The sequence below is a fragment of the Rhinoderma darwinii genome, chromosome 1 (assembly GCF_050947455.1).
Source record: "Rhinoderma darwinii isolate aRhiDar2 chromosome 1, aRhiDar2.hap1, whole genome shotgun sequence".
NCBI classification, from domain to species: domain Eukaryota; kingdom Metazoa; phylum Chordata; class Amphibia; order Anura; family Rhinodermatidae; genus Rhinoderma; species Rhinoderma darwinii.
Window position 1 is genome coordinate 48330487 of NC_134687.1, and position 144179 is coordinate 48474665.

At 41.4% G+C, this 144179-nt stretch overlaps 1 protein-coding gene and 1 long non-coding RNA gene across 6 annotated transcripts; one reads left to right on the forward strand and one right to left on the reverse strand.

Moving 5' to 3' along the window:
* Positions 1-9363: 9363 nt before the first annotated feature.
* On the reverse strand, positions 9364-87006 carry LCORL (ligand dependent nuclear receptor corepressor like). 5 transcript variants are annotated; one of them, XM_075858500.1, is made up of 9 exons: positions 86814-86997; positions 44649-44714; positions 38243-38319; positions 38022-38151; positions 35199-35453; positions 33879-33960; positions 16192-20147; positions 10689-10811; positions 9364-9875 (listed from the first exon to the last, which is right to left on the reverse strand). In XM_075858500.1, the coding sequence occupies exons 1-8, from the start codon at positions 86926-86928 to the stop codon at positions 10717-10719; spliced, it is 4776 nt and encodes a 1591-aa protein (XP_075714615.1). In that variant the 5' UTR covers positions 86929-86997; the 3' UTR covers positions 9364-9875; positions 10689-10716. The 5 variants fall into 5 exon arrangements, 4 of the variants coding, with proteins under 4 accessions (XP_075714615.1, XP_075714606.1, XP_075714624.1 ...); XM_075858491.1 differs by having other exon boundaries at positions 9364-9963; XM_075858509.1 differs by having other exon boundaries at positions 9364-9963; positions 86810-86996.
* LOC142749925 (uncharacterized) lies at positions 86564-91045 on the forward strand. Its single transcript, XR_012882508.1, has 2 exons — positions 86564-86705; positions 90797-91045. It is a non-coding gene; the product is annotated as an uncharacterized LOC142749925 (long non-coding RNA).
* Positions 91046-144179: the final 53134 nt, after the last annotated feature.

Sequence of the window (144179 nt, forward strand, 5' to 3'; positions counted from 1 at the left end):
GATTTCTCCTGAAATACCTCAGATGTTGAGGCCTTAAGGCTAGTACACTTAAAGTAAGGTGTCAATAGCTGCAAACTGAACTTTACTTCTCCTTTCAGCGGCATAACTACCGCGGTAGCAGCCGTAGCGGCTGCTATGGGACCCGGGGCTTGAGGGGGCCCGTGCCGCCAGCCGACACGCCCCCCCCATATGCCCGGTGGCGCCGCTAGCAGCCGTTATGGCTGCTACAGCGGTAGCGCCGCTACTATGGGGCCCGCACCGCCGAGCCTCCAAGTATGGGCTGGGTGACACAGGCCCTCCCATGCCTGTAGGTGTCGCCAGCATCGGAGGGGGCCCCGGTGCTAGCGGCAGCCAATACATCCATTAGCACTGAATGGCAGGGCATGTTCCATGCCTGACCATCCAGTGCCTTACAATGACACTGATTGGCTAGCGGCGCTTCCATGCTTGGAAGGTGCTGATTGAGGGGCAAGTCATTCTGCCCCGCCAATCAGCAGCATTGGATGACGTTCGTTGAGCTCCAGCAAACATGCTCAGAAGAGAGCATGTATGCATCGCCAGTGAACAGCGTGGGAACGGGATCATGTGAGTATGTCAAGTTTATATATATTTTTTCTCATAAAAATGTGAGTGCCATTATCTATAGTGGGGGGGTCTATCTACAGGGGGGGTCGTCTTTATGTGGGCCATTATATACAGGGGGGTCTATATGTGGGCCACTATATACAGGGGGGTCTATATGTGGGGCACTAGCTACAGGGGAGGTCTGTATGTGGGGAACAATCTACAGGGGGGTCTATATGTGGGGATGTGGGCCACTATATACAGGGGGTATATATGTGGGCCACTATATACAGGGGGGGTCTATATGTGGGGCACTAGCTACAGGGGAGGTCTGTATGTGGGGATGTGGGGCACAATCTACAGGGGGGTCTATATATGGGGATGTGGGCCACTATATACAGGGGGGCTCTATATGTGGGCCACTATATACAGGGGGCTCAATATGTGGGCCACTATCTACAGGGGGGTCTATATGTGGGGCACTATATGTGAGACTATACAGGGGTGGGCTATATGTAGAGCACTATCTATAGGGGAGCTATTTTTTAGGGTACTTTCTATAGGGGTGGGCTATATGTGGGACACTATATACAGGGGTGGGTTACCTGTGGGGCACTAGCAACAGGGTGGCTATATGTAGTGCAGTCTACAGGGGGAGCTATATGTGAGACATTATCTACAGAGGTGGGCTATACGTGGAGCACTATCTATAGGGGAAGCTATATGTAGGGCAGCACGGTGGCTCAGTGGTTAGCACTATTGCCTTGCAGCTCTGGAGTCCATATGTGGGCACTATCTACAGAGGGTTGTATGTGGGATACTATCTACAGGGACTTCTATGTAGGTCACTATCTACAGGGGGCTATGGGGGCACTATCTATAGGGGGCACGGTGTGTGTGTGTGACAGTGTATCGTACTATTATAATCAGGGACACAGTATATGGCGCTATTATAGTTAGAGGTGCAGTGTATGGTCATGGCCGGTAGAAATCCATCATAGAGGTCTGGACCGGAGGGAGAAGAACAGAACTAGAATCTGAGACATCACCGGTGAGTCACTTAATGTAAATGGTTATTCTGCCTCTAATCAGTATTGTAGTCACTGTGTGATCTGCAGCGAGAGGATTATGAGATGATATTTTTTGTGAAACAGCATCTCCCAGCATATCCTTAGGGTATGTTCACACGGCCTATTTACGGACGTAAATCGGGCGTTTTTGCCCCGAATTACGCCCGAAAATAGCGCCTCAATAGCGCTGACAAACATCTGCCCATTGAAAGCAATGGGCAGACGTTTGTCTGTTCACACGAGGCGTATATTTACGCGCCGCTGTCAAATGACGGCGCGTAAATAGACGCCCGCGTAGAAGAAGTGACCTGTCACTTCTTTGGCCGTAATTGGAGCCGCTATTCATTGACTCCAATGAATAGCAGCGCTAATTACGGCCGTAATTGACGCGGCGTTCAAGCGCCTGCACATGCCGGTACGGCTGAAATTACGGGGATGTTTTCAGGCTGAAACATCCCCGTAATTTCAGCCGTTACGGACCCCCGCCGTGTGAACATACCCTTACCATTGTTTGAGCCATCCTGGGAGCTGTAGTTTTACGCCGTACAAACCTATACGGCAGGGGTTGCACTAAATTGAGCTGTATTTGTTCTGGTGTTTTATATATGTACTGAGCTTGGTTCTGGTGCTGTATATACGTATGAGATTGGTTTTGGTGCTGTGTATATATGTAATGAGTTTTGTTCTGGTGCTGTATATATGTACTGAGCTTGGTTGTGGTGCTGTATTTATGTACTGACCTTTGTTCTGGTGCTGTATATATGTACTTAGCTTTGTTCTAGTGCTGTATTTATGTACGGAGCTTGGTTGTGGTACTGTATATATGTCAGATCTTGGTTCTGGATCTGTAGTTTATATAGGATATATTTATAACAAAATTGCAGGGCAGATGGAATTGTTCTCAATTCATTGTAAATTTAATAGGAATCTGTCCGGTAGTTTTAACCCCTTGAACCGCCACCATGCGGTAATACATGACCTGACAATATTTCCAAACATTCCCTTGTATGTTTTTTTCAGATGCAGCAAAATCCTTAAAATCCACTTTTAAAACGACACTCACTATATGCTAATTACTCATTAGAGGGTCATGGGGCGGTGCTGCTATCCTGAAGAGTCACATAGTCCTGCCTACAAACCCACCTTTCTATGTTTGAGTGACATCTCCCTGGTTGATACAACTTTCTCGGATGTACCATTGCCTTGTGGAACTATACACAAGGGGAGGGCTGTGTGGCACTATACACAAAGGGGGGCTATGTGGAACTATACACAAGGAGGAGCTGTGTGGCACTATAGACATGGGGAACTGTATGGCACTATTTACAAGGGGGAGGGCTGTGGCTCTATCTACAGGGGGCTGAGTGTGGCGCAATCTATAGGGGTCTGTGTGCTGCACTTTCTAGTAAGGGGGGGCTGTATTGTATACAAGGGAGTGGGGCAGTGTGGCACTATATACAGCGCTATATACAGTGGGGGCGTTATGGCGATATCTACAGGGGGCTGTATGGCACTATCTACAAGGGGGGGTGGGGGCGCTATCTACAAATGGGGTGTTACACTTTCTATAGGTGGGGCTATATAGCACTGTCTACAGGGGGGCTGTATGGCACATTCTACAGGGGGCACTATTTATAAGGGGGGCTGCTTGTGGCACCCGGGGGGGGGGGGGGGCCCGGTCAAGAGTTTGCTATGGGACCCAGTCTTTCCTAGTTACGCCCCTGTCTCCTTTCATGAAAAACGGTTGACAATTATTTTTTGGGCTCTTAAAGCCCTAGTCAGAAATATTGTTGAAGTTTCTTTCCCTCACAGTTTTGTTCCTAATGGCTACAAGCACGTTCATGTCGTGAACCTTTTTTTACATATTCGCCAAGATTGCTCTCGAATACATACCTGCCTTGATGCCTAAAGTTTCTTCGAAAGAAACGAAAGATTTTTTTCTTTCCTGAATTTCTTCAGAACCCCTAGAATGAAAATTAAAAAAGCTTGCCACTTTCTAGATGTCAGAAGAGCAGTCCTAAAATATATTGGGAAAACAAAGATCTTCAGGAATACGGACCCACCTTTTGTAATTTTAAGCAGCTAGAAAGGGGCTTAGAGCAAGTAAAGCCTCCTTATCAAGATGGATAAAATATGCATTTTCTATAGTGTACACTACTCAGGGTTGGTTATCACCTCTGGACATCAAAGAGCATTCCAGTGTCTTGCGCAGAACTAGCTCAAATCTCACTGGAACAAATCTGTCAAGCAGCATCATGGTCCTTAGCCAGTATCTTTGTGAGACATTACTATTTGGATGTTTCCTCCGGTTCAGCCTTCAGCATAGTAGTTCTCGGTGAAGCAGTCTCCAAATATCTCACTTCTGTTTCTCTAGCTCCCAGGGTGCTGCCTGAGGACGATAAAGGAAGAACTAAATTTTGCCTACCGAAAATTTGTTTTCCTTGAGTCTGGAGACAGCACTATTTCCCTCCCATTTAATATTTCTGTTATTCACGTACTGTTGCATAGCTAGATCTATTTTTGTGTGGATCTCATGTGAACCAGATAATTACTGGTTAATTGTTTTATTGCTCTAATTAATTGACTTTTCTGTTCCCATGTAGTGTAGAAAACCATACCCAGTGTACTGCCTTCAGACTCAAGGATAACAAATTTTCGATAAGCAAAATTTAGTTCATCTTGACATTAAGAGATGCCTCCTTTAGATACATACAGTCTACCAGTAATATAGTACGTGATGATGAAAAAATGAACAACATTTAGTTCAGCTGATTATTCTATAATGTTGATCCAGAGCAAGGAGAAAACAGTCATGAATCAAAAGCAAAATTTTCCTCATCTTAGAGAAATAATTCCTTTTCAACTCCAAATATAGCAACCAGAATAAATTCCTGGATCTATGACCCATCCACAACAATCTAGTACCCATAACTTAAAATATTATTAAACTCAAGAAACACATCCAGGCCCCTTTTGAACTCTTTTAGTGAACTCACCATGACAACTTCCTCTGCCGGAGCGTTCCATAGTCTCACTGCTCTTTAGGTAAAGAACCCCCTTCTATGTGAGTGTAAAAACTTTCTTCCTTCTAGACCTAGAGAATGCCCCTTGTTATAGTTACAGTCCTGAATATAAAATATATGTGAGAGCGCTCCGTATTGATCTTTGATATATTTATACATAGTTATGAGGTCACCCCCTTTTTTTTCTAAACTTAAATAACCCTAATTTTTTTATATTTTCTGGGTACAGTTGTCCACCCATACCACTTATTACATTGGTTGCCCACATTTAAACCCGCTCTGTGTTTTCTTGTTGTAGTATAGTGGAGTATATCAAGAGTGTGACTACTTCCATTTTGTATGCCATTATTATGCACATAGCAGAAACTGCTTAAGACTAACACAAAATAAGCTATAGCTTGCTGGTTTCAGCCACCAGTATTGCTTTAAAGAGATTTTGCTACTTCCTCTTTGATCAGTTTAAGACCGGATATGGGTTTTACACAGTTTTCTAGCAAGTGTAACAAGTAGTAACTTGGATACGTAACATTTAACATTGGTTGGTTTAGGACGTCTGCCTGTTTAGATGTATTAAAAAAACGCACCCAGACTGTCTTCAAGTGGAGTATTTTTGGTTTAGAATATACAAAAGGAGTGCTACTTTGTTGGGTAATAAAACCAGTGCTTATTGAATAATAAGTTAATGTCAAAGGCATTTATTGTTCTCAACACAGATCACTAGTAGCCCATTCTGCTACGTTTGTGCACTGGTACCCAAAACTATATACAATGTGACAGATTATTGTATTAGACTTAGTTCCAGGGGAAGTGCGTCTATTTTCTTGGCGCATACATTGTTGGCCAAATTTATTAATGCATTCGCCAGAAAGAACATTGATTTGCGACATGATAAAACACGTCGGTTCACATGGCCGCCATACATTTGTCCATTTGTGAAATATGCCAGATTTGTCGTGTGGCAGTTATGTTGCAAAAAGACTGGTCTAAAGCTTACCACCCAACAGGTGGTATAAAGAAGGGAAAGGAGTCGAACATACACTAAACCTATCAAAGGGTGGACATCATTAAAAAATTTGGCGCATCCTAAAACCTATAGCTTTAGGTGATCTTTAAGCCATTGTTAATAAATCTGCCACAATAATCCATGTGTGCCCAGTGATTTTTAAAGTGGCAGAACTATGTGCTCGTCATGTGAATTTATCCCAGTTTTGATGCACCCCATGATCTCATTTTCCTTGGCAGCAGCTACCTGATCCTGGTTGCTATAGTTAAGTTAATGTTCAACTAAAATCTAAGTTCTGTTCCATGTCAATTTTACCCAGTATTTTTCCATTTTAGTATTTAATGGTGACACGTATTTTCCCTTCCCAAATGCATTACCTTATACTTATCAACGTTAAACCTCATTTGCCACTTCTCTGTCCAAACCTCCAAATTAATCAGATCCATTTGTAACATGATACTGTCCTCCTTTGTGTTAATTACTTTACACAGATACAGAGGTTAAACTTACAGGCCATTACTGTAGTTTATGGGCTCACTTTTTGAATATTGACACATTTGCTATGCACCAGTCCTGCGGGCGGTCACTGCAGAATCCTTAAATATCAGCAATAAGGCTGGCTCTATCACCATACGTAATTCCTTTAGAAGACAAGAGCATATGCCATCGAGGGGCGCCGATGGTTGTCATGGCAGCTTGGGGGCCTAATGAAGGGCCCCAGGTCTGCATTCTGTCTGCCTCTGCTAAGCCATGCCTCCAGCGGGGCTTAGCAGAAGCCTGTAAAAATGGCAATATACTGCAATATACATAGTAGTGTATTTTACCAGCGATCTAACGATCACTGGTTCAAGTCCCCTAGGGGGGACTGATAAAAAAAAAAAAGGAGTCTCAAAAAATGTAAATGCATTTTTTCAGGATTGGAAAAAAATAAATAAATAGAAGTTAAAAAAAAAAAAAAACAACCCCTTTTCACATTTTCCCCAAGCACAATGTACAAACAAACAAAAAAACAATATGTATCGCCGCGTCCGTACAAGTCCGAGCTATTACAATATACTATTAACTTGCACGGTGAATGGCGTAAAAAAAATAATGTAGAAACACCAGAATCATTTTTTTGGCCACCTTAGCGGTAAAAACATTTTTTTAAGTGATCAAGAAAATCGTATGGACAAATGGATGGTACCAATAAAAACTACAGCTCGTCCCACAAAAAATAAGCCCTCACGCCGCTCAATCAACTGAAAATTTAACCAGTTCAGGACCGGGCTATTTTGAGCCTTCAGGACCAGACACCGTTTAGCCCTTTTTAGCACGTATTAGTTAAATGGGTAAAACTTTATTTTATGTGTATTTATTATTAAAAAAATTTTGCACTTTACGTTACTTTTATTTTTTTTATTACTATGGTCTGTCCCTCAAAGGTCAAAAAGACCTTTGGGGAACTTTATATATTTTTTTTCTTTCTTTTAAACCATGCTTTTCCACTGTAACTGGAGCTGCACAGCAGCCCCAGTTACAGGGGAAATCAGCCCTCTCATAGTGACGATTGTCACTAATAGGGCTGTGCTGGGTCTAGTAAGACCCAGCAGCAGTCTGTTACTAACAGCACCCGGCGATCATGTGACCAGTCACATGATCACCGGGAGAAATAGAGACAGCGGCGCGGCCGCTGCCTCTATTCTTATACACAGCGTTCACGGAGCACTGTGTACAAGTGATCAGAGAAGACAGAAGCAGCGAAAGCTGCTTCTATCTTCTCCTCAGGGTCCCCGGCAGTCAGTGACAGCCGGAGACCCGACATTCAGCTGCCCGATCGCTCGGGCAGCAAGTTAAAACCCGAGCCATAAAAAGTCTGGACCCTGACCGCTGGGCGTAAAAACAATAACTTTTTTTACACAAATAATTATTTCTTTGGAAGTGTAGTAAAATATATATATAAAAAACTTATATAAATTTGGTATCACCATAATCGTATTGAGTTGCAGATGAAAGCTAAGTTGTCTTTTTTACTGCATGGTGAAAGCCGTAAAAACAAAAACCAAAAAAACCAAGAGGAATTGTTTTTTTCCAATTCCACCCCACAAATAATTTTGTTTCTGTTTCCAAATAAATTCTATGGTACCAACTTAAAATGGTGCCAATAAAGACGAACACCCCCGCAAAAAAATAAGCCCTCACATAACTATTAATAGAAAAATTTAAAAAAAGTTATGGCTCTTGGAAGGCGGGGAGTGAAAAACAAACAAAAAAAAAACAAAAAAAAACGTAAAAACTAAAAATGTCTGGGTCTTTAAAGGGCCAGAACTTTGTTTTAACCTTTTTCTTGTTGATCTAATAAAAAAACGTTTTAGGGTTAGTTTTACTGGTTTTGGCAATGAGTGGAGGAAGTCTACCCAGCCACTTATACGGTTTCAAGGTTTTCAGGTACACCCACCCCCCATTGGTGCTCATTCTACTTCTTCAGTGGCCACTTGATAGGGTGAGAGTGCCTCTATTGATCAAATTTGAAGGGCCGCAATCTAGATTTCTCCCCACACATTTTAAAACATTACAGAATCTAACTTCCATCTACTGAGGGTCTGGCTCTTGGTAGGAAAGTTTTGCAAGCAGTCGTCCCACCCTTGGCCTGCCTAATCTATTGTTTAGGGCTTCTGTCATAGGGTGAAAACTGGTTTACCTTGAGTCCCATATCAGCACTCCCGCCCTTCAGTGTATCATATTGTAAATAAATAGAGGTGTAAACAAAAGAGGAATTACTACTAAAAACAAAAACACATTTTTGGTTCTTAGTTCTTTTAAAGAAATCCTAGTTCCTGAGAGAGACCACGGGTTCTACAATGGGATCAACGAAAAGACCAATCTGCAGATGCTGTTACCTCTTCTGAATGAAGCAAGCTATCCAGAAATAGGATCCAGATTATAAATATCCTACTGATTTAGGTCTACAGTTCCTGGTTACAGACTGCTAACAAACCCAGTGTAATTGGATTATACAGCTATACAACTTTGCCGCTTGAAAAACCATACTAATATGAAGGCGACGTGTTCCGGTTTTGCAGAGGACAACTAGTAATTCCTTTAGACAAGTACCCCTGTTGAATTTTGAGATATGCTCATCTTATTTAACATTGGATGGATGCCCTCCAAGCCAAGAGTACCAGGCACCACTATATCAAGTCTAATTGTATCAAGTGTGGAAGACCAGATAACGCAATCTGGAAAGGAGAAACTATACTATACTCCGCTATACTTTATTCCAGCACACCACGGCACACATTTACTACATAATCAGTATACGGCTGCATGCTCTGTTCTGCGTACATGCACTGCTCTATGTCACATAGGCAATACAAAGCAGTGTATGTACGGAGGCAGATCCCACACAGAGCTGGGTTTTGTTCACACTGTAGACATAGTACACAGATGGTGGAAGAGGCAGGGGCCACAAAATGAGCACCCAAGGGCTGCCAGCTGTCCATCACTAGGCTAGATCATAACATTGCTGCAGCAAACATCACTACGGTAGAATACTTCGATATAGTGTTTTATTTGTTTTGTTTTTTAATTTTGGACTTTTTTTGAAGGCCAGCTTTCATTAGTTGATTGTATTGAGAAATTAAATGGCAAACATCTACTATACACATGGCCTAAAGTCAGAATATCACCATAGTAATATAATAAGGACAAGAGTCATTGGCATATCATAGTTTATTTTAGAACGTTGCACGATATTCCACTTGATGTCCAGCATACAATATCAGTGACGTGCAGCTAACTGCAGTAACTGTAATATTACATTTCAGAATTGTGCTTTCTTGTGTAGATCATAACTAACCTTTAAACAGAAACGAGACTTAATCAATAGCCCTTAAGAACAATTTTTATCATGAAACTTTAATGCAGCAAACCGTTTATCTTTGCTGTAATATACAATACTAAAACTGCCTGTATATTGGTTTTACCCCATTACCTTTATTACCCCCCACCTACCTCCTTAGCACCACAGTTGCATACATAAAGAAATTCAGAATCTAATTATGTGAAAAAGACCCAACATTCTGAGATGTAACTAAAACAATATATACAATAGTGCAATGTGTACTGTGCAGCATCATCCAACGGCTGAGGTTTCTTCAGAGCACCATAATGAACAGAACAAACAAGGCACATTGGTGTTCTTTCTCCCACTGACCAATGAGCGAGCATGGACCACTGCGGACAGAGAACAATGTGGTCGGTCATATAATATGACACTCGATACAAGACGAAGCAAAGTTATTATCCAGTCTTGACTGTTCTTCTAAAAATAGATGAAAAATTGAAGCCAGTCAAAACATAATCAATGAGTACCTAGGTTTACAGTCTCTATGAAGAGCAATGGACACAGAAAAAGTAATTTAGGCCAGGGTCACACACAAACACACAATTTTTGACAGTTTTTTTTATCAGTATTTTCTTTATACATTTCCTTTTTTGGATCCACTTCTGGTTTTGGCTCAAAAATAAAAAGAACGGAGCCAAAAACTGCCACACAAATTGCATCAAAACGGTGTGCGTGATCCCTTGAAAGGCAAATTTTATTATTTTTTGTTTAATAAAAAAGGTGTGTTGTGTAACTTTGTAAATACTTATTAAAAATTATTTTTACTTTTTTTTAGATACAGCTGCTCTGTATTCTCTATACAGAGCAGCTGTATCTAGCGCTAAATCAGTCAGTACTGCGAACCTTTATATATAAAATAAAGCAGGCATCATGAGGGATAGTACCGCAGAGCATTGATAATATTACTAATTCTTAGCACTAGAATTGTCCTCCCGAACACATAAGATTCCATTATACATACAAATGGTCTTCATCAATAGCATGTAGGATATTATACAGTAGGTTTACAAGCAGGGACAATTTGGTGGAATAGATGCACACTATGTTTAAAAGTAGAAAGGATTTTCATTTACAAATACCTAAAGCCTTCTCAAAATACAAAATTTACAAATGTTAAAAAAACACCAACCAACGTATCTTACCACAATAGCAGTCATTACACTTTCTCCATTATTGGAGTGGGATACGAATTGGGGTCAGAGAGTAAATACCACCTTCACTTGAAAGCCCTCTTAAAGCAGGAATTCCAACGGGCTTAATAGGACCTGAAAACGATGAGAAAAAAACCCACAAGAGGCATTCGTTATAGAAGAAGTCACATGTTCTCGAAATCACACATCTAATATTATTAAGAAAAAATAACGTTTCAAATACAAACAAAATGGTGTCATACACGTGATATCATTTGTTATTCCTAATAATTCATACTGAAGTGTATTTGTGTTTCAGAGCCATAGTCACTGTGTGCTGCCATATATTGCTTCTGTACAGCACCATATTCAAGAAATGCTTCCAAAATACAGTAAAAAAGACAAAACTTGGAATGCTTCTGTTTGAGCTCGAAGGCACAGAGGTATAAAGTATGGGCTCACAGATTTCTATTGAAGTCATGCTAGAAACTTACTGTTAAACATGGCTTCAGCAAACTACTGAGTGAGCACAGGTCCCCTGTTCTACCATACATAATTGTCAAAATCTTAGATGCCTGGCACTACCGCTAGGGGACAATCTTTATGCAGCTACTATTTTCAAAAACATTGTTTTAGGCCCATGCACACTAGAGGTTTATGTCCTTAACATTCCTTACTGATCTACATAAATTTTAGTCAATCAGCCGACCCTGTCTGCCCCTTAAAACCTATTCATTGTTTCCAATTGTCCAAACAGACAATTCACATATTAAGGCCCCCTGCACACAACCGTGCCAGTAACGATGGCTGGTAATTACGGGCACGGCCTGCCGCGGACAGTCACCCGCATTGGCGGGCCATGCTCCCATTATAAAGCATGGGAGAATGGTCCGTAAAATGAAAAAAAAAAAAAAAAAAGAAGAAAAATGGCCTATTTTTGCTGGTCATTTCTACAGCCCGGACACATTCCCGTAAATATACGGGAAGGTCTCCGTGGGCAATAAAAATTAATGGGTCCTTACTTTGATCCGCAATTACGGTCCATAATTGCGGATCAAAAATACAGCAGTGTGCATAGGGTCATGAGAAGTAGGATATATAGAGGTCTGTTTTAGTAGAATCTTTGTATTATCCATAATATAACGATGTTGGAGCATTTTTTCTTGCAAATTCCTCTGTTATTCCTCCTACAAATGTATGAATAAATTGACAACTAGGTTCTCTATAAGGGACACAAACCCTAAAGCTGGCATCTCCTAAATAGTTCTCACATACCTATACTTCGAGAGGTTCTCATAACTGGAGATGTGTTCGATAAAGTGGTAATGTTGGGAGTCTTTCAAGTCTTCTGGTTACACTACACTGGCATACTCCAGCAGGAAATATCTCATAACAGAAACAATGTAGATACAATTAAAGAAAATGCTTGAGATTGGAAAAAAGGATCTGCTTTTTCTCTCCCCAGAAACAGTGCCACTCTTGTTAATGGGTTGTGTCTGGAATTGCAGGCTCCGCTAATTCACTTGAATAGGGCTGAGCAGTGATACCACGCACATTCAATAGACAACTGTGGTGCGGTTTCTAGAAAGTGTTCCCTTACTAAAGTGCTCCCACTCAGCTATTTCCAGATCTCCTATTCCTTTCAATTAGCATGGACATAGGTGTACAGCCACATCTCTGCCGAGAACAGGGATGTTATCCCCTTGTTCTTGAGATCAGTGAAGGTCCCAGCAGTAATGCTCCTACTGATGGCAAATATATAGCAATAAAAACACGTTGCAATGCACGAAGATAGATATATTCATTATTTTTAATTGCTTTACGCTACTATTTATTATGCTTATAAATGCGAGGTTCTTAGCGCTCTTTGATCAAATTGTGCGAGCCCACCTGCTACAACACGGCGACCTCATATAGGGGGGGGGGGGGGTTCCCACACGGAATATTATGCCTATATAATAGGAGACTTACCTCTCTCTTGAGACTAAGCCCATAAAATGGGCTTGGGGTAGGTGGGAGTCAGTTTTATTCTGCTCTAATTAAAAAACAGCCAAAGACAGGTGGGAGGAGAGCACGATCAAGAAGCTGGCAGTGAAAACTTCTCGTCCCGCAAAATACAAGCCTCCATATGACTACATCAACAGAAAAATAAAAAATTAATGACTCTGTTTTTGCATCATCTCATTCCAAAATAATTTCCTTTTAACCCCTTCCTGACGTATGACATACATACGTCATAGCCGGGTAGGGGGAAGTATGGAGCGGGCTAACGGGCTGAGCTGGCTCCATACAGTACGGGTGTCAGCTGTATGGTACAGCCAGCACTTCACTAACTAGCGGGATCTCACGCGAGCGCGATCCCCCTTGTTTAACCCCTTAGATGCCTCAGTCAATAGAGACTGCACATTTAAAGTATTAGAAAGCGGGGGATGACCCTCTCTAACAGCCCATCGACCCCCCTCCCCGGCGATGCGATTGCGGGGTGCCGATGGTTGGCATGGCAGCCTGGGGGCCTAATGAGGGTGCCCAGGTCTGCCATCTTTGTACTCCCTTAATAGAAGCCTGTCAGAAACACGATATACGTCCATAAATTAGCATCACAGTATATAGTGCTTGCGATCCAACGATAGCAGGTTCAAGTCCCCTAGTAAAAATCAGTTAAAGTTCTTAAGAAAATAAAATTGAAGTTAAAACCCCCCCCCCCCCCCCAAAAAAAAAACACCTTCTCCAATCTCCCCCGTAAAGCATTGTAAAAAATTAACATAAATTGGTATCGCCACATCTGTAAAAGTCTGAATTATTACAATAACACATTTAATAAAAAATAAAAAAAAGTTGAAAACTGCCAGAATCAGTTTTTGGTCACTTCATCTCCCACAAAATAATTTAATAAAAAGTGATTAAAAATTCACATGAACCCCAAGGTTGTACATTTAAAAAAAACTACAGCTCGTCCCACAAAATATATGCCCTCATACTGCTCAAATCGACGGAAAAAAAAAAAAAAGGGTTATGGCTGTCAGAATTTCACAGTAAAACAAAAAAATAATGGAGTAAACACTTTCTTATTTTCCACTTCAAACAATTTTTTTTTCCTGATTCCTAACATTATGTGGTACAAGAAACGGTGCCATGAAAAACTACAGTTTGTCCCGCAAAAATCAAGGGCTATAAAATTGACGGGAAAAAAAAAAAAAAAGTTAGAGCTTTTGGAAGGTGGGGAAAAAAACAAAAAACAAAACACAGCGGCGACGGGAAGGGGTAAAAAAATGTTTTCATGGTGCAAAAGTAGTAAATCATTTTTAAAAAATAAAAAAAAAGCGTGAACACTGCAACGGGCGGAATCAAAGAACTTAGATTCTACCCGTTTAACTCCTTAAATGCCGCGGTCAGTCACGAACGCTGCATTTAAAGCCTTCGACTCAAGGGGGCAACCCCCTCCAAAGTGCCATCGGTCCGATCTTTGTACTCCTTCGAAGGAAAATAGAAAGTTTTTCTCCAGCTCACCAGTCTTGGCGTTTTGATCCCAGATTGCGCACGGATCCTCGATAAATCATGATGCAAAAGAAGAAAAATTTTCAATCCAGTGCCGAGTTTAAAAGGAAAAATCTTCCACTTTATTGAAAAAACATTTAAAACTTACACAAGCACAGAGGGTTGGATGCACAGAGCCTACGCGTTTCAACCGAAGTGGACACAATTTGTTTTTAGCAAAGCGTTTTTTGTTTTTTTTTATAGAAGTGGTAAAACAAAAAAAAAACAAATTTGGTATCTTACCTGCAGATGGACGCCGTAAGAACAAACACCCCACCCAAAAATGGAATAGTTGCTGTTTTTTTGCCCATTTCACCCCATTAATATAGACTTTTCAGATTCCCAATATATTATGCTGTAAAATAAATGACGCCGTGAAAAACTACAACTTGTCTCGCAAAAAACAAGCCTTCATACGGCTATTTAAACTAAACAAAAAAAAGTTATGGCTTTTGGAACGCAGAGAGGAAAAAACAAAAATGAAAAAAAAAACAACTAAAGATTGGTCGTCTCCTTAAGGGGTCAAAATAGCCAAAGTGTCAAAAGGTCTTCCGTAATCACAGATAATAAATAAAAGACCATTGATCTGGTCACCAGATTTCTATAATATTGGAAATGCAAGTATAAGTCGTAAACATTACTGGCTACAAGAACCGCTGAAGTAGTGCCACTAAGTATGTACGGACAGGATGCCCAAACTTGTACATGACAATTGTGTTTAATTTTTTTCCACTATCATAAATTCAGAAAATAAACCGTAATGGTGCTTTCAGAAATCGATTTGTTTCTTCCCTGCAGAGATGGTTGTTATCTTCCTTTCACAAAAATTCACAAAACATATAATTTGAGAGCGGTTTCCCAAACCTTTGCATAAGGCTCTGTTCACATCTGCGTTGGGGTCCCGTTCTGACGTTCCGTCTGAGCTTTCCGTCAGAACGGGACCCTGAGCAGACACAAACTGACACCGACGGAAACCAAAGGTTTCCGTTTCCATCACCATTGATTTCAATGGTGACTGATCCGGTGCCCGTTGTTTCAGTTTGTCTCTTTTGTGCATCGGATCAGTTATTGCTTGCGGCAAAAACCACAGAAAAAAATGCAGATAGCCCACTAAAGTAAAGCACGGTCATGTGCATGAGGCTTTAAAGGAATTATTCTAGCTTAAGGCTGAATTCACACGAGCACATTACGTCCGTAATGGACGGAACGTATTTCGGCCGCTAATCCCGGACCGAACACACTGCAGGGCTCCTAGCATCATAGTTATGTACGATGCTAGGAGTCCCTGCCTCTCCATGGAACTACTGTCCCGTACTGAAAACATGATTACAGTACGGGACAGTTGTCCAGCAGCGAGGCAGGGACTCCTAGCATCGGGATTAGAGGCCGAAATACGTTCCGTCCATTACGGACGTAATATGCTCGTGTGAATCCAGCCTTACTGTAATCCAGCTTCCCTATGCTTAAACCAATATTGATCTCCTGTGCACCGAACTCTATATACATCTAACCACGGCTTATCCCTCTCTCCGTCATACTCCTACACCTGCAGCCCAGCCGTTATTTTGGGACTAACTTGGGTAACGCAACCAGGGAATCCCCTTGCAGCAAAGTCCATACCCCCTTGCAGGTGTTCAGGGTGAAGGCCAGGGGATTCCTTAAACTCTGCACCCAAAGTTATCCCGTGCCAACCCAATCACAACTAAACCTGCATTCCAGCTTGCTGCATTACAGCACCTTAAGTGCAATTCATTGAAGTGTAACGAACGCTTACATTACCAATGACTTAGTGTACCATGTCGTTGCATCACCTATTTGATTCCAGACCAGAGAACCAACATTGAAAAATGTGTTTTTTTGTGGATGTTCGTTTTGATATTTTTTTCTTCTCATTTCCTTATTCAAAAAGTAAAAAGTTACAAGTATATCAATGAGGACTACAATACTGCACAATAAAATTAAAATAAGTCAATTGTCTTACCTAACTGGAACTTTGGACGTTCACTCTGTATCTTTTCCATATTTGGGGGTTGAGTTTTAGATTTCTTTGTGCTGGTCTCTGTATAAAAAGTCATTTTAGAAAGCGGTTTCAGCCTTTCAAGTACTGATGTTTTGGAATGACTGTTAGAAGGCGCACCGGCTCCTTTGGCTTTCTGTAGGCACTTTCTAAAGTTGCATTTTTTACTAATAGAGTTTGGACTTCTACTCAAGGTACATGGAGGTCTTGCAAGAGATTTGCTCATTTTAAGACAATACTTTGTGGTAAAACCGCTTTTCAATTTCCACTCTGGCTTAAATTTGGATTTGCTCCCTGCAATAGAATTTCCATAGAGAGACCGTCTATAGGCTCGGGTCATTTTACGTTCGTCACCAACTTTTGTAAGAAATACCTTACAGTCTCGAATGTTTTGTCTGCTGCTGCAAGACATATAAATGGGTTTAGATTTAGACTTATTTTGCACTAACATTTTTAGTTTTTTAGAACCACCCAATGAATCATTGCGCATTGAACTGAGTATAGGCGCAGCTCCATGGCAAGCAGGATTTTTTACATCAACATTGGCTGACTGGGCGATCTCTTTGGCTGATGCTTTGGAACTTGTAGCTTTTTCTGTACAAGCTTTGGTCACATCAAAATGCTTTTCCGGACATGCAAATTTTACACATACATCTTCACACTGATCAGTCATGCTTTTTAAATTGTTTGGATTCTCGCCACCTTTACATTTTCCTTTACCAATTTTCGAAACATTGAGTAGCTCTGCTAATGTTTCCGATGGAGTAGACCAAGCACGTTTTTTAAAGTGTTTTTTAGAACTGCATGAATGAACGCCGGGTTTCTTCGCTTTTGTTCTAGGTCCCTTCCTTTTAATTTTCTGAAGAGGGTTCTCAGAATTAGCTTTTCTTACTATTGAAAGGGATTGTGTTTCTGTTGTTTCCATAAACCAGGCAGCAAGGTCACCCATGTCACATTTTTTCTGAAACAGCATCTGAACAGGTGACCTCGTTTCTGAGCTGCAAAATTTCAAGGTTGACAAAGATTGCGTGTCATTATCTTTTTCCCCATTGTTCTCGCCGAGCCACGTATTCGCGATTTGCTCATACTTTTTTTCTAAATCTTTTAACAAAGACTCTTTGGAAGTTGATGCAGACCACCACTTAAGAACAGTTTTGGGCTGTAAATCGATATTTGCAGTAAGATTTTCAGGTTCGTTACCAGTGCATGTTAAATCTATTAGTTTACATTGCTGCTTATAACTTCTTAATTTCCTTCTGTAAAATCTGCATTTGTTAAGATGTATCTTTTTTGATTCATGACATAAGGCACTCCTAACAAAAAATTTAGATGGTGGAACAGAACTAAAGGATGTAGATGAGGGCTTTCTAGATCTGGTTTTATGGTTTGAACATTTTAGTTCCCTAATCAATAAAGAGCCCCGAGTCCATTTTTGTTTTGGGATAGTTTTTTGGTTTTCTACTGCGCTACAACTTTTTTCTTTTTCAGTGTATTTTGGAATAAATTCCTGAAAAGGTGATTGAAGTGTTTGTTCTTCTTGTAAAACAGAACCATTAGTCTTACACATACCTGACACATTAGAAAGCTTTCTCAGTTTCTTAAGACGCTTGGAAATTCGTTGGCAATTCAGAGATTCGGATTGACGTATGTGTAATTTTCTTTCAGAAGATCGAAGTAGTCTCTCCACTTTTTTAATCCTCAACTGGGTGCTTGACCCTTTATGTTGTTCAAAATAAGTTTCTTTAATTCTGGACTTCCCCAATTTAGAAGAATTAGAGCGTTTTTTACTTTTGGCGGTTTGATCAGAAAAAATGGGTATACCCCTTCCTGCTTTAGCGAATGTCTTCTGTGAACAATTTGTGTGTTTGTGACGAACATTTTTTTTGCGTCTTGTGGTTTTTCTTTCAAAATGATTTTGACTACAGCCATGAACTGATTTTTCAAGGCTATTTTGAGCAGTAGCTTGACTTTCAGGTGGACTTGGTGGGGCCATAGTGTTGCAAAACCTGTTCTGAATGCCATTAGGATTCCAGGTATAACTTGTCTTTACCACACTGTCAGAATGATCGCCATCTCTGTGATCATTTAAAGGAGTATATTCAGAGCTTAAACTGTATTTTATTCCATCTTCACTTTCAACCTTAGAAACAAACATAAGCTTTATTGGGCTAAAGTATGAATTCTCAGATGATTTGGTTGATGTTGCGGTCTTGCTTACTGACTCGTGAGTTTCCCCAACACCTGAACAGCTTGCTTGGGCTTCCAATATTGAATTGAGGCAGTTGCTTTGCTTCACATTGTTCAGTGTTTTTAGTGCCACACTTGGCACATTAGAACTTGCTTTAACTTCACCATTGCATATGTTTGTGTTTTGTTTACATACACCTTTAATGTTTATTGCATGATTAGGTGAAAATTTTGAATCCTCTAGACGCTCTACTACTACTTTTAAGTGAGTATTTCTATTTTTTTCAGTAGTATTTCCAAACTTCACTCCTTCTGCTTTAAAGTTCTTTAGAATCCCTGAGCTTTTTTCGATTGTACATTTGCAGAATAAGTTACTGTTAGTTTGTAAAGAACATAGTCCATGGGACAGATCACATAATCTACATTTTCCCAGTATATTTCTTGAATATCGTTTGGGCAAAACATTATTTTCAACTTGTACATTTTGAGACGTATGCCTCTTACTCTCCCTGTGTTTCTCATTTACATGCCTTTGTGGTGCAGAACCTTTTAAGTTGGCAGGTAAACAAAGCAGACCATTTTTTATACAGTTCACATTTTTAGAAGGTATTTTCAGTGTATCATGAGGTAGATCAGTTATCTTCTTCTGAAGTTCACTCTCTATTTTAGTGCTTTCACAATCTTTAAGAACTAAAATGTCATGAGGTTGTCCTACAGAATCTACGATTCTATCCCCTATGGAATTTGGTGAATTCACAAAATTTTTGTTTTCCATAGGAAAAGTATCTTTGAGATTATTAAGCTCACTGGCAAAGTTAATTGTCTGACAGTCAGATAAAGCGCTATCAAATATCGACATTTTTTCATTATTTTTGTAAAACCCTGTTTGAACATTTTTTTTAGAGCAATGTTCATTTTGGTCAAGCAGCTCCACAAAACCATTTGTTTCAGAATTAAGAAAGTGCTTTATCAAACTTCCAAAATGTACACAGTCAGATGTGGATGATTCAAGAGTATTTTCTTGCAGGTCCTTTCCATTACGCTTCAGTCTATTTTCCTTCTCATTAGCACATGACTCTTTAAATGTAACATTTTTTGTAGGGCAGCATTTGCTTGTCATTTCCAGTCGACATCCTGGCCGAGTACATCTACAATGTAAGCCATGCTTTAACATGGTCTTTTTCAAATTAGTCACAGCTCTTTGTACTTTTAACTCGGACAGAGATGAAGAAAAACTATATTTTCCTCGACTCATGGAATAGTGAGAACTTAAACAGTCTTTACATGCAGATTTTCTCTTTTTAGAACGTGTATTTATGCAGTGCAAAGTTTGATCGTCTTTCTTTTTATTTAGGTTTAGTTTAACAGTTCCTAAATTTAAGTTAGGCCATGTAAATCGTAAATCCTTTAGACAAACAGTAAGGTATGGGATAGTAATTTTTTGCGTTTGCTCATTTGTATTAATTCTCTTAGATTTTTGGGTCATGCCCATGTGACAAAAAGCAAGTGAAGTGCCTGAACTTCTGGATACCGGTTGTGCGGACAGACTTTGTGCATTGCTATGACAAGTTTGTGAACAAGATTCTTGTTCCACTTTTATAAATTTCAGCATACATATTAATTGCTGTTGGTGGTATAAGCACCATGAAGCTAAGACTTTAAATAAAGTGGTGTTTTCCTTATGTAGCTTTGTTGATTTTTTCATCTTTCTTAAAAAGTAGCCGTTCGTGACACTGTAAAAAAAAGAATTGTGAAAAAAAAATTCTTAGCAGCTGTAATAAAATACATTTTCAGGACTACATACTAAAGGCATACAGCAGTTCACGCTCCTGTAGAATTGAAGATTTTTAACAATATTTACTTTTAACACGATCACGTGGTCTCTGCAGCCCTTCACTGGCCTCAACTGTCCCGTCCAACACAGAGGCCAGTAATTGGCTGCAGCGATCACATGTGCATATGGGCCCCCTCATCGCTGCAGCACTGTCAACATAAACCAGTGGAGAGCACCAGTGTGGTAGCACTGGTATGCTGAGGGATTTGTCAGGTGAGCAATGGCTGTTTTTTTTAATTATTATTATTGTTGTTGTTGTTGTTTCATGGCTTTCCCCCTCCTCAGCCAGATTTTCTTCTGAACGTGGAAAACCCCCTTATTTGTATTCAAGTATAGAATACAATTATTTCTGTTGTACAAAATTTTCTAGTTCATGTAACCTTGAATCTGTGATCTAGCCACTAGAACTCTTCATGATGCTGATCAGTGTAAGCAAGATTAATTCAGTAGCTGTCAAGTCTACATTTGGTGGGATAGACATTTATGGATATATACACAATATTGGCAGATTCAGAGGAAAAAGACGTACAAATAAAACAATCAAGTTTATTTAATACAGTGAAGGAAATAAGTATTTGATCCCTTGCTGATTTTGTAAGTTTGCCCACTGTCAAAGTCATGAACAGTCTAGAATTTTTAGGCTAGGTTAATTTTACCAGTGAGAGATGATTATATAAAAAAACAAAACAAAAATCACATAGTCAAAATTATATATATTTATTTGCATTGTGCACAGAGAAATAAGTATTTGATCCCCTACCAACCATTAAGAGTTCAGCCTCCTCCAGACCAGTTACACGCTCCAAATCAACTTGGTACCTGCATTAAAGACAGCTGTGTTAAATGGTCACCTGTATAAAAGACTCCTGTCCACAGACTCAATTAATCAGTCTGACTCTAACCTCTACAACATGGGCAAGACCAAAGAGCTTTCTAAGGATGTCAGGGACAAGATCATAGTCCTGCACAAGGCTGGAATGGGCTACAAAACCATAAGTAAGACGCTGGGTGAGAAGGAGACAACTGTTGATGCAATCACTGGCGTAGCTATAGGGGTCGCAGCGGTCGCAATTGCGACCGGGCCCCGAAGCCAGGGGGGCCCACGGCCCCCCGCACCACATCAATAAAAAGTTACTATAGTAACTCGGGCCGCAGGCCCCTGTTACTATAGTAACATACTTTACTTACCTTCCTGGTTCCGGATCGCAGCGGAGGTCCTGACGTCAAGCGCTGTGCGCAGCGCATGACGTCACAGCGCTATGCGCCGCGCACTGCATCGAGACGACAGAACTCCCGCCGCGGCTGAAGAGGAAGGTAAGGTTAGCCCTGACTGGCGGGGTCCGACTCCTGGGACCTGCCAATCAGCTGTTTTGAAGGGGCCACAGCACTCGTACGAGAGCTGCTCCCCTTCATTCCGGTCACACTGTGAATAGGTGTCGGCGATTCACAGCGTGAGCAAGTCGTGAAATGAAGGGGAAGCAGCTCTCGTACGAGTGCTGCGGCCCCTTCATAACAGCTGATTTGCGGGCGACACATCAGCTATTGATGGCCTATCCTGTGGATAGGCCATCAATGTTTAGGGACTGCACAACCCCTAAGCCTACGATGTAGCAGGCTTAGGGGGCCCATGAGACAGGATCACAGATTGTGTGATCCTGTCTGCTGGGCCCTGTATCTAAGCCAATCACATGGTAGGCTTAGATACATGGCCCATGCGTGATCCTGTCTGCTGGGCTCTGTATCTAAGCCTACCACACTGTAGGTTTAGATACAGGGCCCCAGCACACAGTAATCTTATACTGTATAAGATTACTGTCTGCTGGACCCTGTATCTAAGCCTACCTTGTGGTAGGCTTAGATACAGGGTCCCACAGACAGTATCACACATGGGCCCTGTATCTAAGCCTTAGGGTATGTGCACACACACTAATTACATCCGTAATTGACGGACGTATTTCGGCCGCAAGTACCGGACCGAACAAAGTGCAGGGAGCCGGGCTCCTAGCATCATAGTTATGTTCGATGCTAGGAGTCCCTGCCTCGCTGCAGGACAACTGTCCCATACTGTAAACATGTTTTCAGTACGGGACAGTTGTCCGGCAGCGAGGCAGGGACTCCTAGCGTCGTACATAAGTACGACGCTAGGAGCCCGGCTCCCTGCACTGTGTTCGGTCCGGTACTTGCGGCCGAAATACGTCCGTCAATTACGGGCGTAATTAGTGTGTGTGTGCACATACCCTAACACGTGTTACTAATCATTTTTTGTGTGTTTTCTTACAGGTTCGGTCGTTGGACTACGGCGGATTCCAGGACTACTTCGATGACAGCTTTTTTTTTTTTATTATCAATAAAATGGTTAATGAGGGCTGTGTGTTTTTTTTTTTTTTATTTCAATAAAATATTTTTTCTATGTCTGTTTTTTTTAAACTATATTACTACCGCCTTAGTAATGGCCGCCGGCTGATTGACAGCATCCATTGCTAAGGCGGGGCTTAGTGTTAGCCGATGCAGAGGCTAAAACTAACCCCCATTATTACCCCGGTACCCACCGCCACCAGGGGTGCTGGGAAGAGCCGTGTACGATCCAGTACTTGACCATCTGTAGTGATGGTCGGCCACTGGGGTGGCCGCAGGCTGGTATTATCAGGAGGGGAAAGGCCAGGTACAGTGGCCCTTCCCACCCTGGTAATGCTAGGCGGCTGCTGCTGCTTTATTGTATCTGGCTGGTTATGAAAAATGGGGGGGGACCCCACGTCATTTAAAAAAAAATAATAATAATAATTGGAAAGAACGATGTGGGGTCCCCCCCAATTTTCATAACCAGCCAGATACAACACAGCAGCAGCAGGCAGCATTACAAGGGTGGGAAGGGCCACTGTTTTTGGACTTCCCCAGCCTAATACTACCAGCCTGCGGCCACCCCGGTCCCTGCCCGTCACTACAGATGGTCGGGTACTGGTTCGTACCCGGCTCTTCCCAGTACTCCTGGTGGCGGTGGGTACCGGGGTAATAATGGGGGTTAGTGTTGGCCTCTGCACCGGCTAACATTAAGCCCTGCCTTTGTAATGGAGGTTGTCAATCAGCCAGCGGCCATTACTAAGGCGGTGATAATAAAGTTTAAAAAGATACAAGCACATAGAAAAAATATTTTATTGAAATAAAAAAACACAACCCTCATTAACCATTTTATTGAGAATAAAAAAAACGCCGTCATTGAAGTCCTCGAATCCGAAGTCCAACAACCGAACCTGTAAAATAACACAAACACACAAAAATAATCAGTAACACATAAAGAAGCTAAATTATTATTCTTACCTATCCTGGGTCCAGCACTGGAGCCGCAATGTCAGCGAGCTGGGCCCTGTATCTAATCCTATCATGTGTGATACAGTCTGCTGAGCTGTGTATCCAATCCAATCATGTGTGATACTGTCTGCTGGGCCCTGTATCTAATCGTATCTTGTGTGATACTGTCTGCTGGGCCCTATATCTAATCCGATCATGTGTGATACTGTCTGCTGAGCCACTGTATCTAATCCTATCATGTGTGATACTGCCCTCTGAGCCACTGTATCTAATCCTATCATGTGTGATACTGCCTTCTGAGCCACTGTATCTAATCCTATCCATAGTAGATAGGGTCGTAGTGCTATAGATATGCTATGCTGTCTCATATACATTTTTGGGCGGACACATATGTATTGGGGCTATTTCCCCTGACATTTTAAGCCCTGAGGGTATGTTCACACGGCAGCGTCTGTTACGGCTGAAATTACGGTGCTGTTTTCAGGAGAAAACAGCACCGTAATTTCAGCCGTAATGGCATGAGCAGGCGTCTTTCGCTGCGTACATTACGGACGTAATTGCAGCTGTTTTTCCATGGAGTCCATGGAAAACGGCTCCATTTACGGCTGAAGAAGTGACAGGCACTTTTTTGATGCGGGCGTCTTTTACGCGCCGCCTTTTGACAGCGGCGCGTAAAAAAAAATTACCATCGGCACAGAACATCGTAAGACCCATTCAAATGAATGGGCAGATGTTTGCCGACGCTTTTGAGCCGCATTTTCGGACATTATTCAATGCTAAAACGCCCGAATTACGTCCGTAAATAGTGTGTGTGAACCCAGCCTTAGTGACGCCCCTGGCTGCTAGTGCTGCATTGTTGGGTCACTTAGGAGACCCAGCGATGCAGCTGAAAGCTGCAGACCGTCGGCCATGAGAAGTTTGCAGGGGGCAGTAAGAATTTTTGCATCGGGGCCCATGAGCCTCTAGCTACGCCCCTGGATGCAATAGTAAGAAAATGGAAGACATACAAAATGACTGTCAATCGACATCGATCTGGGGCTCCATGCAAAATCTCACCTCATGGGGTATCCTTGATCCTGAGGAAGGTGAGAGCTCAGCCGAAAACTACACGGGGGGGAACTTGTTAATTATCTCAAGGCAGCTGCGACCACAGTCACCAAGAAAACCATTGGTAACACATTACGCCGTAATGGATTAAAATCCTGCAGTGCCCGCAAGGTCCCCCTGCTCAAGAAGGCACATGTACAGGCCCGTCTGAAGTTTGCAAATGAACATCTGGATGATTCTGAGAGTGATTGGGAGAAGGTGCTGTGGTCAGATGAGACTAAAATTGAGCTATTTGGCATTAATTCAACTCGCCGTGTTTGGAGGAAGAGAAATGCTGCCTATGATCCAAAGAACACCGTCCCCACTGTCAAGCATGGAGGTGGAAACATTATGTTTTGGGGGTGTTTCTCTGCTAAGGGCACAGGACTACTTCCCCGCATCAATGGGAGAACGGATGGAGCCATGTACCGTCAAATCCTGAGTGACAACCTCCTTCCCTCCACCAGAACATTAAAAATGGCTCGTGGCTGGATCTTCCAGCACGACAATGACCCGAAACATACAGCCAAGGCAACAAATGAGTGGCTCAAAAAGCAGCATATTAAGGTCATGGAGTGGCCTAGCCAGTCTCCAGACCTTAATCCCATCGAAAACTTATGGAGGGAGCTGAAGATCCCAGTTGCCAAGCGACAGCCTCGAAATCTTAATGATTTACAGATGATCTGCAAAGAGGAGTGGGCCAAAATTCCATCTAACATATGTGCAAACCTCATCATCAACTATAAAAAAAATGTCTGACTGCTGTGCTTGCCAACAAGGGTTTTGCCACCAAGTATTAAGTCTTGTTTGCCAAAGGGATCAAATACTTATTTCTCTGTGCACAATGCAAATAAATATATATAATTTTGACAATGTGATTTTCTTTTTTTTTTTTTTTTTTTTAATATATAATCTATCTCACTGGTAAAATTAACCTAGCCTAAAAAATCTAGACTGTTCATGTCTTTGACAGTGGGCAAACTTACAAAATCAGCAAGGGATCAAATACTTATTTCCTTCACTGTATATGGTCAAAAGATGAAAATGAAAAAAGGACTGAATAATTTAATAGACTTTAAATTATTTTTTTTTTTATAGATGGCTACATGTCCATATTCAGATAACATGATTATGGTCAGAATGATTAACATTTCAATCTTGTGGCTGCTTCTTGTGCATTCTATTTAAGGACAATAAGGATATCTGGAGTGTACAGTTGCCTTTCAAGATAAACATTTTTTAATGGAGTATTGGGGTTTATATACTGTATGAGGAAACAAACAATAGATGTCAGCAAGTAAACCGTCAGGTAAATTTGCTCCCACTTGTCCTGAAGACAACGTGCATTGAAAATCGAGAGCATGGACGCTGTAAACTACGGTATCAACCGAATATGGACAAGATTATTATTTTGAGGGCAAGGGTAAAACTTTTATTTTTTTCAGAAAGATTGATAGATCCATACATGGAATAGTCTTCGAGCAGCAGTTGTAGAGAGAAAATATATATATATATATATATATATATATATATACACACACACACACACACACACTTAAAAGGAGTTTGTAATCAGTTTTGTCCTGCCCCCAAATCAGACACCGCAGGTTAGGTATAGTGAAATATGGTGGCAACATACCTTTGTTAACATATGCTAGTTCTTGCATAAGTGGAAAAAGTGAAAAAAGCCGTTTTATTTTCCCAAATGCATATGCAAATTTGCTTGCAACGTCTGCAGTTGGACAGCTCTACTGGTCTTCAGCATCAAACACCATTCCATCCAGAGCTGTCAGTCAACTGCAGAGGTAAAGGGTCAGAGCTCAGGCTGACGAAAACGTACAAGTTAATTTGCATATGGCACATGAAAGAATAAAACTAATCTTTTCACTTATGCCAGAATTAAGATATGCAAGAGGTATCTTGGCACTGCTTTCCACTATATCTAACTAGCGGTGTCAGCAGTTTGGAAAGTGGTGGGGAAACACAAAACAGTTGAGACTCTAAACTATTCACTGACCATAGAGGCATTCTATATGCAGGTTGAACAAATTTGGTTATAATGTGTAATCACCATAAACTTATGTTTTTACCGGTACACTAAATCCACTTGCTCATTTGGCAAGGGACATAGTGTAGCTGCAAAATATCCTGTCCATTAACAAAATATGAAGATATCACTATGAAAACTTTTAAGTAAAAAAAAAACACCCAAAAGGATTTAAAAAACAGTATGAGCTGGTTAGAACAGAAATCACTAATAAGACTTGATACCCATACTAATTCATTTTGTGTTACCCTCCCAACTCTTGGTCCACAATACTTTAAAAAATAAAAAAAAAAAAAAAATAAAAATGTTTTATTAATAAAATAGAATTTGACCGTTAGGGTATGTGCACACGAGAACTTTCTTTTACGTCTGAAAAGAGACTGTTTTCAGGAGAAAGCAGCTGCGTCGTTTCAAACGTAAAAGCTCCTCCTCGCATTATGCGAGGAGTCTGTGACGCTTGTAAATCTTGAGCTGCTCTTCCTGGACTTCAATGAAGAACGGCTCAAATTACGTTGCAAAGAAGTGTCCTGCACTTCTTTTACGAGGCAGTCAATTTACGCGTCGTCGTTTGACAGCTGTCAAACGACGACGCGTAAATGACAGATCGTCTGCACAGTACGTCGGCAAACCCATTCAAATGAATGGGCAGATGTTTGCCGACGTATTGTAGCCCTATTTTCAGACGTAAAACGAGGCATAATACGCCTCGTTTACGTCTGAAAATAGGTCGTGTCAACCCAGCCTTAAAGTAGTGATAACAAAGGTCAGATATTTGTTGCATAACTGAATAATTTTGTTAAAAATTTTAAAAATTTAAAATACTGGAGGCAAATCCCAGACGTGTGGTTATTGGATGAAAATCTGCAGACATGTTAATTGGGTATATTGAGAACATTCAACGGTTGATTCCACACCAATGATTTCTTCTGGCAAGATGGCAGCCACAGAAAAAAAAAAGTTTATTTTGTTTTTTAAATCTTCAAGAGGGAATTGTCATGAGAGCTTTTATCTTCCGTTTGAGTTTTTATTTCTTTATAAAAGTAGTTGCGGGGGGGATTTAGGTATCACACGGCCAAATCTGGCACTGCAACTCTACCCTCTGGCTTATAAAAAGAGGGGTCTGAGTGGGAGACTTCCTCTATGTCATATTCCTGTATTCGTAATACAGGTCATTAATTTTCTATGTCAATGTCGATAACTTGAGTTCATAACATCCTTTTTAGCAGTTTTCTTTTCCATTGAATCACTTCCCATCAAAATAAACAAAAACAAGGATCAGGCAGGGTACTAAATAGTACCAAAGTGTCAAGGACCCTTTATTCACCCACATTCAAGTTTTCTGCTCCTGTTTTGGAGGTTCTTCTCAAGCATGACAAGTCTAAATGTCAGAACATTTACCCAAATCAATCTGTTAGGTACACATCCACATTTTGAATCAGTGTAGTTTGTTTTGTTTTTTTTTTTTTAAATTGCACATAAAATTATCTTTTACACAAAAAAAAAAAAAAGTTATAAATTACACTTTATGAATAAATTTATATACACAAATATACATTAGCAGCGTGGTATTTTAATAAAATTTATTTTCTGTAAAAACATGACCTGGGATGATTTGTAGTTAGTGTTAATATTTAACAAAGTATAAATTTTAGACAGAAAAAAAATAGGACTTCAACTGGAAATATGTAAATTAAAAAAAACCATTTAAGAATATACTATACAATGCTGAGGTCAGAGAGAAAGTACTCAGAAAGGAGTACAGTGCTGTGTTATTGGTCAAAAGTGAGAGCTTTAAAAACAATATTTCTCAACTTGCACAGGTCCACAATCAGCAACCATAAATTATGTTTCAAGATGAGAAAGGTCACCTGTATATGTGTTGGCAATATCAAATAAATGACAACAAACTGTGAATGATGTCGAAAATAAAGTATGAATGTTATGCTTTTTTTAGGCTGTAAAGTATACGATGTATATTCTTAGATCAATAGTCACTCTTTTTTTGAATTGTGGAAAGTGGTAAAGCGCTTACTACAAATTATAATTTAGGAATACATTAACCAAACAATTAACTCCATACAATCAGATTTAGTCTTATAAACACAAATGAAAAACAAACAATCACAATACATTTACATCACATATCAGATACATATCAGATACAGGAAATTAGAAAATATCATAAATAATTCATGAATTATAGTGCAATTGATTTATGCATAAATAGAACTCACTGCCTAAAAAAAGGTTTAAATAAAACAAAATCTTCTGCAAATCGAGGCAGCCACAAACTGTAGTTACACAAATTACTGTGAAATGGAAGTGACAATGGAAATGTTGAAAGTTAAAAATAAATATACACAAACCGGTATATTACTGTAAACAACTAATCATTTTCAGTAGTTTAATATACAATGTTATATAAAATGGTTAGAAACGACAAGAAATGGTTTAACAATTCTACCGATCAGTAGTCTTAAAAACAGAGGCACAGTTTTTGTTTTTTTGTTGTTTTTTTTAACCCCGCCCCCAATTATAAAATATTCAGAAACATTCAAATAAGTAAAATAATTGAAGGGCTTACTTCCACCTTCAGTGTTTCTTAAGTAGCAAATACCATTTGATTGTTTTACTGAAAGGCATTGGTTAAATAAAAAAAACAAATATATATATATATATATATATATATGTGAAGGACTGCAAATATAAACAAGCCTTTTTAAAAGTGTGTGTAGTTTTTATAACCGGACTTGAAAATAAATAAGATATCCCTAGAGAATTAAAAACAGATACTAGTACAAACTGTAACCATACAAAAGTAGTGAAAGCCGTTACGAATAGACTGTCCCTGATATTAGGATCACGGTCCATGAAAAGTTACCTTTTTTTCCAAAATGGTGGAAAAAGCAAAGTAAAATGAGGTTGATACTGCCTGAACTAAAAGACTGTATATATATTTAAATGAAAATCAAACAAAACATCAGGAGCAGGGGTCGGCTAATTTTCACAAAAAGGGAAACCGTGTTAACCATAGTAGCAATTAAAGAAAAAAAAAAAAAAAAAAACACCGACAACTTAATGCACGTTATAACATACAAAAAGTTCATTCAGGTGCATATGTGCAAAGTAATGTTGCATGCTTAGAGTACTTTAAATTCAAAAAGCCACTGGAATAAAAATGTAAATGGATGAAAATAGTATTCTCAATTTCAGAGAAGGAAAAAAAAAAAAAACAGTGTAATGCCTAACAACCACCAAAATGGAGTGTTTTGTAAAGATAGTTTAACAAATTTAAAAAAAAAAAAAGTTCTACATCCCACCATTAAAAGTTACGCTTAAATCAAGGATTCAAAAGCTAAAAAGAAAAAAACTTTGTAACTGAAGTACATTTCAAAACCCTGAACACATTGCAAGTTTGGTTACTAGCAAAAAAAATTAAATAAAAAAAAAATATGAATAAAGTTAACAAAATTAGCCTGTGAAAGTGAACCTACAACCATCCAGAAGTGGTATCCAAAATGCGGCAGCAGCAGCAAATACATAAACTGTTTCATTGAGGTCCATCAATAGCAGGAAGATGACAACGCTTGAAAAAATATATATCAAAAAGGTAAAATCGTCTAACCGGAACATTAAGTCTTAAGCTTATCTTGTGCACTTTATGAACATGCTCTAACCTGCATTCCAAGATTCTCATCTTAGTGTAAAAGTAAATTTTTTCTTTTTCAAAAATGGTTTATAATAAATAATTTTCATAAAGTTACAATTTTATACTTTTATAGTTCATTTAAAGTCAATAATTGAGACTTTCTACAACTACCGGAAGGGGAGATGGAGTTTCGTTAGTGTCAGTCCATTGATAAATGCTGCAATTAAAACCAGAGTATTTGTTTTTTGTTTTTTTTTTACAATATTTGAAATTACTATTATACACATATAATAAATGTCCTACCCCGAACTTTGTAGAGTACAGCCGGAATTGGAGGAGGGCTGTTATTTTGAATTAAAGTGAAAGTAATACTGCATGCATTCACAAATGTTGCTTCTCATGATTTATCGCAATCTAAAAAGGTGGTCGACCAGCATATCAAACCATGAGTAGCAAAAAAAACAAAAAAAAAAAACTCCCATCGGAGTATGAGATATAATGCAACTGTCAAAATGTAAGGACTGGAAGTTTTTAAGTAAAACATCAGTACTGTAGTAAGGTGTGTTAGTCATAGTTTATGTAGTCAACTATGAACCAAAAACCCTGAATCACGCCTATTTAAGCAACCTGTATGTTTAGTACATATTATCAGAAGTGCGCAACAAAATAAATATTATGTCCACAGTGAAAACCCTGAAGAATCTTTTATAAAAAGGCATGTATGTGGTTAGGAACTGTATCGTTTTAGCAGAGTATGTTATGTCATACTCAATTGCGCGTAGAGTTTAAGTGTGTAGTAATATACACACATAGTAATAAAATTCACAATGCATCTACATAGACTTGCTACTATTTCTGGATACCAGTCCCTGAATTAACAACATTGTATATATGAGCGTCTGCCAGGCGAAGCTTTTTTTTCGGAGGGTTCTTCAGTGTTCCAGATCTCTCTTTAACTTTGTATTCTAAAGTGCTGTGAGGTACGCCGTAGATTCCTTGTGCTTTAGAAACGCTCATTTTCCCGCCCAATACCATAGCTATAGCTTCTTCCATAATATCATGATCATATTGTCTGTAACGTCCACGTTTTTTCCTTGGCTGTTTATCCTTTCGATCATCGTCTGGGTTGTCCGAGGATGCATCGCCGCCTCCATTCTTTGTATTAAGACACAAAGGAGAAAGGTCTCCATGAACAACATAGGAATCAACGTTTGAGCGAGTTATACTTCCCGAACATTCAAATTTGCTTTGCTGAGGAAGTATGTTTTTCAGTTTCTGAAGAGAAGAATTTTCCATGACTGTCGAGGTTTTGGTAACCTGGTACATAACATCCAGAAGACCAGAGGAATCAGGCTGTTTCGTCACAGAGCTCATTCGTACCTGAGGAATTTTCAACTGTACAATGGGAACTGAAGATTCGCAATTCGAAGCTTCCTTTTTTTCTTTGAACTGAGCAACCATTCTCTGTAGAGTTAACTGATGGAGGTAACTGGAAGCTGATGGGAGTTTCAGTTCCGAGGTTTCAAGTAGACTGAGTTTATCTTTTTCGGTTTGCTCTGCCTGAGCCCTTGCCCACAGGGCTACTTTATGAAGAACAGAACTTGTTTCCGTAGTGTCTTTGTATATATACCCATCAATACAATTTTGAGCTGTATTCTTAAGATGTGCAGGCTTGCCTGCCGATAAGGCTTTTAAGTGAAGTAGCAAAGTTTTCTGAGGTATGCCATAAAGTACGGCCGCTTTGTGAACATCCAGTGTTCCCAACTGAATATCTTTCAATGCTTTTGAAAGCAAGCCATTTGCAAATTCGGGACTCCGATCCAAATAGTCTTCGATGTCTTTCTGATGTCTCCTGGATGAATGGAATGAAACGATGGTCAACGGATGTATGAGACGTGCACACAGGTATGGAAGGGGATGGTCCACTCCTTTATTAAACTCCTTGCTTAGGTAACATCACCGATTCTGACAAAGTTTTTATTCACAGGTGGAATTTAGAGGTTCTAGAAATACTTTACAGTTCTGCTTGGACACTCTGTCTGTACGATGGCTTCTATAGCAACCCAGTCAAGACTTCAAAAGCATTTGGAAAATATGTGCTTATTTTCTACAAATTTCTTAAGTACGTGCTACTCCATCTGACAGTTGCTTGCAGAGCCAAACTGTTAATTATTTTAACTTAAGCAATTAGTAAGCCCTTAAGATTCAACTTTTGTTAGTAGAAACGTGACGTTACCGCTAAACAAGTAATAAAAGAGTAAACCCCCTTTAGAGATTTGCATTAACAAAACAAGCTCACATGACACCTTTCGATTAAGGCTTCATTCACCCCCGCGTCAGGGCTCCGTTCAGGCGTTCCGTCTGAGCTTTTCGTCAGAACGGAACCCTGACTGAAACAAATGGAAACCATAGGTTTCCGTTTGCATCACCATTGATTTCAATGGTGATGTATCTGGTGCAAATGGTTTTAGTTTGTCTCAGTTGTGCAAGGGTTCCGGCGTTTTGACGGAAGCAATACTGGTGTCTACTACGGATTTGCTTCCGTCAAAACAATGGAACCCCTGCACAACGGAGACACACGGGAACCATTTACACCAGATACATCACCATTGAAATCAATGGTGAGCCAAACGGAAACCTATGGTTTCCATTTGTTCAGTCAGGGTTCCGTTCTGATGGAAAGCGCAGACGGAATGGAGCACAGCAGATGTGAACGAAGCCTAAGCATTCTATGAACTCCCACGAGCTTGCAAATACACACACAAATTAAATCGTTAAGTTACATTTATAGGTCAAATATCCAAAAACTATCCAACGTATAAATAGAATAATCGTTACAATGATCATCATTATGATAGTGTAAAGTACAATATACATGTAATTCTCATCTTTAAATCAACTAGTAAGGGCGTATGGACAGCATAGAGGAGGTCCCCAGCTTGGGCCCTTCTCTGTGAGTAGCCGCTGCATGGGGAAATGCCTGGCTGTCCATGACTTCCCCCAGCAAAATCCTCCTTTCTAAAAAGGTTAGTCTCTAATAAGACAACCCCCTAAAGGCATTAAAATAAATACATAAATGGGGCAAATTCTAAAACTTTTTAGATTAAAAATTTAGGGAATTAAAAGTATTTTTTTCCCTAAAATATAATTAAGAATGAATCCACTTTAACGGTATAGAGCTATGCTTTGCATAAAATATTACATTTATTTAAATTGCATGCAAATATTAAGACGAAGAATGACATCAGATATATTTTTGAATTCACGAAAAAGGCTTTACATTTTGCTATACTGCAGGTTTACATTTTTCAACAAACGAAAAAAATGTTTACATTTATGGTACTGGCAAAAAAAAAAAAAAAAAAAAGTTGAAATATAACAATTATTCTAATTTATTCCAAATTACTCTATTATAATAAAGTAATGAATATTATTTGGTAAAATACTTTTAAATCAAACTAATAGCAACTAAAATCAAATTTCTAGCTAAAACTAATAAGATTATAGAAGACAAACAAATGTATTTATATGAATTCACTTACCCATTTTTTGCATTTCTGATTTTGGAATTTTCTTCAAATGCACTGCCATTCCTTTTAATAGAGAGATCCAAAACTCCATCTCCTATAAATTATTGGAGAATTAGCAATTAGTTTTACAGTTGTAGCCAAATTGGAAAAACAATGTAATCTATCTATTCATCCATTTAGGGGTAGCCGCAATACAATGTACTAATACATGTTGTCCAATCTCAGTTAGCGGCTCTCTGCTTTGGCTAAAGGGCCCGAGTGGGTTAACTCACTATGACATTCATATACTCTAAGGCGGCATGAGGTAAGGGTTTGTCTTCAGAAAACATGAAAAAAAAATATAAACTAAAGCAAATACACCTGAAATAGTCATAAACAGGAGACAGCTGTCAGAAAATTGCATTCAAAAACTAAAGTGTCAGTGGAGACTGATACAAAATCCACCAAATAGATCTTTGTGAGTGTCTTTACAGGGCAAATTAAAAGTAAGGGCCTGGTTCACATCACATTCTAACCCTACGTTTAGCGTGCATGTTGGGAAAGCTCCCTACCTACATGCTAAACATGTCCATAGGCCTGATTCAGCCCGAAAGTCCTTTTGGCCTTCGTCGGACTGGTATATGTCGGTCTACCTTTTTTGGAGGATTGAATAATGTAGTATACTATGTTTTTCCATCCGGAGGGATCCTGCCCAAAAAAAAAAAAGAGCGGCCACACACTGCACGGTATACGTTTGTTTCTTCACATTGGCGCCTATGTATGACGGATACCACTGTATGGCATCCATCACAGGTATACGTTAAACGTATACCTTGAGGGCTGGAAAAGCATAAGGTAGCGCTTGGCCCAGGGATTCCAACCCTGGGGAAGCCTGTGACGTCACTGTCCATGTATGGACAGTGATTTCAGGGGAGGCTTTTAACTATGGAGTCCCCGGCCTGAGCATCGATAGCGCTCTGGCTGGAGGCTCCAGGACTGGAGAAGCCCCTAACGTCACTCTCCATCGGTGCTTCAGTCGGAGGTATACGTCGGGACTCCTCCCTGCGTATACCTCTGACGGAAGTAACAAATGTAATGTGAACATGCCCTACAGGGTATAGGGCCACAGTGCCTTTAAACATGTCATTCTTAGAAAATGAACAGCAAATTCTGGTCAGAATCCTGCTCTACTCCACAATATACATAATGCTTCAGCTACTACCTGGCACCATACTACAAAATGCATGTCAAAGCCAAAAACTAGTGTTTTTTTAGTTTTTTTAAATGTCCTATACATTTACGAGGAAACCGGTTAACTAATATTCAAACACATATTCATTACACAGATCTTACCATCCCGAAAAGTTTGTTCGTGAATCCTTGTAACAGTGAGGTCTAGAGGACCATCCTGCTCATCATGAAGTAAGCTATCAGTTTGGTTTTTTTGGATCCCGTTACAGCCAAGAGGATCATCTGCTATTGTTCCATTACTATCTTGATACATTTTTCGGCTTTTTGAAACATATTCAATTGCAAACTGACGTATCATTTTCTTCATTAATTCCTGAGCTACAAGTGGAATGTTGGGATCACAGTTCTGAGGAAGATCTGACAAAACAAAACAGCTTGGTTTACATGCACTTAACCAACAAAGTATTCATAATACATTTTTAAATAAGATTATAAAAATCTTTTAAAAAATATAAGGGTGCAACTCCTACTGTACATCAATTGAAGTATTTGTAATTAATGAATTCTGAAGAACCCTACAAGTAATAGCTTAAAGAGGCTCTGTCACCACTTTATAAGTGCACCATCTTGTTCATAATGTGATCGGCGCTGTAATTTAGATTACAGTAGTGTTTTTTATTTAGAAAAACTATAATTTTTTACGGAGTTGACCTATTTTAGCTTTATGCTAATGACTTTCTTAATGGACAACTGGGCGTTGTGGAGAGAAGTGTATGACGCTGACCAATCAGCGTCATACACTTCTCCCCATTCCCCATTAATTTACACAGCACATAGTGATCTAGCTAGGTCACCACACACGCACACGCACACACACACACACACACACACACGTTACTCAAGTGTCCTGACAGTGAATAGAGATCACTACTAGCCAGGACGTGAGGTCAATTCAGAATCCTGACACTTCGGTAACGTTTGTGTAATCTCGTTTTAAATGAGTCTCACGAGATTACGCTTGCCTCGCTGTAAATCTCACACAAACGTTACCGAAGTGTCAGGATTCTGAATATACATCACGTCCTGGCTGGTAGTGATCTCTATTCACGGTCAGGACACTTGCGTAACGTTAATGTGTGTGTATGTGGCTGTACATAGTGATCTAGCTAGATCACTATGTGCTGTGTAAATGAATGGGGAGAAGTGTATGACGCTGACTGGTCACTAATTGGTCAGCGTCATACACTTCTCTCCACAACACCCACTTGGCCAAAAAGTAAAACACGCCCAGCTGTTCATTAAGAAAGTCATTAGCATAAAGCTAATATAGGTCATAACTCCGTCAAAAATGATAGTTTTTCTAAATAAAAAAACACTGCTGTAATCAACATTACAGCGCCGATCACATTATGTACAAGATAGGCAATTTATAATCTGGTGACAGAGCCTATAAGTATAAGAAGGCTAAAACTGGTTAAAATGTTATGGAAAATAACATTTTAAATGGGTTTTGCAAGGATATAAAATAAATCCCACCTGATGTAAAAGAAAAACTATAAACGTCTTAAAGGAACAGTGTCACCAAAAAAAAATGTTATATATCAGTTTGATGTTAGTGTTTTATTAAAAACGTTTGTATTTATATGTGTGTTTGTGTGGTACTTTTTTTTATTTTTACACTTTTTCTTCCCTATGGGGGCTGCCATTTTTTTTTCCATTTCTGTATGTGTCGATTAACGACACATATAGACATGGAATACGGCAGCTCCAGTCCGAGAGGGACTGCGAACGGGGCCCGTTCCATCCACTATGGTGTACGCCGTCTATGTGGGAACGGCGCATGCGCCGCTCCCACACAGTCCAATTTGAAATGCGCGCCGTCCGGCGCCATTTTCCTGTGGACCGGAAGTCGCGGCCGGACAGTAAGATTACTACTTCCGGTCGCGGCTTCCGGACTTGTGCACATGGAGCAGCGGCAGCAGACGGAGCGGCGGCGACTGGAGCAGGTAAGTGATTTCTATGTATGTTCGTGTTTTACTGTGTGTTTACTAGTGTATGTTAACCTACTACACTGTGTGTTAGCTAAAAAAATGGCGACACACAGTGCAGGAGGTTAGACTGTTCAATCCCCTCGTTTCTCCCGGCAATAGCCAGGATAAAGGAGGGGGGGATTCTGAGAGCTCACTAGAGCGAGGGATTTTTTCCCAATTTTGCAGCATAAAGCAATGTGGTTGCTTTACCACATGCAATTGGGAATTGCTCCATCTAGTGACCAGCAATGGGAAATATTATAAATTAGAATAATATCCAATTGAAGCCAATTTATAATATTTCCTGACGCGTGAAAAAAATTAGAACAATGTTTAATCACCCACACACTAATTGTTTAACTAAAAAAAAAAAAAATTTTTTGCTAACAACACATTCCCTTTAATATACTTACACTTACATTTGGGAATGGCAATTCATGTAAACCAGGCAGCTAATCACAGCCCGCTACCACGATGTCACTCTGGACGATACATCATAGCAGCAAGCTGTTATTGGCCATTGAACATCATTAATATTTTTGTATTTTTATGGTGCTTGAAACCAATTTTTGACAGGACATAAAAAAATGGCAGAAAATTAAATAATTGGTGGTCCCAAGCTTGAATGCGGTGTCAGCGCTTCAGACTTCTAGGACTTTGAATGGTGAAAGAGTACAAATGAATTAACAAGTGCTACAGTCCCTTGTGTGCAACTGTGGGAGGATTCTCGGACTTATAATTGCACCACTTAATAGGTGTTGTACATGATTGGGAAAAAAAAATGGTGTGCTTTTTCTCCAGAACCTGTGCTACTGTAGGTCGTTCATGGTTTGTGTCTGGTATTGCAGCTCTGCTCCATTCATGTAAATGTACAACCCCTTTTAAAGTTCAATTCTCACAAAAATAACAAAAAACACTTTGGGTGAATGCCGCAAGCTATTTAGAAAATACATACCTTTCTTTTGAAAGAGTGCATTTAAATAATTTTCAGCTTGGCATTCAGTTTTCTCTGTGTTGAACTGGCCCTGAGATATCAGTTCCCCTGTAGGTGTGGACTGTGCCGAACCACCTGATGGTGTGCAATCCTAGCAAGGAAATACAGTATAACATTATCTTACTCGGACAGCGCTAACGTTATACAGGACCATGGAAGGAATAAAATAAACAAATACTTACATTTGTATCCTTGCGGAGGTTACATAATGAACATTTATCATCCACACACCAATCAACCAGTTCTTCTGGTTCACAGTCTATGGAAAAAAAAGTTATGTAATGTAATTTTTGTAATGTAATCATTTTTCAGATTTTTTAATTTCATTATCACAGGCAGGATTACAAGGAAAAGGACAATAGGTGAAGGACACAGCTCACCTTCTTCCCATCCCAGCACAGTGACCTCTGCACAGGTCACATGTACACAAATCCCTGCTACAGAAATTAATGTTCCATCTTCAGACTACCATGCCTTCTAACCGTCCCAGATCCAGGAGGATAGTCCCAGATTCCAGGCGCTGTCCGGCTGCACTGGGCAGTCGAGGGGATGGCCTGCTTTTAACTCATTTGAATCCAATGGTGGAGCACGGAGCAGTCAGATCGCTGCTCCACCATTCACTATGTGATGCAAGCTCTGAGCAGCTTGACGTAGAGCGGCACGATGCAGTGATGTCATCGCGCCTGTCTGCGCCGAGCCACACAGAGCACAGGCCGGAGTAGACTTGCAAAGGGATTTCCTCCATTCATTGTGGGAATGGGGCTAGGTGAGCAGTTATTTTATTATTTTTAGGAAGCACAATTGGGCACGATCCAGTGCGTGCGCGCAGTGTCCGTGTCACCATGGGAGGCCCGATCCCGTGTGTGTCACCATGGGAGGCCCGATCGTTAGGAACGTGTGTGTACGTGTGTGTGTGTGTGTGTGTGTGTGTGTGTGTGTGTGTGTGTGTGTGTGTGTGTGTGTGTGTGTGTTAATTGGCCGAACAAGCACTTGTCGCATTTCAAAAGCCATAACATTCTTTTTTTTTTTCTTTTTTGAAGACCGCTATGCGAGTTCATGTTTTTTGCAGGATGAATATTATTTTTTAATGCCACCATTTTGAGCATAATGGTACCATTACATATAATTTATTGAATAACTCTTAACTTTTTTGGGGGGAAGGGGGGGTAATGGATTTTTTTTTTCTACCTTCCTCTTTTATTTACCATGTGGTATAAACATAACTTTATTCTGTGGGTCATTACGATTACGGCGATACCAAATTTATAATAATAATTTTTCCCGCTGACATAGCTGTATGAGGTGTAAGTTTTTTTTTTAGGAGGCAGGATAAAAACAGAAAATCCCAATTCTGGCATTGTTTTTTTTTTTAATTACGTTTTTAAGACGTTCACCCTGTAGGTCAAATAGTAATAGGGTCATTACGGACACTGCAATACTAATTTGGTGTGGCTTTTGTTTTTCATAATAAAGCATTTTTTTGTAAGTGCAAAAAAAAGTGATTCATATTTTTTTATTAACTTTGTTAACCTATTTGACTTTTTTTTTTAGTCCCACTATGAGAATTTACTATGTGATTCAGGACAGAGGTCACTTTGGCCCTTGAGAACCAGCCCCATTTTTTCAAACTGGACGTGTCATTTTATGTGGCAATAACTTTGGAATGCTTTGGCCTATCCAAGCGATTCCGAGATTGTTTTCTTGAGACATATTGTACTTTAGGTTAGTGGAAAAATCTGGTCAATAAATTCATAGCTTATTATAATTTAACAAATTTTTCTAATTTTAAATGTATCTACTTTTAAAACAGATCGTAATACCACACAAAATTGTTGCGAATTAACATCCCCCATGTCTACTTTATATTTGCATTGTTTTTTTTTTAACATTTTATTTTTGTAGGACGTTACAAGGCTTAGAACTTTAGCAGCAATTTCTAAAATTTAAGAAAATTTCAAAAGGCCCAGTTCAGTTCTGAAGTGGCTTTGAGGGCCTTATGTACTAGATAGACCCCATAAATCACCCCCTTTTAAAAACTCCACAGCCTCAAAGTATTCAAAACAGCATTCAGAAAGCTTAACCCTTTAGGCGTTTCCCCAGGAATTAAAAAGCAAAGTAGAGGTGAAATTTACAAATGTCATTTTTTTTGCCGAAATTCATTTGTAATAAAAAAAAAATCTGCAACACAGAAGGTTTTACCAGAGAAACACAACTCAATATTTATTGGCCAGATTCTGCAGTTTTTAGAAATATCCCACATGTAGCAGTAGTGTTGTAATGGACTGAAGCACCGGCCTCAGAAGCAAAAGAGCACCTAGTGGATTTTGGGGTCTCCTTTTTTCAGAATATATTTTAGGCACCATGTCTGTTTTGGCACCACTAGACCTCTTTAAACCTGTGGAAACTCCCCAAAAGTTGTTTTGGAAACTACACACCTCAAAGAATATATCTAGGGGTATAGTTAGCATCTTGACCTGACAGGTCTTTTGCTATATTTATTAGAGTTTGTCTGTGAAAATGAAAATCGTTTTTTTCTGAAAAAAATATATTTTTTTAAATATTTACAAAGAATAAAAAAATAAAAACCACCCCAAAACTTGTAAAGCTATTTCTCCCGATTACAGCAATAACCAATATGTGGTAATACACTTCTGTTTGGACCCATGGCAGAGCTCAGAAGGGAGGGAGCGCCATTTGGTGCGCAGATTTTGCTTGGTAATAGTTCTGTTTGGGGTTTTACTGGTATTTCAGTTTATAATGTGGGGGCATGTGTAATCTGTGCGGAGAATATCAGGGCAGAATAAGAAGGTATAATAATGCGGTAAATAAATAATAATTCATAGATATGTGGCCGGTATCGTACAGATAAATGGTGCCCAATCTTATCCGCTTTTGGAACGCTCTGCACAATTTCGCTATATTCTGAACGGCAGAATTTTTTTATTTTTTCTACACCGGAGCTGTGTGAGGGCTTATTTGTGACCTTACAATCTGTAGTTTTCATTGGTACAATTTTAGGGTACATGTGATTTTTTTGATCACTTTTTATTCGATTTTCTTGGCAAGCAAAGTGACAAAAAATAAAAACACACAAATGTTTTTTTGTCTTTTTTTTACAGTGTTCACCGTGCACTATAAATGACATTTTACTTTATTCTGCAGGTCGGTACGATTACGGCGATACCAGATGTATATAGGCTTATTTTTATGTTTTGTGGAGTTTGCGCAATAAAAATCACTTTTCTATAAAATTATTTATTTTTTGTGTCACCATATTCTGAGAGCCATAATTTTTTTATTTTTAAGTAAAAAAAAGCTGTGTAAGGGCTTGTTTTTTGCGGGACGGAGTATAGTTTTTATTGGTATTATTTTGGGGTACATGCGACTTTTTATTCTATATTTTGGGAGGGGTGAGGACTAAAAAAAATAGTGATGCTGGCATGGTTTAATTTTTTATTTTTTTTGCAGTGTTCACCGTGCGTGAAAAATAATATAGTTTGGGCGTTACGAACGCGGTGATACCAAATATGTGTACTTTAAAGTTTATTTTTTTCCTATAATAAGACTTATTATAGGAAAAAAGCATTTACTTATAACTTGTTTTTACACTTGTATAAAACATTATTACTTTTTTTTTATTTTTTACTTGAAGACCTGCAGCACTGATGGCTGCTATAATACATTACACTACCTAGGTAGTGTAACGTGTTATAAACTTTCAGTGTGACGATGACAGGAAGCCTATGAGGACCAGCTGGTCCTCATAGGCTTCCGTGAATGGCAGGCCCGGAGGCCTCCGGTTTTGCCATGCAACCGACGGCAGCACCCGTAATCTGTCCCCGGGAAAGTTGGTTTTAGCAACAAAACGTTCCAGTTTGTTGCTACAACAAACATTCCCTGCGATCACATGAACCAATCAGGTCCCGATCATGTCTCCAGGACCAGACGCAGGGGTTGACCGCGCGATCCGGGTGTCACTGCTACTCCGAGACACCCGGATCGCGCTTTTAACACCCACTGTGAATTCACGTTGGCGCTGCACAGAGCCCAGCAAGCGCCAACGTGAATTTACTGTGGGCAGTCAGGAAGCAGTTAATAACGGCGTCAGAGCGATCTCCCCAGCGCTATGCCGGCAGAAGCAGAGGTCTGTAGATTCACGGCCTCGTTGCACGAGGTATATGTGAATAGGACGTGAATCTACAGATTGTCGGCGTGAAAGGGTTAAAAATCGCTTTTATAATACACAGCAATACTGTATTGCAGTGTACTATCCCTGTAGGTGTAAAACTGGCAGGAAGCTTATTAGGTCATGCCTCTTACAGGGCCTAATAGGCCTTCACCAATGGCATAACTGGGGGCCTTTGTTAGGCTCCCATGTAAAGCATTGGTGCCCTGCAACCGTGTCGAGGGAGTGCCAATTGGGTAACAGAGGAAGACCGCTCCCTCTGAAACCACTTAGATGCTGCGGTTGCAAATAAATTTCCCCCCCCCCAATGACTGCCTATGAACGATATATACAACTACTGTATAAAGTATACAGTTGCATACATCAAGCCTTCACATTCAGCGTACACGTTGCAAGATTTTTCCAATATGCCCTTTTTAGTAAAGAGGTGATTGGAGGGAGTAAGCAGCATTGATAGAAAGGACTTTGGCAACTTTCAAGTGGCAAAATCAGCTGCAAACCCTCACTACTTTTGAGTTGCGATGAGTTAACGGGCCTTTACTTCTTGTGCTTGATGCTCCTGCATTAACCCGGTGGGCACTGCTACCTTATAAAAATCGGAATGGGTGCCCTCCCTATAAGGGTATGTTCACACGCTTAGCAAAAAACGTCTGAAAATACAGAGCTGTTTTAAAGGGAAAACAGCTCCTGATTTTCAGAAGTTTTTTTTAGCAACTCGTGTTTTTCACGGCCGTTTTTGGAGCGGTTTTTCTATAGAGTCAATGAAAAACTGCTCCAAAAACAGCTCAAGAAGTGGCATGCACTTCTTTTTTTGAGCACATTTTTTTTCTTTCTACGCGGCAGTTGTTAAAGTCTGGAGGCATTCTGCTTGTGTGAGTGTGAACATACCCTGAAAAACGAGTTGCTCAAAAAAAATGGCTGAAAATCAGGAGCGGTTTTCCCTTGAAACCAGCTCCGCATTTTCAGACGTTTTTGGTTTTGTGTGTGCACATACCCAAACACTGAATGCTCTGTTTTGCATGGTCTGCTTTCTAAGTGAGGGGCTCAGACGAGGACCAGTCACATTTTAGTGGAACACGATTACTTCACTTCATTGACAATTATATAGTGCATTTCTCTTTTTAACTTTCATCATTTATGTTGCGAGCAGCTGGTTACAGTCCTAGGGACCTAAACACATCTCGTTAGGTTTAGCTTTACTTAAGGTGTGAACTATTGAGCTTTTAGTTTCCATCACTAAGGCTCTGTTCACATCTGCGTTGGAGGCTGCGTTAGGGGTCTCTGTCGCAGATCTGGCAAAGACTACCAGAAACAATAGCGCAGCACGCTACACTATTGTTTCAGGTAAAACCATGGACACCCCAACAGAGAGCAGACTGAACCCATTAAAGTCAATGGGTTCCATCAGCCACCGGTGGTATCTGTGGTGCAACGGAACAGTCGCTTCTGGTTTTCCCTAATTCTGCTCCTCTGACGGAGCAGAATAAAAAGCAGCGACACAGGTGTGAACATAGCCTAACATGTAAGGGCTAAGTTCACACTTGCGTAGTATAAGCAGTTACGCTGAACCGTTTTTAGACCAGAATAAGGAGAAAAACGAATCCATTAAAAATCCCATTGAAATCGATGTGACTTTAAATTGCATCCGTTAGTGCCCGTTCGTGTTCGTTATGTTAGTCATACGTTTTTTTGACGGAGACAAAAGTGCAGAGTACAGGACTTTTTGTCCGTTCAAAAAAAACAAAAACAAAAAAACGGATGTCTAAGGGAGGCGTTATTTTTATTATTGGTGTCTAAGTAAAACTGATACAAAAGGAAACCAGAGTAAACACTACACCGCTGTCATCAGACAACCGAGCCCCCGCTCCAGCCTGCACGGGACACCCGTGCAGGACGTGGATTTGGCTGCCGTGAATAGGCGGTGGTCATTAAGGGGTTAAACTGCGATTCAATGGGGCAGGTATTTATTTTTTTCGGTGAGGTTTGTATCCTAGATTTGTTCCTCAAAAGGGGCTGTCTAGCTTATCAAACTAATTTTTAATACCCTATTAGAGAAGTGCGAATAAATGGAGGGGGTTCTCCTGTTCAAGACCATAATCTATAATTCAGAGCAGAGAGCGTCTCTCTCTCTCTGGTGAACCCGGAATGCCTGTGTATTACAATTACATTGATTTCAGAGAGAACTGTGTAATGCTTCATTTCTCCTGAGATGGCACTGCAGGCGTATTAAACACTTGCTGACAGATTCTGAAAGACGTTCTATGCGAGCACGCCTTCAGCCTGACGAGGAGAGGAAAAATAAGCAAATCTGCCAATGCATCTGTATCAATGTGCGCCCCTACAGATGTATCATTTCTCATATTTAGAAAGACAGAAAATGGTTAATAATGTTAAATACTTACCATCAAATAAACTGAGGTCTTTACGTAATCCTGGTCCATACAGCCCTTCTAAAATGCTCTCGAAACCTACAAAATATAAAAGATAACATAAAATGATTTGCCAATTAATTACAAAATGTCTAAGGCCGTGACAAGTCGTGGTGGATATGCTGTGCCAGGAATTTGTGGCAAAATTTGCATGTGTTACATTCATTAGTTGATCAGCAATCATTAAGGAACTGTACACCTCAGCGTTCGGGTTCCGTTCAACCTTTCAGTCAGAGAAACCGATGAACGGAAGCCCGAACGGAAACCATCGCTTCTGTTTGCATTACCATTGATTTCAATGGTAATGCTTCAGTTTTAGTGTTTCCGTTTGTTTTACCATTCCTTTAACGGCAACAATAGCGCAGTCGACTGTACTTTTCATTCCGTAAAAAAAAAGAAACTTTACAGAGCATAAAACAACGGAAATGGAAGCAAAAAAAAAAAAAAAAAAAAAAAGTGGAGGAAAAAAACTAAAAAAATTGTAATTTAATATACATGGCCCAAACAAACATTTTTGATAATAAATACAATAGAAAGCCACAGAACCGACGGCCATTCAGTAAAGATTACGCCAACTGTCAAGTAATACATATGACATGTTAGCACGGCGTATATATCACATTTAAGATAGTGGACACTAGAGCACAACAAGTCTGATAAAAGCTGTCCACCTTACCGTTATGGTCTGCCGCCAAATGTTCTAATCTACAGAGCAAGTACACCCGTCACCCACTCCCAAATGGAGTAAATCACGTTAGAGCACCTGTGGCGTGGAATGATCATTCAAGTGGCCATAAGAAAATAACGGGCAACCCCACCATATGTCTAACATTGAGCCCACTGCGTCATTACACTGCATTTATCTGAGACAAGAGGATACATTTTGTGTAGGACAACGATACAAACAAGAGGGAATCTAAGTTTTTATACTGTGCCCAGCAAGCCATAGGATGTTGTGAGCGTAGCTAGAAGCCTTCACCCATAAACTTCCAATCTCCCTCTACCAAGCCCCATAAACCAAGGAAGGGACCTGCTGAAGAAATCCTGTAAAATTCAATAGAAATGAGAGATTATTCGCCTAGGAGATTCATCCTGTAGGAGTCGAGAGCCAGAATCTAAGAACAGACAAAGGAGACAGAGAAAGCGAGCTCGAAGTAGTATATTTGCAGCCTTAATTTGGGTGTAGGAGTCTAAAACTCTAAAAAGTCTAAAAACTGGTCTACTCCTTTCCTTCTCCAGGATGGAACGCTGGATTATTAAATATGGGAGTCAATAGATCAGGCCAACGAGAGTTCTTCAGCTTGTTGAATAACTGACCGCACACTCTAATAAAACCATGTATAGAAAACCGTAACATCTCTTTCCCTGGGTGAGAGAAGAAGAGAAGAGTCCACATACGCATCGTGGCTTCTGTTTATTACATTAGCCACAAAAGCAGTGCCGGATCAGTCGTAGCAGCCGTCGCTTGACAGATTTTGAGGCGGAGCCTCCAATGTAAATGTGAACAAATATTATATTATACAAATATAATAATGTATTGATCCACAGAAAAGTCCTAGTTAGAAGATTAAACATGCATTCTGTCCCATTTAGCATTTTTTCTTTATTTAACCCCTTACATGAATGAACGGAGTAAAGACCAGATATCAATGGATTATAGAACCATATACATTTGGAAATGAAGGACATACAATAGGAGGACTAATAAATCATGCATATTAACAAAGATATATGAAGGCAAAATCAAATTTATGGTGAACAAAGGGCTGAATACACTCTCCCTCTGATAGATTTGATTTTATGTTCTGCTCCATTAAACCTGTAAGCAACTGACCACTTATCACTTGCGTTTCCATAGGAACTGATGAATAATGTATATGACACAAATAGCGTTTCCATGGAATCAGGAAATTTCTTAATACCTCTATACATACAGTAGGTTAAAATTACCTTGTGTCAAATTATAAAATAGAATACAAGGGAAAAACAAAACAGATGCATGGAAATGTTCATGTACGTGAGCCGCTGTATTTTCAGTGGATACATCTCTACTTCACACAGGACACAGAAGTGGTGAAGACTGAAATAAAACCAGTCTTCACAAAGCTCGTCCACTACAGTCAAGCAAAAAAAAAATTAAAGATATTTTTACATTTCCTGTGATGGGTGGTTTTCTTCAGAAAAACTGCATTGCAGTAACACATGCATGTGGTTCTCTTTTGCACTGTGGAGTTGACCCTATAAAATGTTTCGTCTTTTAATGCAAAGTGTGGATAGGAATTTATTACATTTTTTTAAATCTCATTCGGCCACTTTTCAACAATATTGAATAAAAAATGCGTAAAGCAGAACTTTTAGCCCGCTCATGAAATTAAAAACGGGATTGTCCAGTGGGTTGACAGAGGTGAGGAAAGCCGCCAAAAAAAACATGTCCCATTCTGGAGGAATTGGACTGATCATATATTAAAATGTCCACGGACAGAAGTGTACTGGACGTAAACAATGAGTATTCCTACTTAATGAGGCCCCATGCACACAACCGTAGATTTAATTTGTAGCTACAGACCCATTAATTTCTATGGCCAACGGACACCTTCCCGTATATTTACAGGAAGGAGTCCATGCCGTAGAAAGGCTACGCAAAAGATAGGACACGTACTATTTTTTTCTTTTTACGTACAGTGCTTCCATACTTCATATGGGAGTATGGTCCGCAAATGCAGGTGGCGGTCTGCGGCCGGCAGTGCCCGTAATCACAGACTGATTACGGGCATGGTCGTGTGAATGAGATCTTGAAAACTAAGGAATTAATACAGAAAGTATATTGGAAAAATCTTATAACTTTTAATTATACAAAAATTATTCATTTTCTGAAACTGAACAAACCCTTTTAACCCCTTCCCAGCATCCACCAATTTATGTACAGCGGAAGTCGGAAGGGAAAGTATGATACAGCCGAAACTTCACTGAAATGGCGAAGGTCGGAGAGAAATATATATTTTTAAAAAACAGGCCCTCACATGGCTTTAGCGACAGAAAAATGTAAATGTCAAAGTGATAAAAGATTTAAGAAAAATAAAATTTGGTATCACTAATTGTATTGACCCGCATAATAAAGTTATGTCGCATTTACTGCACAGTAAATGCCATGAAAACAATGGTGGAAGCTGTATTTTTTCCATATATCATCCCACAAATTACTGCATTTTTAGGTTTTCCGTACATTGTTTTGTACAACACAAACACATTGTGCCATTAAAAACAACCGGCCCCGCAAAAAAACACTACTGCTGCTCCATTTCGTGTCCTACTCACTGAGGACGAATGGGGGGTTCCTGAGGATAGGTGATAATTTAGGATTTTGGAGAAACCCCTCTAATACTGAAACCGTCTTAATAAATCCCACCCCCCTACATCTGTACACATCTTCAGATTTTACTATAGACTTAACTTAAATCTCATACAGCATCTTAGCCCCCCTTAAACAAAAAGGGCCCACAAAAAAACACCACAGATAACCGTGTGTGAAACAGACAATAACCAGTTTAGGACTGCTCACTGTATATATATATATATATATATATATATATATATATATACACACAGCGCGGGTTAAAGCTTGTTGCCCAAGTGGTTGAACAGCTGAATGTCAGGTGCCCAGCAGTCACACTGCTAGGGACCCTGGAGAGAAAACAGAAGTGGTTTTCATGGCTCTGGTCTTCTCCGCACTCCCGGACACAGCACTCAATGAGCACTTTGTATAAAATAGACTGCTGCCTCTATTGGTCCCAGTGTTCATGTGACCGATTACATGATCCCCCAGGAGGTCTGTAGTAGGAGGATGCTGGTGGGTCTTACTAGACCCAGTACAGCCCTAACGGTGACAAGTCACTATAACATGGCTGATTACCCTGCTGTACAGCACCAGTTACTGTGGAAAAGTAGTGTAAAAAAATAAAAATGAAATATTAAAAAGGTATTTTCTGACCTTTGAGGGACCGGCCATAATACTAACCAAATAAAAGTAAAAAAACAAAAAACACTAAAATAAATAAAAATTACACATAAAATACCCACAAAAAAATAACTCCTCCCCCCACCAATCATTGGAACGTTAGCCCTTCCAATTTTCCTAAAATATTAATTTAATATACCACAATTTATGGTATACAATGATATATATACAACTACATTATCAGAAACATTTGCTGAACCGTTAAAAAGGCATAATATTGTACTATTTTTTCTTTTATTAAATTTTTCTTGTATAAATTAAATATTGTAAAAATCACGTCGCTAGCCCGATAATTAAACTGCTATAATATTTTTATTTGTGATAAAAATGGCTAAACGGTGCCTGGTCCTGAACCAGTCAAAAACGTATTCAATATTGGGTAACGTTTAAAATGAGGAACTGTAGGGATCGGTAGCCATTAATTACAACACCGGAACCGGTTTAACCGCTTAACAAATATACTTTTCATTTATTTGTCTTCAAGCAATTGTCTGATCATCTTAATTTTTAGGTGTTTCATAAAGGCACCATATGGCAGCACACGGAGTGTCGACAGCTCCAGAATACAGGTCTTCGAGTGAAGTGTTCAGGCTCCGTGCACATGGCAAATTAGCAATAACAATGCTGAGAAACTAATGTGATACCTTAGGGAACATAACAGATGCTGTTTGGGGGATTAAAGTGGTTGTTTCATGAAGACAACCCCTTTCCATATGCCCTATTGAATAGTGAAAAAAAAAAATCCAAAAAAACAAACACATTTGGTATCGCTGTAATCTTAACTAGTGGGATAAAAGTTAACATGCTATTTATATTGCACATTGACCTACTTTGAAAATGAAAAATGACAAATTATCAATGGTGGAATCGCTACTCTTTCCCTTAATCAACCTTAAAAAAAAAAAAAAAAAATTTTAAAAGTAAATCAATAAATTTTAATGTACCTCAAGATGGTGCCATTAAAAAAATCCCACACAAAATAAATTAAAAAAAGCCCTCATACAAAAATGCTCATGGGAAACATAAAACAAAAAAGTTGGACTGAAATATGATACATCCTTAACAGGAACGTATTTATTTTAGTTTCCGCAATTAGATTTAAGTACATAGACTGTAAATATTGCACTTGGTTTTTGTTTTTTAACCGGTTGCTGACACACGACGTCTATGCTCGTCATGAGCGGCTAGACGTTGCCGAATTATGACACTAGACGTGCCCGCACGATCAGCATGACAGGCATGACCAGGAGAGGGGCAACGGCTATAACAATCAGCCACAGTCCTGCTTTAACAGGACAGAAGAGAAACCTCTGATCTCTGCCGGTAACCACTTGAATGCCACGATCAATCCCTTGACGTGATCAAGGGCCCTAACTTATATGGCCAGACAGCCCAGGATCCATTGAAGGACCCCAGGGCTGTCTAACCATATTTCCTGTTAAGGCATATTAAAGTATGTCATAACAACTGCCTGTGTACTATCAGTACATATTCTAATGTACTGGTATATAAATATATGCCAGTACATTAAAGCTAAAAAAAATTCTAAATGAAAAGTCCCCCTAAGAGATTATAAAAAACAAAAAAATAAACCTTTAGGTGTGTGAAAAAAAATCACAACAACCTGATCATTTTTGGACAGTCAATCCAATGTCCAAATTACTAAGAGGCCCTACATGAGGGGGATATTACAGAATTTGGAAAACCGTTCGATAACTCTAGGCACATTGGGCTACCAAGCTCCCCTCATTTGTATATGCACAGAAAATGTAACGTGTAACTATTTTAGAGTACACGGCTAAGCAAACTGTATTTAGACTTCATATTCAGCAGATTTTGACTGAGCCATAATTTGCTCTTAAAAAAATAAATAAAATTGTTTGTTTCCTAAATATTTCCAGATGCTTGATACAAATAATACAAAGCCAATTAAGACGCTCTCCAGTGTGTGTAATAATTAACTGTAAAGCAAAATTCATAGCATACTGGGAATGAGAAAAAGAATGATTTTCTATGATGAATTACCCGATTATTGTTGAGTGAATTCTTGTATTTGATACAAATTGAAGACCCCAGGGACATGCCTTGAGCAGATATTCTATTTATTACAAAAATAAATAACTATTGTATTCCAATACCATTAATACAAACAAATGAAACCTCATGCTCCTTATTTAGGGGAGAAAAGCTGAAAGGGATTGGAGTTAATAGGTCACCTGGAAAAACAATAGGGTAGAATTATATGTAAAATACAAACATTACAAGCAAAACTCCCACCTGTAAACAAGCCCACTGTAACAATGGATGTTCGTCCAATATTAGATGCTCAGTGATCCCGGATAGTTGAGACCCCAACATTGGTCTCTGAAATATAGTGAACCAGACACTCAATTGTATATCCTACATTGTGCCTATTATAACGCAGTCCATCACCGTGGGTTCCAGACAGATATCTCTGACCTTTGGCCCAAATGCTTTTTTTTCCCTCTGGACTTCGTTTAATCGGCTCTGGGACCCTGCCCTGAAATCCAGGATGTCTTGCATCAAACTGAGATTCCATAATGACAAAATGGGCTGTCCTGCTGCTGAAGATCCCAAGCCATACCTATCCATGGCTCACCAGAATCTCCTTACGGAATCTATAGAACGTAAATCTGTAGCAACATACTGGATCGCTAACAGAGTTCACACTTTTTGGAATTGGATTAACAGTCAATGCAACCCTACCCTTCTAATAATATTAGCTGTCCTGATTCTATAAGCTGTGTCGATAGTGGACTACCTCCTGTCATAGCCTGGGTGCCCGTTCTGGGGTCAAAGGTACCTGTTCTAAATATAGGAAAAATGTGGGTCCCACCTCTGGGACGCACACCTGTGGATATGCCATAAATGTTCAAGATGGGACTATTTTGGAATTCAGGACGCAGACCCATTTCTCAAATCGGAAAAGTGTTATGTGGTAATAATTTTGGAATGCTTTTACTTATCCAAGTGGTTCGGATATTGTTTTTTCATGACATATTGTACTTTGTTATTCGTACATTTTGGTCAATTGGTTTACTCTTTATTTAAAAAAAGAAGTCTGAAATTAAAAGAAAATTCAGAAAAATTAGAAATTTCCAAAATGTTAAATAATCGGCTTTTAAAATGAATGATCGCACACAAATTTGTATATACATAATGTTTAAGATCTGTATTTTCTTTATGTAGGCATTTTTTCAATTTAATTGATTTACGAGAAGTTTCCAACAAAATTTGCAAAACATTTTTCTAGGCACCAATTTAGTTTGAAAGTGGTTTTGAGGGGCTTAAATGTTAGAAACCTCTCAAATCCCCCATTCTAAAAAAAGCACCCCTCAATGTATTCAAAACAGAATTTAGGAAGATTGTTTAAAGGAATTAAAGCAAAATGAAATGTACACTTTTTTTTTTGCAGATTTTGAATTTTAATCCATTTATTTTAGTAACGGCAGGTGTGAACAGAGAAAATCATTTCTATTATTAGAGTATGTTCACACGGCCTATTTTCAGCCATCTTTTGGCTAAAAAATCGGAAGCAGAACACCTCCAAACATCTGCCCATTGATTTCAATGGGAAAAACGCCGGTCTGTTCTGACGCGCCGTTTTGAAAAATGGGCGCATAAAAAAAAACGGCCGCAAAAAAGTGTAGTCACTTCTTGGGACGTTTTTGGAGCTGTTTTTCATAGACTATTGAAAACAGCTCCAAAAACAGCTGTAAAAAAGCGAGTGGCTTAAAAAACTTCTGAAAATCAGGAGCTGTTTTACCTTGAAAACAGCTCCGTATTTTCAGACGTTTTTGGTTAAGCGTGTGAACATACCGTTACCCTGATTCTGGAGTTTAGAAATACCCCATATGTGGCCCTAGTATGCTGCTGGACTCAAGTACAGGTCTCAGAAACTAAGGAGCACCTTGTTGATTTGAAGGCCTCCTTTTTGTTAAATGTTTTCCAGGCATCATTTCATGTTCGAAGAGGCCCTGAAGTGTCAAAATGTAAGGGTATGTGCACACACACTAATTACGTCCGTAATTGACGGACGTATTTCGGCCGCAAGTACCGGACCGAACACACTGCAGGGAGCCGGGCTCCTAGCATCATACTTATGTACGATGCTAGGAGTCCCTGCCTCGCTGCAGGACAACTGTCCTGTACTGTAATCATGATTACAGTACGGGACAGTAGTTCCACGCAGAGGCAGGGACTCCTAGCGTCGTACATCACTATGATGCTAGGAGCCCGGCCCCCTGCAGTGTGTTCGGTCCGGGTCTTCCGGCCGAAATACGTTCCGTACATTACGGACGTAACATGGTCGTGTGAACCCAGCTTAAGAAACACCCCGAAAAAAAAACCATATTTTGTAACCTACACCCCCCAAAGAATTTATCTGGGGGTGTAGTGAGCATTTTGACCCCACAGATGTTTCATAAAATTTATTCTAAATAGGCGGTGAAAAATAAAAATAACCTTTTTAAATTTTGTCTAATAGGTCCTTTTAGTTTAAAAATGTTTAATTTCCACCAGGGGCAAAAGCACACCAACATTTCTTACGCAATTTCTCCCGAGTATGGCAACAATACCCCATATGTAGTCGTAAACGGCTGTTTGGGCACACGGCAGGGCTCTGAATTGAAGGAGCGCCATTTGACTTTTGCAGTGCAGATTTCACTGGAATGGTTTTCGAGCACAATGTTGCAATGCCCTGAGTAGAAACCTCGAGAAGGGACCACATTTTAAAAACTACACCACTCAAGGCATTAATCTAGTGTTGAAGTGAGCATCTTCATCCCAAGGGTGTTTTTCAGATATTCGTGCTCGTGGGATGTTGAGTGAAGATTGCAATCTTTCACAGATATACCATTTTAGGTGATACTGGAGATACACACCATAAATCGTTAAACAGGTTCTCCAGAGTATGGTAATACTGCCGTTTGGGCTCGGAAGGACCGCTATTTGGCTTCTGGAGAACGGATTATTCTTGGTCGTAGTTTTGTTTGGTGTTTTACTAGTATTTTAATTCATAATGTGGGGCAAATGTAAGCTTTGCCGAGTACATCACGGAATAATAAGGTGGTATAATAATTGGGTGAAGAAACAATAAAATTTATTATTTATGGATGTGTGGTAAGCTGTGGGGAAGGTTTATTAAGATTGGTGTTTCACATGTCATTTTTAGGGCGGATTTACTCGAACGCGATATCCGTCCGTGCCACCCGCATGTTCTTCACGCGTGTCTCATGGACCTATGCAAGTCTATGGGGCAGTGCAGACGGTCTGTGATTTTTGCGCAGCGTGAGTCCGCTGCGTAAAACTCACGACAGGTCCTATATTTCTAAGTTTTTCGCGCATCACGCACCCATTGTAGTCAATGGGTGCGTGAAAATCACGCGCACCACACGGAAGCACTTCCGTGGGACACGCATTATTCGCGCAACAGCAGTCAAATAATGATGGCGGCTGCGCGTAAATCACGCAGCCTCACATCCTATGTGATGACACACTGAGCTGTTAAGTGCCTTTTGCGCACGCAAAATGCAGCATTTTTTACATGCGCAAGAACGCACACGCTCATGTAAATCCGCCCTCAGCTATCTGCTCCAATGGAGTAAAATGCGACGGATTAAAAGAGACTCATGCCTCTTAATAAATCTGTTGCAACTTCCCGTGGGCCGTGACCAGAAGGGCTTGTTCAGACGAACGTATAATAGGTCCGTGCAACGCGCGTGATTTTCACACGCCTCGCACGGACCTATGTTAGTCTACGGGGCAGTGCAGACAGTCCGTGATTCTCACGCAGCGCGTGTCCGCTGCGTAAAACTCACGACATGTCCTATATTTGTGCGTTGTTCAAGCATCACGCACCCATTGAAGTCAATGGGTGCGTGAATCATGCGCAGCACACGGAAGCACTTACGTGTGACACTCGTGATTCACGCAACAGCAGTAAAAACTATGAATGAAAACAGAAAAGCACCACTTGCTTTTCTGTTTACAAACATACAGTGTCATAATGATGGCGGCTGCGCGAAAATCACGCAGCCACGCATCATACGCGGCTGACACACGGTTTTTATTAAAAATTATTAAACATTTTTGGAGGTAGAGCTGCTCTGTATTCTCTATACAGAGCAACTGCATTTTTCGCTATGATCTGAATCAGTCAGTCCTGCAGACCTGACGGGTTCAGTGCAAGCAGGTCCTGCGTCTCTGACACACAGGATCCACCTGTAATGTATCACATCTAAAATATGAACTTAGATGTGATAGATTACAGGTGGATCCTACGTGTCAGAGGACATGCAGGACCCACTTTCACCGAACCAGTCAGTCCCGAGGACCTGACGGGAGCAGAATTTAGCGAACGATACAGCTGCTCTGTATAGAGAATACAGAGCAGGTGTATCTCAAATAATAAAAATATTTACTAAAAACGTTATGAAAAAATAAATTAATTAATTAAAAAACAGGTTAACCCTTTAACCCCTTCCTTGCATTCTGGGCCCTAATGACCAAGCCATTTTTTACATTTTTCCATTGTCCCATTCGAAGAGCTATAACTTTTTTATTTTTGCGTCGACATAGCTGTATAAGGTCTTGTTTTTTGCGGGACAAGTTGTACTTTTTAATAGCACCATTTTGGGGTACATATAATTTATTAATTAATTTTTATTAACTTTTTTTTGGGGGGGTGGGATAGAAGAAAACCTGAAATTTCACCACTTTTTTTGCGCCCTAAATCTACGTAGTTGATAAATAAATAACACAATAACTTTATTCAGCGGGTTGTTGCGATTGCAAAGATAACAAATTTGTATAGATTTTGTATGTTTTACTACTTACACAGTAAAAACACTTTTTTTTCAAAATTATTTGTTCTTGCGTCTCCATATTTGGAGAGCCATAACTATTTTATTGTTCCACCGATGCAGTTGTATGAGGGCTTTTTTTTGCGGGACGACTTGTAGTTTTTATTGGTACCATTTGAGAGTAGATGCGACTTTTTGATCACTTTTTATCAAATTTTTTTAAAGTCAGGATTAACAGAAAACAGCAATTTTTCCATTGTTTATTTTATTTTTTACGGCGTTCACCGTGCAGGTTAAATAATGTAACAGCTTTATAGGTCAGGGTTGTTACGGACGCGGCGATACCAAATGTGTGTAACTTTTATGCTTTATTGTGTTTTTTTAATAGTAAAGCATTTTGTAAGGGGAAAAAGTGTCTTTTGCATTTTTTTTTTTAATTAACTTTATTAAACTTTTTTTTTACTTTTATACTAGTCCCACTAGGGAACTTTAATATGCGATCCTCCGATCGTATTGCAGTGTATATACTGCCTGTCCGTTTAAAACTGACAGGCATCTGCTAGGACATGCCTCTGGCATAGCCTAGCAGGCATTCACTACAGGCAGACCTGGGGGCCTTTATTAGGCCCCCGGCTGCCATTGGAGACACAGACACTCTGCGATTTTATCGCCGGGTGTCAGTGGGATGAGAGGAAGCGCCCTCCCTCTCGCCAAAACCACTCAGATGCGGTGCACGCTATTGAGCACCGCATCTGAAGGGTTAAACGGGTGAGATCGATACAAATATCGATCTCACCCGGTCGAGCAGGGATACCCCCAGCCCTGAGCTACCTCTGGCAGCTGAGAGCAGGGAGATTTGACTGCTCTGTTTACTTTATTCTGATGCAGCGCCGTGGAATGGCGGCGCTGTAGAATAAAGCCCACTAATGACCGCCGTGAAAAGGCTCATCGGCGGTCATTAAAGGGTTAAGGCCCATCATGATCTCAGTATATATTTCCTGAGCATGTGCATTTTAGCCCATATCATATTAGTTCAGCCAATTTTGCAATGTTGATCCAGAGGAAGGCAAAACTCCCACGAGGAAAAAGCCAAAAAAACATTTCTTTCCGACTCCAATATGGCAAACAGAATAAATCCCCAGATCAACGACCCATCTACAGTAATCTAGCAAATATAACTCGTAATATTATCAAGAAAGGCATCGAGGCCTCTAACTCTTTCAGTAAATTCACCATAACAACGTCCTCTGGCAGAGAGATCCATATTCTCAATGCTCGTACAGTAAAGAATCCTATGTTTGTGTAGAAACCTCCTTTCCTCTAGACAGAGGATGCCTGTGGCATGTTTTTTGTGGCTCCTCAAAAAGACCTCCTATTAAAAGACAAGTGGTAGTTAACTATATGGCCACTATTTCCAGGGTGTTCCCCAAACCTGTACCTTTGTTATTCTGGCAGGTCTATTGGTTAACACCTTAATGACCAAGCCAGATTTTTTAAATCTGGTATGTCTGACTTTATCAGAGAATAGCTCTGCGAAAGTTTTGAATATTCAAGTAATTCTGACATTGTTTTTTCGTCACATGTTGTACTTTATTTTAGTGGTAAAAGTAGACTGATACGATTTGCGGAAATTAATGAAAAAATAGAAAAAATGTAAGAAATTTTGTAAAAATTATCTTTCCCTATTTTTAACTGCAATATGTCACATATGTACATACATACTGTACAATTTTTTTTATTAAATATATATTTCCATCGCTTTACTGTATTTTGGCAGCACTTTTGAAAAAAAATAAAAAAAATTTTGAGCAATTTAGAAGACTTACAAGTTTAGTAATGATTTTATAAATTTTGAAGTACATTTTGTTTTCCTGCACCAAGCCAGGTTTTCAGAGGCTCATAGGTGTCAGAATGGTGGAAACCCCCACAAGTGACACCATTTTGAAAACTACACCCCTTAAGGTATTTATTAAGGGGTGTTGTAAGTATTTTGACCCCACAGTTTTTTTGTAAGAATTCATGCAAAGCAGGCGTAAAAAAATATAATTTCACTTTTTTCATAAAAGTATCACTTTGAAGACCGATTTCTTTGTAAAGCGACTATGAGAATGAAGAAATGCACCCCAAAATCTATCACCCTGTTTTCAAAAATGCCCACATTGTGACCATAATGCGTTGCCTGGACACACGGCAGGGCCCGAAAGGGAGCAACCGGAGGCATTCAGGTCTCATATTTTGCTTGAAAATGTTTTAGGCCCCACTGTACATTTGGAGAGGTTTTGAACTACCAGAACGATAGAAACTCCCCATAAACTACCCCATTTAGAAAACTAGACCCCTTAAGGTATTTATCTAGGGCTGTAGTGAGTATTTTGACCCCCCAGTTTTTTGCTAAATTGAATGCATAGCAGGTGAAATAAGAAAAAAAAAACAAAAAACTTTTTATATAAAAGTATCACTTTGAAGACCGATTTCTTTGTAAAGCGACCATGAGAATGAAGAAACACACCCCAAAATCTATCACCCTGTTTCTCCTGTTTTCAAAAATGCCCCCATTGTGACCCTAATGTGTTGCCTGGACACACGGCAGGGCCCGAAAGGGAGGTAGCACCCGAAGACTTTCAGGACACACATTTTGCTTGAAAATGTTTCAGGTCCCATTACAAATTTATAGAGGCACTGAGCTGCCAAAAAGATAGAAACTCCCCATAAATTACCCCATTTTGAAAACTAGACCCCTTAAGGTATTCATATAGGTGTGTACTAAGTATTTTGACCCCACAGTTTTCGCAGGAATTAATGCAAAGCAGGTGGAAAGAAAATTTTATTTCACTTTTTTTCACAAATGTGTAATTTTAAGGTCAGATTTCTTGTACAGAGGACATGAGAATAAGGAAATGCACCAGAAAATGTATCACCCTGTTTCTCCTGTGTTCAAAAATATCCCCATTGTGGCCCTAATGTGTTTCCTGGACACACGGCAGGACCCAAAAGGAAGGGAGCACACGGAGGCTTTCAGGACACACATTTTGCTTTGAAAATGGGAGGATTCTACTTTTCTAGATTGAGAAATATATGTCCCTAACAGTTTCTACACCCTATGACTATGTCGTGCTAAGAAAGCAGCTGTCCTGAAATCATGTCAGTCCATAGACATTATGTATATACACCCGCTCTGATATATAGTAAGTTAGAGTGGGAAAATGTATTAAACTGTTGGCGGAAAAAGGCAATATATCCTAAAAAAAGAATGTATCCAGCTATGTGGAAAACTAGAGCATGTTCACAGGATGAAAGAAAATTTGTAGGGCTGTAATGACTTTATTATTCAAAGTGACTGGTCATACAACGTCTCTTTAGCTCCATCAATCCCTATATAAGGGACGAATGTGCCAAGTGACGCGGTACACCATAACAAGCCCCTGCCCGGCAAGGTAGGTACCGCCATGTGCACAAAACAACCAATCACCTGTAGAATATATAAAGGGGCAGTGTCCCACACCGTATGTATAGATACAGTAAAGGACCACTACTCCCCAAATTAATGTCGCTATTTCTAGAAGTATTGTCGGGTGTAAGAGGTCCACCAAAAACCCGAACAAAACTGTAATAAAGCCCATAGTGTATTGATAAGGACAAAACAGGGATAAATGCCATGACTAAGAGCACTTGCCGTGCTTGAAACGCGTAGGCGCTTAATATCCACCTAATACTGCCTTGATGCCCATATGCACCTGACATCGAATTTTTAATCTTTTGATACAATAAAATTGGGAATACGTTCCTTTTTAACCACATACCTGCAGCGCTGGATCAACTTTCTTCACACTTCGACAAAACAGGGACTTATGCATAGACCAGGGTTGGAAGGACAAGTGGAACAATAATATCGTGACTCACTTCGCTGTCCTCGTTTGCTGCAGACCCGACACAGTTTTTTGGGGTATTTTTGGTTAGATGTTGAAGGGATGGGGTGTAAAAAATGTTTTTCAACAAGTCGGCGTACATCCTCTGACTCATGGACTACTCTCTGGTCTGCAGATTGAAATAGGAGATCTTCATTCACTTTCTCCTGAAATTCAAAGAATGTCGCCCTGCCCGCTAATTTTTTGTACAGGACAAATGCGTTCTGCATCGCAACCTGAATTTGTTATAGCCGATGACACACACAGGCTTTTGTCTATCTGCAGAGGCCCCACGTTCTCTAATAGTTGCTGTTGCACTTGAAATGGACAGTGTTGATCATGTAGACATCCTTGCGGTCACAAAATTTTTAAGCCAGCATCTTCTCAATTTGAAAAGTGCATGACTCCCCCTTTCGTAGTTTTTTATCCACAAGTTGACGTGGGAAACCTTTGCGATTCCTGCGTATTGTGCCACAGGCTACGGTGTTGGCACAATGAAGGGCGCTAAACAATGGCACACTGGTATAAAAACTGTCCGTGTATTCATGATACCCCTTGTGTAGGAAAGGGCCAATTAAATCCCACACAATCTTACCAGTGGTACCAATATTTGGAGGCCAACCTGGTGGATTAAATTCACTGTCTTTACCCTCGTAGATCTTAAATGCACATGTGTAGCCAGTAGTGCTTTCACATAACTTGTAGATCTTTACCCCGTATTTTGCACTTTTTGAGGGTATGAATTGACGGAATGAGAGACACCCTTTGAAATTTGTGGGATTCCACAACCTGGCATTAGGTGACGAAGGCTTATTGGCAATGTACTGCCTGGCATACAAATTTGTTTCCTGCACAAAATGTTCCAAAACTCGGTCCGTAATAAAAATATTAAAATAATTTAGTGGTGAAAAATTACTGACATTGGGACTTATGCCAGGAGTAGCAATAAAGTCATTTATGGTGGGAGAAAATAAATTCGTGGGTTCCCACACTAAATCGGTTTGGTGGGGTTGTGCAATTTCAGGGGCTGCACTTTGAACGGACGTTGTGGCAACTGCGCCGTCTCCCATATCACTGGTGCTGGGTCTCATATCCATAGAATCCCTTGGAGCAACACTTTCGCTGTCGCTTTCAAGTAAGGCTGGGTTCACACGACCTATTTTCAGACGTAAACGAGGCGTATTATGCCTCGTTTTACGTCTGCAAATAGGGCTACAATACGTCGGCAACATCTGCCCATTCATTTGAATGGGTTTGCCGACGTACTGTGCAGACAACCTGTCATTTACGCGTCGTCGTTTGACAGCTGTCAAACGACGACGCGTAAAAATACAGCCTCGTCAAAAGAAGTGCAGGACACTTCTTTGGACGTTTTTGGAGCCGTTTTCTCATAGACTCCAATGAAAACAGCTCCAAAAACGGACGTAAAAAACGCAGCGAAAACCGTGAGTTGCTCAAAAAACGTCTGAAAATCAGGGTGCTTTCCCTTGAAACCAGCTCCGTATTGTCAGACGTTTTTGGTCACTACGTGTGCACATACCCTAAAAGCTCAGCTTCAGATGCAGAATCCGTATCTGAGCATAGCATCTGATAGGCTTCCTCAACGCTGTATCTTCTGGCAGCCATAATGATAATACAGTCTAAACCGCAAATAATAAATGGAACTAGCGGTTTCAATTTTTTTTTTATCAACTAAGGCCTCATGCACACGACCGTAAAAACACCCGTTATTGCGGGTCGTAATTACGACCCGCAATAACGGGCTCATAGACTTCTGTTACCCACGGGTACCTTCCCGTTTTCTCACGGGAAGGTGCCCGTGCCGTTAAAAAAAATAGAACATGTTCTATTTTTCTATTTTACGGGCCGTGCTGCTATACTTTATGACAGCACGGCTCGCAAAAGCGGCCGGCTGCCCGCGGCCGGCCGTGCTCATAATTACGAGTACGGTCGTGTGCATGAAGCCTAATCAACTAAGAACACTAAAATAATGAAACTTTTTTTTTATTGTTTTTTTTTTTCAAACCTAAACCCTACGCCTAACCCAAACCGTAAACCCAAGCCCAGAACAGCACCCTACGCCGTCTAAGGCCCCATGCACACGAACGTGTTTTTGCGGCCGCAATTCCCCCGAAAATCCACGGGAGAATTGCGGCCCCATTCTTTTCTATGGGGCCATGCACACGACCGTAGTTTTTGCGGTCCTTGCACGGCCCGGGAGCCCGGACCGCAGAAAGAACGGGCATGTCTTATTACGGCCCTGTTCTGCGGTCCGCTCATTGAAAACAATGGTGGCGGCCATGTCCCGCGATTTGCGGGCGGCCGACAGTCCGCAGCCGGCCGACCCGAAAATCACAGCCGTGCACACGGCTACGGTCGTGTGCATGAGGCCTAACAGCGTACACGCCATCTAACAGCGTACCCTAAAAAGAAAGTAGTTTATAGTACGATTCTTAGTATATACAGTAAATATATATATATATATATATATATATATATATATATATATATACACACTATGTACTATAAAATACTGAAAAAAGTTTTTTTTTTTTAATAAACTGTGTGTAAGGGACAAGTGATTTTGTGTGGGGACACTGACACTTGTGTCTGTTTCTCTCCACAGCTAGAACAGTGAGGAGAAACAGATACATGTTTTTACTTTTATTTTACAGTAGTGATCACTATGATTGGATCTCATAGTGATCACAAAAGATCAGGAACCAATACTATTGGCTCCTGATCACTGCTCTAAGAACAGAGCTGCTAGCAACAGCTCGTTCTTAGAGCAGGAGCTGTCATTTAGACACTCCCGGCGGCTCTGTACGCAGTAACAGCATGTGACCGCTGTGATTGGCTGTCACAGCGGTCACATGCTGTTACGACGAAAATCGTCAGGTCCTGATGGCTGCACTAAGAACCGGACCTGTTACTTACAGCCGGTTTTTAGTGCAGATGTCACCAGGGTGCCATTAAACCCACTCTACTACAGCGACGCCAAAAGGCGTCGCTGTAGACAGAGTACCTGCACCGCCTGACGTCAAAAGACGGTGGGCGGTCGTTAAGGGGTTAAAGGAGTTTTCCGAGTTACTTACATATGAGCCCTTTTAACTACTGACTGTGATCACATTTGTAATTCACCTATTGTATCAAAATTGGCCCCATTTCCTGATACTGCCATGGGGCACATGACTGATGTCACTCTTTGCCCCCTCTGACCACATGATGGGTATACGGCTCGCAAAACAAATATTAAAAGTATCTGCCTGGTAGACAGCATGTCACTAGTGACGTGCCGTGTATGGGCTTGTTCTCTTATACAGTCAGGAACGCGCATGCGGACAAGCGAGAGAATAGCAGGGACCGCATACGGCACATCACTAGTGACATGCTGTCTACCAGGCAGATACTTGTAACAGTTTGACCATGTGATAGGTATACACACATAGTTCCATATAAACAGTCAGTGTTTTGCCCTAAAAGTACTAAAATCAGTGCTTCTAGGAGAGAACTAGGTTTGATATGCAGAATCTAATAGAACATGGTGGGTTTTTATGTTTTGGTTTTTTTAAACGTGGACTTTGAGAGTGTATTTTTATACGGTAGCCCACTAAAAAAAGCATATACCCCATATTTGGGATCCGTGGGATATGGCTTGAATGGAAGTCCTAGGGTCGTGTTCGTGCCTTTGTTATAATAGGACGCATGATTTGTAAAAATTACAATCATTTATTGTAAGTATAAAAAAAATTTTTTTTTATAGATCTATCATGCCAAGATAAAAATTAACAAATCATTTTAATTGGATATACGAACAAAAACACCCATGTTATTGAGGCGGTCACCAGTTTATAACGTCCCTATCTCCTATCTAATCTAATAGGCGCTTTGATGTAGATAACTACGGTTTAAAAAAAATAAAAAATAAATGTATTACCAAGTTATGGACATTTTTCTATTTATTAACATTTTTCTAAATGCCCAACTGGGTGTTTTTTTCTATTCACCAAGTGGGCGTTGTATAGAAAAGTGTATGACGCTGACTAATCAGCGTCATACACTGCTCTTCCTTCCAACCCAGCTTGATTCACACCACAGCGTGATCTTGTGAGATCACGCTAACACGTCACTTCATCACACCGGTCCTTTACCGGAGCGACGGAAGACTGAACAGACATCGCCTCCAGCCGCTGCAGATTTGGATAAACGTCCTGGCACGGCTGGACGCGATGTCTGTTCAGTCTTCCGTCGCTCCGGAGAAGGACCTGCGGGAGGAAGTGACATCACAGCGTGATGTTGCGAGATCACACGGTGTTAATCAAGCTGGGCTGGAATGAAGCGAAGGGAATGATGCTGATTGGTCAGTGTCACACACTTTTCTATGCAAGTCGCATGTACCAAAAACGGTTCTGATTGAAACTACAGTTCGTTACGCAAAAAACAAGTCCTTGCACGGCTTTCTTCATGGGAAAAAAAAAAAGTTATGGCGCTTAGAATAAGGCAACACAAAAAGAAATACTTTTTGTAAAAAATCATCTATCGTGAAAACACCATAAGACATCGTGCAAACTATAAACATCTGGTATCGCCCCGCAGAATAAAGTGAATATGTCATTTATAGCGCACGGTGAACGCTGTAAAAACAAAAAAAAAAAACAAAAAACACAATAGTAGAATTGCTGTGTTTTAGTCACCACGTCACTCAAAAATAGAATAAAAACTGATCAAAAAGTTGATTGCACCCCATGAAAACTACAATGAATTCCTCAAGGGGTCTAGTTTCCAAAATAGGGTCACTGTTGGGGGATTCCCCTGTTTTGGCACTACAAGACCCCTTCAAACTGGACATGGTGCCTAATAATTTAAATTTCACCTTTACTTTGCTCTAAATTCCTGTGAATCACCTAAAGGGTTAATAAACTTTCTAAATGCTGTTGTGAATACTTTGAGGGGTCTAGTTTCTAAAATGGGGTGTTTGATAGGGGTTTCTAATATATAGGCTCCTCAAAGCAACTTCAGAACTGAACTGGAACCTAAAAAAGAAAAAAATATATATATGAGGCAATACTTCGCTTCTTACATTATACTGATAATGAGCAGTGCCCACCCAGAGATGACACCAGTTTTAACCGTTTCAGTGCCCGGTTTTCCCAAGCATACACCCCCGACAAGTGTATTTCTATTGATGAGTCCTTGGTAGATTTTAAAAGGAGGCTTCAATTCTGCCAGTACCTGCCGGGTAGGAGGGCAAGGTATGGCGTGAAGATGTACAAGCTGTGCGAGAGTGCATCAGGGTATACCTACAGATTTAGGATATATGAAGGGAAGGACACCAGTATTCAGCCCCCAGAATGCCCCCCCTTACTGGGAGTTAATGCAAAAATTGTGTGGGATTGTGTGCACCCACAGCTGGACCAGGGTTACCACCTCTACCTGGATAATTTTTATACCAGCTTCCCACTCTTCAACTGCCTCGCTTCCAGAAGTACTGCGGCATGTGGCACTGCTAGAAGAAATCTGAGAGGCCTCCCTAAGACTCTGCTTGGGCAAAGCTCAGAAGGGGTGAGAGCAGGGCACAATCTAGCAGCAACATATTGTGTGTCAAGTACAAGGACAAGAGAGATGTCACACCAGTACCCATGTACCAGGACGAGGTACCAGTACAGAGACCCCCAAACCAGACTGCATCCTGGGCTACAATAGGTACATGGGAGGGGTGGACTTGTCAGATCAAGTCCTGAAGCCCTACAGCGCCATGCGGTGTGGTATAAGAAGCTGGCCGGGCACATCATACCGATGGCTTTGTATAATACGTATGCGCTACATCGATGTGCAGGCCAGACGGGAACTTTCCTGGAATTTCAAGAGGTGATTATCAAGAACCTAATCTTTAGGGACCAGGAAGGGGGAGCACCCAGTACTTCTGGAAGCGGGGCCACACGCATCGTATCAGGGAAACACTTTCCAGGAGAAGTTCCCCAAACTGGCAAGAAGAGAAAAAGTCAAAAGAGGTGCAGAGTCTGCTATAAGACGGGGATAAGGAAGGACACAATATATCAATGTGACACGTGTCCCGAAAAACCAGGGCTCTGTATGAAAGTGTTTTAAAATGTATCATACATCCCTTGATTTTCAATCTACCCCAGTTTTACTTACCCTGATGTACTCTGCACAGCTTATCCCCCTCAGCTTTCCACTCTGGGCCCTGCTGTGTGCCCAGGCAGCTGATAACAGCCACATGTAGGGTATTGCTGTACCCAGGAGAACCCACATTACAGTTTATGGGCTGTAGGTCTCCGGTCAAAATGCTCACTACACCTCTAGATGAATGCCTTAAGGGGTGTAGTTTTTACCATCATTTTTCTTGAAAAATTTTCAAAATGACAAATATAATACACAATAACCACAAACACAGTTGTACAAAAACGCAGTATAGCACATAATATACTTAGTACATAGAACTAGCATAGTGTCGTAAATTGGCAACTCAGTCATTCTAAGCACCCCCACATTTATACAAAGTACTAACCATGCGGAGAAAGAAAATACATTAAAACATGTTGCATGTGGTCAACACACACAAAAAGGCCCTGAAAATAGGGCAAAAACATATGTGCAAAAAAACAAAAATGGAGAGTTTCAGGTTTAAATATATCGGTTTCGAACATGTATTATGGGGATATACAATTTTGAGAAAAAAGATGCCAATTCTTCCAGGTCTCTACATACTGCGGGTATTTGTGATCTTTATAGGCCACCATTTTTTCGTAAGCACATGTAGTATTTAGCATGTCATATATTTCCCCAACAGAGGGAAGGTTCACACTCTTCCAATACCTAGTTATCCCTAATTTAGTAGCCAAAAGGATATATGCCACAAGTACCCTATTTTCTATAGGTATCTCATTCATTCCGAGAAAAATAAGTGCTAAAGATGGCGATAGCGGAATGACCCTATTGCACAACCCGGAAAGCAGTTGAAAGATCGATGACCATAGAGGAGCAAGACAAGGGCAAGACCATATTATATGTATGAGAGTAACTCTGTGCCCACAACCCCTCCAGCAAAGATCAGAAGAACCCGGGTACATACGGCTCAATTTGTCGGGTGTATAATACCATCTGAGGGCTGTTTTGATAGCGGCTTCATAATGAGATACACATTTAAAAGTAGAAACAAGGAATTTCAAGGAGTACATCCATTGGGATACAGCGAATGTCTGGCCTAGGTCCCTCTCCCAAGCAAGGAGGGGGGAGGTTTTAATAAACGAGGATTTAGAGCCAATTACAGAATAAAGGGGTTTAAGGCGGACTGGGGTATCTGATGGGGCTGATCGTTTTTAAAACGGAATCACTTCTTGGGGGTTTCAACTGTACTGGTACCTCAGTGGCTTCGGCATACATGACTTCGCACCAGAAAATCCCCAGTAGGCCAAATGGTGGTCCTTTCCTTCCGAGCCCTCCCATGGGCCCAAATGGCAGTTTAACACCACAAATGGGGTATTGAGAGATCACGCTCTGCTGGGAGTACAGATGGACATGAATAGAGAGAAGTGTATGACGCCGATTGGTCACTGATTGGTCAGCGTCAGTCAGCGTCATACACTTCTCTTTACGACGCCCACTTGGTCAAAAGATAAAAACGCCCAGCTGGGCATGAAGAAACTATTTAGCATAAATCTACAATTTTTCATAACTTGCTAAAAAATGATCGTTTTTCAAAATAAAAACCACTGTTATCTACATTACAGCGCCGATCAGATTAGGTAGGAGATAGGGCATTTATAATCTGGTGACAGAGCCTCTTTAAGGTTAAAGAGACTCTGTCACCACATTATAAGTGGCCTATCTCCTACATAAGCAGATCGGCGCTGTAATGTAGGTGACAGTAATGCTTTTTATTTAAAAAACCTGATCTATTTTCACCACTTTATTAGCGATTTTAGATTTATGCTAATGAGTTGCTTAATGCCCAAGTGGGCGTGTTTTTACTTTAGACCAAGTGGGCGTTGTACAGAGGAGTGTATGACTCCTCTCCATTTAGGCAGCGCATAGGGATCCTTTTAGATCACTATGTGCTGTCTTATACTAACACATTAACGATACTGAAGTGTTTAGACAGTGAATGGACATTCCACGGGATGTCTATTCACAATCTCTGCACTTTGTTACTCTGTCAGTGGTAGTTACAGCAGAGGAAGTGCAGAGATTGTGAATAGACATCCCGTGGAATGTCTAAACACTTCATTATCGTTAATGTGTTAGTATAAGACAGCACATAGTGATCTAAAAGGATCCCTATGCGCTACCTAAATGAATGGAGAGGAGTGCATGACGCTGATTGGTCACCGTCATACACTCCTCTGTACAACGCCCACTTGGTCTAAAGTTGCATTAAGCAACTCATTAGCATAAATCTAAAATCGCTAATAAAGTGGTGAAAATAGGTCATGTTTTTTTTTTTTAAATAAAAAGCATTACTGTCATCAACATTATAGCGCCGATCTCCTTATGTAGGAGATAGGACACTTATAATGTGGTGGCAGAGTCTTTAACTAAAGAACAGTTTATTTTCTCATGCGTCATAAATAGTCCTGTTACTGTATAAACTTACCTCCCGCAGGACTAGAACCTTGATAAAGACTTAAAATCTTTGCAGTTGACTGAACTTCATAGCGGCCCAGTACAAGACTTGGCTGTATAAACCGGTCATATAGCATCAAGGATAGGAATTTTAATAGTTACAATTTATGATAATCTTAAAATACACTAAAATTACAAAATTGAGTCATTTCTTTATAGTACTTCTGCTTGTGTAGATTTTCCAGAGATTAGGATTCAGATTTATTATTCTACATTCCTTAGTTCTTGATTTTGTAAACCGAAATGTGCAAGTCTTCTCGTTTGTAACAAAGGATTTATGCTTAAAGTTCTGAGCGGATAGAATTGAACCAGCACATATTTGTACGGGAACTAAAAACAAATGTATGGGCATTAAAGAGACACTAACACTTTCTTGACTGACATTGCACATTGTTTCCTACAGTGAATAACCGTAAATAAAAATCTAGAGAAAATATAGCTGTCTGAACACTCATTACCGTCAGCCCCATAAACATGTTTATTTTAACGGTGAGAAGGAAACAAGGTGCTGCCTAATTCCTGACAAAGAATCGGGCACAGTGAAATCCCAGATGCCATTTTGTCATCGGGGGGCACAATTCACAGAGTAAGCTGCAGTCCAATGAAGGGTTATTTTACTCAAAAGCTGTACTGTCACTTATACAAAGAGGAAATGTTGAAATATCATTGGTCACTGCATAACAAAAACTAATGCTTAATGTCCATTACACAGCCTAACCAACGGACCAGAGGTAACCACAGAAAATAAAAAACAGGAAACATCTGCTGAGGTTTTCTTAACATGTTGAAGCCTACAGGGGAAAAAAAAAAAAAAAAAAAAAAAAAGGGAGAGGGGGGGAGAAACCCACACACGTAAAATGATAAAAGCCAGCCAAAAACTCTTAGGCTGGGTTCACACTGAGTTTTCTGCAGGCGGAAATTCTGCCTCAAAATTCTGTTTGGAAGTTTGAGACAGATTTTCCTCTCCCTGCACGCCGATTTTCGCAGCGTTTTTCGCCCGCGGCCATTGCGCACCGCGGGCATAAAACTCAGCGAAATACGCTTTCTCTGCCTCCCATTGATGTCAATGGGAGGTCAGAGGCGTAAACGCCCGAAGATAGGGCATGTCGCTTCTTTCTTCCGTGAGGCGGTTTGACCACTCGTGGGAAAAAGACGCCTCCGCCTCCCATTGAAATCAATAGGAGGCATTTTCGGGCCGTTTTTTATGTTTTGCGACGCGGTTTCCGCGTCAAAAAACTCAGTGTGAACTGGCCCTTAATGTGCAATTCTGAAATGTTATTAAAGGGGATGTCCACTACTGGACGTCATTGCACACTATGAAGGGTACAGAGCTGTAAGCAGTTGGCTCCATACATTGCATAGCTGCCGTGCTGCAGCTTTGCTCCTATTCTGTGACTGGAGCCAACTGTTTCTGGCATGGACGTCCGATGCACGGAGACAGCTGTGCCAGCTGATCGGTGTGGGTGTCAGACCCCCACCGATAATATACTGGATGACCTATGCAGTGGATAGGTCATCAGTTGCCATCAGTTCCCATCTACATAAATTGAGCTATTAAGCTCACCTTTCTAAAGATACATATTTTTGTAATTACCTTCCTTTATCCCAGCGATGTCATTTTCTGTATATTCTTTCTTCAAGTCGCTGTCACTCTGTAGCTCGTTGTCTAGGGATCCGGCCACCACTATTTACCTTTAGCGGTGGCCGCGCTTGCGCAATGATATCCTCTCTGTCCTTAGGAGAGGATGTAATTTCTCTCATGAACGCGCATATTGGCGCATGCGCATTACATGCCGGGCCAGCCACCGTTCATGAGGGCACATCAGCGGTCGGCTCCAGGTACTGCTGCGCCAAGTAGAAGTAAGAAGGAAAGTGACGGGACTGCTCAGATCTTCGTGGGAACATTTTAGGTGGTTTTTTTTAAATTATTTTCATGGTTCGTCGTCAGGTGCGGATGCTGGACCGGTGTCGCGACTACACTTATTACATGGGGGGGGGGGGGAAATGTTGCAGAGAAGTGTGCCGGGGCGTTGCAATTCACGGTGTGTTAGTCTCAACCAGGCTTCCCATGCCTGGTTGAGACGAACATTCTCCCGATACTGCTAGGACTACATTAGCTAGCAACGTCTGGAGCGTGCACACTGCAGAGCGGCTTGATTGACATCGAGCCGCTCAAGCCCCTTTTTTTTTTTTATAAAAGATAACCAGCACTAGTAGAGTTATCAAGTTAAAAAAAAAAAAAAAAAAAAAAAGGTAGCTCGGGAATGATTTTGTAAAAATTATTAAACAGCAAATAATTTTTCATTTCAGCTTAGAAAATTTTTGGGGACTCAACTTGGGACTAACCCTTTAAACAAACAGCTTATTACAGTTCTCAGACCAGAATAGAACACAAACCTATAGAGGACTACATAGTTATTATCCAACCAGGACAATCAGATGTAAGGTCATGTTCACATCACGTTTGTGATGTACGTTTAGCGTGTACACCAGGAAAGCTCCTGACGTACATGCTAAATGTGTATATGGGAGTACATTAGCCCAATGAAGCCCAAAAGAGGCCTCCATCTGGTAACGACAAGTATATGTTCGTATACCGCAAAAAAACACAACACAAATGTACTGGTGTGGTACACTACGCAATTTCATATAACAGAATCTAATAAAAAAAAATTATACCGCACAACAATTCTTTTAACATGGGTGCCTATGGGTGACAGATGCCACGGTTATGCGTCACAGCCTTCGTTTAATGTATACTCTAAACGGATGTCTAAAAACGTTACGTGCATGGGGCATAACATCATCCAATTGTTGCATCCACAGCTCCAGCATTCGGATGACAGCAGTGACGTCGCCAAATGCTGGTGCAGCAAATCAAAGCCAAGGGGGAGGTGTTGAGCAGGGTTTACGGACAAGAACCAAAGCTTTTGCTGGGCTTGGGACCACCCTCAGGCACTTGACCTAATTTGCATATACAAATAAAGTTCTTTTTAACTGAAACTAAGTCTATCAGCAGCCACAAAGATATGTTTGAACATATGGTTAAGTCCCCTACTCGACGTTGGTATTGGTTTAGTTGCCATAAAGGACCTGCCAGTCTCCCTTTAAACGTCGTCAGATTGTCGTGCCAGAATCACAATGCTCCTGGCATGTCCTGCTTTGCAGGTACTGTAAGTCCTATTACACGGCCCAATATGGGCTGTGAAACAAGCACCGATCAACAAGACTCATTTCTTCACTCATTTCCATCATGTCGGCAGCACAACGATAAGATTTAATGCTGCATTAACAAGCAGATCAACAGATTACGTAGGGCAATGATCGGGAAAACAAGCGTTTTATATGAACACTCGTTCCCGATCATTGGCCTGTGTAAATGGCCATAAACAGCAGATATGTCACCACAAAAGTATCTTAACCCCTTCCCGCAAAATGACATGCCAGGTACGTCCTGGTGCGGGAGGCGATGTATGGAGCGGTCTCACGCGTTGAGCCCGCCCCATATGCTCAGGATGTCAGCTGCATATTACAGCCAGGAATAGAGATCGCAGCCGTTTCACCACTTAAATGCCGGGCAATAGAGACCATGGCATTTAAGCCGTTAGAAAGCGTGAGACAGCCACCTCCGACAGCCCATTGGCTCCCCGCGACGCAATCGCGGGGTGAAGATGGTTGTCATGGCAGCCCAGGGGCCTAATGAAGGCTCCCAGGACTGCCTTCTGTCTGCCTCTGCGAAGTCCTGCCTTCAGGCTAAATAGAAGCCAGTAAAAATTACAATATACTGCAATACATAAGTATTGCACTGCCCCCAAGGAGGACTAATTAAGAAAAAAAAAAAAAAAGTGTACAAAATAATGAAATCAAGTTTTCAGTAGTGAAACAAAAAACCCTTTTCCCATTTTTTCCCCCTGAAGTAATGTTAAAAAATATAAACTTTTACAAACACGGCAATACCAATTATGTTAAAGTTATAACTATTACATGTAAAATTATTTAACCCGCTCGGTAAACTTTTATTTATTTATTTTTTTTAAACTCACCAAAATATGGAAAAGGAATAAAAAAAAGTGATCAATAAGTCGAGTGTATCCCAAAATAGTACCAATAAAAACGACAGCGCGTCCTGCAAAAAATAAGCTGCTCAAATCCTTGGGAAAAAAAAAAATAGTTTTTTTTTATTTATACAAGTGGTAAAACATAAAAAAAAAAAATATCGAAATGTGGTATCGCCATAATCTTATCAAGCCATAGAATAAAGTGAACATGTAGTTTTTACAGTACAGTGAACGCTGTAAAAACTAAACCCCACCCAAAAATTTTTTTGCCCATTTGAGCCCACAAATAATTTTTTTTCCAGTTTCCCTGTACATTATTATATGGTACAATAAATGGTGCAAATACAACTTGTCCTGCAAAAAAAACAAGCCCTCTTATGGCTATGTCGATGAAAAATAAAAAAATTACAGGTTTAGGAAGGCAGGGAGAAAAAAACCTAAGAAAAAACAAAAAAGTTGGGTGCAGAGGGGAAGGGTTACAGTACACAAAGGGATATACTCTGCCATACAGATCCGTGACACTTGATTTGCTGAAAGATAAGATCATGGGGATGACAATATCTATCAAGTCTCCTTCACACAGCGTTTTTAACTGGATGAAAAAAAAACAAAACAACTTAAAAAACAGCATTTTTTTTTTTTTTTTTAAATATAAGGCTGGGTTCACACGCAAAATCAAAAACGGCTGAAAATGATGGACCTGTTTTCAAGGAAAAACAGCCTCTGATTTTAAGCATTTTTTGTAGGTGAAAAAAATTATTATTTTTTTTTAGCCGTTTTTTTGGATCTCTTTTTCCATTGACAATGAAAAACCACTCCGGAAGCGGCTGAGGAACTGACATGCTCCTTTTTAGGGGCGTCTTTTTCCGCACCATTTTTTTTAAAACAGCGGTGTAAAAAAACGCCTCGTCTGAACTAAACGCTGTTTCTCCGATTGAATTCAGTGGGCAAATGTTTGTAGGCGTTTAACTAGCGTTTTTCAAGGCGTATTTCGAGGCTTTTACGCCCAGAAATACGCCTGAAAACTCCACATGTGAACATACCCTAACATGCGTTTATGACTTTTCTTTACATGCATTTTTTTGTGCTTTTTTTTTTTATACATTTTGTACAGGCGTTTTTTTGGACGTTTTCAAGTCCTATAGAGAAGTTGATGTGAAGAGACACCATACCGCTCCAAACAACCATACATGCTGCGTTTTAAGAAAAAATGCAACGGACCAACCCAAAATGCTGTGAGTGTAGGCGCTCTCATATTTAACCATTAAACTTAAAGTAACGTTTTAGGCCAAAAAAATAAAAAATAAAAAGCTGCGAAAAAAGCAACCAAAATAGTGAGTTAACTCTGTGCGAATCCAGTCTTCTGGACAGCCCTAAGGGTATGTTCACACGTGCACGTCAGATACGCCTGAAATTACGGAGCTGCTTTCAGGAGAAAACCGCTCCGGAATTTCAGACGTTTTTCGCAGCGTCCATTACGAACGTAATTGGAGCAGTTTTTCTATGGAGTCATTGGAAAACGGCTCCAATTACGTCCCATGAAGTGACATGCACTTCTTTGACGCGAGCGTCTTTTTTACGCGCAGTCTTTTGACAGCGGCGCGTAAAAAAAATATCCTATTTTTTTCACGCTTCCCTCCATAGACTCATCTATGGGGGATGCGAGACATCGCGTCCGGCAGTGCACTGATGCACCTCAGACGTGAAAAACTGCTGTTTTTCACGTCCGAGATGCGCAACGCTCGTGTAAATAAGGCTTAAGGCAATTATACTCTTTAAAACAAATTACGCCTTTTAAAGAGAACCTTTATTTTGCCCATACATGCGCAGCTGAGTGCAGCACGTAATGGGCAGCTCTGCACAACCATGGGGCACTTTATATTTTTCTCCTACCCTCCTCCGTTATTTAGATATCGGTGCCATTATATATGGCGCCCAAAATTTAAATAACCCCCTGAACTGTCAAGGGTGCGTGTAACCTAGATGTGACACTAAGGGCAAGAGCTGGAGAGAGGAGAGCGTAAGCAGTCACTTACTCACATATTGTCCTGACAGTGAATAGACATCACTACCAGATAGGACGGGATGTCTATTCAGAATCCTGACACTTCAGTAACGTTTGTGTGAGATTTACAGCACAGCAAGCGTAATCTTGCGAGATTACACTGTAAACTCATTTAAAACGAGATTACACTTGCTGCTGTAAAGCTCACACAAATATTACTGAAGTGTCAGGATTCTGAATAGACATCACGTCCTGGCAGGTAGTGATGTCTATTCACTGTCAGGACACTTCAGTAAAGTTAATGTGTGTATGTGTGTATGTGGCTGGACATAGTGATCTAGCTAGATCACTATGTGCTGTGTAAATGAATGGAGAGAATGGACGCTGATTGGTCACGGATTGGTCAGCGTCATACACTTCTCTCCACAACGCCCACTTGGTCAAAAAGTAAAAACACGCCCAGTTGTCATTAGCATAAAGCTAATATAGGTCATAACTCCGTCAAAAATGATCGTTTTTCTAAATAAAAAAACACTGCTGTAATCTACATTACAGCGTCTCTAATAAAGCAGCCAATCAGTGTATGTGTTTTGAATGCAATGTATCTGACGAACGCCCTTGTCCAGGTTTAAAACACATTGCACTACGCTACCAATATAGCCATTTGATTATTACCATCTCTTTGGGATGTTTTTCTACTGCTTCTCGGGATCAACAAGCAGCACCAACAGAAGCTGGCTTTATTTTTCCCAGGAAACAATTAGGTCCTGTTCACACAGTATTTTTCAGGCAGAAAAATGTGCCTCAAAATTCCTCTCTCGCCCCCAGCCATTAAGCGCCATGGACAAAATACGCTATGGAAAAGCAATCTCTGCCTCCCATTGATGTCAATGGGAGGTCAGAGACTGAATCGCCCGAAGTCCCTGTTCACACAGTATTTTGCAGGCAGAAAAATCTGCCTCAAAATTCCGCCAGGAATTTTAAGGCTGGGTTCACACTGAGTTTTTTTTTTTTTATGCGGAAACCGCATCGCAAAACTAGTCAAAAACGGCCTGAAACTGCATCCCATTGATTTCAATGGGAGGCGAAGGCGTCTTTTTTCCACGAGCAGTAAAACTGTCTCACGGGATAAAGAAGGGACATGCCCCATCTTCGGGCGTTTACGCCTCTGACCTCCCATTTACATCAATGGGAGGCAGAGAAAGCGTATTTCGCAGAGTTTTATGCCCGCAGCGCTCAATGGCCGCGGGCGAAAAATCGGCGTGCAGGGAGAGAAAAATCTGCCTCAAACTGTGTGAACTCAGCCTAAGGCAGTTTTTGACCTGCCTGCACCCTTTGGCGTGTTTTTCGCAACTTTTTTTGCCACGGCTATTGAGTACCACAGGCAAAAACAAAAAAACGCTTCGAAAATCGCTTTCTCTGCCTCCCATTGATGTCAATAGGTCAGAGATGGAAACACCCGAAGAAAAGGCATGACTCTTTTTCACGCGAGCATTTATTCCCACTCGCGGGGAAAAAACACCTCCGCTGAAATCAACGGGAGGCGATTTTAGCCATTTTTTGGTGCTGTTCCCAAGTAAAAAACAGCACCAAAATACTGCGTGAACTAGCCCTTAAAGGCAATTCAGGGACTGATTGGGTGGATTTCGGTTTCCAGCAACACAGTTAGAAGCTCTGTGATCCCCTCCACTCATCCATAGACCGAGAAGCACACTTTATAGTTGTGCCTGTCGCTTGCACAACTCAGATTCTTAATTGTCGATTCTTTGTCTTCATATCAGCCTAAACCCACTACACTGAGGCAGCGCCCTTCCTCATTTTATTCCCTACCAGTTGAGGGTGAAGTTTTGAGCATTAAAATAAAAAATCTTGAAATATTCCAGTATTCACAATGGGCACTAGAACAATATACTGAGACTTCCGGTCTCCTTTGCTATAGGAGAGAATGAGGAGAATTATATCAATATGACTATTAGAGATGAGGGGAGAAAGCAAGTTAATGACAGCTGTATTGTACTGCTGGTGGCCTAGAGAAGGCAGGATGGTCACACTATACACTGATCAGGTCCAATTCACATCACGTTATACCTTTCCATCAGTGGTATACGTCAGAAGCATAATGGAAGGCTGAAACGTATGCCACTGTATAGGTATACAGTGGGATACGTCGCACGAGCCCCCAGACAGAGTACTACCATAAGCGCTGTGCCTGAGATAGCTTTTGACTTCACGGTTCACATGCGTACAGTGATGCCAGGTGCTCCAATGCCAGAGACCCCAGCCAGAGTATGGAAAGCGTTCTGGCCGGGAACTCCGGCCCTGGAGAACCCGCTGACGTCACTTACCATATATTGGCAGTGACATTAAGAGCTTTGCGACGCCGATCACAGCTCTGGCCAAGGATTCCACCCCTGATGTCCCGGTCCACATATTGACAGCGATTACAATACTGGAGTCCCCGGCAAGAGCACTGGGAGCGCTCCGGCCTGGGAAAGCCCCTGACGTCACTGTCCATATGTGGACACTAATGTTAGGAGCTTCCCCAGGGCCAAAGAGCTTTTAATGCTCCGCCAAGGGACTCCAGCATTGTTAAGTTCCTGACATCACTGTCAATTTACAGTGGCATTTGTCACCCATAGGATAAAAGTACTTATTTTTCAAAAATGTATTCTTCAGAATGGAATAACGTAGTCTACTACGCTATTCCATCCCTCAGAAGAAAAAAAAAAAGCCACTGGTGGTCTCAGTTGAGCTAATGAAGCCCTATAAACATGTTTAGCATGAACACCAATAGTGTTCCCGATGTACACGCTTACCGTAGGGTTTAAACATGATGTGAACAGGGCCTAAGGCTCTGTATGCATCTCCCCGGTCACTGTCTATACAGACAATACAAGAATGAAGTGTGTGTGTGTCTACACTATGGCAGCTCCCAGGGAAGATTTTAAAAATAAAAAGCTACAACTTATACAAACATGTTGGGCTGATATTTATTATACACTCTACGCCCGTTTCTACGTTACCATGTTTCGGCAACTTTTTAGGGTAGGCGCACACACAGCGTAAACACTGGGGATTTTCCGTGGAAAATCCGCAGCGTATTACAGTAGCAGCACTGTGGGTGAGATTTCAAAAAAATCTCGTCCCCACACTGCGGTAAATATCCACCCAAAAAAACCGCACATAAATTGACCTGCGGTGCGGTTACTTCAACCGCAGCAGGTCAATTAATTCTGCGGATACGCAACACTTCTGTTGCGGGTTTACCCATTGAACGCTGCCATTTTCCGGACGGCATTCCCTGAGGTGTTCAGGGCAGATACGCTGCGCAGCTTAACGCAGTGTATCTGCACTGAATACGGTGTGTGTTCCTAGCCTTAAAGAAGTGCTTGGAACTTAGCGGAAGAGGTCGGAATCACCCAGTGGCTCGACATATTTACTATAATTATAGCGCAGCTTGTGTAGATTTCTCTTTCTGGTGAACAGACAGCCAAAGATGCGACTAATTTATTAAAAGCCGTGCACCTCTTAATAAGTTTATTGCATCTTAATCCAGCCGTGTTTATTCTTAGACTGGCGTATTTACAGACATATCTAATCAAATACACGAGACATTCCCTTTAAATGACACAAGATGTGTGTTAGGTCACAAGTTACTTGCAGGTTGTGCGAGTGTCACCATGTTTAGTCCTGTTCAGGACGACACAGGACACATCCACGAGCTAGAGCAGACAAAAAGGAGACACAAAAGTAGCACACTTCTAAATGTAGTGATAAACAATATATTGTATATAAATGTATTAGGAAACCGTCAAACATAATAAGCTATTAAAAATCACATGAAATTACTAAAATTATATATATTATATATATATATATAATAAGAATATATGTTCGATATTGGATCAATAGGATAGTCTTAGGCTGGGTTCACACATTGCACTAGTAGTGTGTCGCGCAGCAAAAGCGCACATTTTATCACAAATTGCCAACTTTTTACAGGTAAAAATTATTTTTTTGCGCTTATTTCACCAGTACGAAAAGTTTCGCCATGACTTTGCAATTTGGCTTCTGGCCGCATCCCACTACCGCAACGTATGAACCTGCGGCCGCACAGCTTATTATTGTAATACATGAATTTAGTCAGTAGCATGATGTGATGCGGCCGGCACCCCTGTACACAGAAGACATGGCATGCGCACTGAAAAGCTCCCTTATGTTCTCGGTCTTCAGTGCCTGCCACTCATTAGTGCAGCGCCGACTGCATCACAATGTCGATTACACAGGCACAGAAAGTGTGCCCGCAACAATCAAGAGCGAGGCAATGGCTAATACACAGCCTCAGAGCTGCTCTGAAACCCCTGATCTCCACCGTTAACCCCTTAAATGATGCAGTCAAAGCGGACCGCAGCATTCAAAGGGAAAATACCTGTGACATGATCGAGGGACAGACCATATATGGACCGACAGCCCAGGGCCCATGAAATGACTACAGGGCTGTCGGACCATACTTATGTATGCCCTAACCGCCTGTATACCATCAGTATACAGGATAATGTACCGGCATATAGGTATATGCCATTACATTAAAGTTAAAAGATGAAGTAAAATTAAAAAAGTAAAAGAAAAAAAATACACAAATGCACATTTTTTTTTTTTACACAGTAAACATTAAAATAGAATTACCAATACATAAAGTAATATACACGTATTTAGTAACGTTGCGATGGTAAGAACCTGCACATCAAATTTATAGTGTAATTTATGATGATCGGTGTATGCTGAAAAAAATTACTGCTTTTTTGCCAAAATTTTAATTTATATTAAATGATTATGTATATGTACCAAAATACAGCACCTTCATATAGTACAATTCATCCCACAAAACACAGTCTCATACAGCTATGTTGAGCAAAAAATGTAAAAGTTATGAGCGCCAGGGTGCAAAGAGGAAACAAATTTTAAAAAACTATTCTGTCCTCAAGGCTAAAATTGTCCGTGTCCCTAAGGGGTTAACCCCAATGTTGCCAATATGTGAGGGAAACTATGGGGTTACTTATTAATGTAAGGCACATGGTGTTATGAATTTCGAACCCCATTGTGCCTCATTAATAGTAGTTAACCCCATCATGTATCTCACACATTAACCCAATGTTGTCCATTATGACTGAGGTGCGTGATGTGATTAGTTACTACTAATCTGAGGCATATGGAGGTTCAAAACTCATAAGACCATGTGCCTCACATCAGAAAGCGGAAGAACTTTCATATGGAGTGCACAGGAACCATCAGGTAAGCCCGTTCTCTGGATCATTGGGGTCCCTGCAGTCAGACCCCCATCGATCAGACATTTGTCACCTATCCTGTGGATAGGTCATAAATACAGTTTATAGAAATTAATGATTCCTTCACCGGAACGTATAAAACACGTCACTTAAATCTCCCTTGCAGCACAGAACGCTGGAGCGCTTTTCATGAAAAACAAACAGAAATTGTATGGTTATTATTTCAGCTATGTTTTATCCAAGCAATGTTAACACATCACTGACCATTTTCGTTTTTACAAATATAGCAAAATTCTGAACTTTGTGGCTCCTGAATATATCACTTAAAGGGATTGTCTCACAAAGACAATCCCTGTCCATGTCATATTAGGGCATATGGATGTCATAAAAGGGAGTCCCAGTCCGTCCATGTGCCACAGAAGTCAGGGCCAGTGGCAGCATCCTGCAGGTATAGTACATTTTTATGGTTTTCACTATAATCTTCAAAAACTTGTGTACAAAAAGACACAATTTTTAAAAAAAACACAAAAAATGTATGCACAAAAAAAATGGCATTAAAAAAGAATGACCCATTTTAAAATACAAGCGTATGTTACATGCATTTGCTGACAGAAAAAAAACAAAAAACTTGGCCTAACAATAGAAATGCCGTATCTACAGAACTGCCTGGACTGCTAAGGAACAAAGAAGATTAGGATGAAAAAAAAAAGAAAAAAAAAAAAAAAAAAAAGTGGTAGCGAGGCATTGTTGACAGAGGAAAGGCAAATAAAGTCAGATGAATATTTTTAAAACAGAACCTTAAAGCAAACCCGGAAATGCTGCAATAAGGATCGTAGAATAACATATAGGACTCTTAAGTGGGGTTCAAAAGGATAGAGTTTCCTTTTAGGATTTAAACCGTTTCCTCAAATCCTTCTACCCTGGTGGCCATCGTGGCGTGCGAGTGTACACTCATACAGGGAAGGAGCCACTCAAGCAAATGAGAACGAAGAATATCAATTGTGCTCAATGTAAGGAAGAGTTTACATTTTCAGATTTAACATCGATGGGTAACGCTGTGGACTCCTCTAATAGGACTTTTTTTCTTTGTACTCTAGTGTTTTTCTTGCACAATACTTGTGAGTCTGCATTGTGCGGTCAGAATACAGGGAGATCGTCAAGGCCAAACGCAGCAGAATTGTGTAAGCTACAGGGAAACATTTAGGCTAAAGGAGGGCTATTTTAGTCTATTAAGAGATGATTAGTGTCCTTATAAGGTTATTTCGGGACTCGATTGTCATTATCCATGAACTGTTAACCCTTTGACGCACAGCGCACTGTCACTATCCTTGACTAATAAACTACATTTTTGCAGGTTTATTAGAGTTTCACCAGACCTGACTGTTAGATGTTCACAAATACAGAAGAAGCCGGTGGTCTGTAAGTTACTATCCATGGCATAGCGCTTCATTTCCAATCCAAACCCTTTATGAACATGTATTCAGTAACACGGGGATTTAGTGCCATCAATGCACATACTAGAAATAGTTGTCATTAAAACGGCCACTTAAAGGGCAAAAAGTCTGTCTTCTTTCCCACCGTGCATCATATGATCTACTCCACAGAATGCTTAAAGCGTCAATATAATATTCTACAAATAAAAGGACACCCTTCCAAAAACGTGATCTCAACAAATTGAAAATCAGCTTTGCAGCTTTCCTCCCCCTTCACTGACCTTTTTTGTCAATCATATTATGTGTTAGCACTGGCATAAAGATGATGAAACAATGGGACTCCCCTCCCCCCTTCCAAAAAATAAATTAATATATTAAATGGATTCTCCAATGTTCAATTATCATATAGACATGCGCCTGCGAGGGATTCGTTCAGCAGTCCCAAGGTATGCAGATTAACAAAGAGAAACCTGCCATCTCCACATATTGTAGAAAAGGATGGTAACGTTCGTGCCAGCGTAAGGCTCCTTACTCACATGTGAGCGGATGGTTGGAGAGTAGTTAGAGGCTTCCTTCTTCTCTGAAGGTATGTGGTACATGTAAAGCATTGCTTTAAAAGGGTGGGTGGCAGGGCTGACAGCCATGAAGGGGTTAAGCCCAGTTCAGCTGCCAGAGGGTGTCCCTGACCTATACCCCCTCCTACTGCAGATGCAATGGAGAGCGGTTACTAGTAACTGGAGCTTCATGAAGGCTTAACAGGGGGTGGTGTATCTTCTGTATACATACAGTACATCTCCATTGAGGATACTGCTGGAGATGATGCAACTGTTCATAGCAAAATCCCCAATCCCCCAGTGACAAGTCAAAAAGCTTATACACAACGGACCGGCGTGCCTGGAAACCAATGACAGAACACGTTTAGAAGAGCGGGCACCGAGCCAGCTGCGAGGGAGCGTGCTGCAATATCAACACGTTCTACTACTTCCAAGCTTATCCCACTACCATACCTCCCTGCTATTATTATATTGGGTGGGGTGAGAAGATTTGCAGATCTGGAGCACAGGTCACCTCTGCTAGGATTAGATCAAAATAACATGACAAATGAAATGCTAGAAGGTTACGATGCTGTGTGTTCAGCATGTGATATGTAATCTTCTGCACCACCCAAATAAATCCACATGACCAGGGATTGTGCTCAGCAGATGGATAGCAATGTATCTCAGGGGCTAAAACAATCATATACAATGTTAACTAGTTGCATGACCTAAAAAGCTTTAAAATCCATGCAAAACCTGGAATATATACAGTATAGAGTGAAAGCACGGACACGTTGGGAGAGGTGTGGTGTATGTAGGAGGTTAAACATCAGCCATGGTAATCAGAGATGCACAGAGAAGTACTTGAGCTTATATATAGGAGTAGTTTACAGAAATAGGGTAATCCTCATCAAGTATAATGCATCTATAGAGCTGGTAATATATGGGGCAATTTTCAGGAGAATCGACTAGGACATCCCACAATAATACACCGCACAAGTCACATCCGAGACAGAAGTAGTAGATATCTATAGAGGGGATTATGTAAAGATGTGATCAATGTACACGAGGGCAGCAGACATCGCAGAGATCAGTCACAAATAAAGGTATCATTTCTGTAGCGATCAATGAGAAGATGAATCTATAGTCAGGAGTGTATCCTGTATAGCGTAGATGGATAAGAGGGGGGCGCTCATCACCTACAGTCATGATATATTTACCTATGTACACTAAGGAGCATGATGGAGAGGACTGCTCTCAGCAGGTGATACGTATGAGCGCATAACGTGTATAGCAGCAAACAATCAGGAGCGCAGGGTCATACACAGCGACAGGTAGTACATATGTGTGGTATTTATTATATTGAGCAGATATTACATACAAGTGGGGGGTGACCTGGTAGAATAACAACACTAGGGACCAGGTAGTATAACACTAGGGACCAGGCATTACTGAATAGACAAGAGTGCAGGATAATCAGATATTGTACAACAAACATAATGCAAAGTGCATGAAGCGCAAGTTAGCAGTCGCTTCATACACAAGCGTGCGCTGTATTCTGTGTTTTGCACCAGTTTCAGGAACGCAATGGAGACGGACAATGAAAGCAACAGTTTTACCCAATGCAAACAATATTTAATATTACAATACACAGAGATCGGAGGACAGGTAATATAAGGAGAGGGGGCTGGGAGCAGGCAGGATGTGTTAGGGTATGTGCACACACACTAATTACGTCCGTAATTGACGGACGTATTTCGGCCGCAAGTCCCGGACCGAACACAGTGCAGGGAGCCGGGCTCCTAACATCATAGTTATGTCCGATGCTAGGAGTCCCTGCCTCGCTGCAAGACAACTGTCTCGTACTGAAAACATGATTACAGTACGGGACAGTTGTCCTGCAGCGAGGCAGGGACTCCTAGCATCGTACATAAGTATGATGCTAGGAGCCCGGCTCCCTGCACTGTGTTCGGTCCGGGACTTGCGGCCGAAATACGTCCGTCAATTACGGACGTAATTAGTGTGTGTGCACATACCCTTATACAGAGGTTGGACCATGATCACATCCAAGCAAGAGATCCACTATTATACATTATTACAGAAAGTAGTATAGGTATAATACATTATTACAAAGAGGGGGGTCAGGTATAATACATTACTACAAGGAGGGGGGTTAGGTATAATACATTACTACAAGGAGGGGTGTCAGGTATAATACATTACTACAAGGAGGGGGTTCAGATATAATAAATATCAAGGCTAGGGTCATTACTAGCAGCTAGAACATTACAGGTAGAGGGGGATCAGGTATAATGCATTATTACAGGTAGAGGGGGGTCAGGTATAATGCATTACTACAAGGAGGGGGGTCAGGTATAATGCATTACTACAAGGAGGGGGGTCAGGTATAATGAATTATTTCAGGTAGAGGGGGGGTCAGGTATAATGCATTATTTCAGGTAGAGGGGGTCAGATATAATACATTATTACAGGTAGAGGGGGGTCAGGTATAATGCATTACTACAAGGAGGGGGGTCAGGTATAATGCATTACTACAAGGAGGGGGGTCAGGTATAATGCATTATTTCAGGTAGAGGGGGGTCAGGTATAATGCATTATTTCAGGTAGAGGGGGGGTCAGGTATAATGCATTATTTCAGGTAGAGGGGGGGTCAGGTATAATGCATTATTACAGGTAGAAGGGGGGGTCAGGTATAATACATTATTACAGGTAGAAGGGGGGGGGTCAGGTATAATACATTATTACAAGGAGGGGGGTCAGGAATAATACATTATTACAGGTAGAAGGGGGTCAGGTATAATACATTATTACAAGGAGGGGGGGGTAAGGTATAATACATTATTTCAGGTAGAGGGGGGGGGTCAGGTATAATACATTATTTCAGGTAGAGGGGGGGGTCAGGTATAATACATTATTTCAGGTAGAGGGGGGTCAGGTATAATGCATTATTACAGGTAGAGGGGTCAGGTATAATGCATTATTACAGGTAGAGGGGTCAGGTATAATGCATTATTACAGGTAGAGGGGTCAGGTATAATGCATTATTACAGGTAGAGGGGTCAGGTATAATGCATTATCACAAGGAGGGGGGGGGGTCAGGTATAATACATTACTACAAGGAGGGGGGTGTCAGGTATAATACATTACTACAAGGAGGGGGGTGTCAGGTATAATACATTACTACAAGGAGGGGGGTCAGGTATAATACATTATTACAGGTAGAGGGGGGTCAGGTATAATACATTATTACAGGTAGAGGGGGGTCAGGTATAATACATTACTACAAGTAGAGGGGGGTCAGGTATAATACATTACTACAAGTAGAGGGGGTCAGGTATAATACATTACTACAAGTAGAGGGGGGTCAGGTATAATACATTACTACAGGTAGAGGGGGGTCAGGTATAAAATTATTACAGGCGAGGGGGGGTCAGGTATAATACATTATTACAGGTAGAGGGGGAGTCAGGTATTATACATTATTACAGGTAGAGGGGGGGGGTCATGTATAATACATTACTACAAGTAGAGGGGGGTCAGGTATAATACATTATTACAGGCAGGGGGGGGGGGGTCAGGTAGAATACATTACTACAAGTAGAGGGGGGTCAGGTATAATATATTATTACAGGCAGGGGGGGGTCAGGTACAATACATTACTACTAGTAGAGGGGTCAGGTATAATACATTATTACAAGGAGGGGGGGGGTCAGGTATAACATTATTACAGGTAGAGGGGGTCAGGTATAATACATTACTACTAGTAGAGGGGGGGGGGGGTCAGGTATAATACATTACTACTAGTAGAGGGGTCAGGTATAATACATTATTACAAGGAGGGGGGGGGTCAGGTATAACATTATTACAGGTAGAGGGGGTCAGGTATAATACATTATTACAGGTAAAGGGGGGTCAGGTATGATACATTACTACAAGTAGAGGGGGGTCAGGTAAAATATATTATTACAGGCAGGGGGGGGGGGTCAGGTATAATACATTACTACTAGTAGAGGGGTCAGGTATAATGCATTATTACAGGTAGAGGGGGGGGGGGTCAGGTATAATACATTACTACTAGTAGAGGGGTCAGGTATAATACATTACTACTAGTAGAGGGGTCAGGTATAATACATTATTACAAGGAGGGGGGGGGTCAGGTATAACATTATTACAGGTAGAGGGGGTCAGGTATAATACATTATTACAGGTAGAGGGGGGGGGGTGGTCAGGTATAATACATTATTACAGGTAGAGGGGGGTCGGGTATAATACATTATTACAGGTAGAGGGGGGGGGTGGTCAGGTATAATACAGTATTACAGGTAGAGGGGGGGGGGTCAGGTATAATACATTATTACAGGTAGAGGGGGGTCGGGTATAATACATTATTACAGGTAGAGGGGGGTCGGGTATAATACATTATTACAGGTAGAGGGGGGGGTGGTCTGGTATAATACAGTATTACAGGTAGAGGGGGGGGTGGTCAGGTATAATACATTATTACAGGTAGAGGGGGGGGGTCAGGTATAATACATTATTACAGGTAGAGGGGGGTCGGGTATAATACATTATTACAGGTAGAGGGGGGGGTCAGGTATAATACATTATTACAGGTAAAGGGGGTCAGGTATGATACATTATTACAGGTAGAGGGGGGGGTCAGGTATAATACAGTATTACAGGTAGAGGGGGGGTCAGGTATAATACATTATTACAGGTAGAGGGGGGGGGTCAGGTATAATACATTACTACAAGGAGGGGGGACGGGTACAACACATCATTGATAACACTGCCGCTCAGGACCTCGTGTTCCACAACTTGTGGGGGAGAAGTTGCAGCAGCGCAGGAAGCAGCTCGCAGTGCGGAAGTTATACCCGGAATATACAGTAACGGTCGGACTGGACCGTGCCAACCCCGAGAAGAGAGAGGGGGGGGGGTGAATTTGGCACTGGCCGCTCTCTTCCTGTGTAATGCTCGAAATATACACGTACCGGACCGAGCCCCCGAATTCACCATAGAGGAGTACCGGCCGCTCTCCTGCTGACTGCCCGGAGTATAACTTATGGAGCTTTGTAAAGCAACGGTCTAACAGGACTGGTCCATCCCACCCACCCCAGAGGGAGCACCGGCCGCTCTCTTCCCTTGTACTTAGTGAGTGAGGGGGGAGGACAGGAGATTATCCCATGACAATAGAAGCGCCGTCCTGACTGACAGCCACCTACCTGTCACACGGGCAGCACTGGCTGCTGTCCAGTACAGCCCGCAGGGTGATAAATACTACTCGGTCACAGGCCACAATTAAGAGGTTTGTTTTCCTTCCTTGCTGTCAGTTCTGTCACTCCTGACCAGCCCGCCCCTCATCCTGTCAGGCATACAATACACGAAGCCTCACGCAAACATATCCCTCACCTACACAGTGGATGAGCCTGTGCCGCCAGGAGTCGAGTTCCCGCCGGAATCCCTTCCTCTCCGCCGTGCACCGAGGGCTCCGGCACTGGGCAGCCATTCTGTCGGTTCCCTTTTTCCATCTGCGTCTGACGTCACCGTTCGTCACTTACAATTCACTCCTTGCACAGGCACACGGCGTAGGGGGCGGAGCCAGCGTCGCAGATTGACAGGCGGTTCTTCAAGACATGGCGCTGAGTGGGCGGACTCACGTGTGAGTGGCAGGTTGAGCTGTCACCAGTAGTGTGGTCGGAAGGGACATCCCCGAGTGACAACCTGTTGTTCTAATTGTTATTATTGATTTTGCGGAATAATTGTGATTTGTATACATTGAATTCACACGTGTATAGAACACCCCTTGTGTGACAACCTTTGTATTATCATGTGCACTCTGCTTCTGTTAATAGCCATTTTAAAGGGGTGTTCATGGATGAGAATTGTTTTTATTTTCGGCAGAAATAGGCAAAATAAATTATCCATGTAATCCCCATTCACTTTTTATTGCTCCTGTCCACTGTCTGTGGTGACAGATGTGTATTTGTGATGTGTATTGTGATATTCATTTGGTCATGTCACAACGGACACAGATGAGAAGTGACCCACTAATAAATCCCACGTGTCGCCCCGCTACACCACAACTTGAAACACGAAAAAACAGCACAGGATAAACTTTTAAGTCCTTTCAATCCTTTAATTAGTTACAATTGTCCAAAATGTCTTGTTATGCTGAAGCATTAAGATTTCCCTTCACTGAAACTAAGCGGCCGACCCCTGAAAAACATCCCCATAGCATTATCCTTCCTCCTAGGACTGAATGAAACACCAGACTTCAGTGATTAAGAGTGTGTCCCAATACTTTTCTCCATATATTGTATTTCCTTATAGAGTCATTTATTTCTTAGTTGTTCATCATCTACTCCGTTTCATACAACCAGAACTGCGCTGGAGTAAAGGGCGCCAAATGTAATTATTTTGGCATGTTATCGTATGTAGTAACGAACATCGGTCCACAAACCTGAATCTTATTTGGCCTAGGAGATCTGGCCATGTTTGATTGGTTGTTTTGTAACTTTTCTACTCTGTGGTTGGATGTCCTGGACCCCGTAATTTTTTAACATGTGCTTTTAGTATTTTATCTGATTATTTCTGGTACTACACATGCTTGAGAAAGGGAGCCTTCCCCCAAAAAGTGGCATCAGCACATTTCACTCCAGCAGCGTCTCCATATGGATTTTTAATGGACTTATGTTTGGTGCATCGACGACCTATGTGTAATCCACTTTGCTACAATATGCAGATTTTATATATGTATTGAGCGATATGCACTTTGCATCTGAATATATAAATATATAAAGAATTAAAGTCAAAAGTTTATCCTGCACTGTTTTTTCTTGATTCATTCGGTCACGTGACACACAGGGACTGTGTCAGGGACGATGCGTCCTACGACCCCACGGTCGTGACGTCAGAAGAACACTTCCGTACACAACCATCGTGAGTTGACAGAAGACACATGGATAATTACTTTTTTTATTATTATGTTTTTGACCAACTTATCACTGACTTTGATCTTTACAACCGATTTGACCAATGATAGCAATGTGACCAAATGATCATTTCAGAACCATAGAAATCTGAATGCAAAATGTATCGGACACTTTTAAAAAGGAAACTTCATTCATTTCACAGTTAAAATCTACAGGAATTGTTGCGTGACTTTCTAAACATTTTCCTTATCATAATCCCTATAGTATATAAGCAACCCCAGACCATCACATGACCTCCACCATGCTTGACAGATGGCGTCAGGCACTCTTCCAGCATCTTTTCAGTTGTTCTGTGTCTCACAAATGTTCTTTTGTGTGATCCAAACACCTCAAACTTCGATTCGTCTGTCCATAACACTTTTTTCCAATCTCCCTCTGTCCAATGTCTGTGTGCTTTTGCCCATATTAATCTTTTCCTTTTATTAGCGAGTCTCAGATATGGCTTTTTCTTTGCCACTCTGCCCTGAAGGCCAGCATCCCGGAGTCGCCTCTTCACTGTAGACGTTGACACTGGCGTTTTGCGGGTACTATTTTATGAAGCTGCCAGTTGAGGACCTGTGAGGCGTCTATTTCTCAAACTAGAGACTCTAATGTACTTGTCTTGTTGCTCAGTTGTGCAGCGGGGCCTCCCACTTCTCTTTCTACTCTGGTTAGAGCCTGTTTGTGCTGTCCTCTGAAGGGAGTAGTACACACCGTTGTAGGAAATCTTCAGTTTCTTGGCAATTTCTCGCATGGAATAGCCTTCATTTCTAAGAACAAGAATAGACTGTCGAGTTTCACATGAAAGCTCTCTTTTTCTAGCCATTTTGAGAGTTTAATCGAACCCACAAATGTAATGCTCCAGATTCTCAACTAGCTCAAAGCAAGGTCAGTTTTATAGCTCCTCTAAAGAGCAAAACTGTTTACAGTGGTGCTAACATAATTGCACAAGGGTTTTCAAGTGTTTTCTAATCATCCATTAGCCTTCTAACACAGTTAGCAAACACAATGTACCATTAGAACACTGGAGTGATGGTTGCTGGAAATGGGCCTCTATACACCTATGTAGATATTGCATTAAAAACCAGACGTTTGCAGCTAGAATAGTCATTTAGCACATTAACAATGTATAGAGTGTATTTCTGATTAATTTAATGTTTTCTTCATTGAAAAAAACTGTGCTTTTCTTGCAAAAATAAGGAAATTTCTAAGTGACCCTAAACTTTTGAACGGTAGTGTATATATATATATATATATATATATATATATATATATATATATATATATATATATATATATATATATATATGATTTTTTATTAAAAATCATTACAAATAGAAAAAAGGTGATCAGATAAATATAAATAAATAAATAAAATAAAGTTAACAGATAAGTGATAAAGTGAAAAACTGTGACCACACATGCTCAAAGAAAATGTGAAAAAGATGAAAGATGTGCACAAAATAATGACATCAGCTTATCCCCGTATCTATACTGATTTTTGCATATCACCATATTCATTGTTGCGTAACTTTCTAAACATTTTCCTTATCATGTACTGCCAGATGTCATTTTCTTCACCATTCACATCCAAAAGTGACAGTAAAAATTTTGCTGGTTCCTTCTTGCAATCTGTATGTGTTCTGTGACCTAAAAGATAAGCTCTGTGAAACCGTCATCTCATCTCCCACAATGCACTGCCTCTTATAACAGGAAATCAGCAAAATACGGAACTTAACGTCTAACAGTAAAACGTCACATAACAAGATAAGTACAGTAACCAGAAAATAAGTACAAAAAGCTAATTAGTAAAGCAAATGTACAGTAGATTTCAACCATGGAATGTAAATATGTTGTGTAAAAGTGGAGTTTACCTCATCCTCGACTGCCGCTCTATTCAATGTCCTCCTCACTGTGGTTGAGCAGTGAAGTGGAGCAGGGGTTGTTCGGGGCTCCTATTCTCGCAATTGCTGGGGGTCCCAATGACCAGACAATCACCGATCCTGTGGATAGGTAAAAATTGTAGATTCTGGGAATAGCCCTTTAATGCAAAATTGCAGTGATTAGAATTAACGCAAAATACCTTTGCATGTATTGCGTTTTTAGTTCAATATTTCAATCTTGATTATATATGTTTTTTTTTTTAATTAGTTTATTCAAAATTTATTGTACATACAAAGTATCTTGGCAATAGGATAATACATGACTGTTTTAGTAATGAGAGTACATAAGCGATGTGAGATATCAACAGTAATATACAGTTACATGTGTAGCTATTACAGTGTCCATTTGCCAATCTTACAGTAAAGTACAGGAGTAGTCCCAGTTATTTCACAGATGTTAACCTAAAACAAGTAAACAAACAAAACAATTTGCCTATGTCGCATTATAAGGTCACTAATATCAGTATATCCTATCTCATCAGAGGACAAGGAAGCTAAGTTATCCTACAGTGGGAAGATGGCTAACATCAGGAACAGCCATGGCGGCCAACCACTGACCCCACACTCCCTGAAATTTGTCTGGACATCCTCTGTGGGAATATACCAGCTGTTCATAAGTGACAACCGTATCGATCAGCGATTTCCATGAGGCTATCGATGGAGCTGTATCTGCCATCCAATGCATGGCTATAGTTTTCCTAGCTAGAAATAAAGATTCCCTTATAAAAATACCAGTGTGGTGTGTCCACTGTTCTTCATCTATGAGACCCAATAAGGCTATTTTCGGGGATAACAGCAAGGGACTAGGTAGTAATGGAATAATAACATCATAAACTTTTGTCCAAAATATCATAATGAATGAACATTCCCAAATGAGATGCCAAAAATCCGCCTCCAGCTGACCACATCTATGGCAGGCTGATGTGGATATTCTGCCCATACGGTGCAATCTCACTGGGGTGAGGTAAGCTTGATGTATAATGTATAGCTGAATAAGTTTATTATTTATAGCCGGGGATACTGTTAAGTGTGAGTTTAGAATGTTAGTCAGATCCTCAGAGGAGAGGTCTGGTATCTGTAACTTCCATTTAGTCAACACCGGAAGCGGGGCTGAATTAATTTTAGCCAAAATCAGATGGGTATACAGAGCTGAAATGAGACCTTTAGGACCTTGAGATTTTAGTATGCCAATCAGAGGGTAGGCTGATATGATAGATGTGTGAGGTGGGAACTGAGTTTGTATAGCATGATGTAACTGCAAATATTTAAACCATTGTAATTCTGGAGTTTGATGTGTTTCCTTAACCTGTAGGAAGGTAAGAAGTAAGCCACTATCATACATATCTCCCAATCGGGTAACCCCTAGATCCTGCCACATCTGTGTATCAGTCAATGACTGAATGTGAGGTAATGTAGGGTTATGCCATAAAGGAAGCTCTGGAACCGTATCAGTGTATGCAAGTAGCTTTTTGGACGCACGCCAAACCACTAGTGCCAGGCTATGCATAGGGAGTAAGTCAGTACGGGGAGTAAACTTAGGGTATTCTAGGAAGCTAAGCAGGCTACGTCCTGCAACTAGGGAGGCTAAATAATAGTCTGTGTCAGATAGAGGTGAATCTTGTATCCAGTCCTTGATATTGCGAAGTTGCCCTGCCTAGTAGTACAAATAAAAATCGGACAAGGCCATCCCTCCTTCAAGTTTTGGCCGTTGCAATGTGGCTATACTGAGTTTAGACCTGGAAGAGCCCCATATAAATTTTTCCCCAACCTTTGTTAACAATGGAGCTAAAGACGTAGCACGAGTCTGGTCATGATCCAAAACTATAGTTATACCAAGGTATTTAAATCTAGAGACGGTTTCAAGGCCATATTGCAACATTAACGGGTCAGGAGTTGGATGTCTAGCTGTATACATAATGGCCGATTTTTGCCAGTTAACTTTCAATCCGGAATATTGCGAAAAGATATCCAGTAACCTAGCAGCAACATGAAATGAGGAATTGGGGTTATCTAAAAAAAGGTCCATATCATCTGCGTAAAGGCCTACCACAGATGTTCTACCCTTCCAGCTTATCCCAGTGAGGTCCGGGGAGGCTCGAAGTCTGATCGCCAGTGCTTCTATGGCGATAGCAAACAGGGCGGGTGATAAGGGACATCCCTGTCGGGTACCTCTAAAGACAGAAAAGGGGAGAGAAGGGACATTATTGACCACTACATTGGCTTTATGGGACTCATATATTAACCTGATCCATTGACAAAATTCAGGACCGAAGCCAAAACGCTCTAGACAGGCCCATAAAAACGACCATTCTACAGAGTCGAAAGCCTTCATGGTGTCTAAAGAAGCAATCGCCCATTGCATATCATGTGCCCTGCCCAATTGCGTAATAGCCTGTACCTTTCTAATATTGATACTAGTGGATTTCCCTGGCATAAAGCCTGTCTGATCTGCGTGTATAATGGAGAGGATAACCTCATTCAATCTTTTGGCTAATAATTTTGTCAATATTTTATAATCTACGTTGACCAACGATATAGGTCGATATGACCCACAGTCAAGGGGGTCTTTACCAGGCTTTAGCAGGACTATAATGGTAGCATCATAAAACGTAGGAGGGAGAGTGTGCAATTGAGAGGCCTGACTAAGAGTATCTAGAAGAAATGGGGCTATGTTATCCATATATCTGTTATAGATTTCAATCGGGAGGCCAGCCGGGCCAGGGGACTTATTAAGAGCCATATCACGGATGGCGTCCTGCACTTCCTCGAGTGTGAAAGGGGCATCTAACATAGATTGTTGTTCAGGTGACAAAGTTGGAAATGTGAGATCGTGTAAATACTCTAAACTGTCGGCCACAGAGTGAGGAGTTGAGGAACTGTATAGTCCAGTATAGTACTCTTTAAATCGAGATGTAATGCGCTCCGCTTCTGTAACAACGGACCCGTGAGAGTCTCTAATGCCTAATACTGAGTTGGTACCATTTGCTTGTTTAACAAGATGGGCTAGTAACTGACTGGATTGGTTTCCCATTTCAAAATAATATTGCTTAGTAAAAAATAATTTGCGTTTAGATTTAAGATGAAGCTGTCTTTTGTATAATTGAGTCAGGCTTAACCATGCCATTTTGTGAGTATCAGTGGGGTCCGCAACATACTGTGTCTCTGCTGCTGCGACCTGCTCCTCCAACTCCTTTTCCACTTGAGCCGAGGTTCTCTTAACATAAGATATGGACGATCTCAAGCAACCTCTGAGATATGCCTTAAACGAGTCCCATCGCAAGGTATGCGATAGTGACGAGTTATTGATTTGTAAAAATTGATCTATTTAATCCGGTATGCGATCAGACGAGCCAATTAGTTTTAACCAGAAGGGGTGGAATTTCCAGTTGGCCAACACGACCCCACCGGGGAAGGTCAAGTGGAGCAATATTGGGCTATGATCAGACACACCGCTACGATCATGTGTGACCAAGGAGACATAAATAGCTACATTAGGGGACCCAAAACAATAATCAATCCTAGATAACGTGTGTCGCCCCGTCGAGTGACACGTGTATTCCACCTCTCCCTGGTGATGATTCCTCCAAAGGTCGATCCACCCCACACTATTCATCAACCGACATAAGGGTGTAGGATTAGAGGCGGGTTGTGATGTGGAGGCTCCAAATCTATCTAGAGAGGAGTGCATAACCTGATTGAAATCCCCCATACATACTATAAAGGAAGTCGGAAATTGATGTGCAAAGGTAATAGCTGCCTGAATTACATACATATTAGCCTGAGGGGGATTGTAAAGACATAAAAGCACATAAGGTTTGTTATCTATCTCCGCATACACAAAGACAAATCGTCCTTCCCCTACGAGTTTGAATAGGATTCCATCGTATAGATCTATGTATAAGAATAGACACTCCCCTAGAGTATGAGGTATGGTATGAATGGCAGGACCATTGAATCCAGGGTTTCCGTAAATAATCTGATTTGTCAGAAGTAAGGTGGGTCTCTTGTAAACCAATGATATGGGGATTGGATCTCCTCAAATGAGAAAACACTGATGCACGTTTATGGGGGGTGCCCAAACCACGTACATTACACGATATACATTTCAATGTTAGCGCCATAAAGAGCAACAAACGAAGTAAGTGCATATATAAAAGGCATGTAAAGGACTACAATAGGCATTAAAAGAACTTGCGACATAGGCTAAAAACATAAGAACTTGATACCATATCAGGGTATTACTGAAGAACAAAAACAAAATAACCCCAAGGAGATGTAACATCAGGGCTGTGTATAATATAAATGGGGAATGTCCGACTAGAATATTGTCAGACATGTGACAAAGCATATTTGGTGTAGGTAACCATTAGACCATAACACATAATGGTGTAGTGCCGGCTCACTTCTATATGTATAAAAGCACACCCCCCATATTCTCACCCCCAGATCAATGAAAATAAATCAATACAGAATGGGTAGTGAGATATACATCCCCGTGTCACCCTCAAATATGCAGTACATCACCCAGCGTCCAAATCAAGGTTGAGGTGGATGCATCTGTAGCCATTCAGTCGCCTCTCCAGGAGTATGCAGGAAGACCACCTTGCCGTCAGCCACAATTCGGAGGCGAGCTGGATAAGACATTGAGTAGGGAATGCCACGATCTCGAAACTTCTTCTTTACTTCAATAAAGGTGGCACGTTGTTTCTGCAGATCAGCCGAAAAATCAGGAAATATGGATACGACGGTATTGTTGTACTTTAGCGGTCCCTTCAGGCGAGCAAGACGGAGAGCGGCATCTCGGTCTCTATAATTCAGCAATCTAGCCAAAAATGGTCGAGGATGGGCACCTGGAGGGGGAGGTTTGGCTGGGACTCTGTGTGCTCTTTCCACAATAAAGCAGGATGAGAAGGAAGTTTCTCCCAAAGTAGCTTTAAGCCATGTTTCAGCAAATGATTCCGGGGTCTGACCTTCAGTTTTCTCAGGGAGACCAATAATGCGTAGATTATTGCGACGCATTCTGTTCTCTAGATCGTCCATTTTGGATTGAGTAGCTTCCATTTTACGTGAGGTGGAAGAGAGTGTAGACATCAGAGAACGAACCTTGTCCTCCGTTTGGGAGATTCTTTCCTCCATTTCTCCAATACGACCACGTAAGTTTTGCATGTCTTGACGCAGTAAGGTGACGTCGATCTTCATTTCGTCAATTTTCCCTGTCAAGGAGGTTTTACATGCGTTTATGGCTGCCAGCAATTGAGTAGAGACTTGGCGTAGGGTAGGTTCAGGATCCGTCTCAGGTTCAGTGCTATCTCGTGACTGCGGATCCCCATCTCGCGCTCTGCCTTGCGCGGAACGTGTAGCACGAGGAGTGGATACAGTATCCTCAGTATCTATATGAGCATATTCTTTCAGCTTATCCATAGTGGGCTGAAGTTTAGATCTGTGCATGTTGCAGAGACGTGAGTATAAGCAACTGGCAAGTCACTATATCGGATATCTAAGGCGGTCTGTGAGAGTATCTAGATGGAAAGTGGAGCTTTAATGTGTATGAGAATGTGTAGCTGAGGAGATGTTAGGCCGAGCAAGCTCAGTATACAGTTCCTGGTGGTATAAAATTTCAAGCTGATAACGGTAATGGCAGCATCTCTGTCGTTTCCTGTTAACCCTTCCCTGCTCCAGCAAAGAGGGATATCGTTCAGTAGATTAGATCAACGGAGGTTAGAGCCAGGGGGTACTGCAGTGCTTCTCAGGGTGCAATACACATCTACATTCATCCATACACATCCTTATCACACCGCCGGTCCCAGGGTCTTAATGCTGCACACCATGCCTTGTGGGGAAAGCCAGGAGCTGGTCCCCTAAGGGTAAGTATGTCGTACCTGTGTCGGCCGTATCTCCCGCCGAGATGTTCCAAATCTGGACAGCCACCGTCTGTATAGGAGGATATGGGCTGGGTGCTGCAGTGTATCTGCGTTGGCGGCCGGAGCACTATGGAGGTGGTAAGGCCGCGATGACACGTGGCTCGCTCTGCTTCGGCCGTAACTCCCGCCGAGATATATCAAGTCGGGACAGCCCCCGTTTGTGTAGGAGGATATGGGCTGGGTGCTGCAGTGTACTTGCGTTGGCGGCCGGAGCACTATGGAGGTGGCAAGGCCGCGGTGACACGTGGCGCGCTCTGCACTCGGCAAACGCCCGGTTCCGAGACTAGGCAGGAGCTCCAAAGTCGGCACGGAGAAGGTCAGGGGTATGATGATCTGATTCCGGTCACTCCGGATCACCAAGACATGCTGTCAGCACAGGATTAGATCAGGATGTGTAACGGTCCCCTGGAGAGCAGCTCAGAAGCGTCCGACCATCTTGACCGCTAGCCACGCCCCCCAATCTTGATTATATATTTGACCATTTGACAGGCAAGAAGTCTGCATACTTAGTAATTCTGTAAGCTACAACAGACAAAGGAAAATTTAATTTTTGTTTCTGGCCTTTTTAGGTGCTTTTGAAGCTAACCTGTCACCTCTCCTGGACATGTCAATTTTACTAAATACTTGTATCCTCATTCCTGAACATTGCCCTGTGCAAACAGGGCAACGATCGGCCAATGAACGACCAAACTCTGATCTTATCGTTTATGCAGCTGAAAATATTTTCGTTGTCGGCAGCACATCTCCGTGTGTAAACAGGGAGATGTGCTGCCAACATGATAAAAAAAGGATGGGGACGAGCGATCGTAGTAACGTAGTACCTGTCCTGTTGATTGGCGCTCATTTGCACAGCCCAGGTCGGGCCGTGTAAGAGGACCCTTAGGCCCAATTATTTTTTATCACTTTATTAATGTACTTGTGAATGGGATTGAGATTAAGGCTAGATTCACAGGAATGTGTCAGTTTTGCATCCGCAAAAAACACAGCATTTTTCCGGCGTTACAGTTCCGTGTGCCATCAGTGTGTTCCGTGTGGCATCAGTTTTTGATGTCAGTGCTGGTGCACATTTTTTTTTCTCTGCATTTCTTTAGCAACTGGTGAGTGAATCACAGACCGCACACGGGTGACGTCCGTGTGCTGTCCGTGATTTCATGCACCCATTGATCTGCAAAAATCTGCGTATAGGACATGCATGTCTGAATAGCCCCATTGAGATGCATTTGTCCGTGTGCTGTCCGCTGTGTTCACTGGCAGCACAAGGACGTATACAACGTTCGTGTGAATCTGGCCTTAGGTGTCAGTCTTTGCTGACGATACAAAACTTTGTCAGATACTTAAAACTCAGCTTGACTATAAAATATTACAGAAAGACCTAGATAAGCTGGCAGCAGGGGCAAAAACATGGCAGATGAAATTTGATGGATGATAAATGTAAAGTAATGCATCTAGACCGCAATAATTGTAATAATACATATACATTAAATGGAATAAAACTGAGGATAACGGAACTAGAGAAGAACCTGGGTATTCTGGTAATAAATAAGCTAAACAGCAGAACTCAATGTCAAGCAGCAGCTGCAAATACACATAGGAATTTAAGGTGTGCAAAAAGAGAAATAAAAACTTGTGATTCAAATGTTATATTACCCGTTTATAAATCCCTTGTAAGGCCACATCTTGAATATGGAATTCAGTTCTGGGCTCCAAATTGTAAAAAGGATATGGAAGAACTGGAGAGGGTTCAAAGACTAGATTATTAAATGGGATGGGAGTTTTACCTTACAACTAAAGGGGGTTTAATACTCTATGTAAATATTTAATAAAGTTCCTAACATACAGTGGCGTAACTACCGCCGTAGCGGCTGCTACGGGGCCCTGTGGCATGAGGGGGCCCGTGTCGCCCGCCGGCACGGGCCCCCACCATGGCCGGAGGCTCCACTAGCAGCCGCTATGGCTGCTACAGCGCGACGCCACTGAACGCTACCGCAGAGCAGGGAGGTATCTCCCCGCTCTGCCATTAAACAAAAGACATGTATCCTCTATCCACGGGAATGGAGCGCCGGACGCGCTTGTGCGCATGCGTGACCAACGCTCCTTTCATTTTTATTGAGCTGCGCAGACGCCGGAAGTCAGAGGTTAGTCATGGAGAACTTCGGGGGACTTTCGGTCCCCCGTTCTCCCTATCGCTGCCAGCGATCACACATGTACCCCCTATCCTGTAGGACACACTGTAGGTCAGATTTTTTTGGGGGGGTGGGGGCTGCATGGCGTTACCTACAGGGGGGCTGTATAGCGTTATCTACAGGGGGGGCTGTATAGCGTTGCCTACAGGGGGTGTCTGTATAGCGTTACCTACAGGGGGGGCTGTATGGCGTTACCTACAGGGGGGGCTGTATGGAGTTAGCACCATACAGCCCCCTCTGTAGATAACGCCATACAGCCCCCACTGTAGAGAACGCCAAATAGAGTCCCCCTGTAGATAACGCTATACAGCCCTCCCTGTAGTTAACGCGTAGTTAATGTATGGCGTTATCTACAGAGAGGGCTGTATGGCGTTATCTACAGAGAGGGCTGTATGGCGCTATCTACAGAGAGGGCTGTATGGCGTTATCTATAGAGAGGGCTGTATGGCGTTATCTACAGGGGGGCTGTATGGCTCTATCTACAGAGGGGGCTGTATGGCGTTATCTACAGGGGGGGCTGTATGGCGTTATCTACAGGGGGGCTGTATGGCGTGTGGTACTGCATGTTAACTTTATTCTGCGGGTCAATACAATTACAGCGATACGAAATGTATATCTTTTTTTTATGTTTTACTATTTTTACAAGGAAAAAACTGATTGTTAAAAATAAAATTTGAGTTTTGTCACCATATTTTGAGAGCAATAACTTTTTGATTTTTCTGTCGATTTAGCAGTATGAGGGCTTATTTTTTTGCGTGGCGAGCTGTAGTTTATATTGGTACCATTTTGGGGTACATGAGACTTTTTGATCACTTTTTATTTCATTTTTTGTGGCAAATGAAGTGACCACAAAACAGCAATTCTGACGTTTTTAATCTTTTATGGCGTTCACCTTGCGGACTACATAATGATATATTGTAATAGTTCAGACTTTTACGGAAGCGTCGATACCAGTTATGTTAGTTTTTTATTTTTGTTACATTATGCCTGAGGGAATATGGGAAAAGGTTTTTTTTTTTAAACTTTTAATTTTTTTCTCTTTATTGAAAAAACATTATTTTACTGTTTTTTACTTGTTCCCCTAGGGGAGCACACAGTGAATGCCATAAAAACAAAACCACCAAAAACATTGAGGAATTGCTGTTTTTTTCCTATTACACTCCACAAATATATTTTTTCCCTTTTTCCGCTACATTATATGGTACAGTAAATAGTGCTGTGAAAATCTACAATTCATCCCGCAAAAAACAAGCCCATACGGCAATATTGATGTAAACATAAAAAAGTTACGGCTTTTGGAAGTTGGGGAGGAAAAAACAAAAATGAAAATCCGAAAAATGGCTGTGGAGGGAAAGGGTTAATTTGTATTGTGCCAGGGCAAAACTTTCCCAGCAAAGTTCCAAAACGGGCATAAGAAAGGACACCACTTATCAGTGCGACACCTGCCCTGAAAAACCTGATTGTGCACAAAGGATTGCTTCATAGCACACCGCACATCGATGGATTATTCATTTTATTATTTATTTACCCCATTATTATACCACCTTATCATGCCCTTATATACTCCACAAAGTTTACATATATCCCTATACATTGAAATACCAGTAAAACCTCAAACAAAATTAAGCGAAATCCACACTAAAAAAGCCAAATGGCGCAGTCATCCCGAGCCTAACAGTGTGCCCAAACAGCAGTTAATGACCACATATGGGGTATTAGTGTATTACGGAGAACCAGCTTAACTATTTATGGGGTGTGTGTCTCCAGTGGCACAAGCTGGGCCCAACATATTTGGCACTGAAATGGCTGAGCAGTTAGAAATCTAATATATTAGAAGGACGGGGCAGCCTTGGGGGCCTAATGGAGGCCCCCAGGAATGCCAATTTTGTGCTGCTATTAAGGGCTTAAAAGGATTAAAAATTTGTATTTCAGTATAGTGTGCAAGTGATCACTGGTTCAAGTCCCTTAGGGGCACTAATAAAAAAGTAAATTACAATTTAAATAAATACAATTTATATATTACAAAAAAAAAGTTACAAAAAATTCTTAATCGGAATTGTATTGACCCACAGAATAAAATGAATGTCATTTTTACTGCACGGTGAACGCCATAAAAGTAAAACCCAAAAAACAAATGGACAATTTTTTTCCTATTCCACACCACAAAGAATTTTTTTTCCATTTTCCCAGTACAGTATATGGTACGATAAATGGTGTCATTACAACTAGTCCTGCAAAAAACTAGCCCTCATACAGCTATATTGACAGAAAAATATAAAATTTACGGCTTTTGGAAGGTGGGGAAGAAAATAAATAAAATAAAAAAACAAAAAATGGCTGCGGCGGAATGGTGTTAAAGTTATTACCACATAAAATGACACATGTCAGATTTGAAAAATGGGGCTGCATCCTGAAGTTCAAAAGGGCCAGCGTCCTTAAGGGGTTAATAACGCCTGCTACTGAGTGCAAATAAAGTGACTGCCACAGCTTCTCAGCAATAACCGCATCCAAGTACAGTAAGGATAGCCCCTCATAAGGACCAGCCACATGCCCTATATATACAGTGCAGCTGTATGTCTTTCCATAGAAAGTGGCAGCCTCATGTCCACCATATGTTCCTGTCACATGCCCCCATATGCAGTGCAGGCGCATGCAGCAATAAGGGCATGACCACACGTGGCGGATTTTCTCCGCAACTGTCCGCATCAATGCCGCACAGAATCTGCGTTGCAGATTCTGCTGCGGATCTGCACAAAATGTGCAGTAAATTGATGCGGACTAGCTGCTGCGGACTGCGGGAAAAGTGCTTCCCTTCTCCCTATCAGTGCAGGATAGAGAGAAGGGACAGCACTTTCCCTAGTGAAAGTAAACGAATTTCATACTTACCGGCCGTTGTCTTGGTGACGCGTCCCTCTTTCGGCATCCAGCCCGACCTCCCTGGATGACGCGCCAGTCCATGTGACCGCTGCAGCCTGTGCTTGGCCTGTGATTGGCTGCAGCCGTCACTTAGACTGAAACGTCATCCTGGGAGGCCGGACTGGAGACAGAAGCAGGGAGTTCTCGGTAAGTTTGAACTTATATTTTTTTACAGGTTGCTGTATATTGTGATCGGTAGTCACTGTCCAGGGTGCAGAAACAGTTACTGCCGATCGCTTAACTCTTTCAGCACCCTGGACAGTGACTATTTACAGACGTCTCCTAGCAACGCTCCCGTCATTACGGGAGCCCCATTGACTTCCTCAGTCTGGCTGTAGACCTAGAAATACATAGGTCCAGCCAGAATGAAGAAATGTCATGGCAAAAAAGCAAGACGCATCCGCAGCACACATAACATGTGCATGACAGCTGCGGACTTCATTGCGGAACTTAGAATCTCCATTGAAGTCAATGGAGAAATTCCGCCATGAGTCCGCCACTGCTCCGCAACAGACAGAGCATGCTGCGGACACCAAATTCCGCTCCGCAGCCTATGCTCCGCAGCGGAATGTTACGCATCGTCTAAACGAACACTTCTAAATAGAAGTGGAAGTCAATGCAGAAACGGCTCCGCTGCGGATTAACGCTGCGGAGTGTCCGCAGCGGAATTTAAGTGAAATTCCGCCACGTGTGAACCCAGCCTAAGTGTCAATCACAGTCCCCCTCCTCCCGTGTAGAATACTCACCAATTCCTCCTACCAGCAGCATGACTGACTGAAACATAGTTATTGAGTTTCCCTCCTATCAAGACTTTGTGGGACTGGGTATGAAATCGGGGACCGCCCTTCTGAATAAAAATTTTTGACAGCTACCAGGAGGCAGACACATTTGGAGATTTAAACGGAAGTTCTTTCTTATTTACAAGACCGTGGACTTTCCACTTCAACTGAACTTTTGAGAACGGGTAGACTTTATAATATTCTGCTGCTTTTTTATACAATTGCATATAGACATACATACACACTCACTTACATATACAAATATATATATATACACACACCTATACACTGATACAGACACACACAAATAAACATACATATAGACATATCCAAATACAAACACATAATGTATACATATGGTATAGATACGCACAAGTGCATGCATATATACATACATACGTAAAAACACACATACAATTCGTCTTCTTACTATAGAGGTTCTCAGTGTTTTTTATGTAAATAAACTTTTATTCGTTTTATTACTACGGTATATCATGAAATGTTGTACCACTTTCTCATTAACTGTGTGTGCTATGAGCAGGACTAGGTCTGTACAGGTTTTCAGCATTGGGGTGTAAACAAGATTGTTTTCATATTGAAAATAACGAAAAGGCTGTTTTCACACGAGCATGTTCGGTCCGTAATGGACAGAACGTATTTTGGCCGCATGTCCCGAACCGAACACACTGCAGGGAGCCGGGCTCCTAGCATCATAGTTATGTACGACGCTGAGTCCCTGCCACTCCGTGGAACTACTGTCCCGTACTGAAAACATGATTACAGTACGGGACAGTTGTCCCGCAGCGAGGCAGAGACTCCTAGCATCGTACATAAATATGATGCTAGGAGCCCGGCTCCCTGCAGTGTGTTCAGTCCGGAACTTGCGGCCGAAATACGTTCCGTCCTTTACGAACCGAACATGCTCGTGTGAATCCAGCCTTAAAGAGACACTCCAGCGATTTTTTGTATTTTTATTATTGCTACCATTTGTATAGCACACCTGGTAAAAGGATGGGCAGGCCATTCTCTTACCGGACAATTCCTACAGCGTATGCTGTGTGGACCAGAAGCTCAATGATAGTCTCATAGGAATGCATAGAGAAAGAGACTTCCGGTCCACAGAGCAGACACTGTAAGAATCGGCCGGTCACAGTGCGGTTGTGTGACCGCATTGCAGCTGGATATTTCTGAAACAAATCGCCCGGTAAGCGGATGGTCTGCCCATCCTTTTACTGGGTGTACTGTACAAACGGTAGCAATAATATAAAATATTGCTGGAGTGTCCCTTTAAACCTTGTTTACATAAAAGTACATTAGTGGTATTTCATCTTCAGCAAATAAAGCTTATTCATTGTAATTAAAAAGTTCTACATTTTTCTAATATACTTGCCAATTTTTTTTTAAATCATTTTCAAGATCTCTGTTTGCTGTCATTGAATGGGAACCTTCATTGTTTACTTCGAGAGGATGATAATGTATCGTGGTCACACAGGTGCTGGGCTCATTGTAAGACAGAGCTCTGATAAGGGTGCCCGTACACTCATCTGCCACGTGGCCATAGTTTGCCATTGTGAGGGATAAATAATGTTATATTGTAATAGTTCAGACCTCTACGCACATGGCGTAGGGGGGAAATAGAAAAAGGTTTTTTTTTTGGACTTTTAATATTTTTTTACCTTCTTAAAAACTTTATTTACCTGTTTTTTACTTTTAAACCCCAATGCGGACTTGAACAAGCCATCATTTGATGCTACACTGCATTGATGATACACTGCAATGCCTACTGTAGGGCTTGGTCCTTTACTAGGATCTGTATAGTGTTGAAACTTTTTTCTTGATGGGATAAAGTGTTAAATTTATCCCACATGTAAGCCTCTCATCAATATTATGTCAAAATACACTCTGATAGTTGAAAAAGTTATGGCCATTTAGATACTAATAAAATATATAGGTTATATTGCTGAAATTCAGTCAGGTCAGATGAGATAACCGTTAGCTCTCCCTCTATATTTTAAGCCGGAAAAAAAAAAAAATAGTGTCAATAATATTTTTCTTTTAGACATAACTGATGTTGCATTTTTCTAGGCTTTATTCTCATCTGTGTCGTAGGCTTCATTGCAGATTCCACCATATTTTCCAGATAAAATAACGCTATTTTGTCCGACAAAATTAGGGAAACCCAATGGAACCCATTAAAGTCAATGTGTTTTGTCGGGCGTCATTGATGTTCGTCATTTGACAGATCCGCGTTATTTTTGTTATTCTGTTCCTGTGATGGAACAGAATAAAGGAAATACTATCGCAGTTGTGAACAGAGCCTTATACCTTTATGAGACATATAAGCTACTACAGAGTTAATTGAGCCAAATTATTTATATTGTCAAATTAGCCACCACGATTGACCCTACTCCCAAAGATGGACTTTTAAGCTACAGTAGAGATAAGTATTTATTTTCCTAGCTGCTTCAATACTGGGAGTCACAGGTCACTGACATAGTACCATGGATTTGCCATTGGAAAAACACTTAAGGACAAAATTCATCACCCTGTCAGCTGTCAATGCTCCATCATTTTGATAGATCTCCGTTATGGCACCCCCACCCTGATATTGATTATAACATGCACTTGGGTAGAGAAGCATGTAATCTGCAGAACAGCTCAGTTTAGAGAGAGAATTTTAAGGCTGTCCTCAAAATTCCTGTTTTTTTTTTTAACTATCTACGGCTTTCTAGCAAATATATCCCAGCACTGCCCAAGAAAGCTACATATTGATTGTCCTGGTACTAAGACCGTGTGGTAAAACCATGGTGTTGTATCAGGGAATGAAACTGATGGGTTACACTATGAAGGAATGGGACTGTTATAGTTGCATTGCTCTTAAGAAACAATTAGGAGAAAATAGGCAGGAATCCTCCATCTCACCCACTGATTGTCTTGGTCCAGACTGCGCTCGGATCCTGCGTGACGGCACACGGCAAAGTAGCGAGAAAACGAAAGTATGATCCAGAGCTTGTTGAGGATAGTATAAAGGAACCTCAGTTCCAAGTTTAATTCAATGATTAAAAGTTCAAGTGCAAGGGGAGTGGTAGCAATAGCCTACGTGTTTTGGACAACACTTCTGTCCTTATTCATGGCTCATGAGGTTCCTTTTTACAATCCTCAACAAGCACTGGATCATTCTTTCGTTTTCTCTCTTAAGAAACAACCAGGGTTAGACTGGCTTTTTGGAGTTCTAGAAGATCCTACAGAGAGTCCAGGTTCTGTCACAGTAAAGGGCTCCAAAGTTTAGCAGAAGACAACCCGAATTGAAGCTAATTTGGAGCCCATTACTTGCTATTAGCAACAATTCCTAAGGGGTTGATTCACAAATAACCAGAATGTGTTAAAGTGTAACTAACTAACTAACTAACTAACTAACTAAACTAACGGTTTTGATCGGTGGGGGTCCGAGCACTGAGACCCCTGCCGATTGCTACAACGAAGCAGCAGAAGCGCTCGGGTGAGTGCTGTGCCGCTTCATTTCTGATCAGCTTTCCTCAAAAAGCTGAGTGAGAGATGTACAGGCTTAATAGAAAATCCATATACCGCTCGCTAGGCTTTCCGAAGAAAGCCGATCAGAAAAGAAGCGGCACAACACTCACCCGAGTGCTTCTGCCGCTTCATTTTAGAGAACGGTGGGGGTCTCAGTGCTCAGACCTTCACTAATCAAAACGTCTGACATGCCACTATGAAATGTCAAACGTTTTTTAAAAAGTTTTGTTACCCTTTAATGATATGATCCATGTGTGCAATGGTTATGACAATTAAGAATTTCTGTCAAAAGCGAACGTACACCGATTCTGTATAAATTTATGGCAGACTCTCAGAATCATTTCATTTGTTATACACGACTGGAGCCGGAGTTCCAGGGTGAATATCTCTGTGGCAGATGTGAGCATGTTGGTCACCTGGAAGCTCGTATTAGAGATCTGGAGGAGCAGAATGCAACACTGAGGAGGATAGACAATCTTGAGCTGAGCTTGCTGCTCACGGAGCATGCAGTTAGTGGGTTAGAACTGGAGGGTGAAGACATGGGTGAGCAGGATCAGGTAAGTAGCTAGGTTAATGTAGTTAGGGGCAGTAGAAAGGGGTCAAAGACAAGGAAGGCCGATCCGGTTTCTGGCATTCCAAGCAAAATTGCCAGGTTGGGTGATGATGCGAGGGTGTCAGTCTCAGAAAAGGCAGCCCTAGTGGATACTGATCTCCCTAACAGCCGGGAGAACAGCCCAGCTAGTAGTCGGCGGGATGGTAATGCAGGTAAGCCAAGACAATTGATAGTTGTAGGGGATTCTATAATCAGGAAGACGGATAGAATAATTTGTCGCCAAGACCGCCTCAATCAAATGGTTTGCTGTCTCCCTGGTGCCAGGGTTCGGCATGTGGTGGAACGGGTGGACAAATTGCTGGGAGGGGCTGGTGATGATCCAGCTGTTGTGGTCCATGTCGGTAGCAACGACAGAATAAATGGTAGGTGGAGGAGCCTTAAGAATAATTTTAAAGAACTAGGCTACAAGCTGAAGGGAAGGACCTCCAAGGTTGTATTCTCAGGAATACTGCCTGTGCCATGCGCATCACAGGAAAGACAGCGGGAGCTCAGGGAGTTAAATGCATGGCTTAAGTCTTGGTGTAGAGGAGAAGGATTTGGGTTCCTAGAGCACTGGGCTGACTTTTCATTGGGGTACAAACTGTATTCTGCAGATGATTTGCACCTAAATGGAAGGGGGTCCGCTGTGCTGGGGGAGAGAATTCTAGCTGGGGTGGCGGAGTGTTTAAACTAGGGCTGAGGAGGGAGGCCAATGTAGGAAATAAAGGGGTAGTTAGGTTAGAGAGGGGTCAGACTATATTGGTGGGGGGAGAAACAGACGGTGGGGAGAGGACTAGGCAACAAGATAAGGAGATCCTTTCGTTACAAAACAGCAGTGAAAATAAAAAGGCCCAAATGTCAAATAATCACATTTCTGATAGTGAAAGTGAAACATTTAAAGGCAAGTTAAAGTGTATGTTCACAAATGGCAGAAGTCTAGCAAGCAAAATGGGGGTAAATGGAGGCCTTAATACTGGAAGAAGATATAGATATAGTTGGTGTTGCTGAAACATGGCTGGACTCTTCACATGACTGGGCTGTAAATCTACAGGGTTTTACACTGTTTCGGAAAGACAGGGCAAATAGGAAAGGTGGTGGTGTATGTCTGTATGTGAGAAGCGATATGAAGGTCAGTGTAAATGAGACATTAGAGGGTGAAGACTGTGAGGAGGTTGAAACCTTGTGGGTGGAATTACAAAGGGAAGTAAACACTGAAAAAATTACTTTTGGTGTAATCTATAGACCCCCTAATATAACTGAAGAGATAGAAGGTCAAATATATAAACAAATGGAGCGGGCTGCACAGGCGGGTACTGTTGTGATAATGGGAGATTTTAATTATCGGGATATTAATTGGTGTCATGGTTCGGCTTCAACTGCAAAAGGGAGACATTTCCTCAACCTGTTGCAGGAAAATTTTATGTGCCAGTTTGTGGAAGACCCGACTAGAGGTGAAGCTCTGTTGGATCTGTTCATTTCTAATAATGCAGAGCTTGTTGGGAATGTCAATGTTCGTGAAAACCTTGGTGACAGTGATCATAATATAGTTATATTTTACCTATACTGTAAAAAACAAACGCAGGCTGGGAGGGCAAAAACATTTAATTTTAAGAAAGCCAATTTCCCCAGGATGAGGGCGGCAATTCAGGATATAGACTGGGAAGAACTAATGTCAAATAAAGGGCATTTAAAAAATACAAATCTGAGGGTACATCTGCAGCCTTTGTAAAATATAAAGAGCTTAATAAAATCTGTAAAAATGTAATAAAATCAGCAAAAATACAAAATGAAAGGCAGGTGGCCAAGGATAGTAAAACAAATCCTAAAAAATTCTTCAAGCATATAAATGCAAAAAAGCCCAGGTCTGAACATGTAGGACCCTTAGATAGTGGTAATGGGGAGTTGGTCACACGGGATCAAGAGAAGGCAGAGTTACTAAATGGGTTCTTCCGCTCTGTATATACAACAGAAGAAGGAGCAGCTGATGTAGCCGCTGCCGGTGCTGTTAATATATCAGTTGATATACTGAATTGGATGAATGTAGATATGGTCCAAGCTAAATTAAATAAATGTACACAAGGCCCCGGGACCAGATGGGTTACACCCTAGAGTTCTTAAAGAGCTTAGTGCCAAGGGACTGGCGCAGGGCAAATGTGGTGCCTATTTTCAAAAAGGGCTCTAGGTCTTCACCGGGTAATTATAGACCAGTAAGCTTAACATCAATTGTGGGGAAAATGTTTGAGGGGCTATTGAGGGACTATATACAGAATTATGTGACAATAAATAGTATTATAAGTGACAGCCAGCATGGTTTTACAAAGGAGAGAAGCTGTCAAACCAACCTGATTTGTTTTTATGAAGAGGTAAGCAGAAGCCTAGACAGAGGGGCCGCTGTGGATATAGTGTTTTTGGACTTTGCAAAGGCATTTGACACTGTCCCTCATAGACATCTAATGGGTAAATTAACCCCTTAAGGACGCAGCCTAGTTTGGGCCTTAAGGCTCAGAGCCCATTTTTCAAATCTGACATATTTCACTTTATGTGGTAATAACGTCGGAATGCTTAAACCTATCCAAGCGATTCTGAGATTGTTTTCTCGTGACACTTTGGGCTTCATGTTCGTGGTAAAATTTGGTCGATATATTCAGTCTTTATTTGTGAAAAATTGCAAAATTTAGAGAAAATTTACAAAAAATAGCATTTTTCAGAATTTAAATGCATCTGCTTGAAAAACAGACGGTTATACCACCCAAAATAGTTACTAGTTCACATTTCCCATATGTCTACTTTAGATTGGCATCGTTTTTTGAACATTCTTTTATTTTTCTTGGACGTTACAAGGCTTAGAACATAAACAGCAATTTCTCATATTCTTAAGAAAATTTCAAAAGCCTTTTTTTGAAGGTGCCAGTTCAGTTCTGAAGTGGATTTGAGGGGCCTATGTATTAGAAACCCCCATAAAACACCCCATTTTAAAAACTAGACCCCTCAAAGTATTCAAAACAGCATATAGAAAGTTTTTTAACCCTTCAGGCATTTCACAGGAATTAAAGCAAAGTGGAAATTAAATTTGCAAATTTCATTTTTTCTGCTGAATTTCAATTTTATTCAATTTTTTTTTAGTAACAGAGAAGGTTTTACCAGAGAAACACTACTAAATATGTATTGTCCAGATTCTGCAGTTTTTAGAAATGTCCCACATGTGGCCCTACTGCGCTCGTGGACTAAAACACAAGCCCTAGAAGCAAAGAAGCACCTAGTGCATTTTGAGGCCTCTTTTTTATTAGAATATATTTTAGGCAGCATGCCAGGTTTGAAGAGGCGTTGAGGTATCAAAACAATGGAAACCCACCAGAAGTGACCCCATTTTGGAAATTACACCCCTCAAGGAATTCATTTATGGTTTTTGTTATCATTTTGACCGCACAGTTTTTTCACAGCACCTATTTGAATTGGGCTGGGAAATGAAAAAAATGATATTTTTTCCAATAAAATGTCATTTTTGATCAAATTTTCTTATTTTCACAGGGAACAACATACCCCATTTTGTTGCCCAATTTGTCCTTAGTGCGGCAATACCCCATTTGTGGTGATAAACTGCCCTTTGGGCCCATGGGAGGGCTCAGAAGGAAAGGAGCGCTATGTGTTTGTTGGAGTCCAGATTTTGCTGGATTGGTTTTCGGGTGCCATGTCGCATTTGCAGAGCCCCAGAGGTATCAAAGCAATGGAAACCCACCAGAAGTGACCCCATTTTGGAAACTACACCCCTCAAGGAATTCATTTATGGTTTTTGTTATCATTTTGACCGCACAGGTTTTTCACAGCACCTATTTGAATTGGGCTGTGAAATGAAAAAAATTATATTTTTTCCAATAAGATGTCATTTTTGATCAAAATTTCTTATTTTCACAAGGAACAACATACCCCATTTTGTTGCCCAATTTGTCCTTAGTGCGGCAATACCCCATTTGTGGTGATAAACTGCCGTTTGGGCCCATGGGAGGGCTCAGACGGAAAGGAGCGCTATGTGTTTGTTGGAGTCCAGATTTTGCTGGATTGGTTTTCGGGTGCCATGTTGCATTTGCAGAGCCCCAGAGGTATCAAAGCAATGGAAACCCACCAGAAGTGACCCCATTTTGGAAACTACACCCCTCAAGGAATTCATTTATGGTTTTTGTTATCATTTTGACCGCACAGTTTTTTCACAGCACCTATTTGAATTGGGCTGTGAAATGAAAAAAATGATATTTTTTCCAATAAGATGTCATTTTTGATCAAAATTTCTTATTTTCACAAGGAACAACATACCCCATTTTGTTGCCCAATTTGTCCTTAGTGCGGCAATACCCCATTTGTGGTGATAAACTGCCCTTTGGGCCCATGGGAGGGCTCAGAAGGAAAGGACCACCATTTGGCCTACTGGAGCTTTTCTGGTGCTAAGTCATGTGTGCAGAAGCCCCTGAGGTACCAGTACAGTTGAAACCCCCGAGAAGTGACCCCATTTTAAAAACTACACCCCTTAAGACATTCATCTAGAGGTGTAGTGAGCATTTTGACCCCACAGGTACTGTGTAAAAGATAATGCGCAGCAGATGGTGCAGTGTGAGATTTGCAATTTTATATATGTATATGCCATTTCAGTGTCCAATATAGTGTGCCCAGCATGCGCCACCGGAGATATACACCCCTTAAATTGTAATGTGGGTTCTCCTGGGTACGACAATACCCTACATGTGGCTGTTATCAGCTGCCTGGGCATACGGCAGGGCTCAGAAGGGAAAGATGAGGGGGGTAAGCTGTGCGGAGTGCATCAGGGTAAATTGAAAATCAAGGGATGTATGATACATTTTAAAACAATCTTTTATACAGAGCCCTGGTTTTTCGGGACACGTGTCACATTGGTATATTGTGTTCTTCCTTATCCCCCTCTTATAGCAGACTCTGCACCTCTTTTGACTCTTTCCCTTTCCACCGGTTTGGGGACCTTCTCCTGGAAAGTGTTGCCCTGGTACGATGCGCCCCCCCTTCCTGGTCCCTAAAGATTAGATCTTGAAATTCCAGGAAAGTTCCCCTCTGGCCTGCACATCGACGTAGCACATACGCATTGTACAAAGCCATCTGTATGATGTGCCCGGCCAGCTTCTTATACTACACCGCATGGCACTGTAGGGCTTCAGGACTTGATTTGACAAGTCCATCCCTCCCATGTACCTATTGTAGTCCAGGATGCAGTCTGGTTTGGGGGTGGCCTTTCCTTCATATATCCTAAACCTGTATGTATACCCTGATGCACTCTCGCACAGCTTATACATCTTCACGCCATACCTTGCCCTCTTACCTGGCAGGTACTGGCGGAATTGAACCCTCCCTTTAAAATGTACCAGGGACTCATCAATAGAAAAACACTTCTCGGGGGTGTATGCTTGGGAAAACCGGGCACTGGAACGGTCTAATAGGGGTCTCCGTTTATACAAACGGTCAAAACTGGGGTCATCTCGGAGTGGGCACGGCTCATTATCAGTATAATGTAAGAAGCGAAGTATTGCCTCATTTATTTATTTTTTTAGGTTCCAGTTCATTTCTGAAGTTGCTTTGAGGGGCCCATATATTAGAAACCCCTATCAAACACCCCATTTTAGAAACTAGACCCCTCAAAGTATTCACAACAGCATTTAGAAAGTTTATGAACCCTTTAGGTGTTTCACAGAAATTTAGAGGAAAGTAGAGGTGAAATTTACTCTTTTTATACCATTTTTTTTATAACACAAAAGGATTTATCAGTGAAATGCAACTCAATACGTATTGCCCAGATTCTGCAGTTTAGAGAAATATCCCACATGTGGCCCTTGGGCGGTAATGGACTGAAGCACCGGCCTCCGAAGCAAAGGAGCACCTAGCGGATTTTGAGCCCTCTTTTTTATTAGGCACCATGTCCGGTTTGAAGAGGTCTTGTGGTGCCAAAACATTGGAAACCCCCCAAAAGTGACCCCAATTTGGAAACTAGACCCCTTGAGGAATCCATTGTAGTTTTCATGGGGTGCATGCGGCTTTTTGATCAGTTTTTATTCCATTTTTAGGTGGCGTGGTGACTAATAAACAGCAATTCTACTATTGTTTTTGTATACTTTTTTTTTTACAGCGTTCACCGTGCGCTATAAATGATATATTAACTTTATTCTGCGGGGCGATACGATCACGGCGATACCAGATGTTTATAGTTTTTTTTTATGTCTTATGGCGTTTGCACAATAAAATACGTTTTGTAAACAATCATTCACTTTTTGTGTTACCTTATTCTAAGAGCCATAACGTTTTTATTTTTCAATCAATAAAGCCGTGCGAGGACTTATTTTTTGCGTAACGAACTGTAGTTTCGATCAGTACCATTTTTAGGTACATGCGACTTTTTGATCTCTTTTTATTCCATTTTTTGGGAGGTGAAGTGACCAAACAATTGTGATTGTGGTACGGTTTATTAATATTTTTTTTTACGGCGTTCACCGTGCGGGATAAATAACAAAATAATTTTGTAGTTCAGGCCGTTACGGACGCGGCGATACCAATTATGTATAGTTTATTTGTTTGTTTATATATTTTTATTAATAATAAAGGCCTGATAAGGGAAAAAGTGGGACTTTTACTTTTATTACTTTTAAAACTTTTATTTTCTTATTTTTACACATCTTTTTTTAACTTTTTTTTTACTTTATTACTTTGTCCCACTAGGGGACATGAGGGCAGGAGGCCCTGATCGCTATTCTAATACACTGCACTACATGCGTAGTGCAGTGTATTAGAACTGTCAGCTACTCACTGACAGCAAGCATAGTGGGTCCTGACGTTGTCAGGACCCACTAGGCTTCCGTCTATGGCATAGCCGGACGCCATTGTTTGGTGTCCGGTTGCCATAGTCACCATCGCCGGCCGCTATCGCGTAGCAGGCCGGCGATGGCAGCTTAACCCCTAAAAAGCCGCGATCTCTATAGAACGCGGCTTTTAAGGGGTTAATCAGCGGGGACACAGCGATCGGTCCCCGCTGTAGGAGCTGTGACAGCTGCTGAACAAGACAGCAGCGTCACAGCTCCTGTATGTGTCGGGAGGACGGCCGAAACGGCCGTTACTCCCGTGACGTACTATTACGGCATGGAGCGCGAACGATACAGCTGCCATGACGTAATAGTACGTCAAGGAGCGGGAAGGGGTTAAGGACTATAGGTTTAGAAAGTATAGTTTGTAATTGGATTGAGAATTGGCTCAAGGACCGTATCCAGAGAGTTGTGGTCAATGATTCCTACTCTGAATGGTCCCCAGTTATAAGTGGTGTACCCCAGGGTTCAGTGCTGGGACCACTATTATTCAACTTATTTATTAATGATATAGAGGATGGGATTAATAGCACTATTTCTATTTTTGCAGATGACACCAAGCTATGCAATATAGTTCAGACTATGGAAGATGTTTGTGAATTGCAGGCAGATTTAAACAAACTAAGTGTTTGGGCGTCCACTTGGCAAATGAAGTTTAATGTAGATAAATGTAAAGTTATGCATCTGGGTACGAAAAACCTGCAAGCATCATATGTCCTAGGGGGAGCTACACTGGGGGAGTCAATTGCTGAGAAGGATCTGGGTGTACTTGTAAATCATAAACTAAATTTCAGCATGCAGTGTCAATCAGCTGCTTCAAAGGCCAGCAAAATATTGTCGTGTATCAAAAGAGGCATGGACTCGCGGGACAGGGATGTAATATTACCACTTTACAAAGCATTAGTGAGGCCTCATCTAGAATATGCAGTCCAGTTCTGGGCTCCAGTTCATAGAAAGGATGCCCTGGAGTTGGAAAAAATACAAAGAAGAGCAACGAAGCTAATAAGGGGCATGGAGAATCTAAGTTATGAGGAAAGATTAAAAGAACTAAACCTATTTAGCCTTGAGAAAAGACGACTAAGGGGGGACATGATTAACTTATATAAATATATGAATGGCGCATACAAAAAATATGGTGAAATCCTGTTCCATGTAAAACCCCCTCAAAAAACAAGGGGGCACTCCCTCCGTCTGGAGAAAAAAAGGTTCAACCTGCAGAGGCGACAAGGCTTCTTTACTGTGAGAACTGTGAATCTATGGAATAGTCACCGCAGGAGCTGGTCACAGCAGGGACAGTAGATGGCTTTAAAAAAGGCTTAGATAATTTCCTAGAACAAAAAAATATTAGCTCCTATGTGTAGAAATTTTTTACTTCCCCTTTCCCATCCCTTGGTTGAACTTGATGGACATGTGTCTTTTTTCAACCGTACAAACTATGTAACTATGTTGGGCCCCAGTCTGACACTGAAAACAACTAAAATTTGCACATCCTTCCCTCCTTATCAAGCCCTGTTATGACAATTACATCACACATGTGGAAATGGAAACTTATTGATCAAACCATTAAAATGTTTCAGATTTTAATAGAGTTTATTGCACTAGCTATGTCTATCTTTACCTGCTGAGTGGATTATTTTCCAATAAACAGGAATCCATAGGGGTTTTCTTCTTTATGGTCCCTATTGATGGGATACCACTAGTTTGTGTGGTGCGTGATATTATACTCTGGTTATTCACATTGGGTCTTTCTTATCAAAACTGTCCAACAGAAAAACTCACCTTGATGCCCATAGCAACCAATCAAAGTGCAGCTTAAGTTTTTCCAGAGCAGTTTAAAAATGAAATCTGTGCTCTGATTAGTTGCTTTTGGCACCAAGGCCAATTTTTCTGTTAGACAATCCTAATAAATGAGGGCAAACGGTTAGGCTAAGTTTACGCAGCTGAAAAATGTAAGCGTCAAAGGAAAAGATCAATGGGAAAAATCAGTTTGTAAAACGTTTCAGGAAGTGACATCACTTCTTTTGTACCCTGCATTTTTTAGTTCAGCTGCGTAAAAATACACCGACACCTACACCATATGAACTTAAATCAATGGTAAGCTGTTTGCAGGTGTATTTCAAGTATATTTGTACTCGTAATATGACTGTTTAAGCGCCGAGATATGTCAAAAATATGCAGTGTGAACATGGCCTTAACCTTGTGTATAAGGCTCTGTTCACACTGGCATTCGAGGCTTCCGTCAGGGTTGCATTGGCACTTTTGTCACAACGTTAATAACAACATGCAGTGCTATTCTTGTCACAAAAATTATGAAAACCTTCGGCGAAACTCTTGTAACTCTAAGGCTGGCTTCACACGAGCATGTTACGTCCGTAATGGACGGAACGTATTTCGGCCGCAAGTCCCGGACCGAAGACACTGCAGGGAGCCGGGCTCCTAGCATCATAGTTATGTACGTTGCTAGGAGTCCCTGCCTCGCTGCAGGACAACTGTCCCGTACTGTAATCATGTTTTCAGTACGGGACAGTAGTTCCACAGAGAGGCAGGGACTCCTAGCGTCGTACATAACTATGATGCTAGGAGCCCGGCTCCCTGCAGTGTGTTCAGTCCAGGACTTGCGGCCGAAATACGTTCCGTCCATTACGGACGTAACATGCTCGTGTCAATCCAGCCTAATAAAACAAGTTTTCTAAAACTTGGGATTGCTTAGATTAAAGCCTAGACCAGAATGGTCAACCCTTGACCCTCCAGCTGTTATGAAATAGATTATGCTGAAGATTACAACTATTAGCCTGGCCTATGTCTGCAAAAACATACAGTATATTGGTGGCCGTCCCCTGTATTCAAATTACATAACCCATTTTTACTTCCAAATTTGTAATGCTTTTTTTAAAATACTTTTTATATATATATTTGTTTCAAAAGTATTTGTTTAGATGATATATATAATTTTTTTTTCAAAACCTTTAATGTATCTTGTAGGGCCTCTGAGATTTTGAGTGGGACAACGTGTAATTATCCATATATATCAAATTTGTCATCCATGTTTAAAAAACAAAAAACAAAACAATGAACAATTATTTCAAATTATGGCTCAATAGTGTGAACTGTATCTCCCTAAATTGTCTTCCTGTTATTTTGTAACAAATGCAATAAAATTTCCTTATTGATCCGCTGCCACAGATGGCAAAAGCTAAATAATGTTGTTTGGTGGAACAGGCAATATCCTGTTTGTTATATGAATGACTGAATTGAAATTCACACTGTAAAATTGGAATTTTTAAAGTCACATCACATGATCAACACAGTGTTTTCATTATAAGTACATCCAACTTATATGTAGGACTTCACAAGGGATGACACTGTGATTAGAAGACACATTTAACATCAGAAGCAGAGACGTAAGGTTCATAGGCCAAAGTTATAAAGAAGCAGCTGAGATTCTCATTGTCTACATTATTATGGTAGAATTACGAGCAGATCAATAAAAGGACTCATATTAAATGCTTTTGTGAGAATGGAAATTGTGGACACTTGTCTCCAACTAACGGTCCTTTTTTCAAGATAATTTAAAGAAAATCCTCCACTATCCTTGATGTTCATTAGAACATTAAAAGATTGTCTTATTAGGAGCCTTTATTTTTTTTCACATTGCTTATATAGCACCAACATATTTTGCAGCGCTGTTCAGAGATTCACATAAGTCCCCAATGGAGTTTACGATCTAGATTCCCAATCTCAAACGAACATAGGGAAAATTTAATAGGAAGCCAATTTAGCCATTTTAGTTTCATCAATTAAATGTTAGTTTGTAAAAGAGAAATAGTGTTTATTACTTTTTAAAATGTTTTTTTTTTATTTTAAAAACATGCTTTCTGACAGCTTCAATAAATGGGAGTTAAAGGGGTTGTCTCAGGGCCCCTGTCCACATGCCCTAGTAGGGCATATGGATGTCATAGCCCCCTGGTGTTAACACGATTCTATGTGCCAGAATGGAGAGTCGCTCTGGCGGGTCGGAGCATTCATACATTACATGGATGGCTTTTCATTTCAGTGGCCACTTCAGGGGAAATGTGTGACTAAACCATGATTTGGGTGAATGCTCCAACTTAATTTTTTTAACAGGTTTTGTTTGTTGAGACAACCCTTTAATAGTCCATAGACTAATAGCACCCCCAGACAAAGGCTTAATGCCGAAACAAGCGTCGGGGAGGACACTGTCCCTGTGGTTGTTCTCATTACGGGTCTGTACCTTGTACCGTTTTGTTTGACATACTGTTATCCTCTTTGTGCTCATAAACAATTTTTTTCCATTTGCACTGTATACTGTTCTATATGTCACTTTATTTATTGTTGTTATGAGGTATCATGTCAAATATTCCATTTAAAGGGGCTGTCCAGTTTGTGGGGTGCTGTTTTTTTTATACTGATGACCTATCCACAGGTCATCAGTATATAATCAATGGGAGTCCGACACCCGGACACCGCACCGATCATGCGTTCCGACTGCCTCCGGGAGCCGGAAGCTATGCGGGGGTCAGTGCCAGAAGCAGAAGGGGTCGGTACCAGAAGCAGAAGGCTCTGACCACTGTATAGCGGCCATGCAGGGTTACTGCAGCTCTGCTCCTATTCACTTGAACAGGAACAGAGCTGCAGTACTGTAGCATGGCCGCAATACAGTGTATAGAACCATCTGCTTTCGGCAACAACCCCTGCATAGCTTCTGACACCTGAAGGCAGCTGGAACGGCTGATCAGTGCGGGGTCCGGGTGTCAGACCCCCACCAATCAAATACTGATGACCTATCCTGTGGATAGGTTATCAGTATAAAAAACTGCCCCAAAACTGGACAACCCCTTTAACCATGACTATTTTGATCACTTGGTCCAGGTGAAACCGTGAAATTCGGAAAACAGGAATTGTCAGCCTACTGTGTGTGCTCTTGTGGCTAGTGTGAAAAAAAGTCCACCAAAAATAAAAAAAAATCACATGTGTCACGACGCGGGGTGTGGACCCACTGGGCCATACCGCGTAGCGGGGTAGCAGCTGGCCAACAAGGTACAAAACAATGTCTATAGTTCTGAACGGGTACCTGAGGCAATGTAGACAGCAGCAGGAGCACGACTTGACCTTCACAGCAGGTGACGCCGCGGATGTAGCGGGAGGACACGACTTGACTTTCACAGCAGGTAACGCGCGGATGCCGCGGAAAGACACGACTTGACTTTCACAGCAGGTACGATAGCATGGGATGCAGGTGTAAAGGATCTGCCAGGCACAGCTTCGGGGTTAACGCCCATAGATAATCAGTCTGCACCTGCTTCTATGTCTGTGAGACTGACTCCATCTTCCACCACTCAGGGTGGCAGGCTTAGGAGTGGGAGAACCTATCACAGCCTGGCCAGACGGAGCTAGCTCCCGCCCTCTGTCTATTTATACCTGCCTTTCCTGTTCCTCCTTTGCTTGTGATTCTTTTCGTTTGGTTTCCTGGCCCTGCTGCAGCGTCTTGTACTATTGTCCTTGCTTCATATTGACCCCGGCTTGCTGACTACTCTCCTGCTCTGCATTTGGTACCGCGTACACTCCTGGTTTGACTCGGCTTGTTTACTTCTCATGTTGCTCACGGTGTTGCCGTGGGCAACTGCCCCTTCCTCCCCCTAGCTCTGGGTGCCCTTGACTGTTTGTCTGTCGTGCACTTATTGAGCGTAGGGACTGTCGCCCTGTTGTACCCCGTCGCCTAGGGCGGGTCGTTGCAAGTAGGCAGGTAGATTAGGGCTCACTTGTCTGTCTCCCCACCCCCTGTCATTACATAATCACAAGCCCATACCTAGTCTACCCTGGTCCCTGACACTACAATGGACCCCCTTGAGACCCTGGCTCAGCAAATGCAGGGTCTCTCCCTACAGGTCCAGGCCCTGGCTCAGAGGGTCAACCAGCCTGATGCTACCTTGGCAGTCCCCCTCACCTCACCTCTTGAACCCCACCTCAAGTTGCCCGACCTGTTCTCAGGGGACCGGAAGACTTTTCTCTCCTTTCGGGAGAGTTGTAGGCTCTATTTTAGCTTAAAGCCCCACTCCTCAGGTTCTGAGAGCCAGCGGGTGTGTATAATTATGTCCCGGCTCCAGGAAGGGCCCCAAGAATGGGCCTTCTCCTTGGCTCCTGACGCCCCTGAACTTTCCTCTGTTGATCTTTTCTTTTCTGCTCTCGGACTCATCTATGACGAGACTGACAAGATTGCTTTTGCCGAGAGTCAGCTGGTGACCTTACGTCAGGGTAAGAGACCTGTTGAGGAGTATTGCTCTGACTTTAGGAAGTGGTGCGTAGCTTCTCGGTGGAATGACCCTGCCTTAAGGTGCCAGTTTAGGTTGGGTCTGTCGAACGCCCTGAAAGACCTGCTAGTTAGCTATCCCTCTTCTGACTCCCTAGACCAGGTTATGGCTTTAGCGGTACGACTTGACCGACGTCTCAGGGAACGACAACGTGAACGTTTATGTGTTTTCCCCTCTGACTCCCCCATGATGCCTCCCGAGGTTCCGTTGCTTCGTTCCTCCCCGGAAGACTCGGAGGTACCTATACAACCCCAACAACGTAGAGAGTTCCGCAGGAAGAATGGTCTCTGCTTCTATTGTGGGGATGACAAGCATCAAGTGATCAACTGTCCTAAGCGTAATAATGCAGCCGGAGAACTTCCGCGCCTAAGTGATCATCGGGGAGGTCACTTGGGCGCACAGGTATTTCCCGTAAATATGAAACGTAATAAAATCTTGCTTCCCTTTCAGGTCTCTTTTGGTGGTAGGTCTGCTGCCGGCAGTGCCTTCGTGGATTCAGGGTCTTCTGCTAATATTATGTCTGTGGAATTTGCTATGTCTCTAGCTATGCCATTGATTGATTTGCCTAAACCTGTCCCGGTAGTGGGTATCGACTCCACTCCTCTTGCTAATGGTTATTTTACACAGCATACCCCTGTTTTTGAACTCCTTGTTGGCTCCATGCATTTGGAGCAGTGCTCTGTACTGGTGAGGCAGTGATTATCGTCCGATTTGGTTTTAGGCCTTCCCTGGTTGCAGTTGCATAATCCCACGTTTGACTGGAATACTGGGGATCTTACCAAATGGGGTAATGAATGCATGACGTCATGTTTTTCTGTTAATTCTATTTCTCTCCCTGAGGAGGTGAACACTCTACCTGAGTTTGTTCAGAACTTCGCTGATGTTTTCTCTAAAGAGGCCTCCGAAGTGTTACCTCCTCATAGAGAATACGATTGCGCAATTGATTTGGTACCAGGAGCTAAGCTCCCTAAGGGTAGGGCTGGGTCTAAAAATATTAAGGCTGATGCACTGTCGCGTAGCTTCATGGCCAGCCCTCCTTTGGAGGAAGATCCTGCATGTGTTTTGCCTCCAGGTATAATAATTTCCTCTATTGATTCTGATTTAGTCTCTGAAATTGCGGCTGATCAAGGTTCAGCTCCCGGGAGCCTTCCTGAGAACAAGCTGTTTGTTCCCCTGCAATTCCGGCTAAGGGTACTTAGGGAAAATCATGACTCTGCACTATCTGGCCATCCAGGCATCCTGGGTACCAAGCACCTCATTGCCAGAAACTATTGGTGGCCTGGGTTGCCCAAAGACGTTAAGGCCTACGTCGCCGCTTGTGAAGTTTGTGCTAGGTCCAAGACTCCCAGGTCCCGAACAGCGGGCTTACTATGTTCTTTGCCCATTCCCCAGAGACCTTGGACCCATATCTCCATGGATTTTATCACCGATTTGCCTCCATCTCAAGGCAAGTCGGTGGTGTGGGTTGTAGTAGACCGCTTCAGTAAGATGTGCCACTTTGTGCCCCTCAAGAAACTACCCAATGCTAAGACGTTAGCTACCTTGTTTGTCAAACACATCCTGCGTCTCCATGGGGTCCCTGTCAATATTGTTTCTGATAGAGGGGTACAATTTGTTTCATTGTTTTGGAGAGACTTCTGTAAAAAGTTGGAGATTGATCTGTCCTTCTCCTCTGCCTTCCATCCTGAAACTAATGGCCAAACTGAGAGGACTAATCAGTCTCTAGAACAATATTTAAGGTGTTTTATCTCTGACTGTCAATATGATTGGGTCTCATTCATTCCCCTGGCCGAATTTTCCCTTAATAACCGGGTCAGTAACTCGTCAGGGGTCTCCCCCTTTTTCTGTAATTTTGGGTTTAATCCACGGTTCTCTTCCGTTTCACCTGGTAGTTCCAACAATCCCGAGGTAGAGGTCGTTAATCGAGACCTGTGCACAGTCTGGGCTCAGGTTCAGAAGAACCTAGAGGCGTCCCAGAGCATACAAAAGACTCAGGCAGATAGAAAACGTTCTGCTAATCCCTTGTTTATGGTCGGTGATCTGGTGTGGCTATCGTCTAAAAATTTGTGTTCCATGCCTCCCTCCTTAAACGCTGCTCCCCGTCCTTGGCTCCCTCGAGGAAACCTCCGGTCCCTGGTCTCACCCCTGAGGGGGCAGAATTCGAGGTGGCCAAGATTGTGGACAGCAGGATGGTCCAAGGCTCCCTCCAGTACCTGGTCGATTGGAGAGGATACGGGCCTGAGGAGAGGACTTGGGTACCCGCTCGGGATGTTCACGCTGGGATATTGGTCAGGAGGTTTCACCTTCGTTTCCCCAGTAAACCAGGTCCACTTAGAAAGGGTCCGGTGGCCCCTCATAAAAGGGGGGGTACTGTAAAGGATCTGCCAGGCACAGCTTCGGGGTTAACGCCCATAGATAATCAGTCTGCACCTGCTTCTATGTCTGTGAGACTGACTCCATCTTCCACCACTCAGGGTGGCAGGCTTAGGAGTGGGAGAACTTATCACAGCCTGGCCAGACGGAGCTAGCTCCCGCCCTCTGTCTATTTATACCTGCCTTTCCTGTTCCTCCTTTGCTTGTGATTCATTTCGTTTGGTTTCCTGGCCCTGCTGCAGCGTCTTGTACTATTGTCCTTGCTTCATATTGACCCCGGCTTGCTGACTACTCTCCTGCTCTGCGTTTGGTACCGCGTACACTCCTGGTTTGACTCGGCTTGTTTACTTCTCTTGTTGCTCACAGTGTTGCCGTGGGCAACTGCCCCTTCCTCCCCCTAGCTCTGTGTACCCTTGTCTGTTTGTCTGTCGTGCACTTATTGAGCGTAGGGACTGTCGCCCAGTTGTACCCCGTCGCCTAGGGCGGGTCGTTGCAAGTAGGCAGGGACTGAGTGGCGGGTAGATTAGGGCTCACTTGTCTGTCTCCCCACCCCCTGTCATTACAGCAGGGTACAGGCAGCAGGAACGGGTAACACTGGGAACTGGAAAACACTGGGAGACCTATAGCAAGACAAACTAGGGTATACAAAAATGCTCAGGCAAGGAACCAGTGGGCAGGACCCCTTATTATAGTCCAGCAACCATTTGGGCTGATAATTGATGTAAGGTAGCTGGACGCGTACTGGCCCTTTAAGGCCGTGCACGCGCGGGCGCGCGCGTCCTGCGGGACACAGTCCGAGAACCCGGAAGAGAGTGCTGGCATCTCCCTGGAGGGAGCGAACGCCGAGAAGAGAGACGTCCATGGCCGGGATCGTCAAGGGGTAAGTCAGAACGACGACCTCGGGCCATAGACGTAACAACATGTTTATAATTAAAACCTGAGTTCAACAATGTGTTATTTTCTTATGGTATATTCTATTTAACAGTACATTGTTCAGAACGGCTTGTGACAAACTGATGAGCTGTTTTATTGGTACTATCATCCTAGAACTTTACATTTCCTTATTTTGTACCTTAAAATATTCCTTTTAATTTTTTTTCTTGGAATTTTTTTCATTAAAAATGTATTCTAGCTAACAATGGCAATCTATTCATAGAAAAATACCTTGAGCTCTTTTGATAAAACAGTCTTTGGTCATATTCCAAATAAGGCGCTGGGAGTCATGCAGGCCGGCGTGATAACGTCACATCATGCCGGTCTGCGCATCCGTCCCGCCGGAGAAGCAGTGTAGCGCTCCGTCTGTCGCGGGCAAGGTAAGTACAACCTTTTTTTTTTTAAGGAGCTGTGGTGGAGGGGGTCTGTGTAGCGTAATATACAAGGGGAGAGGGGGGCTGTGTAGCAAAATATACAAGGGGAGGAGTGGGGCTGTGTAGAGCTATATACAGGGGGGGATTGCTGTGTAACACTATAGACACAATGGGAGGAGGGGGGCTGTGTAGCACTATATACAAGGGGAGAGGGGGGCTGTGTAGCACTATATACAGGGGGAATTGCTGTGTGGCACTATCTACAGGGGTCTGTGTGGCACTATCTACAGGGGTCTGTGTGACACTATCTACAGGGGGTCTGTGTGCCACGATCTACAGTGGGGTCTGTGTGGCACGATCTGCAGGGGGTCTGTGTGGAACTATCTACAGAGGGGCTGTGTGGCACTATTTATAGGGGGCTGTGTGGCAGTATCTACAGGGGGTCTGTCTGGCACTATCTACAGGGGTCTGTGTGGCACTATATACAGGGGGTCTGTGTGGCACTATCTACAGGGGATCTGTGTGGCACTATCTACAGGGGAGCTGTGTGGCACTATTTATAGGGGGCTGTGTGGCAGTATCTACAGGGGGGTCTGTGTGGCACTATCTACAGAGGGCTTTGCTGCACTTTCTACAGTGGGCTGTGCGACACTATCTACAGGGGACTGTGCGGCACTATCTATAGGGGGGCTGTGTGGCAGTATCTACAGGGGGTCTGTGTGGCACTATCTATATGCGGTCTGCGTGTTTGCGTGATCTACGGGGGGCTGCATGTGATGCTATCTACAGGGGTGACGCTATCTACAGGGGGATGTGTGATGCTATCTACAGGGGGCGGCTGTGTGTGGCGCTATATCTACAGGGCGGTGACGCTATCTACAGGGGAATATGGGTGACGCTATCTACAGGGTCTGTGTGCCGCTGTCTACAGGGGGTCTGTGTGGCACTATCTACAGGGGATCTGTGGCGCTATCTATAAGGACAGTGGTGTAATGAGGGATTTTTTCAATGATGCCTATAATTGGTGTTGTCTATTTTACCGGTGGACTTGTAATATTATAGTATTTAAAAAATTAATTAAAACTAATTTCAAATTCGTTTTCTTATTCTCTTATTTAGTACGCTATATTAGCGTTTACTGGGGGTATTACTTTTGGTCATCAGATCGCCCACCATTGATGGAGTCTCGCCCTGCTCCCTAACTGCTCCACTTAGGCGCTGCCAAGACTTAGAGGGAACATTGGATACTGTACATAGTTTTAGCTTCAAATGTGAACACAATTATGACCTATGATTATATATACAGTGCGTTACAAAAGTATTCACCCCATTGGTGTTTTTGCTGTTTTGATGCATTTAAATCTTGAAGTAAAATGGATTTTTTGTGGGGGGGGGGGGGTTGCACCATTTGAGTTACACAACACGGCTACCACTTTGAAGGTGCAAAATATATTTTACTGTGACACAAACAATAATTACGACAAAAACCAGAGAACTTTAATGTGCATAAGTATTCACCCCCTGAAAGTGAATACTTTGTGGAGCCACGTTTTTCTGCAGTTACAGACACAAGTCTCTTGAGGTTTGTCTCTATTAGCTCAGCACATCTACACACTGGGATCTTTGCCAATTCTTCCAGGCGAAGCTGCTCCAACTCCTTCAGGTTAGACGGGTTGTGTTGGTGTACAGCGTCTACAAGTCATGCCACGGATTCTCTCTTGGATTGAGGTCTGGGCTTTGACTAGGCCATTCCAAGACATGTAAATGTTCCCCCTTCAATTCCTCCAGTGAAGATTTAGCAGGATGTTTAGGGTCATTGTCCTGCTGGAAGGTGAACCTCCATCCCACCCTCAAATCTCTGGCAGTCTTAAACAGGTATTCCTCAAGAATCCTGACCAGCTTTCAAGTCCCTGCCGATGAAAATCATCCCCACAGCTGATGCTGTCACCACCATACTTCACTGAAGGAATGGTATTATTGGGGTGATGGGAAGTGTTGGGTCTGCGTCACACATAGCATTTCCCATGACGGCCAAAAAGTGAATTTTCGTCTCCTCTGACCAGAGAACCTTCTTCCATGTGTTTGGGGAGTTTGCCACATGCTGTTTGGTGAACTCAAAATGTGTTTTCTTATGTTTATTAAGAAATTACTTTTTTGTGGCCACTCTTCCATAAAACACCACTCTGTGTAGTGCACGGCTTATAGTGATCCTATGGACAGATACTTCCATCTCTATTGTGGATCTCTGAAGCTCCTTCACTATTATTGTTGGTGTCTTTGTTGAATCTCTAATCAATGCCCTCCTTGCCCAATCTGAGTTTTGGTGGGCGGCTTCTCTTGTTATTTTTGTAGTTGTGCCATATCCTTTCCATTATGTTATAATGAATTTAATGGTGCTTCATGTGATGTTCAAAGTTTGGGATATTTTATTTCATAACCCAACCCTGATCTATACTTCTCCACAACTTTGCCTCTGACCTGTTTGGAGAGCTACTTGGTCTTCATGTTTGCTAAGTGGTCTCAGACGCCGGGTTTTTTCAGAACAGGTGTATTTATACTGACATCATGTGACAACTTGATTACACACAGGGGGGCCTAATGTAACTATTTATGTGACTTTTGAAGTTAATTGGCTTGACCAGATCTTATTTAGGGTTTGGTTCATAGGGGGCGTCCTTTATGACATCTAATATAGCAATTACAGTGCCTTCTTGCCTTAGGGTATGTGCACACGCTAGCTGTCATTTACGTGTGAAAAGACAGACTGTTTTCAAGAGAAAACAGCTGCCTCGTTTCACTCGTAAATGCTCCTACTCGCATTTTGCGAGGCGTCTGAGACGCTCGTAAATCTTGAGCTGTGCTTCATTGAGTTCAATGAAGAACAGCTCAAATTACGTGGCAAAGAAGTGCCCTGCACTTCTTTGCCGAGGCAGTCCATTTACGCGTCGTCGTTTGACAGCTGTCAAACGACGACGCGTAAATGACAGGTTGTCTGCACAGTACGTCGGCAAACCCATTCAAATGAATGGGCAGATGTTTGCCGACGTATTGTAGCCCTATTTTCAGGCGTAAAACGAGGCATAATACGCCTCGTTTACGCCTGAAAATAGGTCGTGTGAACCCAGCCTTATTCACATGTCTGCTACTATTCTTGACACACAAGTGACCGTGTGATGCTTCTCAGGCAATCAGCCCAAGAGGCGTAATTAGCATATGACGCACGCTTAACGGTGCTCTGAAGTCATTTTGGCCGCCATTCTTAATAACTGTATAAATAACATCTTATAAATGCTCTTTATAATGTGATGACAGAATTATTTTAAGCCTCAACTTAACCCCCTTCCCCTGAATCTTTGTCAATTTTGATGTCATAATCCACCTCCGATAGCAGATGCGTTAAAATAAGCCCAGTCAGAAATACAGTAATAGTTTTATGGATGAAATCACAGGCTACAACTGTACAGTTATACAGAATGGATTCATGTTCCAACCATTTTATCATAGGTAATAGCATACCTGATAACCATACTATTTTTTTCAGGACTATCCTGTGAACCCGACTGCATAAGGTATGGGCTATATGCAAATTTGTGCACAATAAGAGCTACTTGGCAGTTTTAGGTGGTGTTTACGGGTGGAACTAGCCAGCTTAAAATGACCTGCTGTTTGGGATTCAAATATTGGGAGGTATTTAGGAGAAATTTATGGGCTACATTGCAGTTTGTTTTTCCTTAACTCCAATCTAGGTCGCTCGGACAGACCCCTTTGTAAGGAGCATGGAGGTTCAATGATTAGTGCTGATGCCTTGCAGCGCTGGGGTCCTGGGTTTGAATCTGACCAAGAACAACATCTGCATGGAGTTTGTAAATTCTCTTCGTGCTTGCGTGGGTTTCATCCGGGTACTTCAGTTTCCTCCACCATTTCAAAAACATACTAATAGGTTGATTTGGAAACTAGATTTTAAGGGGACAGTGAGTGATGTCAATCGCCGTACAGCGCTGCAGAACATCTTGGCCCTATAGAAATAAATGAATGAAAGAGCATCTGCTACAGTAACAAACGAAAAATATTTTTCAATGATTAAGTTAGTCATTTATGGAAGCCTGGTCTCTTGAAATTTCCTCTTTGTACTCACCCTTTTTCAGACATCAATCCACTATATGCAGAGCATTTTACAATTTCCTTCTAATATAATCACTGAGATACCCTACATGATAAGGAACTCAGCAGGGACCTGTAACATTTAAAATGTAATCAATTTGAAAAGGAAAAAGGCAATTCTTAGAACAGTAATCTGTTATGACATTTTCTTCAATGACAGGAAATAAAAGCTATGTACAGCAAAACATTGTATTTTCCCTTGTAATTGGACATTTAGAACATCACTTCATGTTATTTTTTTTATAGTTTATGTTAATATTGTAAAACTGGCTTTCAGGACCATTCTGTAATTGTTCTAAATAGGTCTTGGTAGAAATGCACACTGAGTATCAGGCTGGCACATAATACATTACTTCCGTATTCACAAACCTAGATAGCGCCAGGACATTAACTGGAGATCTAGACAATATTGGCCTCAGAAGATTGTAACTGTTGATCCTTGGCGAAAGGTTCATTTCCATACTAACTAGTCAACCACATATCACAAATCATATTTCATCACTTTATGTTTCTACTGCATGAAGTAGAAAGTACTAGAAATGGGGAAGACAAGATTCTTAAAGTGGTTGTCTCACGTGGCTTCCCCCAGTCATAACAGCTGATCAGCGAGGGTTAGAGAAGTCTGATCTGTGACAATCCGCTTTATTCTAAAAAAGGGTTATCTCACCAAGATAGCTCCTTTAAAAAAAAAAAAAAAACTAAGCTGGCATGGCAATCAAATGATTGCTGCAGATCAGGTTTTTCTACTGATCGCTGATTAAATGTGTCCTCCCCTCAGTAGACTGATAGCATTTAACAGAAACTCTTTATTTCTCTCGAATAATTGATATGTTGAAGTAGCATTATTTTTCACTATCTACTTATATCTCCTGTTACCTGAGTGGGAAGGACACAAAACAAGCCTGTGTAGCATAAAAAGGCAGTCTAATGTATGGCAGATAGAACCTGTTTGCTACATAGATCCATTATAAGATGATCAAAAGGTGTCCCACTGCAGGAACCCCATCAATCATCTGTAATCTGTGGGGGAAGTGTTTAATTACCCTACAGTGCCACCACGGGAGAACTGAAATAGAGAGTGCCCATTAAAATAAATGGATTGTCCGTATTATGCACAGACAGGATGGGTACTTCAAAGAGTCATTGTTTGTAGCCACTCTGGCTATATAGGGGACTCCTCTGTATTAACTACCCTGAATTCCCAAATAAGTTATTTAGAAATGGGTTTTCTAAACCGCACAACCCATTTAGGGACATCTAGCTACATGTATTCAAATAATGGTCAAGCCAAGCTGTTACTGTGCAATTAGGTACCATAACCAGATATAAAAAATATATATATACTGGGGGGAGGTGCAAAAAGAGAAGTAAACAAGCAATCAAAAACGTACCTAGTACTATTTAAACTATATGTATGCAGCTACTCAACATCCAGGTCAACCTTATAATAGCATTCCTCAATCTGATCACTGTGATTACCATGACAGTGCTGCGTAAGTGGTAATTGGAAGTGAATCCCCAGGTACATGTATTTATTTTGCTATGAGGATAACAATTTTTCCTAATCCCATTTTTGTAAAATAAATCTCTGCACTGCAAGCGCTTTCACACTGGTTCCCTATAGATAATAGCTGATTATAGTGGCTCCCAGCATCAAGACCCTCCACCACAATCTACTTGTAACATGATGACCCACAAGCTTAAATAAAGATTCCCCCTAGTAATATGTGATGACAATAATTTATTTATGTACAAGTGCTTCCCTGCAAACATTTTTGTCTGTATGTTTATAACGGAAACCACGGCACATTGCTGGATCTGTCATACAAAGGATATCAATGGCGCCCGACGGACCCCCAATGACTTGCAATGGGGTCTGTTGGGTTCCATGCTGGTGACCATGGTTTTGACTGGAAAAATAGCGCTGTATGCTGTTCTATTCCTGTCAAATCTGAAGGAACTGCGGATGGAGGCACCTAAAAAAGCTTCAGGCATCAGTGTGAACAGGGTCTCATTCATGGATTTATTTATTAATATATTTAACCCCCATTGGTCTGGGGTTTATTGGAAATTTCAGAAGAAATTATACTGAGAGCCCAACCTCCATCTATACAGAACTTGTGCACATCCAATCTTAATTTTTTTGTAGACTTTGCTGTTACATTACAGAAACAGGATATCATCATCAATAAGATCAATTAGGTTATTTGTCAGTTATCCCATAAGAAATGGACCCTAGTGGTAAGTGATTGGCTCCAAAGTCAACTCCAAATGGGGTTGTCTTCTGTTGGACCTTTGGGGCCCATTATCAGTGGGTTGTCAATATTATGCAATGATGTGTCCCTTGGAGTTACAAGCATTATTTGTAGCCATTCCGCACTATGACTAATAGATGAGGGTCCTAAATAGGGGGCTCCCCTGTATTAACTCTCCTAAATTCCCAAGTAAGATATTTAGAAAAGGGTTTTAAATTTACAAATAAATTTTTGGGTCAGAGCCTGGGCCCACTGGAGAATCCTCTTGTACTCTGGGGGACTGGTCCAACCCTGTATTTAGCTTGTTTGTATTTGATAACTACTCCCAATGAAAATTAACATTGAAAATAGAAGGATGTAATGAATGCTGCAAACATTGCATCATATTGCTTTGGGACACAACACTGATGCACCTGTAGTCTTAGAAAAAACTCTTGCTTTTCAATAATAAAAAAACAATATCTGCACATATAATTCAGAAAGTGATTGTACAGTGCGGTTCATGATATACATCAATTATCCTGTAATCTTCTAGACTGTAGTCCCCTGTGTGATTCAGCAATATTCTGGAGACTTATACCTGAAATATATGTCTCTTATCCCCGATGCAGCTCTCTTTATCGGATAAGTGCTATTTTGGTGTATCACGCTCTTACAATGATAGTAAACAGTCCCTCCTGGGAACCAGTGCTGCAAAGGTAATTGTCGTATGTAAAGGACAAATATCTGGCTTCCTCTTCCTTGCCACAAGGTTAACAGATGGCTGCAGGTCATCAGGGACAGGCAGATCCACTTGTTTTTTTTTATACCTATGTTTTACTTAATTTCTGAATTGTATTTCTGGCTTCCTGAAGGAAATTACATTTAACACAAAACACACAATGTCCTGCAGAACCATGATCGAGAGCTTTTTAGAGCGCCTTGCATGCATTAAATTACTGCTTCTGAGGGTAAATATATTTCAAGTATATACATATTTGGGTAGACAGCTTTGGGGAAAATATATAAAATATAAAATGCAGCTTTTTAAGGCTTAGGTTACATTTTTGGTATTCACAACGGCAGGTTTATCACATGTATAGGTTTCAAACGTACCTAATTTTTTAGGTGACTTTTCAGAATAAGCTGTCGTGTGTGTACATGAGAAGTAACACTATTTTTGGCCATTATATGACTTGTATATGGCATTTTGTTAGCAGTTTTTGCCCTCTGCAGCCTCTCTAGTTTTCAGTTGTCTCAGTGCTAGTTGGTGGAGCCTAACAGCTATCATGTCTTCTATACACTGCACACGGAGAAGAGGAGAATCCTGCACTCTTATTTCTATCTATCACATACAGAGAAGCTACAGCAGAATGAAGCAGATTATCCAGCAGTAATGAGAAGTGTAACTGAGAATCCAAAACTGGGGTGACAAAGAAATCTTACCAGCAGCCTGTGTCTTTCTTACGCCTCATGCACACGATTGAGTGTGCCGTTCGAGTCCCGTCAGTGATCTGAGGAAAGATAGGACATGTTCTATCTTTCCTCGGATCGCAGACTCTGACAATTTTTCACTAACCCAATTCACCCGCTAAAGTAAATGGATCCATGAAGACGATCGGGTGCCACTCGGATGCAGTAAAAAATGGCCCAAGTGGCACAACGGTCTTGTGCATGAGGCATTACTCTGCTCCTGCTTCCTTCTCCTGCTGCCCCTCCCCTCTCCATAGACTTGTATTGACCGGCAGTAAAGTGATACACCCCCACCTTCTGCAGCCCTATAACTAGAGACAAACTTTGTTCAACAACAGGGGGTGGGCAGCAGATTACAGGAGGGGAGACAACTAGTGGCAGTTACTTCACACAGAATTAGCATGGATAAAACAACTACATTTTAACAGTAAATAAATTACAAAGTTGATCTCTATACAGCATCCTATGGAACATTCAACAAATATTTTCTGTTGGATACATAAAAAATGAGACAGAAAAAACTCAATGAAATTGGAGGCATATGAAGGTACAGTAGGACCCCATACAGGTCTATGGGCCATATTCCATTTCTGCACAATATGTACGGAGCCGTAATACTCTCGTGTGAATGAACCCTTCACACTATGTAAATTTTCGGGGGCTGTGGTAAAAATGTTACATTTTTAGGAAAGCTGGATAAAAACTTCCATTTCTGCTTCTAAATGAGTTCTAATTTCGCAAAATCTGAGTGACTAATCTGTCTAATTATGAAATGTGGCATCTTGCTTGGGGATGGGCAGGAGATGGGATGAAGGCGGTTGGGGGAGGGTTCCTTGTGTTTTCACACAAGATCTTTCAGAATGCTGAACCAATATAAGGAGCGATGATGAAATCCATTTAATAGATATTCACAATTCTATCCTAAGTGATTTTAAATGAGAATACATAGGCTTACCCTATTCTTTTAGCTAATCACCTTGTGCACGCTCTACTCTTAAAGACACACATACCTAATAATATAGGCATTAAATAAAAGGGAGTGTTTCTAATTATTCATGTAACAGGGCAGAAGAATAATAGAATCTAGTCCATTGCTGGAATTGCACATTTCGTTATTTTCCAGAATAGCAACTAAGCTCAGAAAACAATCCATTATCATAATAATACATGTAGAGAATACAGCGGAGATTTTTATAAAATAAATTTGATCGCAGTGTTATAAAATGCTATTCACCTGAGGCATATGCAGACAAGGCAATTATGGCATAAGTGTTCCAATAGGGAAAAATTATGTGTGCATAAGAGTATTGTATTGTAGCAGTATATGTGCAAGTGTGTTAGAAAAAAAGCATTGCTGAAATGGCTACATGAATTTTTAATTTGGAATGCAAATATTGTTTTCGGCACTAGAATTCCTATTGATTTTTGACTTGTTTTTGTCTTCTTTCATCCTAGCATATACCATCACTTTATAATGTCATGTGGGTTGAGACCTGATTTTTTTCTCTAGCTAAACTAGCGTGACCTTTAACCATAAATGTTACCATCTTTTTTTCTTAATGATACAATCCATTTATTTAAGAAACATTAAGAAACATTGATCAATTTAAATTTGTTTTGATATTTTACTATTTAGGCTAAACCCACACACAGTGTTTTGCTGCCTTTTTGTGCATTTTTAACTCCCTTTTTTGCAGCATTTTTTAGTGTGGCCAGATATTACACTGAAGTCTAGAGTAAAATAAAAAATTAATTTTGGTTTGTGAATTTTTTTAGGCAATTTTGTGGTCAGTGGCACTTTTTTTCCAAACCCAGCATGCTCAGGCGTTTTTCCCATAGGCTTCTCTATAGGTCTTCAAAAACAGCAGTAAAAAAGCATGTACAAAATGACGCCTGTCCAGAGAAGTGGTAGGAAAAAAAGCCGCAAGGAAGAGGTGGAGCATAGGGTCCTATTTATAGTCTATCTAGTTAATGATTTTATTGTTTCTTGTCACCTGTCCTAGCAGTAGTGGGAAATCAACCCATTGGTTTCTGTGCTGGTGCGTAGGACCACAAGGAAATAACATGACCAGAAATACAAAAATAGGTTGGTAAATCAAGAAATAGATTGTACATGAGCTTTAATCAGGAGGTCTCGTTGCTAGGGACCTATCCTTAGGGTCTAACTAGTCAGTCCAACACTTCCATTTATTGCAAAAGATTGAAAGCCACCCAGGTAATGCAAGCCTGCTGCTGCTATGTTGTATCTGGCTGGCTACGAAAAATAGGGGGTACCCCACATCGTTTTTTCCAATTATTATTATTATTATCATTATTTATTTTTAAATGAGGTGGGGTCCCCCCTATTTTTTTTATAACCAGCCAGATACAACTTAGCAGCAGCAGGCTAGCATTACTTGTTTGGGAAGGCCCACTGTTTTTGGGCTTTCCCAGCCTAACAATACCAACCTGCGGCCACCCCAGTGCCGGACCATCACTACAGATGGTCGGTTACTGGATCACACCCGGCTCTTCCCGGTACCCCTGGTGGTGGTGGGTACTGGGGTAAAAATCTGGGTTATTGTTAGCATCTGCACAGGCTAACTCTAAGCCCCGCCACAAGGTAGGCTTATATACAGGCCCCAGCAGACAGGATCACACCATGTGTGGACATAACTTATGAATATACAGATATATTCACTGAACCCATCAGGTCCACGGGAGTGATGGATTCAGGTCATAGCGAATGATACAGCTGCTCTGTATAGGGAATACAGAGCAGCTGTATCTCAAAAAGTAAAACAAATTTTTTATAAAAAGAACTATTTAGAAACTTGCTATAATCACACTGACTGACCTTTTTTACTGAACTTTCTATTTAAAAACAAATTTGCCCTTCGAAGGTGTTCATAGCCTTTAAGATGCCAGCGACAGCAATCTAACTATCTATTAAAGACAGAAGCCTTGTTAACAGTATACAGAAACAACATATATATATATATACATATATATATATATATATATATATATATATAAACGGAAGATCCAGCAGCACCGGTTTAGAGATGTGGGTGCAAGCCCGTGGGAGCAGACCAAGATCCCAGTAATACAGAAATCCAAAAACAGGCAGCACACCGTAGTATGAGTGAAGAAAGAGGGTACTTTATTGTCCCATGTGTGACGTTTCAGCTCCAAACACTAGAGCCTTTCTCAAGCAAAAGACATGTGCATACACAGCAATATAAAACAGGATGTCAATCAAAAAATTGGCAATTGGTAATTAGTTACATACATTGAAAATTGCAGAATAAACGTGAAATTAATACACAGTACGTACTCCCATAGGAGTAATTAGTATATACTTGTGACCAGATAGTGCAAAATGTGGGTGTATCAACCAAAAACGGGTAAAGCGTGTTAAGTATCAATAATCATTGATACCCACACATGTGCATTAATAATTCAAAACATATTTAAAACAGCGATATCACCTGAGGAGACTGCATCTACATCGCAATGGCGGCGTCCACGAGCCGCTTCTGCGCATGCGTGGAAAAATGACTGTGCACTACGGTGTCCCGGATGTGTAGCGCGATTACGCGCATGCGCACTGAATAGATGAATACTACGGGCGCCATCTTGGAATTGGGCAGAGAAGAGGAATATGTTGCCTGATGTAACACTCGTGTAAGTGCTGATAAATATAATAAGTATTATATGTATGACAATCGCTGTATGCATGTCAATTGAGGATAGTATAGGGAGGCTGGCAATAAAGTGATAATACATCACCCGGACCCGTACACATAAACGGCTGCAATCCAGAGGAGGAGAGATCAAGCTCCTACAGCAAAGGGACAAATGGAGGTCAAAAACCGCAGAATGCAGCCTTCAGCCACCAATAAAAGGGATAGCACCAACACTAGTATGAGAAATATCTCACACATGTGCAATGGTGCGCTCCCAAAAGTCCCTGCCATATTCATGAGCGTACAAACGACAGTATTGGAGAGCACTTGTGTTACCATAGGTACAGGCAAAAAAACCTTGTATGTCTATAGCCAAATAAATACTCACTCAAGACTAAATAGCATACAACAATTTATAATTTAATACAATAAAACACAATCTCAAGATAGCCGGCCATATAGTAGATTAGAAGCAGTAATTCAATACGTCCACAAGGGTGATATCCAGACAGACGTATCATCATCTAAAATAAAAGAAGACAACTTCTACATCAGCAGGAAGCGTACCAGGAGAGCGGGCAGAAGACACGGCTGGCGGATTAAGTCAAAGGGCGAACAGGTCCAGATACCAAATGAAGAGGGGACCAATGGAGCTGAGGAAGCGATAGTCGTGAATATTTCTTCCAAGGTATTGACTGATAGACAAATGCAACTTTTGAACAAAGGTCTTTCTTTCTGCCCTTCTTCCTGTACTGATTGGCTAAGGGTTGAAGCAGATTTATTCCGCATTTTTAGGTCCATCAAACTAAAATGGTGGTTCTCGGATAAACACAGTGAGCTATCGGTTAGGAGATCGGAGTTGAACCTTAAACAAATTGGGTTGTCCAAAGGTAGTAAATTTACACCTCTATCTAATATGCCTGTGATTGAGGCATTTATTTCTACAGTTAAAAGGGATATTGAAGCTATAAAAATCAGCCCTGATTTTAGCAGTAAGTGTGTACATCCTAATCTAACTACAAAGGAGTTTGAGGCCCTTAATGAGTTAGGGCGAGATTTGAGTATCACAATTAAACCAGCTAACAAAGGTGGCGTGGTGGTGGTCATGGACACCGTGGCGTATATGAATGAGATATGGAGACAATTGATTGATCCTGTGATATATAAACGTATCCCACAGGACCCCAAATTTGAGATTGGTAGGGAGATTAAATTGATACTTGATAAGGCAATAAGTGGTGGCATTATTGATGAGAATGTTGCAGACTATCTCACAATTGATCAACCTAGGACCCCTGTACTTTATGTACTTCCTAAAATACATAAGACCTTGACCAATCCCCCCAGGTCGTCCAATTGTGTCTGGCACAGATTCCATTTTTTGCCACATAGCCATGTTCTTGGATAAAATACTCAGACCCTATGCCCTAGAGGCTAGTTCATATATCAGGAACACTTCGGATTTCTTGAAGAAATTAGGGGAGGTCTTGGTGCCGATAACAGAAAGTATTTTACTTGTGTCCTTTGATGTCACCAGCCTGTACACAGTCATTGATCATACTAAGGGGTTGAAGGCTGTTGAAAACTTTTTGGATATGTCAAATTTTACATCTGATTGTTGTATTTTTCTTTTACAGCTCCCGGAGATAATTCTGATACGTAATTATTTTATGTTTGGTGATGACTACTTTTTGCAATTACAGGGCACTGCGATGGGGTCTAATATTGCCCCACCGAATGCCAATATTTTCATGCGTACTTTGGAGGAGACATTTGTCTATACATCGTGCCATTTTGTACATGTGGTCAAATGGTGGCGATATATCGACGATGTTTTTCTAATCTGGACCGGTGACCTGATACAAATACAGGAATTCCATGACTACCTCAATTCAGTGGATGACGGTGTGAAATTTACCGTGGTTCAATCTGAGACCCAAATACCATTTCTTGATGTTTTGGTTAGGCTCAAGGATGGTGGTTTCACCACTGAGCTCTTTGTTAAACCCACTGATTGCAACAATTTGCTCCCTTTCACCAGTAGCCATCCACGTAGAATGGTGGAAAGTTTACCTATCAGCCAGTTTATGCGGGTCAAGAGGGTGGTGAGTGATGTCACCACTACGGAAAAATCTCTTGATATAATGACCAATCGCTTCAGGAGAAAGGGTTATCCATCGAGGCTCCTTAACAGACATAGATTGAGGGTGACGGACCTGGATAGAGAGACACTCCTTAGGTCGGGACGCCCATGGTCAGATCTACAACACATACCTTTTGTTTCCACCTATACTGAACGTCATTAGACGTCATTGGCCTATGTTGGGAAATTGTTTCCCTCAGGTCAGTGAATTCATCAATCTACCTCTGTTCTCATATCGTAGACCTCCGAGTCTCAAAGATAAACTGGTGAGAGCAGATGTGGGTCCAATTAAAACAAAAAAACAGACATACCTAACTAAACCAAAAGTAGGCTGTTTTCCATGTCTGTGCTGCGTCAACTGTAAATTAATACACAAGGGCCCTCATTTAGAGCACCCCAATACATGCAGGTCATTCCAGATCAGACACTATCTCACATGTAATAGTGATTTTATAATCTATGTCCTTGAATGTCCCGGTAAATTGCTGTATGTGGGTGAAACCACCCTGGATCTCAAAACTAGACTTAATCAACATAGGTACACCATCAGGAAGAAAAAATTGGATCTTCCAGTATCCAAACATTTTGCGGAATTGGGTCACACTGAGTCACAGTTGAGGTTTTGGATCATTGACCAGATTCCGCCACTCAGGAGGGGAGGTGACAGGACTAAGCTCCTGAAAATAAGGGAGTTGCAATGCATAGGTAGGCTTGATACTCTGAAACCTAAGGGTTTGAATATAGATTTCGCATTGGGAGGTTTGGTGATATGTGTTAGGATCATTTTCCGTGTATAGATTTGACATGATGATTACATTTTACTGGATCTATACTAATTGTCTTCTTTTATTTTAGATAATGATACGTCTGTCTGGATATCACCCTTGTGGACGTATTGAATTACTGCTTCTAATCTACTATATGGCCGGCTATCTTGAGATTGTGTTTTATTGTATTAAATTATAAATTGTTGTATGCTATTTAGTCTTGAGTGAGTATTTATTTGGCAATAGGCATACAAGGTTTTTCTGCCTGGACCTATGGTAACACAAGTGCTCTCCAATACTGTCGTTTGTACGCTCATGAATATGGCAGGGACTTTTGGGAGCGCACCATTGCACATGTGTGAGATATTTCTCATACTAGTGTTGGTGCTATCCCTTTTATTGGTGGCTGAAGGCTGCGTTCTGCGGTTTTTGACCTCCATTTGTCCCTTTGCTGTAGGAGCTTGATCTCTCCCCCTCTGGATTGCAGCCGTTTATGTGTACGGGTCCGGGTGATGTATTATCACTTTATTGCCAGCCTCCCTATACTATCCTCAATTGACATGCATACAGCGATTGTCATACATATAATACTTATTATATTTATCAGCACTTACACGAGTGTTACATCGGGCAACATATTCCTCTTCTCTGCCCAATTCCAAGATGGCGCACGTAGTATTCATCTATTCAGTGGGCATGCACGTAATCGCGCTGCACATCCGGGACACCGTAGTGCACAGTCATTTTTCCACGCATGCGCAGAAGCGGCTCGTGGACGCCGCCATTGCGATGTAGATGCAGTCTCCTCAGGTGATATCGCTGTTTTAAATATGTTTTGAATTATTAATGCACATGTGTGGGTATCAATGATTATTGATACTTAACACGCTTTACCCGTTTTTGTTTGATACACCCACATTTTGCACTATCTGGTCACAAGTATATACTAATTACTCCTATGGGAGTACGTACTGTGTATTAATTTCACGTTTATTCTGCATTTTTCAATGTATGTAACTAATTACCAATTGCCAATTTTTTGATTGACATCCTGTTTTATATTGCTGTGTATGCACATGTCTTTTGCTTGAGAAAGGCTCTAGTGTTTGGAGCTGAAACGTCGCACATGGGGCAATAACGTACCCTCTTATTTCACTTATACTACGGTGTGCTGCCTGTTTTTGGATGTTATATATATATATATATATATATATATATATATATATATATATATATATATATATAAATATAATTAATAGGTTCCTGAACGCTGGCTGTGTTTTTACGGCCAGCGTCTCTGAAGTATGCCGTATAGACTAATTACGGCGGCACTTCAGAAAGTGTGCACGCGCGATCGCGTACACACAGCCCTGTGCCCTGGCTGTTGCTAACAGCCCTGGGCACTGGGCAGAGTATCAGGGGCCAATCTTTTGGTCCCTGAACATGTGATCCCTGTGAGAACCAATCACATGCATTCAATGGCGGATCATCATAGGCCCAAAGTACAATGTAGTTTTGAGGCGTTTTTGCCGTGAATCACGTAATTGTATAGTCCTGCAAAAGGACCTTTGGACATAAGGTCACATGACCTCATCTCTGAAGTTCTTACTACTGTTTAGAGACCTGCTGGTCACATGACCGCAGCTCCATGACCAGCAGCAAGACTCCACAGAGAAGACTAAGGTGGGCTGCTATGTAAGTATAAGGGGATGGATTTTTTTAAGGGGTCTGTATTTAGGGGGTCTGGTGTGGGGACTGCATTTGGGGGGTCTGGTTTGGGGACTGTATTTAGGGGGTCTGGTCTGTATTTAGGAAGTTTGGTGTCTGTATTAGTTTAAGGGGTTGAGGGTCTGTATATTTAGGGGTCTGTGTTAGTTTAAGGGGACTGGGTCTGTATTTAGGGGGTCTGTATTTGTTTGACGTCTGGGGTCTGTTTTAGTTTATGGGGTCTGTATTTAGGGGGCCTGTTCTAGGGTCTGTATTGGTTTAGGGTCTTTATTTAGGGGTCTGTATTTAGGGGTCTGGTCTGGGGTCTGTATTAGATTAGGGGGTCTGGTCTTGGGTCTGTATTACTTAAGGGAGTCAGGTCTTTGGTCATGATTATTGTAGGGGGTCAGGTCTGGGGTCTGTATTTAGGGGGTCTGTATTAGTTTGAGGTCTGGGGTCTGTATTTAGGGGGCCTGGTCTAGGGTCTGTATTAGTTTAGGGGGTCTGGTCTGGGGTCTGTATTAAGGGAGTCAGGTTTGGGGTCATTATTAGTGTAGAGGGTCGGGTCTGGGGTCTGTATTTAGGGGTCCTGTCTGAGGTCTGTATTTATTTAGGGAGCTTGTTCTGGTGTGTGTATTTGTTTAGGGGGGTCTTGTCCGGGGACTGCAATAGTTTAGAAGGTCTGGGTCTGTATGTATTCTATGTTTGGGGTCCAAATATATTAGTCTGAGTAAAAGGGGTTGTCCAGGCACATCGATAGGTCATCAGTATAAAAACGCTCTGTGCCCGGACAACACCTTTACTGTATGGTCCTGGGCCTTGGTGTCTAAATTTGTGTGTTTCTATAGAGGCTGGAAATTGCTGCAGAAGTGATGGGCAAAGATGTCTCATCAGGAGAAGTCGTCATAACGGTCTGCATCAGATGGAGAAGAAAATAAAACGACTACCATCAGAGAAGACGTCACTTGTGAGTCACTGGATCTATAGGGGATCTGTCCCCTCTCCTGACATGTCTGTTGTAGGAAATCCTTGTATTCTACATATAGTCTTTGTGTATCCAGGACTAATAGACAAATGTGTGTTACCATTCCCATTGTCAAGAGGAAGTGTGATACTGTCAGCGATGGTTGGAGACTGTCAGTATTTAGGGATACAGCCCTTTGACAAGGGGAATCGTAACACCCATTTGTCAATGCTCGCACAGAAAAGTGGTGTTCACTATAGACACGGCAGAGCGGCGGTGGGGAAGAGAGGCCCAAGTTTGGGGAATAGCCCAGGGCCTATGGTCTACTTAATACGCCACTGCATGCATTTTTATGTAAAATATAGTGTGCACGCGATTGCGTGCACACAGCCCTGTGCCCACACTGTTCCCAACAGCTCTGGGCAGAGTATCAGGGATCAATCTGTTGGTCCCTGAACATGTGATCGCTATGAAAACCTCTCACAGCGATCACATTTGTTTTTATTTTGAAAGTTCTGGCAGCAAATCTCCTGCCTCTTTTCTTCTTTTCACACTTTGTTTCAATGTGAGGAGAAGAAGAGACTTAGGGTGTGTTCACATTAGCGTTTGTTTCCGCTGAGGGGTTCCTTCTGAGGTTTCCGTTGGGTTAACCCCTCAGCGGAAAGGAAAACGGAAACCTTAGCTTCTGTTTCCCTCACCATTGAACTCAATGGTGACGGAAACCTAGCTAATGGTTTCCGTCTGTCACCGTTGTGACAGGGTTCCGTCCTTTTGATGGAATCAATAGCGCAGTCGACTGCGCTATTGATTCCGTTCGAAACAACGGAACCCTGTCACTACGGTGACAAACTAAACCATTAGCTAGGTTTCCGTCACCATTGAGTTCAATGGTGAGAGAAACAGAAGCTGAGGTTTCCGTTTGCCTTTCCGCTGAGAGGTTAACCCGATGGGACCTATGACGGAACCCCTCAACGGAAGGGCAACGGTGATGTAAAGAGGCCCCTAGAGAGAATTTCTGCCAGAATAATAGTGTAAAATAAAATACAGTGTTACACTATAATACATTCTTTGTATAGATAGATTTCTATCTGTCTATACAATCTATCTATCTATCTATCTATCTATCTATCTATCTATCTATCTATCTATCTATCTATCTATCTATCTATCTATCTATCTATCTATCTATCTATCTATCTATCTTTCCTAGAATATTAGAATAGGTAGGTAGGGAATATATAATTATATATATATATATATATATATATATATATATATATATATATATATATATATATATATATATATATATATTTATATATCAATAGCGGTTTCTTTTTTGTTAGCGGTAGTGTAGATAGTCTGTTCGATCAGATATAATTATATATATATATGTGTATATATATATATATATATATATATACACACACACATATAATATATATCAGTTAGTTTGTGTGTATATATATATAGATATAGATACATCTATATATATAATTTGTTATAAAAAAATCTATATATAAAAAAAATATTTGTTTGTTTAGTTAGTGTTAGTTACATTATGTAGAGGAAGTTAGTTAGCGCAGAGGAGGCATACGCCATGCTGTGGTCATACGCCATGCTGTTGTCAGAGTCTGAGACCGCATCAGAGATGGAACCTGTTTTAGACAGTGACGATGATAGCGTCACTTCTAGTTCATCTTCAGGGGACGTTATCCCTGACGCAGTTGAAACAGCAGAACATGAAAGCGCAGGGCCTAGTAGCGCTGTAGCACAGGACAGCATGGTCCCTCCAGTTCAGACTCCCATATGGGCACCTGCTCCATATTTTGGGCCTAGAATCCACGGATTTACTGCCACTCCTGGCAGAACCGTGGACAATACAAATTTTGTCCAAATGGATTAATTCCATTTATTTATTACCGACGACATCCTAAATATGATTGTCCACGAAACCAATTTATATGCCGCTCAGTATATAAGGTGGAAACTTTCATCCACCTATGCCAGAGATTGGAAGCGCACAAATTTGCCAGAATTAAAAAAATATTGGGGCTCATCCTAAATATGGGTATTGTAAAAAAGCCCTCCATTTGGTCTTACTGGTCAACAAGACCCACCCAAGCCACCCCAGTGTATTCTGCAGTAATGCCCAGGTCTAATTATGAGACAATAATGAGGCTCCTCCACTTCACTGACAATGCACAGGCTCCCCCAAGTACCGATTCAAACCGTGATCGGTTGTTCAAAATGAGACTGCTAATAAATTCCCTCAATTTTTAATTTCTGCATCTTTACACCCCTGAGCAGAAAGTAAGCATGGACGAATCCCTCCTCAACTTTCATGGAAGACTTAGCTTTCACCAATATCTACCTTCCAAAAGGGCAAGATATGGCATTAAGCTTTATAAACTGTGCGAAAGCGGGTCAGGATATACTACCGCCTTCAGAATTTATGGACCGCTCATTAAATGTTCCTGGATGCCCCCCTGATCTTTCCATTAGCAGCAAAATTGTGTGGGAGAAAATGCTGCCTCTGCTTCACAAGGGGTACCACCTGTACTGCAACAATTTTTATTCTCGTGTGCCCCAGTTTAGCAGAGGCGTAGCTGGGTTCCACAGCACCCGGGGCAAAGATGCAGTTTTGCGCACCCCCCAACCACTTTCTGACTTCTTCTTCTCTCTCTCCATATTTGCTTTCTCTACCAATCAATGAGGTGTAATTTGTTTTTCCACTTTTTTTCGTGCATAAAACCACTTGTACATTTTACAAGCAATGTAGTTATATAAAGTAGTTAACATAACAATTAATTAAAAGAAAATAAATAAGGAGGTCAGTGTCGGACTAAACAGATTGTATGGAAGGAGGGTTGGATCCAGCGTGGATTGTAGAATAAAATGGAACGATACTTGATATGCAGATACTATAATTATGACATTAATATTACATATGAATGTTCTGCAATGCCATGTACCTACTTACCTATATCCATAAGACACTAGATATATACTAGTCATCTTGGAAGCATCCAATTAATTCCAACTAACGTCGTTTCTTCAGTGTTTATTCTAAATAAACATTTAATATATCTAAAATGTCAAGGTTCACACTATTTTTAATAATGCAACGTGCATGTTATAGATTTTTTGCACGTTACATTTTTTAAGCCACCATGTTTGCAACAGATACTATTTTTCTTACACCTTCCGTATTTTCTTTTCTATTCATATCTGCGCACATTTTCTACCTTTTACTTTTACTTCTCATTTGGTAACCAATACCAAACACTGACCTTCTAAACAATACATATACATCCTGGTTAACTAATACAATTGAGGTAATACCATTAACCTAATATATGTGTACATCGCGCTCCCCTTTCATTCTCTCTTTTCCCAACCTATAAGTACAATCACCAATTGTACTTTCTATTGAGAACTAACATAGTCGGACGATTATATTGAAACATCTATTTTATAATAAATAATTCAAACCAATATAGCCACAGCCACATCTACCATATATACTATAGTTAATCAATATACATACATAGGCTGTGTTCTTCTTCTTTTTCATGTCTATGATCCGAACACACCGTTCGCCTTGGTGTCGATCTCCAGCTGCTGGGCCGTTTCCGGTGCGCGTTCCAAGGTTACTACACACTGTGGAACGCAAGCACAAAAAACCACCCTTTGAACCGGAAGTTATTCCATTTGACAGATCTGAGTTAATATGATCGCATCGGTCTATTACAGTTATAACACAGCCTATTTCTGGAAATTGTAAGGTTTGATTAGCCCCCACACAAAGGTTTCCTTCAAATCAATATATATCGTTCATTTTCATATAGAAATGTACAATACTCCGTCACTATTAAACAAAGAAATAGAGACACACGGGAATGCAATTAAAGTTACCAGCAACACCTGGAGGCAGAGATATATATTCCA

Coding starts and splice junctions, on each gene's coding strand:
- LCORL (XM_075858500.1), bottom strand. CDS start 86,928: ATGGAAAAAGGGAACCGACAGAATGGCTGCCCAGTGCCGGAGCCCTCG. Junction 38,152..38,242: donor ACCTCCGCAAGGATACAAAT/GTAAGTATTTGT, acceptor TTTCCTTGCTAG/GATTGCACACCATCAGGTGG. Junction 10,812..16,191: donor ACGTCCAAAGTTCCAGTTAG/GTAAGACAATTG, acceptor CATCGTTTTCAG/GTCCTATTAAGCCCGTTGGA.